This window comes from Diceros bicornis, chromosome 3, assembly GCF_020826845.1.
Source record: "Diceros bicornis minor isolate mBicDic1 chromosome 3, mDicBic1.mat.cur, whole genome shotgun sequence".
NCBI classification, from domain to species: Eukaryota; Metazoa; Chordata; class Mammalia; order Perissodactyla; family Rhinocerotidae; genus Diceros; species Diceros bicornis.
Window position 1 is genome coordinate 11,633,604 of NC_080742.1, and position 144,179 is coordinate 11,777,782.

Consider the following 144,179-nt stretch of genomic DNA (forward strand, 5'->3'; position numbering starts at 1 on the left):
GAAGCTGTACAAAGAACAACAAAATTAACCTACGAAACACAGACAATGAATTATTGTTTTAGATAAAAACTTAATTACTTTTAAAGCAGAATAATTAGTAAATAAATTTAAAAGCTTGTTCTCTAAAGGGACAAAAAAATAAAAATTTCTCCAGAATATTGATCTCAAAGACATGGAGAAAACATAAATAACATTCAGATTGATGAAAGGGATAACCCATAAATACAGAGGAAAATATTTTAGGTATTTCAAATCTTTTTTTTTTTTTTCTCTTGAGGAAGATTTGCCCTGAGTTAACATCTGTGCCAGTCTTCCTCTGTTTTGTGTGTGGGTCACCGCCACAACATGGCCGCCGACGAATGGTGTGGTTCCATGCCCGGGAACTGAACCTGGGCCGCTGAAGCGGAGTGCACTCAACTTAACCACTAGGCCGCAGGGCTGGCCCCAATATTTCAAATATTTTTAATAGTACAGTGAACTGCCATGTATTTATCAATGAGCTTCAACAATTACCAACATTTTGCCATTCTTATTATTCATTCCTGTTTTTCTTTCTTTCTCTCTCCACTCCTCACTTCGTTTTCCCTTGGAGTGTTTTAAGGAAGTCCATACAGCATAGCATTTTACTTGTAAATACTTCAGTATTTATCACTAACAAATTACGACTTTGAAAATGTTTACCTTAACCGTAATGTCACTACACTGAACAAAATAGTAATAATTTCTTAATAGTGTCTAATACCCAGTCTGTGTTCAACTTTCCTTGATGGTCTCAAACTCTTTTAACAATTGTTGTATTCAAATCAGTATCCAAACAAGATCCACATATTGCACGTAGTTAATATATCGCTTAAGTCTCTCTAGTCTATAATAGCTATTCCATCCCTTTTTTCCACATGTCATTTATTTGTTAAGGAAATGAAGTTATATGTCCCCTGAATTTTCCACCTTCTTAATCTGGCTGACTGCATCCTTATGGAAAACACCATTTTTAAAATGTGAAAATATTAGATACAATTCTATGATAAATTTGAATATCCTAAGAAAATTCAGGATTTTCCAAGAAAATGAAAAGTTCCAAAATTTACTAAAAACGATGTGGAAAACATGTATAAATTCAGAAAAGACATTGGAAAAACTTAAAGAGTTATCCAAAAAATGCCTCCACACCCAGAAGGTTTTATAGGTAAGTTGTTCCAAATATTCAAGAAGCAAATAATTTTTTTTATTTTTAAGCTCTTGAAGAGACTATGGAAATCTCCCCAATTTATTTTACAAAATTAACGTTAAAATGATTCCAAAATTTGAGAAAACAGTATAAAGACAAAAACTACACATCAATTTCTTATGGAAAAAAAAATATATAAAATGGGAAAAGAGAATAATAGCAAAATATTGAAAGAACCGTATACTCTAAGCAAATAAGTTTTAGTCTAACAATTTAGACAAATTAGCATAATGTCTTCAAGGTTCATCCATATGTGGCATTTAACAGGATTTCCTTCTTTTTTAAGGATGAATAATAGTCTATTGTATACCACATTCTATTGTATACCACATTTTCTTTATGCATTCATCTGTTGATGGACATTTGGGTTGTTTCTGCCTCTTGGCTATTGTGAATAATGCTGCAGTAAACATGAGTACACAAATATCTCTTTGAGATTCTGCTTTGAATTCTTTTGGAAAAAAGTTAAAAAAAAAAAAACCTCTGCAGGCCAAATAAAATATAGCTTCTAGCCAAAGTCAGAATGTAAGCTGCCAATTTACAATCCCTGTTACCTTTTATTTATTTACCTTTGTAGTGGGGACAATGGAAGGGCAGTCTTAGCCCTGGCAGAGAAGAGAAAGCTCTGAATAAAGTCTAGTAGGATGAGGAGTTATCCAGATGAAGATGTTAAAGACAGTTTATTCCAGGCAAAATGAGCAATATTAAGAAGAAAGTACGGGAGAAACAGATGGTTGGGGAGGTCTGAATTTGGCCTGGCAGTGAAGGATAACCATGATGAAAGGCAGGATGGTGGTATTAGTTGTTTGCAAGTAAATAGCATTGGAATTAAATGTCGCTGAACTTTGAGGGTGGCATCACTCATGCTCCCAGGTTGAAGGAGTCTTGAGGTGAAGCGAAGGTGCTAAGCCAGGCGTCAAGCTCCCAAAGAGCATAGCAGAGTGAACAGTAGATACAGATGACGGCAGCAAGTGAATGAAATTGTCCAGTAAGGGAGTTTCACATGGCATGAGGCATTAATCTGGGTTTGGCAATGGGGAGAATGGTGAATGTGGTCCCTGAGAGGAAATGCTCTGAGCAGAATATTCCTGGGCAAAACAGAGCCCTAGTTAATTGGGCCTCACTCAATCTTACCTTGCAGAGAAGTCAACTCCCCACTTAGGACAGAGAGACATCGTCCTGCCTTGATGATATCTGCAAGTAGGGAATAGGGGCCATCAGGAAGCAAAGATGGGGTCAGAAATGTATGGTGTGGGAGGGCTGTGGTGGGAGACGGTGGGGTAGAGTATCTTGTGGGCATCCCTCAGGGGCAAGATGGACCTCCCACACAAAATTTGGTTCAGATGTCAAGACTGATGATATGACACATGGACCAAGAGAGTATGGAAGTTTTATTATTCACCCAAGGAGGCTTTCTTGGGAGGGCAGGGCAAGCTCCCAAGCAGGTCTGAAAATAGCTTGATAGAGCAGGGAGGGCAGACTTGGCTTGGGGTTTTATAATGATTAGAAGGTGGGGCTGGGGTGAGGGTTCCCTCACACTGGCCAAAATTTGCATGGTTTGAACTTCCTACCACTGCCAAAGGAGGGAGCACCTGGGCTTTCTTGTCAGCTTGCCCAGTTGTGATGCATAAGCGGAAAGGGGAGTGGGGGGTGAGCCATCAAATATCAAAAATGGAGACAGACTCAATTTATTACAGGGTACCAGAGAGCATGGGTGAGCCTGGACCTCAAGAGAAAAGCACAGGGCCACCCATAGATCATCTACTTCATTCCTTAGAGGAAATCAGTAACCAGGGACTCTTTAGGCTCAGACTCCACAGCCCATGTGAAATGTTGGAGCTTGTTAAATTTTCACTGTTTCTCATTTATATTATTTCCATTCTGTTTCCTGTGAGGGTTATCAGAAAAATTCACATAACAAAAAGAGCCAGTAGGCTTGTCATCATGGGTAGTGTGTGTGTGCGTGTGTGTTTGTTGGGTATAGCTGATTGGTACTCAGCATCCATTTTCATGTTGGTTTGGTGTCTTCCAGCTTACTGCGGAAGCTGGAAAGCAGGAAACCACACTTGCTTGACTCTTCTGGATGAATTTTATTATATACATTTTGGTTTACACGTAGAAAGCAGAAGTGAAGCAGAAGTCGTCTCCCTTTTATTTTTTGGCTGTTTTTCTGCTGGTGAGCAAGACCTTGGAGGTTTTTCTGACGTGTTCTAGTGTCCGGCCTCTAGCTTCGTGGGTGTTGAGAGGCAGTTGTGGCGTGGCAGCAGTAGCCTCAGATCCTTCCTTGCCGATCTCGCATCACAGCTATGGTCGTGAAGCGTATGGTTCCTGAACTCAGTAGTCCAGTGTCAGCCTACTGATTGCTCACCGTCCTGGTTGTTGCAGAGCTGGTGGGCTGCCTGGCTGCTCAGTTTTGCACTGCTTTGGGAGCTATTCCTGGAGGTCCAGCCTAAAGCCTGCTCCTCCAGCCATTCTAGTTAACTTCTAAACACCTAGTCCCCCTGATTGAATTCCTTTGTGCTTAATATAACTAGACTGATTTCTATTTCTGGCCTTGAATGCTTATTGTCATGGTGTGTTTGTGTTGGTAAGGGGGGACTGGTTTGGGGACAAGGGAAGTCTGGAGATTTTGTCAGCTCCAGACTTTATTTTGAGATGGAGTGTGTAGGAACCCCACAGGGGAGTGAGAATGGTGGCCTCTATGGAAAGAAGCCTGGCTGATCCCCGGGATCTGAAGATGAGCTGGGACCTGAGAAGGTGCTCTGGATCAGGCGTAGGGTGAGGGAGGAAAGCCTTTGGGGTCCCCAGACATCGTCCCTCTGAGTCCACTGACCTTGGAGCTACCGAGGAGGAGGGTCTTAGGTGAGTTTCTTCAAGTAGTAGATAAAAGGGTTTAGTATTTTGTTTATTCTGAATATTTAGTTTTTCTTTTAAATTTCTGTAAGCTAATTCTCCTAAATGGTTTTTATATTCTTAGTGCAATCATAGTGTACTTGAAAAACCCCCTTTTCTTTTTCTTTTTCTCCTCCATATACGAGAGGCAACTTGAGTATGGTCTCCATTCAAACTCATCCAGTCATCCCTGAATTTAGTAGAATAAAAATGAGATTTGCCTAGGGCAAAGATAGTGGCAATTTCTAAGATTTTTAAGGTTATATTGGTACCTTAATGCTGTCTCATACAGTGCTAGCAGGGGAAATAATTCTTTGATTCAATTCAACAAATCCCTTTGAGGTGTGTTAAGCCTCAGGATTTCCTCCGCCTCTGCCACTTCTCTCTCCCCTCCACCTTGGCCACCCACTCTCATGACACATCTTGGAACTTAATTTCAAGGAGCGGGGCCACCTCTATAGTCTTTACCTTGGACATATTATAAACTCCTTCTCAGCAGGTGGCTTTGCCTTCTATTTCAGGAGAAAACTGAGGTTTTCAGCTGGGAATCTCCTCAATTTTTTGACCCCAACCAATGAATTTATATATACTCACAACCCTCTCACTTCTTTTACTCGGTTTCAGAAGAAGTTTGCCATTAAAAAAAAACTTTATTGAAATATAATTCACATATCATATGGTTTACCCATTTGAAGCATACAATTCAGTCTTTTTTAGTATATTCATAATGTTGTCCAACTATCACCACAATCAATTTTTGAAAATTTTCATCACCACCAAAAGAAACCACTTAGCCATCACCCCCAAGTTCTCCCATTGCCCATCTTTAGGAAACCATTAACCTACCTTCTTTCTCTGTAGATTTGCCTATTCTGGGCATTTCATATCAATAGGATCATACAATATGTGGCTCTTTGTGACCAGCTTCTTTCACTTGGCATAATGTTTTCAAGGTTCATCCACATGTTAGCATGTATCAGTACTTGATTCCTTTTTATGGTTGAATAATATTCCAATGTATAAAAATACCTCATTTTTTTTTACCCATTCATCACTTCATGGCCATTTGGATTGTATGCACCTTATTATGAATAATGCTACTATGAACATTCATGTACAAGGTTTTGTGTGGACATATGTTTTCATTTCTCTTGGGTACATACCTAGGAGTGGAATTGCTGGGTCATATGCTAACTCTGTTTAACCATTTGAAGAATTGCCAGACTGTTTTCCAAAGTGGCTGTACTATTTTACATTTCTACCAGCGGGGTATGAGGGTTCCAATTTCATCACATCCTTGTCAACACTTGTTATTATCTGACTTTTGATTATAGCCATCATAATGGATATGAAATGTATCTCATTGTGGTTTTTCTCGGATGGCTAATAATGTAGAGCATTTTTTTCAGATGTGTATCAGCCATTTGTATATCTTCTTTTGAGAAATGTCTGTTCAGATGCTTTGCCCTTTTAAAAATTGGATTGTCTTTTTATTTTTGCATTGTAAGAGTTCTTTGTATATTCTGAATACAAGTCCTTTATCAGATGTCTGCGAGTTACAGTTCTCCCTAGTGGAAACCCTGAACTGGGTTTAAAGCACTCATATCCACTCTTGCTCACAGCTTGAACCCAAACTCTTCTGTTCTGCACCTTCAGAGGCCAGTGGTGACTAACAGAGGAAAGCCTTGACAAGTATGTGGCTGAAGTTGTGAAGCTTTGCATGTGATAGCAAATATGGGATGAGACTAGGAGTGGCACAGCCTCCTAGGGAATGAGATGGATTTTTCTCAGGGAGGTGAGTTGAGTCACCAGACTGAGAGTTGTGAAGGCAAATGGGAAACTGAAGTGAGGCAGAAAGGTTGGGGTACAAGTTAGCAAGCAGGGGTGAGGTGACCTCCTTGTGAAAGCTGGTCCAGAAGGCTCTTCTCTGGGGAGGTGAAAGGGAATAGCCGTGTTTGCTATTAATTTCGCCTTTATTTGCCCTACACTGTTGATGCAGGTGGGATAGTCTAGAAGCTGATACAGAGATGGCGTTTGGGATGCACAATATTTATGAAAGATGAACATCTGTGAAAGGAAGGGGGAGGAACCAAGATGAGGCAAAAAAGTGAACTGCAGCGCGGGCCGAAGAAAACCTCAGGGGACCTGCGTGGAGGCTGTGGACCAAATATTGCATGTCAGAGCCGTCTCACATCTGATCAGAATGGCCAGGACTTTACAGCCCTGCTCCGGTTACTCTCTGCATGCAGGCTGCCTGGGAGTGGTGTGAGGCCAGGTGGGAATCTCTGGGACGCTGACGCAGACTGAAGAAAGTGTTAACTGGAGGCTGTCTGCTGTTTGCGCTCCTGGTCGTTGGGCAGTAAGTCCTTTCTAAAAGGGGAATTCGAGTGTCTCTGTCTTTCTTTATCGTAATTGTATCCTATTTGAAGAACTGAACCTACCTACTTATTAGTCTGGAGTGTTAGGTATGGTGAAGGTGTTGGGTCAGGCTTCCCCCTACTCATTTCCTTGTGAGCTTTTGCGGCACATGAAGAACAGACTAGAGGAGAGCCGCCCTCCACCCGGCCCTGCTCCTCTTGCACCATGCATGGATTATGATGTGGAAGCCATCTTGTGAGGGCCGTGAGAGACACCCTCAGCCCTCAGGTAGGCAGAACTGCTCACTTCCCCCTATGGTTTCTACAAACACTTTCGTGCTCTTGGGGAAGTACCGTGGAGGAAACAGCCATTGTTCTCTCCATCCCTTTTTTGTCTCCTCCTCATGTTTTCCTGCCAGACAGCGTCGCTGTTCATATGTGGCCTTATCTCCTGGTTCTTGCTGCTCTTCTGCTTGCCTCAAAAATGAGTAAGGGCTGTGGCTCTCTCATGTTTGTCTCCCATGTGGTAAGCAGACCAGGCAGGGTCTGGTCTACTCTAGCTCCTCTCCCTGGCTGGGAGGGCAAGTTCACTTCAGCCTCAAGCCCAAACGGTTTTCTTCATTCCAGCTTTCCCATTAAAGTTGACATTTTGATCTCCATCGGTCTCATGAGTCTGTTCTGAATTTGGAAGGAGCTGGAAGTGATGAGGGCATGAATGATTGAGCTCCCCAAAACCCCCATAGCCAAGAGGTGCTTGGGGAGACTCCAGGTACAAAAGTGAGTTTAGTTTTTTTGATCTCTGCTGTAGTGGTAAAGGCCTGGCCACACAAAGTCACACTTACAACAAACCTACAAGGTGTGTATAAATCAATTTTTCCAGATGAGGACACTCAGGCTCTTAGAGGTTATTTCATATTTAAGATGAGGCTAAACACCTTGAAATCACATTCTATACTTCCCATTCACTTTTTAACCCATTTCAAACGTTCTCCTTAGCCACTTCACTGAAATTGCTCTTGCCAAGGTCACCAAAGGACATTGTTTTTGCTATTTCTGTCAGACACTCTTTAGATCTTACCTTGCTGTTTAAACTTTTCACTTCTTAGCAGCTTCTGACGCTCTTCACCACTCGTTTCTTCTTCTAAAACTCTCTTTTCCACTGGCTTTCAGTGCAGTGTATTCACTGTGCTGCTCGCCATTCTGACCATGCCTTCTCTGCCTCCTTATGGATTTCTCACGCTTTCAAAGTTCGTTTTCCACATTGTTCTGTTTTTGATCTTCATGGTAGGTAATGTGGTTTGGCTCACTCATCATGCATTTCATCACAGCCTCCCTCTAACATGTGGGAGCCATGAAGCTAAACAAAGAAAACAAAACAAACATTTTTCAGATGCCCTAGAGTTCTGGATGTAATTTAAATTCTGCTGATCAGATACATATATTTGTGCATGACTTAGATTTGGATCTAATTTGAGAGGAGAGAGGGCCTGCGGGCATTTTTTTGCTGGTGCAGATTTTAATGGACATGATGTGGTTTTGGAGCGGGTCGCTGTAACAGTCGTTTCTGATGTGGCAGACAGTCTCTTGATTCTACAGATCTCTGATCATTTTAAAGGCAGCAGCTTCTTCAGCCGCCCAGTTCTGCAGTGTGGCTGTGCGAATTGTTTCTAAAAGCTTTGGATAGAGTCTTTTTCATTAGTTTTCCTAAGTAAGCCACTTAAAATTCTGTAATAAATCCCTTTACTCTTAAACTAGTCACAGTAGATTCTCTTCTTTGTATGTACTTTGTAAATACAGACCATTACAGTACTGATTTTTTTGGTTTGTTTGTTTTTTGAACTAATTTTTTTCCTAATACTTTCTTTGCTCCCTATCCAGATCTATAACCTAGAAACCTTAGAGTCATCCTCTACTCCTTTGTTGGCCTCATCCTCAACTTTCCATCAGTGCCAAGGCCTGTTGATTCTAATTTCTAAATATTCCTTGTATCCATCTTCTTCTCTCCACCCCCACTGCTGTTGCTTTAGCTCTAGTGTGATTATTAGAATAGTCTTCTCTTCTCCTTCCTCTTTTCTTCATCCCCCTCCTTCTCTTCTAGGTTAAGATCTGTATTGAAGATAATTGTGTTTGTTTGTTTGTTTTTATATTTTAACATGTCTGAAATTGGGATCATCTTATAATTGATGGTGTGTTCCACCTGCTGTTAGCCGGGAAGTCATTCTAACATAGTGATCATTATCTGCCTGCATGAACTTGGTTGTTATTAAGGGTGATAAGACTGGACAACCTCAACCCCCTGATGTTTTATTCAGCAATCATTAAAGGACCATTTGAGGAAGGAATATGAGTCCTGATTGTTATATAATAAACGTTTGTTGACGCCTTCTGGTAAAATTAAGTTATGACAGCATCAAAAGCTGCAGAATGGGTGTCAGCAGCTTGGAAGAAAACCTGAAGACAATATTAAAATATTAAGTGGCTTATTTAGGAAGGCTAAGTAAGCACTCTTTTAATAGATGCTGTATATTGCTAATACTCTAGATAGCACAGAGATCAATACTGTCTGGAAAAATATGGAGATCCACAACTTTGAGTCCAAGAGAACTCAGAGGAGTATGACTCTGTGAGGAAGTTTTAGAAAGGCTATGGTTAATTTATTTCATTTACATTTCCTTTTTCTATATGTACAAGAGTGAGATATGACAAAAATATCTACATAAGCCCAAAATAGCTATTTCAATCAATATAAAAAATTCTAAGCTATAGGATGGCATTTTGTCTTAATTTCTCAGAAGTTTTTTTCTTAGTGGTATGTAAAATAACAGTGCATCTTAGTGCATTGAGATTCGGTGAAATGTGGTAATTCTCCGAGTTTTGTGGATTTTTCAAAAATAAAAGTCAGATTTCTTCTAGGCACACACTCCTATTTCTGCTTCTTGGAGGGAGCTATTTTCAAATCTTTTAGATGTTTCTTCTGGTATTTGCTTCTTTTTCTCTAAGTAGCATCCTTATACTGCTTTCTTCTGATTTTTTTTCCCGTTAGACCTATTTATTGAATTTTCATTATAGAAAATAAGTATTTCATGCTGTCTTACCACCTCTCACCCCTCAAGACCTCATACACATCCTCCTCACGTTCCTTCTCCTCCCTGTAGAGTTACATTATAATTTTTAGTTAAATCAGTATTCACCATTTACAATCTTATGGCTGTGTCACCAATATTCCCACCTGAGCCATGTAGTGTACTATAATTCATTTTCTTTCTTGTACAATTATTTGTTTTTCCTGTAATTAATAATCTCTCTCACCTGTTAGTTTTCTGTTTTTCTCATTATATCATGTTCCAACTGTCTGGAAAATCTGTATCTTTTTTCAGTACACTCAAACACTCAAATATTCTGTTCATTTCATTTTGGGCAGATATTTCTCCAAGTGTGATTTGTTTTCTTCCCATTTGGACTGGGTGCTCTCTGGTCCTGTATCAACTGCCTTCCTGAGATTTCATTTGGATCATCCTGTGGTTTCCCTCTCATGTCTCTTCCATTAGATCTCACATTTCCTGTGTCACATGCCTTCCCCTTTCTTGGCTTACTCTTTTGTTTTGGTGGAGCACGTGTTCCAGTAGCACTCTCAGAAAGGATCCTGGAGGAGTAAATGTTTTGAGACCTTGTATGTCTTAAACTGTCTCTAATCTCCTCTACCACTTGATTGATATTTTGTCTGAATATAGAATTCTAGGTTGAAGTTAATTTTCCTCCAGACTTTGGGAATATTGTCCATTCGTTGTGTTTTTGCTACCAGTTTTGCAAAAAAAGTCTGATGCCACCTCGATTCTAGATCATTCCCTTACCTTCTACCCCAGCGACTTGAGAGATTCTCTTTGTTCCTGGGTTCTGAAATTTTGTGACGCTGTGCTGGGCGCTCAGTGAACTCACATGATCTGGACACTTTTATCTTTAAATTCTGGGAATTACTTCATTGATAGTTTCCTTTCTTTGTCTTTTCTGTTCTCTTTTTATGGAACTCTTGGGATTTGAATGTTGGATTATGTAGGGTCATCCTCTTCTGGTTTTACTTTCTAGGCTATTTCCTCAATTTTGTCACTCAACTCTTCTACTGAGTTTTATATTTCTAATATGACTTTTAAATTTCTTTTATTCTCTGAATGTCCCTCTTCATAGCCCTCTATTCCTGTTTATGAATGCATCATCTTTTCCAATTTTTCCTAAGGATATCAGTTATGATATTTAGAAATTATTGCTCTTGAAATTATGTTTCTTTCCAATTTGCTTTTGGGTTGTTGCTGTCATTTGTTTTGGATTCTGTCTTTCCCGTTGGAGGCTTTCCTCAAATATTTGGTGATCCTTGGCTGCCTGCCCATGTTTACCAGCAGGCACTAAAAGCTAATTGGAGGCTCTGTGTGTGTGGGCTGGACTTTTTGATGGAGGGCTTGGCTGTAGGGTCATCAGGCAGGGCCTGGACAGGTTTATTGTGGGACTCCCAATTATCTCACTAGCTAGATCTCTCTTCTCTTGGTTTGATCATGTTCCCCAGAAAGAAATCTTCCAACCAAATATAGCTTGTGACACCTCTCTTATAAAGTCTTTCCTGATATCATTGGATGTTTCTGCAGAGGTGGCACTCTCTGTATCCTTTATCAGTTTCTGATGCAACATCTGTAAAACCTAGGTGTTAGTGCATGGAACACATCATTATACTGTTTATTTTTTATGTTAGTCTTTATACTGTACTCTGCTAATAGAAAGTAGATACCTTCTTACTTATTCCTGTGTCCCCATCCTCTAGCAAATGCCTGGCACACAATAGGTGCTCCGTAAGTGTTTCTTGAATGAATATGCATCAGGCACTGTATTAGGCTGTGGAGTGGGTGAGATGGAGTGGAGGTGGGATTAAAAAAGTGGGCACAAAAGACCTTTTCTCCTAGAAAGATTGTCTATCCATATCCAAAGGATTCTTAAGACCTAAATTTTTATCTCAAGTTAGCTTTGGCTTTGCTTGTATGTGATAAAGTTTTTAAAGAATATTCTCAAGTATTTGGAGAGACAGGGTCTCCAAATTGACGAGCATTACCTTGTTTGAGATTTTTCAATAATGATGGTTTTGTTTTCTTCATCAACAATAAATTAGACATGGCAACTCCACTACTTGAATTGTTATTTAAAGAATGATAATGAAATGGTAGTATACCCTTGCACAATGAAGGCAGAGGGTGTTAAATATTTTTAAATAGTGCAAAGGCATTTATCACCAATTGCCTACAGTCATGCTTGGTAATTTCCTCCCTGCTCTTGCTCTGCTCAGATATCATTAAAAGAATGTAGCAAACTTCATAAGCCATTATGAAGCTGAACACCTTACAGCATAAGAACAACAAATGCTACTTTCTTAATCATAGTAAAAGCGTTTTTTTTAAAAAAATTCTTTTAAATTCTTTAATTCTTTTAAACATTTCCTTATCTTTTTTCATCTCCTACTCAGTCCCGCACCCTTTCCGCACAATGACTACTAACTAGTGAATCCTCCTGTTGCTTCCTGTTCAGCTGAATCAACACTTCTGGAGGCTGTGACTAATCAAAGCCACAGCCCAGGGTTATGCTTGACTTTTGAAAGTCCTGGTTAGCTTTAAGGACATAATTATAAGTACTCATGCTTACAGAATGAGTAAGTGCATACAAAAACAAGTTAGACTTCGTCAGTGATTGTTAATTATTCGGCTTTTTAAAAAATTATATTGACTGGTTACTTAGATATTCTGAGATCATGATCGTGTAAACAACAGCATTTGGTTTATAGGATCCTTAATGGTTCTTTGCTTTTTCCATTCATGGCTCAAAATAATGGGAAATATGGAGAAGGCAAGATGTGATCTCTGAAAGGCAGTCTAACAGATACTATGTCTCTGAACATTATTTTGACAGCTAATTACCATGGAAATCAATTAATCGCCAAGAAAAAGAGGAGTATTTCCTCCCTCCAAAAACATACGAGTCTCTTCCAATAGCGTCACTGTTCATCTGTCATTGAACTATGAGTAGACTTTTAATTCTTCCCCCGGAAAGAGGTTCCACCAACAGAAAGTGAACTATTACTTTAGGTGCCCCACCTTGATTGACATCTGTGGCCAAAAAGTTCACTTCCCTTGACTTACTGCCCACCCCAGCCCTCTAAGTGAGGCAAGGTTACCGGTACACTGGCCACTCAGAGGAGACCATGGATGTAGCAGAGATGATAGATAAGTTTAGTAAATTTTCCTATCTTCCAATCACAGCCTAGTGTCTTGAAAACATAATCTTAAACCTTCTGTTTTCACTGCCCCATAATCTCTTCCCTTCTTCACACCTTGCACCCTTGCTTCTGCCTCCAACACTCAATTGAATCTCTCCCCATAAAAGCCATTACTGATGTCCTAGTTGCAACTTTCTGCCCTTAAGTTTCATGAGTTTTTTAGAAGCAATTGGTATGGTTGACAACCTTCCCTTCCCTTAGACTTCTCTGTTGGTTTTCCTTCTGATGCTTCAGTTACTCCTTCTTAGTCTCTTCTCACTCCCATTTTTTCAATCTCTCTATCACTATTGGTTTCTTCTCCATAGCCTTTTACCATGATAAAGTTTCTACCATACTAAAGGAAAATTCTCTCCCCTAAACTTGTCATCCCTCTGCGAGATCACCCTGTATTTTTGCCACTTCATTATTAAACTCTGTAAACTAATATAAAACATTCTCTGCACTTCTTCATTGCTCATTCAGTTTATAGCTCTCCATAATCAGGCTTATACTCCATCAATCTAGTTGAATGGCTCTGGCAAAGTCATTAATGACTTTCTAACTCTTTAAAATCCTCACCTTATTTAACTTCTTTTTCCAGCACTTGACCATACTGATCACTTCCTCCTTGAAACTCTCTCTTCCTTGGTTTCCATGACATTGCCCTTTGCTGGCTCCTTTCTTGCCTCTCTGGACATTCTTTTTCAGATTCCTCGTCTTCCATTGTTGGCCCCGTAAACACTGATGTTTCCCGTCATCTTGACCTTTTCTCTTCTCACCCTATAAGCCCACCCTTTTCCATGGCTTTAACCACCCTACACATGCTGATGACCAGTGTGTAATCTACAGAGGTCAGCATCTTATACTTTTGTTTCCTGCTACAAGGTCTTGCTTTAGACTACTGCCAGGGGTTCTGAGAGACACATAGCAATGTCCCTCATAGAAACCCTCTTCATTTTGCAGAATTCACCTCAGCGGGCCCTTTTCCTACCCTCCAAGGCCATAGCACTTTATGTTTATCTCCTCTCCCAACCCTCAGGGCCCCTTTCTCCCTTTGGAAATATAGCTCTGTTACTCCTATGAATTAAACTTTAAAAACGAAATCGTCACCTCTTTCTTTTTTTCTTTTTTTTTTTTTGTGAGGAAGATCAGCCCTGAGCTAACATCTGTGCTAATCCTCCTCGTTTTTTGCTGAGGAAGACCGACTCTGAACTAACATCTATTGCCAATCCTCCTCCTTTTTCTTTTTTCCCCCCAAAGCCCCAGTAGATAGTTGTATGTCGTAGTTGCACATCCTTCTAGTTGCTGTATGTGGGACGCGGCCTCAGCATGGCCAGAGAAGTGGTGCGTCAGTGCGCGCCTGGGATCCGAACCCGGGCCGCCAGTAGTGGAGTGCACGCACTGAACCGCTAAGCCACGGGGCCGGCCCCTTGTCACCTTTTTCTAAGGCAAGGGAACACTGCTTGGTTTCTGGAGTAGGTATTTGAGACCAGGGAAGGAAATATATCTTTCTAATTGAATATTCTACCACCACTTCACATATAACATATCCAAAATGAATTTTGCTACCCTCCCACATTACATCCTACCCTGTATCTGCTTCTTTTCCTTTATTTCCCAAGTTGGTAAATATTATTACCATCTAACCAATAACCCAGGGCAGAATTCTGGGTACCATCTTGTTCTCTTTGCTCCTCCTAACTTCTCTTGTCCAGCCAGTCCTGTTGATTCTATTGTCTAAATGTCTCTTAAAACCACCTTCTTTGCATGGTCCGTGGTGTCATTGCCTCTATCCAGGCCTATTCGTCTCCTTCCCTGGCTGGTTCCTCCAGTACTGCTTCCTCCAATCTGTCCTCCACACTGTTGTCAGAGGGATCATTTAGCTATAGATCTGGTTGTATTTATCTCCTACTGCAAACTCTTTTGATGGTAGATTTCCAGTGATTTTATGAGAAGTTCAACCTTCTTAGTATGCTCTACAAAACCCTTTCATATCCCTTGTTGTCTTCTCTCTTGTCTCATTTCTTGCCATCCTCTGCACCTACCATACACATCATCATCTCCAGCCTCTGTGTCTTCCTGTATATGTTGGTTTCTCTGTCTGTAATGCCTCTTCCTCCCTCTACCCTTCCCCACCCCTTGCCTCCACCAACATCTACTCATCAGGGAAATGCAAATTAAAACCAGAATGAGATACTACAACATATCCACCAGAATGGCTAAATTAAGAAAACTTTCAATAGCAAGAGTTGGTGAGGATGTAGAATCACTAAAATACAAATATGTTGCAGGTGAGAGAATAAATTGACTCAGCCACTTTGGAAAGCTGGTGTCTACAAAAGCTTAAACATATTCGAAACCATTCAGGAATCAGTTCCTGTTAGAGATAGTTGGCTTCAACTCCATGTTCCCATAGCATTTTACTATGGCATTTATCACACTTTATTGTAGTTGTTTATTTATTTTTTATTAGTTTTTCCTACTAGACTGCCAGATATTTCAGAAACAAGATCTGTCCTTTTATGTCTGTATTCTGAGAGACTAAGACAGTTCTGGCACGTAATGGATACTCAATAAATGCTTGCTGAATGAATTAGATTATACTTAAAAGAAATAGAAATTCTTGATGGCAGTTTTAAGTCAAATTCATTAGTTTATGAACTTGTATGATTTCTTCTGATAGGAAGTGAAAACTATGTAGCTCCATGTGCTTCCCCTTTTGTATTAATTTTCAGAAAACTCTACAACTTTAAAAATCAGACTTTAAAAAATCTGCACCAACTCACTTTTCTATAAAAGGAGGAAATAAAATTAAATGAAATCAGCACTTCACATCACTCACCTAGCAAAAATCATCAGAGGGAGAGTAGAACAGCATCGAGAGCCACCTAGAGAAAGGTCAGCCTAGATTAGGGACAGTTTATAGAAATATCAATGGCGTAAAAACTGTTTTAGATTCATACCTGATGACTTCATCTGGCTTAAAATAGATTGAATATAAAATGAGATCCTGGCAGTCAAACACAATCAAGATCATCTAAGGAAACAAGGGGAAGAGAGTCTACCAGCGACCTGAAATGAGTCATCTGGTACAGTGGAGTGATTTAGCTCCACATTTTCTGGAAACTAATTTTCTGGAAGGAAAGGAAGCAATTAAGTTACATAGCATTCAGTTTCTGTTGAAAGGACACGTAAATTCACACTCAGACAAAATCAACCAGCTCATAAATGACAGAGCCAAAATTTGAACTTATCTGCTCCGAGCTGGTGTTCCTTTCGGCACTCCAGGGGGAGACGCGTCCAATCTGGGGAGCAGGGCTGCGTCCCAGAACAGCTAGGTTGGTTACACAAATTTCAGACTTTATCAGTGACAAGGAGCATATGTTGAAACACTTAAGGGAATCTCCTAAATGAATAGTAAAGTATATCAAGTTTACTTAAACTACCTCTATAACTTTTGATGAAAGAGGGGAATCATAAAATTCTTAATCCCTTGGTGCTCTGTAATGTTTCTAAGGGTGAAGGAAGGATATGGGTAAGACACCTTGTTTCATGAGTGCACTGAGGAAGAACTTTTCTCTTTGTAGTCTGTGCACCTGTAATCTAAAAAGAGAAAAGGAAAGAGAAAGAATGCTTTGACAAGAGATTGGTTTTCTCCTCCCCTTCTCCCTTATGGAAAACTATTTCCTAGACAGGTCACTGATGTTTTGCCCAAGTCTTTCCTTTGCTTCCAGAAGGTTGCAATTAATGAGGTAGTTCAGACACTGAGTCAGGATAATTCTCCTTTCCACCCTGCTTCCTCGTGCTCCTTGCATGGCACCCTGCACCTGATGGCAACTAGAGGGTTTTTTGATGCCACTTAAGTACACTGAGGAAAGGAAGTCAGTAAAGCAACCACAAGTTCTCTCCTGATACAAAAAGTACGTCCAGATTGACTGTAAGGCAGGTATTCCAGATAAATGCATTTGACAACTTGTTTTCTACTTTGCTGTCATCTGCATTCTCCTTGAGGTCCCAAGTTGTGCTTGGGAACAAAGTGTCTGTGTAGTATATCTGTGGCTCAGTGCCGTGGAGTGGGGAGGAAAGGAAGAATAATCCTGCTTTTCACCGCTGAGAATCAAACAGAATTGTCTAGTTTAACTGAATTAACTAATTCTCTAATGAATTAGATAAAAATGCTGTATTGATAATCCAATACCAAACTGCATTTAGAAATACCACCTGATGGGGCCGGCCCAGTGGCGTAGTGGTTAAGTTTGCACGCTCTACTTTGGCGGCCCGGGGTTTGTGAGTTTGGATCCCAGGCACGGACCTATGCACTGCTCATCAAGCCATGCTGTGGTGGCGTCCCACATACAAAAGAGAGAAAGATGGGCACAGATGTTAGCTCAGAGCCAATCTTCCTCACCAAAAATATATATAAATAAATAAAATAAAAATACCACCTGTATAAAACATCATGCCAATTTAAGCTCCTACCCGCCCAAAATTTATTGCATAGCACTGGAATTTATGATTTAAAATTCATTTGTGAAAATTATATATAAAAGAGGACATTATATGTAATCTTTTAAAAAGCTAAGAAAACATGGCATATATTAACCTCTGCTAACTCCACCAAAATAAAATTTTAAAGACATAAACACCATAAAGACAAGGAGAATAAAAGAGAAGATGATTGCAACAAAATTTTGAGAGTCCAAAAGCAAATGGTGAGACCACAGGAAGCTAAAGACTAATTTAACAGTGAAGAATGCCCAGGAGAAGGTAAAATTTTGCTGAAGAACCTCAGAAAAATCCAGAAATTGGACATGAAAGTAAATTGGATTGAAACTCCAAATGAGAATCAGTTAGGTCCCTATGTCCCCTTTCAATTCCTTGTCCCAGGCCACTACATCTCTCCCAGCCTGGCAGGAGATGAAGGTGACTCTGAATCAGAAGGACTCTGGCCTCAGGGATGGCAGGCGCACCTGTGGGCAGAGCACTGCCCTGAAAACAGGATTTCTATGTATTAAATAGATGGAATTCTTTCTCCCTGGAGTCTACACAGCTGCAAGAAAATGCTGACAGAGAGGCTTATACACCCAGGCAAGAGTTTGGAGGATTTGTCTTTGGGGGATCAACCCAGGAGAAAAGCCAACAGATACTGATGGTTTGGGATACCCAAGAAATGGCTACACCCTGTCCAATCATGAAATGTAAAAGCCCTGTCCACTCACTATCTATTTTTCAGTGCTTCATTTATAAATATGATCAAAGATCCAAGGATTACCAGAAAATTGAGGACACCCTCTAATATGAAGTAGAGTATACAGAACTGAAGGGAAAAAATTAAAAAAGCAACTGGGAGGGTACATGAACAAGTCAGGGAGCAAAAACACTAGAAAAGTAGAATTAAAATTTGAGAGGTAAGAAAAAATAATATATACATGAAAAGAAACATTCAGAGAACAACAACAACAAAAATCTTAAAAATTAAGTATAGAGATAGCAGAAGTGAAAAATTTAATAGAAGAGTTAGAAGATAAGGAAATCTTTCAGTATGCAGAAAAACAATAGAGATAGAAAGAAAGGATAAAACAGATAAGAAATTTAGCCAAAGGAAAAGAGTTCCAGAAGTAGAGAGGGAGGAAAACAAAAGGGAGAAAATTAGCTAAGACATAGTACAAAAAATTCCCAGAACTGAAATATTTGAGTTCCCATATTAAGTGTCCAGCGTGATGCATGGGGAAAAATAACCCACAGCAAAACAATAATCATTCATTTTCAGACCTCTGAGAACAAAGTGAAGATGCTAACACTTCTGGAAAGAAAAAACAGGTCAATACAAATGTTCTGGAATCAGAACGGCATTAGGTTTCTCAACAGTAAAATTGGAAACTAGAAGAAAATGAAACAATCTCCTTACAATGGTGAGGCTGGAGTGATTACCAATCCAGAATTCTGTTCCTAGTCAAACTTTTACTCAATTGTGAGAATTAGGTACAAAGATTTCAAAAACTGTAACTCACATGCACCTTTTTTTTTCAAGAAACTACTAGAGGAGGTGTCCCACTAAATGAAGGAGTAAACCAGGAGAGATGACATAGGATCCAGATATCCAAAGAGATACACAGGAGAGAGATGAAGGGAATTCCCAGCTGGTGGTAAAGAGAGAGTCCAGGATGACAGCAGAGAAGCAGGTCAAGAGAAACACTAATTCAATTGGGCACAAGAGGGTTGAGGAGACCAAGAGGGAAGTCTCTAAGAAGTAATGAAACTGACATTTTGCCAGATGCGCTTAACAGTTTTGAGAGAGTATTTATAGTGCTGCTGAAAGTCTGTAAATGAATAAGAGATAGATATACATAGAAACTAAAGAAATGAAAAAAGAAGCTATTTAAACAAGCAAAGATATATAATAATATTACCCTACATGTTCAGCTGGAAATAATAGTCATATAGTGTAAAAAGTGACAATTAATTTAAACATAATTATGGTACTAATGGGATTAGATATTGCAGTAGGGAGTGTGTGTGTGTGTGTGTGTGTGTGTGTGTGTGTGTGTGTGTGTGGTGTAAGAGAGATAAATACTCATCTTTCATTGGAAAAAATCAGCAGATAATATTTAAGATGAAAAATGTCAAGAAACAGTATAAGCATACTATTAGAAATATGGAGCTAACTACTAGAATAACAACTATAAATAGAAAAGTGATCTCTCACCTCTAAATTAATATAAGCATTTACTACTTTCCTTAGGGGACGGAAATCGGGAAGAAAAGAGGTAACATTTGGAATTTTGATTGTTTTTTAAAAATGTGTACAATTATTTGAGTTTTAAAACTATATACTAGAATGACTGATACAAAGTAACTTAAAAATCATGTAGAAATTAGAAAATTTGAGAACTGTAGGATCTCTGAGTTAGAAAAGATTTTAGTAGATATTTGTTCAGTGGCTTTCAAGCTTTTTGGACCACTACTCACCATTAGCATATATTCACATAACAACCTATGACTCACACCTAGGACTCACACATGTACACACACACACTCATCCTCTCTCTCCTCCCACACAGCTAATATATATTTCATGAAACAATGCTTAGGCTTACTATTTGTAATATGCTGATATTTTTTTTCCTCTTCTCTGTTCCATCCTATATTTTTTTAAAAAATGTGTTGGGTTGTGACTCACTAATTGATTCATAACCTGCAATTTGAAAAACACTGATCTAGCCCAACCGTTTGATGTTTTGGACCCTGCCTCTCACAGAAAATTTTCTCATTCCTACTCAGTACTGATCCTTTGGCCAGTTGTTCCAATAGGACTCTTGAAGTGGTTTGGGTTTGGGCGGGGTCCAATGGGACTATCTCATGATGGACCAGACAAGTCTCCTTCAAGTCCTCTGGAGACAAGCCTGGAGGTTGGGGTATGTCTCAGTGAATAGAATGGTAATATAAACATTTTCCTCCATACTCTTGCATGTGGAAGGTGCTCAGTAAATATTTTCTGATTTAGCTTGACTTGTTCTTAAAGGCCCACAAAACCTCATCATAAGCATGCGTTTATTCTCTTTTCTTCTCTGGCTGTTTAAAAAGAGCTGGATGGTTTACGTTTGTGTTCCCATTTAACTTGGCAGAGATTGCTCCGTTGCATCTTGAAGGGTTCATTCTTGCTTAGAATGGAGCTGAAGCTTCATCCCCAGTGCTGTTCTTTTTAAGGGTATTCACACATCATTGCTCATTCAAGTGCATTCAACTTCATTCAGAGGGGATGGACTCTGGCAGACCAGCCATGCTGGGCTTTTTGTTAAGCATACCCAAAGGATGCACATTTCAGACATCTTAATGGACCAGATCCTCACAAAAGAATGAAAAGCATTTGAAAACAGGAAACACAGAAGCATGGAAGAATTTAGTTTAATGAAAATATAGGCTCCTGAAAACTCTACTCTGCCTTTAATTCTCATGCTTCAAATCTTACAAATGAAGGCTGAACCCCTAATGCTATAAAGATTAGAGCCTGTCTCTGATTGGAGAGTGGGCATATCTACAAAGTAATTGAAGATTTATGGGAAGCCTGGCTGGTGAGCAGTGAACGTAGGGTATAATCTTAGCTGAGTTACTCTTTTGTCACCTGTGAATTTTTTGAAAGTTTTGTAGAGGAGAACGTTGATCACAAGTTTTTAAGTATTTTTTTAAGCTAAACAGACATTCATAAACATGTATTGTAAAATTGTCAACCATTCTAGTGGCGTTCTATTTTTCTTTTTCTTTTCAAGGTTATGGAAATTGTACATATTTTGTATGTCTTTAAATAAAGCATGCATCAAAGAGAAATGTCTCTTTTCCTGTGAACAATTTAAAATCCCTTAGAAAAGCTTCATACCAGGCTGAGTTTCCATGGAACTTATCACAAAAACTGCTGGTCTAGAGGAAAGCATATAGGAGATTTATTTAAAAACAGAAGGGTCATAGCTCTGTGTTTATGCCTATATTATATAGAAAACTGAGTTATAACCAAGGAAAGATTCCTAAAGAATGTACGGAGATCTGGGAAGTGGGAGGAAAGATCGCCTGTGGATTGCTGCCATTGAAAAGGTGCATAATGAAGCAGAATTTAGTCTCTAAAGAAAGGTTTCTCAAAGTGTTGTCTGTGGACCACTTTCATCAGAATCACTTGAGGTGCTTGTGAAAATTGGAGGTGAACCGGCTCTATCTTAGACTTACTGAATTAGAATATCTGGAAGTGGGGTCCAGAAATGTATGTTCAACAAGTTCTTCAGGTGATTCTGATGAACGCTAAGAGAAAGAACCACTACTCTAATGATGGAGGTGTGTCCACAGACTGGTCATTGTTACAAATGCAGCTAGCGTATTTCATGCCTGGTCACTATTATATAACAGGTGGGCAGTGTAGCAGGAAGGCCTTGGTGGCACAGCAAGAACTAGTGTCAGCCACGTAAATGGGGAGATTCAGGTGACCTGGCTTGTGAAAAGCAGCTTTTTATTTCCGCAAGCCATTTAAGGTAATTATGCTGGAGTTTCAGAATGACATGCCTGGAGGGTATAAAATGCTTGATTAGGTTCCACTGAGTGTTTCCTGTACCTACTAGGACCTTACCTGGGGCAAGCAGATTTTTATTGCTGTCAACTGAAGTCTCCCATTGTAAGACTGAAGAAACCACCCTGAAATCCTGGTATTTTTGGCTGTGAATCTGCCTTTCATGCTTATTGCAGTGAGCTGTAACTTCTGTAAGCTTCATGGGCCAGGCTGGGCATTTTGTCAAGCCTAAGACCAGTCTCTTGGGGGATGACGTCAGCCACGTAAACGTCTTTAGAAGATGCCAAGTAAAAGGAAGATGGCAGGGAAAACATGCACACACACGTGCACGCGCAAACACACACACACGCCCACACGGAGTTGAAACTAAGAAAAAGACCAATCATTCAAATTGTTAGGACCCAAGTTTTAAAAACTTGAACATTTGATAGTAATAGTAATTACCCCAAAAGTTACCTGTTGTATAATGAGTGAATTGATATATTCATTCATTCAACAAATGTTTACTAAACACATACATCGCAAATACTCTGTTAAGAGCTGGGGATTCAAAGGAAATTGGACTTGATTTGTGTCTTTGAGACTTTTCGGAAAGAGAAACATATAAGCAACTACAAAATAATGTGATAAGTAGGGCCGGCCGGCCCTGTGGCTTAGCGGTTAAGTGCGTGCGCTCTGCTGCTGGCGACCCGGGTTGGGATCCGGGGCACGCACCGACGCACCGCTTCTCCGGCCATGCTGAGGCCGCGTCCCACATATAGCAACTAGAAGGACGTGCAGCTATGACATACAACTATCTACTGGGGCTTTGGGGGAAAAAAAAAAATAATAATAATAATGTGATAAGTAATAAAATGCAGATATGGATAAAAAAGTTACATGAGGAGTAGTGCTAATAGTCTTAACAAAGCAAGATAAGAAAGTTCCCTTTTTACTAAAATTCTACCAATTTCAGGTGGGTAATAATGCTTAATTTTCTCTTTAGCATTTAAAATAGTAAGAAATAAGTAAATAATATTTAAAACTGAAGAATCAAGGAATAGCAGTTTATTAAGCATGTTATTTAGAAACATGAACAGAAGAAATGCCAGAAGAGTTGAAAATGGTTACTTCTGGGAAATGAAAATCAAGGAGTGAGGAGCGCTAGGGAAGGACTGTTATTTTTTTGGTCTTATGTAACAGTGAGTTTTGAAACTATGTAAGTATACCTTTCGACTAAAAATTCATTAAAAAATGAAATAAAGCAAATTGGGTGCACAGTGAGAAGCAGAGATGGGAAATGGAGATCAGGACTTCTAGGTTCCTTACAAGGCTCAGCCCTTGCTTCTGCTCCTTTTCTGAGGCCCAGCTGCACCTTCTCCCCTGGATTCTCAGAGATATCAAGCTACCCTCCAATAACCTCTTCCTGCTTAATCGAAACCAAGTGAGTTTCGCTTATTCACAAGCAGAAGCGTTCTAACACATACATACTCAAACAGTGACATATACTGAAGAGCAACCAAACAGTATAATAAAAGTTTCAAAGCATTTTTTTCCAAAATCTACTTCTTAAACATGAACACTCACCCTTTAAATCCCTAATTGCCGCCCCAAATCCTGGTATTTGTGAACAGAAGAAAATTAAAAAGCATTATAGAGCAGGAGTTGGTATTCTTTTTCTGTAAAGAGCCAGAGTTAATATTTTGGGCTTTTCCGGCCGCACAGCCCTGTTGCCACTACTCAACTCTGCCATTGTAGTGGGAAAGCAGATGTAGACAACACAGACAAATGTGGCTGTCTCCAACAAAATTTTATTTACAAAAACAGGCAATAGGCTGGATTTGGTCCATGGCCATAGTTTATTGACCCTGCTTTAGAGCTAGGGCCACTGCATAAAGTTGAACAATTTGTGCATAAAAGTGAGTGACCAAGGAGACAAGTGGGACTGAAATGCAGCTGCACTCCCTTTACCACACTCTGTGCCAAAGTGTGACACTGTGTTTGCCCAGAGAGGGGGCACTTTTCTCTCATTCGTCTGCCCAGTGGGGGTGCTTTTTTCTAATCATACAATGGTTCCATGGCTAGTTGCTTCCCTGTTTAGAACATCAGAGAACATGCAAATATTAAAATGTTTGCAAGTCATTAGTAACATCTTACATGAGACTTCTTTTCTCCAAGCAAAATCTCCCAAGCCATCTGTCCATTCTCTCCACCACCGAGTGTCGAGTCACTTCATCTTCCATATCATTCCCCTGGGGAAGAGGCTCCAGAGGACCAATGTCAGAAGTATACACAGTACTCCAGGAATGGTCTAAGGAGTTCAGAGCAGAGTGATTATTGTTAATACAGTTGTAGGATTACGTAAGTTCTTGGGCAACAAATGCCTACCATGGACTCATATTAAGCTTTGCTGCCAACTGAACCCCCTTGATCCTTTAAACATGTGTTGCTGTTAAGATATAGTTCTTTTATGTTATCCTTCCACAGTTGAGTTGTTGGACCCCAGGTTTAGACTTTATGCTTGTTTCTGTGAAATTAGATTTTTTTTTTTTTTGCGGAGAAAGATTCATCCTGAGCTAACATCTGTTGCCAATCTCCCTCTTTTTTTTCTTCCTCCCCAAAGCCCCAGTACATAGATGTATATTCTAGATGTAAGTCTTCCTAGTTCTTCTACGTGAGCTGCCACCACAGCATGGCTACTGACAGACAAGTTGTGTGGTTCCGCACCCGGGAACCCAACCCGGGTCGTGAAAGCTGTGTGTGCCAAACTTTAACCACTAGGCCATCCGGGCTGGCTCCTATGAAATTACATTTTTTTTAGAATCAGCTCATTGTTTTAGGTAGTTCAGAAGGAGACATGAGCTATCTCTTATCACTCCATAGGATCTCTGAGTTTAATAAGCCTGCCACCTACCATCTTATCTAAATCACAGATCAAAATGTTGAAAACAGTAAAAGCCAGAGTGTAGAAAATTGCTTGTTCACAGCCTAAACAGAAACTTATAACTTAAAGCAAGATATATGCCCATATATGTGCAATAATAAGAAACTAACCTTTAAAGAAAATATCGCCTCTGTAGATCTTAATTCATCTAAATAGATAAATAGATAAATAATAGATAAATAATAGATAGATAGTATTTATTTATCTATTTATAGATAAATTTATTATTTATAAATAAATTTATTATTTATCTATTAGATAAATAATAGATCTAAATTTCAATTTTGAAATTTAGAATTTCAAAATTCTAAATTTACTTTGGAATATATGCAATGATATGTAATAAAATAGTTAATATTTTAATAGCATACTAGACCAAAATATTTTTTTTTAAATATTTACTACCAAGAGACCAGAATAAATAAATAATTGTGAGAGATCATGAAGGGACAATTCAAATAACAGTAAATATAAGTTAAGAAATATAAAATGTTCACTCTCATTAGTAATAGAAAAATACAAATTAAAATAATAATTGATAGTTAATGATGGGCAAAAATGCTTAAAATATATAAAACACCCAGTGCTGGAAAGGTTGGGGTAAAACACATACTCATATATTGCTGGAAGAATTGCAACTTGGTATAATTTTCTTAGAAATCAATATGGCAATAAATATTAAAAAGTCTAAAATTGTTTCTTACTTCTTGACCCAGGAAATTTATCCTAGAGAAGTAATGAAAAGAAGAAAAAAGTGTTGAAGAAGTGCATTTGAACATTGTTTATAATCCTGCAAAACTGAAAACAATGTTCTTATGTCCTAAATATCCCACAAATATTATATTTGAACATCCTGATGAAAGAAATATTATGATTAGGAACTGGAAGTATTAGGTATTAAATTGTGTAAAAATATGGAGAAATATTTATATGATAAGTGAAAAAAACTATATGACAACATAAATTTGGACAGAACTAAGGAAACATGAAATAGATATTTGAATATTGATATTATGGATTGAATTTTTTATTTAAAATTTTGAAATCAGTGTTACTGTAATATTGTTTTCACAGTAAATGCATTTTATATTAAAGTTTACTACCATTTAAAATATATCCTATTGTCTGATTTGTTTGAAAAATCATTGGTGGGAGCAATGTGAGAAAAGCTGGAAAAACAGGAGAGAATCCTTGATCCTTTCTATCTGTACAGAAAGGAAGAGTCAGCCATTGAGCTACAGTCTAGTTACTAGACAGAGAGTGCCAGAGGGCTGATAAGATAGTAGGAATGTCTTCTAGGCCACAATTTGGGGAAAACAGTTCCAGTAAATCTAGCTACAAATCTTCAAAAGTAAGAGTTAAGTAATTTAAATTGAAATATTTTACAAATGACATAACGCTGTGTCCTTTTTAGTCTTTTCTTCTCCAACATATTTTCTAAATTAATCATGTATTACTTGAGACAGTGATTATTTCTGAGTTTCTACGTGAATATGGGGGAATTTCTCAAGAGGGTAAGTTCCGCATATTTTGAAATCTAAAACAGTTTTGGCAAAATCTCTAACATTGGTAGTCGGTGGGGGCAGCTAGGATAGGGGACATCCTTGGGGGATGGAATGCATGTCACAGTCACCTGGAGGTCTGTGTCAATTACGATGTGTTCCTCTTCAAGTAACAGTAGTTTAAGTCATAAGGACATTTGCTGATTCCTTATCTAGAGGTCTGGAGGTGGGCACTCTTGGGGTTGATTTGATGGTTCAACAATGTCTTTGAGGATCTAGACTCTTTCTAGCCCTCCCCACTACCCTCAGCTTGAATTTTAGCCCTAGGATTTTGCCTCACAGTTGCAAGAGGGCCACAGGAAGTTCAAGCCTCATGGTTTCCCACTCTAGAGTACAAAGAGTACAAAGCAGAAAGGACAAGCAGTAATGTGTCATATCCCTCAGATGTTGGGGTGAGTTGGGTAAAATGTTGATTATAATGGTGAAGTGGTAAAAATAAGCCTCTTAACAAAGTCTACCATGGACCTCCCTCCTTGCACATGGCAGATAAAAAGCTGATCCACCAGAGGAAGTGAGTTTGGCTGAGCAGGGGCAAGTTCTTGTGTGGGGTAGGGTTTGGAGGGAAGAGGCTGTGAGAGGGGTCAATGGTTTTTCTGTTTTGGTAGGATGAATTTACCTTTGAGTAGCAGGCAAATACTCAGTGCCTAGGGCAGCATAGACTTGACTTATACCCTAAGGTTCTTTGGTAGCTCTTACAGAAGGACCACAACTGGGATCTAAGCTAGCTTCTCCTTTTCTTTCCTTTTTTCTAATCATACCAAATTTTATTCCCTGAGAATTCTTCATCAGTTGTTTGCCCAGGCTGGGATGTGGTGGCCACTGCCTGAAGGAAGCCATTGCTATGGGAGCCCTGTCTTGTTTTTGTTTGTTTCCCTCATCTGGCTCTTTGAGGATCAGATCAGATGAAGTATTTTTTAAACTATGAAGTACTATATGCAGAGAAAAATATTAAGACATTATTGCTATATAAGTGACAAATGATAAATAGAAAGATGAGTAAGACATCTTTTAATGTGTCTCCCTTTTAATGTGTCTTGCTGTGAAGGAGGTGATAATCTAGGTGGTTCACAATCTTTCTTCTGTCCCAATACAGCTGAGAGATACAACACATTCCCCTCAGTAACAGTGGTTTTCCTGGGGGTAAGGGTAAGGTGGAGTATGGATGGGGGTGGGGAACATGCTATAAAGGAGATGAAAGCAAAATGATACAGCCTTCATAGAAGGAAGAGAGCACACGAGTGGCTTTGGTGAGGAGCCTCAAAGGATGGATAAAATTTGCAGAGGAAAATGAGCAAAGAAACATAGATGGGAAAGAATAGTCCCAGTCTGCTCATCTGTAAAATGGGGCATATAGAATAATACTTACCTCATGGGACTGTTGTGAAGATTAAATGAAGATGTTCACATTCTTATCTCTGGAACATGCACATATGTACATGGAAAAGGGGAATTAAGGTTGCTAATCAGTTGACTTTAAATAGGGAGAGTATCCTGGATTATCCTGGTGGGCCCAGTGTAATCTCAGGGTTCTTAAAAGTTCAAGAAGGAAGCAGAAAAGTCAGAAGGAGATGTGACTATTGAAGAATGGTCAGAGGGACTTAATGTTGCTGCCTTGGAAGATGGAGAAAGAGGCCATAAGGTAAGGAACGTGGGTGGCTTCTAGAAGTTGGAAAAGGCAAGATAATGGATTCACCCCTAGAACCTCCAGGAAGGAATGCAGCTCTGCTGACAACTTGATTTTAGCCCAGTGAGTCCAGTGTCAAACTGCAGACCTCCAGAACTGTAAGATAATACATTTGTGTGGTTTTAAGCCACCAAGTTTGCAGCAGCAATAGCAAACTAATAATACTAGCCTGTAAGCATCATGAGGCAGGTTCCTGATACAATTCTGCTCACTGTTGATTCCTAGCACTCAGCTTGGCATGTAGTAGGCTCTCAATAAATTATTTGAATGGTTGAATGAATAGGCATTCTAGGAATATACTATGGTAAAGTTTGGCAGGAAGTTTTGCTTGGTCTAGGCATAAATAAGGCTTGAAGGCTGGTTAGGGTCATAGTGTGAAGTTTTTGAATATCAGTCAATAGAGTTTATTCTTCATTTGGTAGGCAATGGAGATCGACTGAAGATTTCTGAGTATTAAAGGGGCAGGATTGGAACTGTGTGTTAGGAGATTAATCTAAGCAGTATTAAGTAAAATTAGAAAAAAATTGCTTCATGATTCTGGAATTTTATATGCTGACTTATGCATCCTACTTACATGTCTAAAAAGCAATATTGTTTTTAAAGTTATGGTACTAATTTGTTGACTCTTGTGTATCCATTATTCATTTTAATACTTAGTTCTTTCTCCACATTTATGATTCAATATGTTAATATTCTTCCAATCTGATGCTAATAGTCTCAAACTGGCTAATTATTTTTACCTGTAGCTACAGCTGAGCTCCAAAATTATTAAGGAAAGGAATAGGACAAGTGGGGTCTACTATTGAGATCAAACAGTTTGAGAACTTAAAAAAATGTGATGACTTCATTTCATTTTTGATAGGTTTATCAGGTTTGGTAGATTAGGGAAAGGTCCATAGACATAATATATTTTGATTTCAACAAAGTGAAATGTGAAAAAGTTTTCTATAATATCTTCCTGGGTAGGAGAGTGTGAGCTGGGTGATAATAATATAATGCAGGCTTGAGGCTAATGGACCAATCATGCCCCAAAATGGACATGAATCAGCATGGGCAAGTCTCCAGTAGAGTGACATAGGTCTTTGTCATTGAGTCTGTGCTAATTGGTTGTGCCATTGATGGCCTGGTTTAAGGTGGAAGGATGCTTGTTTAATTTATTGAAAGGATTAATCAAAATCAGACATGAGAGAATCCAGATACAAAAGTATCATAATAGGTAGGAATGTTGGACTGAAACTAACAAAATGAAATTTAATAGGGAAAAATGTAAAGTCTTCCAAGTATAGTACAATACAAGGCATACATAATTTTGGAGAAGCTCGTGTGGCAAAAAAAAACTTAATGTTTTTATTTGACTTTAAATTTAATATGAGTTAACCGTATGAAGAAGTTGCCTACTTTGAAGTTTTGGCAATCTAAAATTTAGTTTTCAAGATTGCTTTTATGAAGCTCTAGAAGACAGACAATGGGTAAAAGATAAAATAGAAGTAGATTTTAATTAAACATAAAAAAAGTCTTTTTAACTAGACCTGAGGAACAAAAATTTTGGTTAATTTCAGGCCTGGCTAATTTCAAGTCTGGCCAATTTCTTGGTCCATTTCCCATGTGGGCAGTTTCTGATTTGATCAATCATTCATCAATAAGCATTAATATACAATGTTTTGTTGTAGATGTATCCTTCCCTTTTGTTTTCTGTCTGTTCGCTATTTTTCATTTATTTTCTTTTCCTGCCTTCCTGTGGGTTACTTAAACATTTTTTTTAGAATTCTATTTCAGTTTATCTATAATGTTTCTGAGTATGTCTCTTTCTATAGGTTTTTTAGTGGTTGCTCTAGGTATTATACTATATATACATAACTTATCCTAGTCTATTGGTGTCATTTTACCAGTTTCAGTGAAGTATAGAAACCTTACTCCCCTTTATATCTCTTTATCCTCCATGTTTCTAATATATTTGTTTAAATATTTCCTTTATATACATTTAGAACCACATCAAACAGTATTATAATTTTTACTTCAACCATTGCATTAGTCTGCTTGGGCTGTCATAACAAAATACCACTGACAGTGTGGCTTCAACAACAGAAATTTATTTTCTCACTGTTCTAGAGGCTGAGAAGTCTAAGATCAGAGTGCCAGCTGATTCAGTTCCTAGTGAGAGCTCTCTTCCTGGCTTGCAGATGATCACCTTCTCTCTGTGTTCTCACATGATGGAGAGAGAGAGCTCTGATGTCTTGTCCTCTTTTTTTTGTGTGTGAGGAAGATCAGCCCTGTGCTAACATCTGCCAATCCTCCTCTTTTTTTGCTGAAGAAGACTGGCCCTGGGCTAACATCTGTGCCCATCTTCCTCCACTTTATATGGGATGCCACCACAGCGTAGCCTGACAAGCGGTGCGTCGGTGTGCGCCTGGGATCCGAACCAGGGAACCCCGGGCCGCCGCAGTGGAGCGCGCGCACTTAACCGCTTGGGCCACCGGCCGGCCCCTCTTCCTCTTCTTATAAAGATACTAGCCCTATCCAACTAGAACCCCACCCTTATGACCTTTATTTAACCTTTATCACCTCCTCAGAGGCCCTATCTCCAAATATAGTCACATTGGGGGTTAGGGATTCAACATATGAATTTTTGAGGACACAAACATTCAGTCCATAACATCCATCAAACATAATTCAGAAAACTCAATTGGAAAAGAAAATTCTATCATATTTACCCATATTTTTGCTTACTGTCTTCTTTCTTCCTGATGTTCCAAGCTTCCTTCTTTTATTGTTACCTTTCTGTTTAGAGAACTTCCTTTAGCCATTCTTTTAGGGTAAGTCTGCTGGCAACAAATTCTCTTAGTTTTCCTTCATGTGAGAATGTCTTGATTTCCTCTCCATTATTGAAGGAGAGTTTCACTGGATGTAGGAATCTGGGTTGACAGTTCTTTTCTTTTAGCACTTGAAAAATGTTGAGCTACTTCCTTCTGGTCTTCATGGTTTCTGATGAGAAATATGCTGTCATTCAAATGGTTTTTCCCTTATAGGTAAGGTGTCATTTTTTGTGTGTGTGTGAGGAAGATTAGCCCTGAGCTAACGTCCGTTGCCACGTTCCTTTACTTTATATGGGATGCCACCACAGCACAGCTTGATAAGCAGTGCGTCAGTCTGTGCCTGGGGTCCGAACCCCCGAACCCTGCTCTGCTGAAGTGGAGCATGTGAACTTAACCACTATGCCACTGGGCCGGCCCCTAAGGTGTCATTTTTATCTCACTACTTTCAAAACTTTTTTCTTTGTCTTTAGTTTTCAGAAGTTTAACAATGATATATCTTGATGTAGATTTCTTTGAGTTTATCTTGTTTAGGTTTGTGCAGCTTTTTGATTCTGTAGGTTTATGACTTTTGCCAAATTTGGAACATTTTCAGCCATTATTTCAAGTACTTTTTCAGCTTTGCCTTCTTTCTCCTCTCCTTCCGGACCTAATGACACCTAATGATACAAATATTAGATCTTATAGTCCCACAGGTCCCTGAGGCTCTGTTCTGTTTTGAGTATTTTAGTCTATTTTGTGTTATTCAGATTGAATAATATCTATTGTTCTATCTTCGTGTTCACTCATTCTTTCCTCTGTCTCCTCCATTCTGCTGTTGAGACCATCCACTAAGCTTGTGATTTCAATTATTATATTTTTCAGTTCTAAAATTTCCATTTGGTTCTTATTTATATCTCCTGTTTCTTTGGTGAGATGTTCATTTCTTTACTGCAGCTTTTTCTTTTTTCTTTTGTTTCAAGAGGTTCATAATTGCTTGTTAAGGTGTCTTTATGATAGCAGTTTAAAAATCTTTGCTGCATAATTCTAACATCTTTCTCATCTCAGTGTTGGCATTTATTGATTGTCTTTTTTCATTCAGTTTGAGATCTTCCTAGTTCTTGGTATGATAAGTAAAGCTCAGGATATTATTTAAAACCATCTGTTTTAGCTGGCTTTCTCTGACACTGTTCCAACAGGGAAAGGGAGGGATGCTGCCTCAGTACTGCCAGGTAGAAATCCAGGTTGCCCCCTGCTTCCACAGTCAGGCAGAGGGGCTCCTCATTACTGCTGGCTGGGTGTGGGAATGCTAGCTCCCAACTAGACCACACTGACAGCTCCCTTGCTGGGAGGGGTAGGAGTGTTTTGTTACTGCTCCCAGCATGGTCTCCACTGACACTGTGGGAGAGGACTGCCTCTTTACTGACAGCAGGGATGAGAGTTGTGATTCCCTGTGTAGGCTTCTCTGACACCACACCAGTGGGGGTGGGGGGGTGCCTTGTTACAGACTGGTGAGGGTAGAAGCCATGGTTTTTTTTTTTTTGGTGGTGGTTTGCTGTATTAGATAATTATTTTCTAAAAGTTTTGTCTTGCTAGGCTGCTCCTTTCCTGGTCCTATAGCTAGGGACAACAAGATTTTGTTGGGGCTTTTTATGTCTACATCTGTTGGCGTATCTGGGTTGCTGGCTTCTTCAGCACTCAGTCTGAGATGTGTGCTGAAAAGAGAAAAAAAGAAAACCCAGGGAACTCACTGCTGTGTTTTTCTTCGGGTTCTAAGGTCCCTAGCCTGTCTGCTTTCTCCTCTCCATTTTTCAGAGTCTTCTTATGTTCATTTTATATATAATGTCCAGGGTTATAAGTTTCAAGTCACAGGAGGAATAGGGAAAGTACATGTATTCCATCTTCCTAGAAGTGGAAGTCCTAGCCTCTCAGTTTGTAAGGTCTTTGTGTATTTCACATTAAGCAGTTTTAGAGCGTATCAGAGCTTCGAGATAACTTTTGTAGAAAAATCTAAATTACTTTAGAATGGTTCTAATGAGAAGTCTGAAATTTTTCTTGATGACTCATGCTCTATTTAGTTTCATTCAAACTAAAAATTGATGCTGTCTCCTTGGATTAAACACAAGAATGTTGGAAACAACTCTGGACTGACAGAAACCCAGGTTCTAGTTCAAGGTCTTCCGCCATTCAGCTGTGTGAACTTGGGCCGATCTCTTGGCATCTCAATATTCTCATTTGAATTAAGAGTGTTGGACTCATTAGATGATCTCTAAGTTTCCTTCTAGCTCTAACATTTTGATTGTCCCCTCATCAATCTATCACTTACAAAAACATCTCTAGACTCCCACTGTAAAATGGGGTTAAACTAAGTAAAATCCTCATAATTAGATAAGACAAACAAGGATAACTATTATTTATTGGATGCTTAGTGTGATCCAGGCACCATAGTGAATGTTTTACAAATGTCATCTCATCCAATCCTCAAAACAGTCCACTGAAATAGAGATTATGCCGATTTTATAGGTGAGAAAACTGAGGCTCAGAAAGGTAAACAGCATGCCCAAGGATATTTTGATTTCAGAGCTGATGCTCACAACCACTTATATATACTTTTTATTTTTCGGCCCCTTTTCAAGAAGCAAATTATTTTATAGAAGTGGATCTTAAAGCAGAGGTTCTGGGTAGCTAAGAGATATATTTTATTTTTAATATCTCCAGTCACTTTATTCTGCTTGGATTCATTTTTTAACTACATAAGTTATAAATTCAGAAAATATATACATATAGCTAGTTTTTTTCTGTTTATTCTTATTATCCACCACTTATCAGTTATAGAAAGCATCATTCCCCTTGAGAGGTAAAGGAATAAACTCAGGATTTTAAATCATCATTCCTCAAGAACAAAAATTTAATTTGCCAACTTTCCATAAACTTTATAGTGTCTCTGTATAGTGTATAGTGTCTCAGGAGAGTCCTGGGAAATAGAAGAAATACGTTATATTTATGTGTAAATTTTACTTACTTATGGGGAATGGATAAGGAACCATTTGTAAGAATATCTGAGCTAATACAAAGGTAGAGGTCAAGAAGAAATGTAAAAATAAGAAATTGAGGAAACAGAAGAATAGAGAGAGCAAACAATGAAAAATTTAAAACTATACAATAATTTAAACACTTTAACATGATACTAATTCCTAAAAATATTTCATAAAAAATATTGTTTGGTTTTAAATAAACAAGCATGTATTATAAAATGAACTATTGAATACTCTGCAATTTGTTGAGATGTCTTCTTAGAATCAAAATTGTGTTGAAAAAAGATTTATCCTCTTCATTGAAATCAATTCTATAAGTTTGTGTAGATGCCTGGTATGTATTTATGTGGCAAAAGACCCTGAAGTGCTTATAATATGATTAACCTGGAAGGGAAGGAATAACAATATGAGAAGCCAGGAATACATAAATTATTTTACTCTTTTCTTTCATTATGAAGTCCCCTTACTATTCTGCTGGCTTACTCTGAGTTTTTCTATGTCAATATGCAGGGGCATTCCAATGGAACTTATTCAAATCTCACATTATTATGTGTTCCCAGAATTATCAAGAGAACTGTGTTGTAAAGAGTTGTTGTAATATCATTTCTTTATAAGGACTTAGGATGCTGGTAATTGGCTCTATCATCTTGTTCTGAGATGAGGGTGTGCTTTTCTAGGAAAATGATTTTCTCTTCTGAATGTGACTATGATTTTGGAAGGTAGAGAATTGGTCTCCCGGTAAGAAGTTTTGTTTTTGCCATAAACCCACTGTATGAAGAGGGTGCTCTGGTATAGAGAAGCAACTAGCAGAATATTTTTGTTTTAGTTTTTATTGAAACTAAACAAAAAAAAAATTATCTGGTTCAAACAAAATATTATCTGTAAGTCCAAGATAGGACAGATAAAAACTGCTCAATTCTGGGTGGTACAGCTCTGTCCCTTGGTCACTCCATTCATGCATAAAGCATTTTCTATTGAACCTCTTAGAGTCTGGGCAGCACAATTTGAAAAACCTCCAGTGAAATATAAAGACCTAAACCATAGTCCTAGTCCTGCTATCAACAAGCCGTATTACTGAACCCCTGTGGGTCCAAATTTCCTCATCTGTGAAGTAAGGAGATTGAACTAGGTATCTTTCAGCTCAAATATCGGAGGGAACCATTAGCAACTATATGCAAATTATAAAACTTCTGTGCTTTATCAGTTCTCTACTGCAAAATATGATGCTCACTGAAGGGTAAAATTTGCATGCCTACCTCAAAGTTCTAAGTATTAGGAGATTTTTTTGACCTTAAAAGTTAAGAGAGTGAAGAGAAAATTACAAGATAAATGTAATATAAAATTGTCCTGTTCCAGGTGATTTCAGTATCTTTCTTTCTCACCTCATTTCAAATAATCAGTGGTATTTCATTGATTTACTCAGCAACCATAGAGTGCCCACTATCTGACAGGCACTGAGCTAAGGACTGAGGATAGAAAAGACGACTCAAGAACGTCCACTACTCTATAAGCATTCATAATCCCCTCCCCTCAAATACAAAAGGTAATGTATTAACAACTGTTCTTTTCAACAGAACGTTTTTGATTGTCTGTGATGCTGCGTCCTTTCTAAATGATAGAGATGGTGCTGCACATGGACATACTAAAACTAAAAGTGAAGTGCACTTATGTAGGAAGAACTATGTATTTAAAAACAAGGATATTTTCTTTCAGGAGAATGGCTTTGTTGCAACTGATCTTTGATCAACTTGAGCAAAGAGTATTTAGTTTTATAGGTATAATAGGCTTTGCTTTCCTGATAAGCAGAGTATCTATCTCTAAGTATGAAGATGGTTCCATTGTGTAGAAAAGTAGACAGTCTCACCGGTGCCGCCCATAGTACCTGAATGATTTTGGATTACTAGTGGTTGCTTGAAATGGACTGGGGCCAAAAGAGGGAAGAGCTGGATGATCGCTAAGAGGTCTTTGAAGGTTTAGAAGGGAACTGTGCAAGGCCCATTCCCTCTAGACTTAAGCCCAAATTCCCTTGCTGTGGTACAAGCAACAGCCCTTGGGCACGTCTCCCTTTGTTCCTCAGACTGGTATATCTCCCAGCTCAATCACAAATGCACACCCACTCACTCTGAGAGTGGCTGTCCCCAAGGTGGAGCTGAAGGCCACCCCTTACTCTAGACATGGCACCCACCCCATGTACCCACCCAACTGTTGACTCGCGTTCAAAGACCACCACCATCACCCATCCCAGCACCATCTTCCAGGAACTGGCCTCTCCCCCATTAGTCCCCGCCCTCTTCCGAGAGCACCCAATGGGTGGAGTCGGGGCTGCGGTGGGCGGGGCCTGAGGCGGGCACATTTAAAGAAAGGCAGAGGGCGAAAGGAGGCAAGAGAGGAGAAGAAAGAGAAACCAGGGGGGCGAGGCGCCGTCCAATGACAAAGCCCAGGGGTGGGCGCCGGCCGCCATCTTGTACAGGGCGGCCGTAGATCCGCCCGCGTCTTCCGCCCTCAGAGGGGGAGGGGCGGCGGCGGAGGCGAGAAAAGTAGGAGACGCGCCGGGCGGGAGGCGCCAGCAGCGGCCGCCGGCGGCAGCGGGACCCGGTGAGCGGGGCGGCCCCGAGTGGCCTGCGATGCGGCGCGGCGTGAAGAGGCGGCGGCGCCGGCCCCCGGCGGCCCCGGCCGCGGCCGCCCGGGGCGACGGCTGGAGGGCCGGAGGAGGGGCCGGGCTTGAGGCGCGGGAGGAGAAGGTGGTGTACTCGCGGTCGCAACTGTCGCTGGCCGACAGCACCCAGGCGCTGGGCGACGCCTTCAAGCTCTTCATGCCCCGCAGCACGGAGTTCATGAGCTCGGACGCCGAGCTCTGGAGCTTCCTTTGCAGCCTCAAGCACCAGTTCTCCCCGCACATCCTGCGCAGCAAGGACGTCTACGGCTACTCCTCCTGCCGCGCCCTGGTGCCCGAGCCCCCCGCGCCGCCCGCCGCCCGCCGCCCGCCGCGCAGGCCGGCCCCGAGCGCCGCGGCCAGGAGGAGGCGCCGCGGAGCCAGGGCGGCCGTCGCCGCCCGCACGAGGAAGCCCCCGCCGCCGCCGCCGCCGCCGCCCGACCCCGAGGAGAGCTGCCCCGCCAAGCCCGCGGCCCCCGCGACCCCCGCGCCCTGCTTCGGGGGCCGCAGCCTGGAGGAGATCTGGAGGGCGGCCACCCCGACGCTGACCACCTTCCCCACCATCCGCGTCGGCGGCGACGTGTGGGCCGAGCGCAGCCTGGCGGCGGCGCGGCGCCGGGCGCGCCAGGTGCTGCGGGTGGACCTGGACCCCGTGGTGAGGCTCCGTCGCTTCCCGGTGCCCCGGGCGTGAGGCGCGGCCCCCGGACCCTGGACCGGAGCTTCCGCCTGGAGGAGTGAACGAGTGTCAGTCGAGTGTTTACAGATCCGACCAGGACCCCGTCCCCTAGTGCACTTTACGGGCGAAGAAGTCACCGGATGGCTCTCCGGCCCCGCGTCCCCGAGATGCGGCGCCGCCGTCTGGGACTCCGGGCCAAGTGTGTCCTCTGCTGCCCCGCCGGCACCGGGTCTGTGGAGGAGGAGACAGGTGGACCCGCGGGGAGGTCCCTTTTCTTCCTGACCCCGGATTGAGACGTCTCCAGGACTATAGGGGCAGATCCGTTTTCTCTCTTTTGGACTCTACCTCACTGGTCTGGAAGTCCTCCGAAGAAGTTAATATTTTTCCAAAGGAATTTGGTTTCGTACTTGTGTAATAAAGCCGGAATTGACTTGTGTTTTTATCCCTCTCCCCCGCCTTTTTTCTTTTTGACTGCCACCCCTCTTTCTGGACGAAAGATCGAACATATTTTGTGGTGTTGCACTAGTTTGTGCTCAGGGTATTCTGAATCCCCTTCGTTTCCTAATTTTAACTGGATTCCAAAGCTTTGACCAAGGATATTTTCTAAGAGATTCAAGCTTGTGACTGTTAATAGTGCAAGGACGCGTATGGCTTTGAATTTCATGGGCTCAGTGATTACAAACAAAGAGATGCAAAGTACAACTGTTTAAACATTTTTAAGGTGTTTCTAAAGATTTTATATTGAAATTTAATGTGTATATTTACTGAGCTCCTAAAAAAATGGTAGAAACTCATAAAAAGTTTCGTTTAGGAAAAGTTGACTTGTTAAATTCTTTTTAATTGAATAAAAGTTAAAGTGCATTGAAACCACATGGCTTGTGATTAAAAAAACAGCAACTAAATGAATGACTATATTATAAAGATCTGGTGTCAAAGAGATGGATGGAACCCGATTGGAAATGATTTGGCCTCCTTGTACTGGTCTAACATACAAATACAGGAATATTTCAAGGATAAGTTATTTTAAAATGAGAATAGCCTCGGAGAAATGAATGTGTGTAAACTTTGTGATTAAAATGATAAACAGAATACCCGTTAGAATTCTCAGAACTATTAATGATCTAGAGGGGTGGGGGCATTTCTTGGTATCAAATTACTGATTGAAGTTACTTTGGGCAAAATAGATTTCTCTTTCTTTCCTTCTTTTTGTTTTTGTTGTTGGATGACAAGAAATGTCCGGACTGATATCTGTCACTTTTATAAACATAATGATGATTAGTTGACTTTTTGCTCCACGAGTTTCCTTTCTTTTCTTATTTCCATTCATAATTATGTTTGCAGTTACCGGTCTTTGACAGCTGAAGACCACAGGAATGGAACAGGCGAGCCACACAAGAGTGCTGACCCTTCTTTTACATGTTTATAATAGTGTTTATACCATATGGCCCAGTGTGGAATTCTTGATTATCCAAGTGCCTTTGGTCATTGGTGGCAGCAAGACTTAACGGTTTTTAGCCAGCGGTGCCACAGCCAGCTTTTACTGCAATACCTAAAGGGTCAAGTAGTGTTTTTGTACCACTGTTATTCTAAATGTAGGTATTCTGCCATGGAGCAATCCATACCGGGCTGGAACTTGACATGAAATCCTCAATATTAAGGTTTATCTCTGCTTGGCAGCTTCTTAGTGGAATAATGAGAATTGCAATTTTGACTCTTGTGTTCTTAGGATTCAAATGGCATAGCTTTCTGAAATTAGTTTTTCAAATTTAATAGTCCATAGTAGGAGTTTTGTGACTTTAATTTCAGTGTCCTTGTTTTGTAAAAAAAAAATATATATATATATATATATATATATATGACTTTATGCCAGTTTCCCAGTAAGCCTCTTATTCTTTTATTCACTGCTCAATGATAATGCATTGTTAAAAACACTGTCACATGAGTAAATAAAAGTGAATAATGACTTAGAAGATGGAGTGTTAAATTATATATGTGTGATAGGAAGCTTATATATATTCTTTTGGTTATTAGCTTCCATTGCCAATTGTAATTCAGATACAGAGAGTTTTCTTCCCCCCCAAAACTGTTAACTTTTTTAGCTAACTTAGCACCTGAGGAAAAAAATATGTATTTGTACCACTTCACTATTGTATATAGTTTTATAATAATTAAAAAATAAATCCAATGGCCGTATTAGAATGTAATTTCAACATCTAGCTTATCTCGATGGTTTCCCAGAGGATTTTGAAATTAGACTTAGCCGGGAGGAAACCTTTGCTCAGCACAAGACTGAAACATAACCATTGAAGGACACCAGGCGTTTATTTTCACGGAGATTCTTAACATTTTTTCCTCTTATGCCTTGTTACTTTGGTGCACTTGAACTCGCATAAATGTTTCTTTGGGCTGTCTGATTTCAGTTTGGATCTGATTGCCCATCCTGAATTCAATATATTATTCATCTGGTCTCTGAAAAATCAAACCATTTCTAGTTTGTGAAATAAGATGTGAAAATGTCTTTATTTTTGCCAAGTTTTCTTTAGCAAAACCTTGCTAAAGTTAGTTGTTTTACAACTTCTAAAATGTGAAGAAACAACCAATCCAGTTGATTAGTATAGTCATGGGAAAGTGAAAGTATTTTATGGGGACTTTTGGGCAGAATGTGAAAAGGAACTTGGCGCGGTGGCCTATGGTGAGGCATCCGTTCACTGTCCTCTAAAGTGAGGACGTAGCTTCTCTTGTATATAGTTTTTTAGAAGAAATCCCATGATCTGTATTCATTCTTTTCCTTTCTCTTATATCTCATATGGCACAGTGGAGGAGGAAGCCAGGAGGAAGTTTATTGCCTTGCTTTGCTTTTATTTTATTTTTCACTCCTGAGTGCCTAAATGTGGTGACCGGCATCTCACATAACCTTTTGAAATTCCTGATGTCATTTTTATCTTCCTTCCTGTCAACCAGCAACTTATTTTTCCTTATTGAAACCAGTAATGTCATGATTGTTGAGGGCAAGGTACATTGTCGATAGTGCAAAGTGTCGCTGTTGTGTTGTGTATTTATTTTGTCTGAGATTGAGTACCCTATTGGACAAGTGTAGCTTAAGCTGGTGGCTGACACCTATTGATTTGCTATGTGCAAACGATAGTACTATTTTTCTGAAAACTCTTCAATAAAAAAAATGAAAAATATTTGAATACAAAAAAATCTGAGCAATTTTGAACTCAAAAGTTTTTTTGTTTTAAGGAGTTGCCACAGCACTCTTTAAATTGGTGGTTTTTAATGGACATTTATACATAATATTTACTTTATTGGTGTTTAAAATATTTTTCGGTAGACTGTTGAGTGTCTTGAGTGCATTAGAAAGCAATTGTTTGTAATGGAACTGAATTGTTTCCTTGGACAGTTTGATGTGCATATGATTAAGATTTACAATCTGATTGTACTTTGCTTTTTAACTTATTAACTGTAAATAAATTTTAGAGAATATACAGTGTCTGATTTTTCTAGTGATGCTGCAAGTTTTTGAAATGGGATTTTATGTTTGCATGTGAATTGGAAAGCATTTTAATTTATAATGTGATAAATTTTGACTTTTTGTGAACTTCAGCTCTTGGAAGTCTCGAGATACGTATTTTGTGCTATTTTGGGAGTCTATGTTACATCAACTCTTTAATGATCTAGTGAATCTCCAGGACAATGTTTCATGCTCTAGCCCAAGCCATTACCCAGTTTGCCAGCAATAAAGACTTTAAAAATGCATCAAAATTCAGTTTTGAGCCCTCACCCCAAAGTCCCCCTGTGGTGGTGATCAAAGGTCTAAAGCTCACATTCTTTCGTATTGTGAAAGAAAGGGTGCTCCATGTAAGCAGCAGCACAGAATAAGAGGAGAGCCAGAATTTTCGTTACAGTGTAGAAGGTAGAAGTGGAGTATGAGCAACGGCGAGATTCATAGCACTTTGTGGCCTGAATTTGTCTTTGTACCTGAAGTTCCTTCCTGTCGATAACTGGAGACAGCATAGTGTAATAGCTGTGAATCATGGTGCCTGGGATGGAATTAAGGCTTGTCACCACTTGCAAGCGTTGTAACTCTAGGTAAATTACATAAACTTTGTGCCTTAGCTTCCTCCAGTATCAAATGTGCTTAGTAAAAGAAACTATTGGGCTATTGAAAGGATTAAAAGGGATGTTAATGGTAGACATATAGGAAGTACTTAATAAAAGCTATTAATTGGAGGCATGTGTGCTGACAATAAGTGTATATGTTGAGAGTGGTCCTTTGGGAGTTCAGCATCCCTGGAATAGAGTGTGCTCTGGGAAAGCTAAAAGACAAATTAAGAGAAGGTAATTTGTGCGTGAATTAAATTGAAGACAGAGAAATCTTTATTTTCTTTTAGCCTGCTGACAAACAATACAGCAAGAGGTTGGATTAAGTTGATTTATTAGACAGTTTTCACTGTTGGAAGTTTTCTAGGCTTTTTAAAAAAATTGGGGTCTTTTATATCTCTGAACGATTTTTAAAATGTGCTGTTATGTATTTTAAACTGAGAATTTATAAAAAGTAATAGCTGAAGTTGTTGATCCAAGAACTTGCCAAATTTCCACACTAAATTTTCACCTGGAGTAAGTTCAGTAAGGTTTGCTTAAGAACCATGTTAATTTACATACACAGAACTAGACTGTAATTAATTTGTGTGAGGTTTGTACTTCCTGTGTTAAAGGAAAAGAGTGAGCACAATAGTTATGTTTGGAACAGCAGAAAATTATTACTGAAAGTAAAAAATATTCTCATATTTGAAGCGTTGACACACTCATCTTTAGGTTTTGGGTCTAAAGCCTGTAGTTTAGCTCTAATTCCTCTTAGCACAAAGAATAATGGAACATATTCTAGCTTGATGAGCAAGCCAAAGTTGCTGTATCTGAAGTTGACACAAAGGAATTTCCTTAGATGGAAGTCGTCCAGCAGTAAGATGCTCAAGACTGAGCTTGAGCGCAGACTTCACACGAGCAGTGATTTTTATTTTATTTTTATTGCAGTCACATTGGTTTATGACTGTATAAATTTCAGGTGTACCTCATTATACTTCTGTTTCTGCATGGATTACATCATGTTCTCGTGTTCACCACCCAAATACTAATTACAGTCCATCACCACACACATGAGCCTAATCATCCCTTTCGCCCTCCTCCCTCCCCCCTTCCCCTCTGGTAACCACCAATCCAATCTCTGTCTCTATGTGTTTGTTTGTTGTTGTTTTTATCTACTACTTATGAGTGAGATCATACGGTATTTGACCTTCTCCCTCTGACTTATTTCACTTAGCATAATACCCTCAATGTCCATCCATGTCTTATGTCAGCACTCACTCATCTTGGTGAATGTCATCCTAAACTATGATCTATAACCTGATAAACTTATCCAGAGCCCAACTGGAAGGTAACGATCATAACACCAAACACTATGGCTAGCCCAGTAAGTTTAAATAAATATTCTACTGAAGTCAAAACTGGACTTCTTTTGCTTCTGAACGTATTCGTAGGACTGTTAATGTTGAGATTCTTCCAAGTACTGAAATTAACTGTAAAATGTATATATACTTGTCTCTTCTAGGGTTTTTTCAGGTACATATCTTTATTTAAATGGTTAGCAGAAAGAGTATAGAAAAAAGAGTGTGACTTAGGGTTCTAAACTCTTAGGCTAAAAAAATTACTGAAGCATAGTATACATATAAAAAGTACATACATTAAACATATTATAAGCACAGCTTGATGAAATTTCATAAATTCAATATACTTGGGGAACCAGCACTCAGATTTAAAAAAACAGGACATTATCAGTATCCCAGAGGACCCCTTCATGCTCCTTCCATTCTCTACCCATCTTCCTTCCAAGATAACCATTATTCTGACTTCTTACAGCCTCGTTAACTTTTGCCTGTTTTTGGACTTTATGTAAATGGAATTGTTGTCATATGCCTAGCCTCTTTGACTCAAAATGATGTTTGTGAGATTCATTCATATTATTACATGTAGTTGTAAATCATTTATTCTCATTGGTATATAGAATTCTAGTGTGTGAATATTCTACAATGTTTCTGCAACTCTTGATGGGCATTTAGGTAGATTCCAGTTTAGGGCAATTATGAGTAAGGCTTCAATGAGCATTATAGAACACGTCCTTTGGTGAACATATATTTTTTTTGGAGTATTTATCTAGGAGTGAATTTGCTGGGTCACATATTGCACAAATGATCAGTCTTGGTAGATACTGCCAAACAGTTTTCCAAAGTGGTTATACCAATTTACATGAACTTTTATAGTAGTATATGAGAGATCTGGATACTTAATATCCTTGCCAACACCAGGTATCTTTGGTCTTTTTCATTTTAGCCTTCCTGGAAGATTTAAAAAAAAATTAAAAACATTTTAATCCAAGTAATGTATACACATAGTCTAAAATAATAAAACACCTTAAATAACATATAAGGGCTTACAATAAAAAACAAAATGCCCTGCCTCACCCACAAACACCCCTTCCCTAGTGGTAACATTTTTTTAAAGTTGGGGTTTTTTAGTAGGCTATTTTTTTAGGGCAGTTTTAGTTTTAGAGACTAATCGCAGAGCAAGTACAGAGTCTCACCCCTCCTCCCCCAACACACACAGTTTCTACAGTTATTAATATCTTGCATTAATGTGGTACATTTATTATAACTGATGGGTGAGCCATTATTGATACTTGTTATTATTGACTAACATTAGGGTTCACTCTTTGGTTTGTACAGGGTCATAAGTTTTGACAAATGCATCATGTCATGTATCTACCATTACAGTATCATACAGAATAGTTTCACTGCCCTAAAAATGCTCTTTGCCGCACCTATTCATCACTTCTCTTCTGAGCCCCTGGCAACCACTGGTCTTTTTACTGTTTCTATAGTTTTGCCTTTTTCAGAATGTCATATAGTTGGAATCATACAGTGTATATACGTATAGCTTTTTCAGATTGGCTTCTTTCACTTAGTAATATGCATTTAAGTTTCCTCCATGTCTTTTAGATAGCTCTCTTCCTCCCTTCCTCCCTCCCTTTCTTCCTTCCTTCCTTCCTTTCATTAATGGAGTTTATTTTTTAAAACAGTTTTAGGTTTACAGTAAAATTGACTGGAAAGTACAGAGAGTTCCCGTGTAAACCACCCCCTTCACACACACGATTTCCCCTGTTATTAACATCTTACATTAGTGTAGAGCATTTGTTACAATTGATTAGCCAATATGGATTCTATTATTAACTGAAGTCCGTAGTTTATCTTAGGGTTCACTCTTTGTGTTGTACAGTTTTATGGGTTTTGACAAATGCCTAATGTCATGTATCTACCATTACAGTATCATACAGAATAGTTTTGCTGCCATAAAAATGCCCTATGCTCCATGTATTCATCTCTCCCTTCCTTCCCCGGGTCCTGGCAACCACAGATCTTTTTGCTGTCTCCGTAGTTTGAGGCAACACTTTTAACTGTTTCAGGTTTTTATTCTTTTTTTTTTTTTGCTCCCCAAAGCCCCAGTGCATGGTTGTATATCCTAGTTTTAAGTCCTTCTAGTTCTTCTCCGTGAGCCGTCACCTCAGTATGGCAACTGACAGATGGTTGGTGTGGTTCTGCGACCGGGAAGCGAACCTGGGCTGCCAAAGTGGTGAGCATTGAACTTTAACCATTAGACCATCCGGGCTGGCTCAGGTTTTTATTGGTTATCTTCATAATTCTAAATAAAAGACTGTACTGCTCTTTATTGATTTATCAATTTTAGGTACCATCTACTGACTTCCTATGAAGATGAGACGTAGTTCACTTACACCGCCTTTCTTCTCTCTCCTCTCTTCCCAATATGCTTATGTTACTGAATTCCTATCTTTATTATTGTTGCAGTCAGGGTGCAGCCAGAAAGTGAGTCACTATAGGTATTCTAAACATTTACAGAAGTGATGGGAGATCCGAGAAGCAAACAAAGGATGGTGAAGCAACCAAGAATTAGTATCATCAGAGAGCTGTTTCCACCCCCAGGGCTGGAGAAACAGAGAGCCGTGCCTGCTAGGAGCTGGGATCACAGGAGAAGGGGCTGCCCGGAAAGGAGCCAGAATCTCTGAGGACATAAAATCACTGCTAGAAATTGGAGTGGGAGAGAGAAAAGTATCTGGGCTTCTACCTTCCTCCCTTTCTCCAGTCGAGCCTCCATTGGTCAAACCACTCTAGAAGCCAGTTGGCAAGGAACTTAGGAAACAGTAGTTTGTAGGCGAAGTGCAGGAGCTGGATCTGAGGGCAGACAGGCATAATGGATGAAGTTAAAGTATCTGTGTTAGTCAGGGTTCTCCAGAGAGACACTATCGATGGGAGCTGGCTCACATGACTATGGAAGCTGAGAGGTGTAGACCCAGGGGAGCCAGTGGTGTAGTTCCAGTCCAAGTTCGAAGGCCTGAGAAGCAGGAGAGCTGATGGTGCAAGTGCCATTCCAAGTCTGAGTCTGAAGGCAGGAGAAGACCAATATCCCAGCTCGAAGACAGTCAGGCAAGGAGAGTGAATTCTTTCTTATTCAGCCATATTCGGGCCTTCAACGGATTAGGTGAGGCCCACCAACATTTGGGAGGGCAATCTGCTTTACTCAGTCCACTGATTCAAATTTTAACCACATCCAGAAATATCCTCACAGACACACCAGAAATAATGTTTAACCAATTATCTGAGCACCGTGTGGTCCAGTCAAGTTGAAACATAAAATTAACCATCACAATGTGTAATTTTAAACTAGATACTTAAGTGTCTATTATTTATTTTATCAAGTGTCACTCCCTAGGTTGTAAGATAAATGTCTCCATTATCCTTTCTGCACTTTTTCTTTCTCCTCCACCCCCTGTCAGCTTTGGATTTTTACTTTGTCATTTTTGTTAATATTTTTATTCTGCCCTGCAATCAAGTTTTTTTTAGGTTGTTCATATGTTGATTGTAAAAATTGAAAACCAACAAATGGTTTACATTGTTATGACTATGTAAATAGTATTCAAATCTTAAAACACTGATCCTTCGTTGCAACCCTTGGACCTCTTGAATGAAGACGTCCCTAGCATCAAGCTGAAATGGACTCTTTTTCTTTATACTCCATCAATGCCTTAAACCATGCCATATTTTGGTTGGTTCATTCAGACTAAGGCAATCTTATGGATATGTTTTGGTTTTCCTTAATTTTCTAATTGCTCTTCTTTGTTTTCTTGTGCTCTTTCTGTATTCCCAAATCATGCCATCTATGAAGTCATCTTATTTCCCCCCAAGTGTGATCTTATTGGAGCCTTCTCTTTTCCTGCCCCAGGTTAGACTGGGGCCTCAATAGCCCTGCTTCATTGCTTTCATCCTGAGGTTTTTCTCTGCTGCTTTCCCAATTTGGTTCCACAATTTTATGGTAACATGACTCTCTGGGAAGGTAGGGAGTATTTAAGAGCATGGGCTCTGGAGCCAGACAGCCCAGGGTTAGATCTTAGTTCTATCACTTACAAACTGTGTGATCCTAGATAAGTTATTTGGCCCCTTTATAACTCAATTTCCTCATCTATAAGATAATAATAGCAAGAATATATACTTCATAGGATCGTTGTGTGGCTAAATGTAATAATACGTGAAAAGCACTCACAACAATGCCTGGCACAATGTAAGCATTCAGTAAATGTTGGCTCTTCTTATCTTCTTTCTTTATTTCCCCTCTCCTTGTTTTGCTGGAGTACATGCTCTGATAACTTCCTAATAAAGGGTGAATAGAGTCTGAAGCTTTACATGTCTGAAAATATCTTTATTCTGCTAAAATACCTTTACTCTGCTCTCACATTTAATTAACAGTTGTGATATATTTAGAATCCTAGGTTGTAATGACTAGTTGCCCCTTCCCTAAGTTCCCCCAGACTAAAACACTGTTGGAATGATCATATGTACTTTTTATAGTGTTTCAGACTTGTACTGTCACTTTTACCTTATCCTATTCTTTTGAGACGATCCGCTAAGTCCAGCCCACACTCAAGTCAAGGGGAAAGAGGGTCCACCTTTTGAAGGGCCTAAAAGAGAATTTATGAACATATTTTAAGCTACCACAGTCTGCCCTCTGGCCTCAAATTATTTACATTCGCCTCACATGCAAAATGTCCTCACCCTGTCCTAAGAATCTCCCCTTTCAATGTCCCAGCCCTTTATAACATCGGCTCAAAGTCCAGGATGTTGTCATCTAAATTAGGTCTGTATGTGGATGAGGCTCCTCAGGTGCAGTTTCTTAAACACAGGTCTTTGAGTATACTTCTTCTCAATCTGAAGGACTGTGAATTAAAGACGCAACCAACACTCCATGGTGGGACAGTCATAGGATAACCGGAATAGACACTGCTGACAAACAAGAAGGAAAACAGGAGGTTTACATGAGTCACTGGCCCATAGCAGTTCTGAAATTCTGCTGGGCACAGGTTGGCTGTTCCTTCATTGGGACTCAAGGCCTGGGAATGAGTTTCCATGGTTCTAGCTCCCTCTGGGCTCTTGATTTCATTCTTTGAGTCATTCTTCCTTTTTCGTGAAAGGTAGCCTGTGTCTGCAGCTGTATAGCTGTCCCAGTCTATTACTGATTGTAGAAGTTTGTGGCTCCAAAGCCCTCTTCCACTGTACTGTCTCTGTTCTTTTAAAAACTCTTCTCTATCTTGGGCTTCTGCTGAGATTGATGAAGAACAACACTCTTAAACTTCCAGTTATGTAGTAACAAAGAGCTCCGCAGGTCCTACAGTTTACTTTGCTCTATGAGGGTATGCTTCTATTATAGAATACTGGGATTCTCCAAGACTCTACTTCATTTAGGAAAGTTTTCTGGCATCTTTTCTCAAATGTCATCTATTCAGCTTTGTTCTTAATTTCACCTTTGATGAGGGCTGCATCATTAATGTTATCTGTGCCAATAAAATGTGAAACTATATTTTAATGGTATTGACTAAATGCAAACAGTATCAGTTATGAATGCATTCAGCTGCAACTAACAGAAAGCTGCCACCAGTGACTTAAACAGAGCGAGAAATTTACTCACAAAACAGGCTGCAGCCTGCACTACTTTAAGGCAGTAATATCATCTGAAGCAAGCTGCATGGAATGGCAGAGCTGCCAATTTCTTTATAACCTACTTTAAAATATTGGCAGAAATGTTGGCAATCATTAATACTAATAATACCAATATTTACTGATCACTTACTACTTGCCCTCTTCAAGGTGCATTATGTGACTGAGCATTTCAGGCTCACAATAAATAGAGGTGGAGTGGTTGATGTCATTTGAAAGTCATTTCTTTCTTTTTTTTTTTTGAGGAAGATTAGCCCTGAGCTAATATCTGTGCCCATCTTCCTCTACTTTATATGGAACGCCACCACAGCATGGCTTGATAAGCGGTGTATCGGTGCGCACCCGGGATCCAAACCTGTGAACCCTGGGACACTGAAGCAGAGTGTGCAAACTTAACTGCTACGCCACTGGGCCGGCCCCTGAAAGTCATTTCTTTTCTTCTTCTTCTCCAAGTCACAAACTAGCTGTAATATTTCCAGGGCACATGGCTTCACCAAAATTCCTTCAAAGTTTCCTTTGTTTATCAAGACATCAAGCAAACTTACAAGAATTCTAGAATCTAATACTTTTGGGTTGTGGAGAAACCAGTTCAGTCTTTTCAAATCATGTTGGAGATCCATGCTGTTCAATATGCTTTCAGGATGAACCCTCAGAAGATACTCCTGTGAGTATATTGGCTTTGTGCATTTTTTGGCAAAAACCTTGCTTCCCAGGAAGCACTGCAACTTTTATATAATTATCAATTAAATCATAATTATCAATTATAATTATCAATTAAAGTAAAAAAGGATTTTAGTTTGTCTTCTTGTTGACATTTTCTAACGTATGCTAAATTAACAAGTTTCATTTTATTTAATTCTTATCATCATATAACTATTCTAGTATCATCACAGAACAATGGTGGCCCCAGTGTAGCATCAGCTCTGGAAACTTCAGATGTGGTTTTCGAAGCTCTGTAAGGTCTTTGTCAGTATAAATTTAGAGCTTTTTTGAGATCTGGATCCTACTCTCCAATTTTTTTTTTTTTTTTTGGTGAGGAAAATTGGCCCTGGGCTAACATCTGTTGCCAATCTTCCTCTTTTTGCTTGAGGAAGGTTGTCCCTGAACTAACATCTGTGCCAGTCCTCCTCTATTTTGTATGTGGGACGCTGCCACAGCATGGCTTAACGAGTGGTGTATAGGTCTGCGCCGGGGATCTGAACCCACGAACCCCAAGCTGCCGAAGCAGAGCATGTGAATTTAACCACTGTGCCACTGGGCTGGCCCATCTCCAATTTTTTATTACCTTTCAATGCTGTTTCCTCCAGAGCTTTCTTTACTTCCTTTACGTTATTCCATTAGGCATTCGACCAAACGTGTCAAATAAAATTTTTCTCAAATTGAATATGAACATTTGGAAGAGCACTGACATATTCAATACCCAAATATTTTATTATCTCTAGTAGGAGTTAGTTCTCTCTATGGAAGATGAATAAGTAAACCAATGTCTTTTTTTGGTCTCAAATGAAAATATCTTCTCTATTGATCAGCGAATATATGTGCAAGGAAACATGTTAGGTATTGCAAGGGGGAATAAGAAGGTTAGGAGTAAAAATTAGATTTCCTTTCTGTTATGGAAGAAAAGATTAACTTTTTATTTGATTAATTAGGATAAACTGTGCTTTAAAAAAATAAAAGGAAAGATAGCCATGAAATTAGATAAAAGTTAAGCAATGAAATATTTTTTCCCTAGGGCAGCAAGGACTTATGAGACATACCATAACCTGTAAATTTTATACTAAAAAAGTTGCTGCTAGTAAGATTATGAAATTTATCTTTAAAAAGTTTGCTTTGTGTAGTACTATTATTCCTTTGTTCTTCAAAGCTGAAAAAGTTTTTTTCTTTCTGCTTTTAATGTGAAATGAAAAGACATTTTTTCCCTGCATTTTCTTCTTGCCGTTTTAAAGCTGAACTTTTAAAAAAGTCTTTTATGTATTAATTCTTTTTCTCTCCATCCTTTGTACAAAACCAGTTATGAGATTGGGAATAATGTTGACTATTGTTAACCCAAGTCCAGTGAACTTAAATTGTCATAAAACGAAGCATTTGAGCAGACTTGGAGTTCATCTCCGGGAGTTCCTTGTCCAGCCCTTGGGCACGATTCCATTCAAATAATCCATAATATAGTGGCGACCCTGTCTCTGGAAAGAACTGTCTGATTTGACCTTATATGTTGATTTTTCTAGAAATCTAGGCATTGAGAGGGCCAGGGGTTGAGTGGTGGGAGAGGGAGACTTTGTAGAAGTGCAGACTATCCAGGTTTACTTGAAGCCAACTGAGCAGAGGAAAGTTCTATCTTGGAAAGGCTTGGCTCAGCCGGGCTTAGCTCTCAATTGTTGTGGAATTAGTGAAAATTATTCTTAGAACTCACATGAAGGATGCCTCCAGAACTCTAAAAGGGACTTGTTCCTTCTTTATTCAATAAAGGGTCTCGGGGGATATTGACTTCACCCTCATGTATCCTCAATAGTTCTTCACACCAATTATGTTGTAATTACCTCCTTATGTAGTTCCCTTTCTCCCCTCCTAGACCATGAATCCCTCATTGGCAGGACTCATCTTTCTATCATTACAGTGGTGCTGGCTATGTGCAAACTACTCAGTAAATATTGAATGAGTGCATTGTGTTTATAGAGTTCAGACAAACCCGGGACATAGGCTCCCAAATTTACAGAAGAACTAGCCATGTCATTTCAGTTTTATGTGTAACAAAAGCAATCGGTAATAGAAAATATATATATATATATATATTTTACAGAAACCTATGGAATGAAGTTTTGATGAATTCCTAGCATTTTGTGATCAAATGAATTGGCTGAAAACTATGAGACCTCTTAGGATCCTACTTGCGGCCCAAGACCACTTCATCATCATGACCTTAGAGTCCCTCAGCAAGAGGCAGCGTAGTGCAGTGGTTAACAGGGTGGCCTCTGGAGCCAGGCTGCCTGGGTTCAAAATCCTCCCTCGCTTTCTTACTAGCAGCAGACCTTTGGACAAGCTACTTAATCCCTCTGTTCCTCAGTTTTTTAGCTGTAAAAACAGGTGTAATATAGCACCTACCTCATAGAGCTCTTATAAGAGTTAAGTGAATTAACATAGGTGAAACTCTTAGAATAGTGGCTGCAGCTTGGTTAGCTTTAAGTCAGTGAATGTTAGCTTTTATTAGTAATAATGTAAAAGCTTTAGAAAGTCTCAGTTTGCTTATTTGAAATTTTCACGTTGACATGTGTTGAAAGCAAAGAACAGCTCTAGTACATAAAATGTCATATTAGAATAAAACATTTGGGAGAATGAGGTCAACTTCACTAACATTGGAACGTGCAAAAGGATGCTCTAGGTGTTGTTAGGAGCACCGAGATGGACAAGACTTGCCCTCAGTACAGACTGATAACAAAATGGTCAGAAATAGGGGGGATAACAGAGGGAACAAAGTAACTTTGATTTAATCCCTACCATTCACCAGGTATTATTCTGTGCACTTTATGCTTGTTTTTCTTTTGAGCAAAACTAACAATCTTATGAGGTAGGTATTATTGTTCCTATTTAATAGATGAATAAACTAAAGCTTAGAGAGCTTAAGAAATTTGCCAGATATCACAAGTCAATGCAGCAGAGATTTGAACCCACAGCTGTCACATCCCACTCCCCCAGTAATCTTTATAAACATTTTTTGAGGAAGTGAAATAAATGAATCACTTCTGGGAAGAACCTACTATGGGAGTGTGAAATCCCTAGGTGGAAGAAAAATCAATTTAAGAAGCCTGTTTTGTTCACCTTTGTATTTCTACTGGTGTACAGCATAGGTGTTCAGTGTTTATGAAATGAATAAGCTTATGAATGAGTGAGCAAAAGAATGAATTCCTTTGCTCCTACGATTAGGTTGTTTAGTTTGGCCGAGGATCTCGGGGCAATCTGGCTCATGTCTAAAGCCCTTGTGCGTGCCTCCTGTTCTAACTGCCACAGGCAGGTGAAAGAGAAGGTTAGTTAGTGTAACATTTGTCTCAAGTTACTTGTAAGCCAGTGAAAAACAGACTTCCCCCAGATGGAACCACGGGGAGTCATATGCAGTTTTAAACCCTGACTCCTCTACCCCCCAGTTGCCATCCCGGAGCCTCTCTGTCCTGGCATCCTGCAGGCCCCACTGCAGACGCCTCTTCCAATTTATAAAGGTATCAGCTCTGGGGACTGCGACATGATGACAACGTGGACTAGGTTCTGAATAGATGCTAATTCCCTTTTACCTCCTAAACACCTTCATAAAGTTTTAATTCCCAGGTTTTACTTAGATAAACTACAGAGCTGACAAAAAAAGAAAACAAAATGGAATAATGGACCCAGAACCAGAGATATCCTGAAATCAGGGCAGGGTATGTGGGGGAGAATGGCAGGTGGGAAAGGGACGGGGGCACCCAGAGAGTCTTTACATGGAAGTTCGCATTCCAGCAAAGGAGGAGAGTTGGTGCTTGTATTGCTTTGTGGGAACTTCTTGTCCCCAGCACGTGGTATGCACTTACTGTACATTTCAAAGGTGCAGGAGGGCTCAGCTGCCCCTTGCAGTCACGGGAGAAAACACCATCAAGTCCGCTCATTCTCTTGCCCTCTGATGTTTCCCTCCGGCTGGCATTGCTAAAACACCTGTTTTCCTAGTGACACCATAGAACAGGTAGATTTACCTCTACCGGCCTTTGCTTGCTTTCTTCTTCTCAGTTTGTCTATCCACCCATGGCTTCATTCAGCAAAAATTTATTGGGCCTGGGCCTCTGTGGGCCAGGATCTGTTCTAGAGGTGAACCCCTGCCCCAGTGGCTCTTACAGGCGGGTAGTGATTCTTATGTCCGGTGCTTGCAGCCTCTACATCAGGCCGGCCACTCTGTCACCTTCCGTTGCCTTTTCATTGTCATTTGGCAGATGGCTGCCTGCTTCTTTTCTCTATTTATGTACCGAGTGGAATCCAGTGCTTTGGGGATATGGACAATTACAGTGAACGGACTCCTGGATGTGTCTATTATCTTGATGGATTGTACATATTTCTTTCAAAATCTAGTTTACTCTTGAGCTAGATATTTTAAACAAAGCAAAACAACCAGAAGAGGCTTGTCAAAATTGTATGTCCTAAGGGTTTGACAAACATTCAGTGGCTTTTCCCAGAAGCATTTGGTTAAGGGACTAGTCATTGAGTGAGTCCCCAAACCTGGAGGCAAATGCAGATTGGGCTATCAGGCCTCTGAGTGTGGAGCTTGACCCTTGGCTGACAACCCCCCTGGCTGTCCCCAGGACTTGCCTCAGAAGCGATGGAAGGAGGAACTGCTGCCAGGGTGTACCTGATGTGACTCCATCATTCATGGACTCTGATGCTTGAGGGCTCTTTATTTCAATTAAAGTGCAGCCAACCTGGACTTTGAAAAGTGTACCTTAGAACAACCTCTGGAAACAACCCAGCCCAGCCCCTCATTTTACTGTTTCAGTCCAGAGAACCATAGGGCCTTGCCCAGGGTTGCTCAGCTAGTGAGTGGTACAGCTGGGACGAGAATCCTCATAGTCTGAGTCTCTATCTGGTGTTTTTTCTCCTGATCGATTTGCCTGGGAGGGCTTAGCCCTTCTTGGACTTGTATTGTGTTTTGCTGTAGGAATCAAAACATGAGGTAGATTTCTCAGGTAGTTATAGCTGGGGGAAGGGGCTGTGACAGCAGAGTGGGGTGAGAGGCAGGGAGACCTGGAAGGAGAGACGATACAAAAGCCAGGAGAGTGGGCGTGAGGGCCTCCTTCCATTTCGCTCTGGGCTGGCCTTAGTAAAGATGTCTGGGCAGCCTGGTCCTGAGTGCTGGTGGAGTTTTGTGCATCAGCGATGGCCTGGAGGAGGGGACACCTTCGGTAGGTTCTGGCAGTCTGTGGGAAATAGGTGTGTATGTGTGTGTGTGTGTGTGTGTGTGTGTGTGTGTGTGTGTCTGAGAGAGGAAGAGAGGATCACAGTGGAGGGATGTGATATTTACTCTGATTGCCTATTCAAATCATTTTCACATGACTCAAATCATGGGGCATTTTCCTTAAAAAAGAAAGTAAATCCTAAAGAAGAAGAATAATAAATAATAAAATTAGATCTAGAAATTGATGTTCATTGTTTTAAAAAAATTCCTTCTAAATGTGTATTTTTGATTTTAGAAGTTGGCTCTGCTCTCCTCTGAATCCCGGAAGATGTAATGGTATATTAATGATGGTTTGGAATGGCACCTTCATTGGTGTGATTTTTAATTCATTTCACAGGTCAAGCATTCTGGCAGGAGAAACCCGAAATGCACAGTCAAACCAGTTACCCCAACCAACGTGGAGTAGAGAGCAGGGCAGGATGGGGTGAGTTTGGAGAGCGCAAGGTTTGGAAGCTGAGTTCACAGTCAGCACAACTACCGACCTGCTGTGGCTGTGAGGATTCAGGCAAATCAGGGTTCTTTCTACTCCGAAGTTTCATGATGCAGGTTAAAATTCTACATGAATTCTGTACAGTCAAAATGCATGCCTGGGGGCCGGCCCTGTGGCGTAGCGGTTAGGTGCGTGCGCTCCACTGCTGGCGGCCCCAGTTCGGATCCTGGGCGCGCACTGATGCACCGCTTGTCAGGCCATGCTGTGGTGGCGTCCCATATAAAGTGGAGGAAGATGGGCACAGATGTTAGCCCAGGGCCAGTCTTCCTCAGCAAAAAGAGGAGGATTGGCATGAATGTTAGCTCAGGGCTGATCTTCCTCACAATAAAAAAAAAAAAAAAGCATGCCTGCATGAGTAATACAGCTTCTGATGGAGCTCTTCAGACAGAAATTGTTCATCTTTCAAGTCAGTGATAGAAAATGATGATCAGAGCTCCAGGATCATATGGCTGGGGTTCAGAAATTTTATTCCTTCACCATGAGGATATTTTGAAACTGAATTTAACATTCAGGTTTAGTTCTTCGATTTTGATCACTTTTTAGTTAAAATGTTAAGTAAGCAGTGTGTTTATCTTAGTTATGGCAGAGCTAGTGTCTGTATAGGGAGATCACTTGAAAATTAATGAATAAGGTTTTTCTGTTTCTATTATAAAGGAGAGTCATCCATTAGCATAAACTATGCCTTGAGAGAGTGACCACTACATGAAAGAATATTGTGAGCCTAGGATTCTGTTGTGGCATACAGGATTTGTTACGTTGAAAGATGATTATGAAAATTCCGACATTCTTACTCATTGGCACTGATGGTTAAAAGAAGAGGGGTATCTTAGTTGAAATAGGTGATTGCTCTTGAAAATAGAAATGTAAATAGGATTCTGGTGAATTATTTTGCTAATTGTTCTTCATTAAACCAAATAATGTATTATAAATGGAAAAACTAATCTCTCTTCTTGAGGAAAAATATTATTCAAGAAAACTTTGATTATAAAGGGCCCCTGGAAATGTCACAGAAGATACTCTTGTCTGTAGATTTGTTCATTTTCTCACTACCCCCTAGACGTTGTTCTGATGTTTTAGGTTGGTGTTCTAGATTAGGATGCTGCCTCCCTCAAACACTTTAAGTCTTTTCTTGTATGATTGCTTCATGTTAAAAAAAAAAAGGTATATTTAAGAGTTCTATGATAGACCCACTCTTGTGATGATAGGCACGTAAGCTGTTGCCACCTTTTCTGGAGAGCAAATTGGCAATAAATATCCAGAGTCTTAAACTACTGCTCATACCCTTTGGCTCAGTAATTTCACATCTAGAGTTTTGTTCTAATGCAATAATCAGAGATGAAAGGCTAAATTGGTGTCCAGGGATGTTCATGTAAGAATATATGTAAGAAAATTGGAAATAAACAACATCCAATAATGGGACAATAATTGTGTAAAATATACCCAGGCAATTTTATGTCATCATTAAAGTCATGTTTTCATAGCACTTTTAGTGCTCTGTTGTTAAATGAAAAAGAGAAGCAGTATATGAAGTAATATAGAAGATATATTCCCAGTTTTATTTTATTTTTCAATCAAATACCTTAAAACATTTTGAGGTATAATTTACATTCAATAAGATTTTCCCTTTTCAGGTATATACTTTGATTAGTTTTGACAAATATGTCTATCAAGATATAGACTCTACGACCCCAAAATTTCCTCTTGCCCCTTTGTCAGCACCCTCCCTCTACTCCCAGTCCCTGGCAAACTATAGTTTTGCATTTTCCAGAATGTCAGATAAATGGAATCATACAGTATGTTGCCTTTTGCATCTGGTTTCTTTCACTTCTGAGATTCATGTGTGCTGTGTGCATCAGTACTTCATTCTTTTTATTGTGGAGCAACATCACGTTGTATGAACATACCACAATGTGCTTATTCACCAGTCCATAGACATCTGGGTTGTTTCCGGTTTCTGATGCTCATGAACCATTTGTGTACAGGATGTAATGTGTTTATTTCTCTGGGGTAAAAATCTTAGGAGAAGGATTACTGGGTTATATGGTAAGTATATGTTTAAGAAATTGCCCATCTCTTTTTTGAAGTGCCTGCACCATTTTGCATTCCTACCAGCAATGAGAGTTCTAATTGTTTTGCATCCTCTAAGCTCGTGGTATTGTCCATTTTTAAAGTTTTAGCCATTCTAATAGGTGTGTAATGGTATCTCATTTTCCTAGTGACTGATGTCAAGCATCTTTTCATGTGCTTATAGGTCATCCATATAACTTCTCTAGTGAAATGTCTATTTAAATCTTTTAAAATTTGAGTTGTTTGTTTTCTTATTATTGAGTTTTAAGAGTTCTTTGTATATGCTGTATACAATTCCTTTGTCAGATATGTGATTTGTAAATGTTTTTCCAAGTTTATAGCTTATCTTTTCATTTTCATATAGTATCTTTTAAAGAGCAAAAGTTTTTAATCTATCAACTTAACTATTTTTAATTTTATGATTCATGCTTTCCTTTAATAAACTTTTTAGTTTAGAATAGTTTTAGATTTATAAAAACTAATGCAAAAATAGCACAGAGAGTTTCCCTACACCCCACACCCAACTTTCTCTCTTATTAATCATAGTATGGCTCATTTGTCACAACCAATGATTATGGTTTATGTTTTTTGTGATCTACCTAAGAAACCTTTGCCTGCCTCGAAGTCACCGTGATTTTCTATGTTTTTATATAGAAATTTTACAGTTTTAGCTTTTAGGTTTAGGTCTATGATACATTTTGAATTAATTTTTGTGTAATGTTGAGGTTCATTTTTTTCTTGTTTTAGCACTATTTGTTGAATAGACCTTTTTATTTTAATATATATAAATATATAAAATATTGAAGGATATGCTTGAATGGTGGTTATTTTATTTTTTCCTCTGATATTTTCTATATGTCTCTACAATTAGCATGAGTAAGCAGAAGTTTTGAGTGAACAGACAATATGGTGAAGAAAGACAGTGAAAATAAGTGCAGTAGAAGCAGAGACTGAGAGAAGCTGGCCTCTGAAAGAGGGATCATCAGATTATGTTGCTGAGAGGGTGATGGATACCTCAGTTACCCATTTGTCGATTTCTGAACCACACTGCAGAGCCTCAGAGGCCTGGCTCTGTTGTGGTTCCTCTTATATGTGGTCTAGTCCAGTGGTTGAGAATCCTGTATTTTTTACTTCCACATCTGTGCTTACAATAAACCTCCATTACTTTAGACATCTTGAGTGGGTCGCTGTTTCTTGCAACCTAAAGGAAACTTACCAGCAAACCTACACACAGATGCAGCAGGCACCTCTTTATGGGGTAAGGATGAATGACTAAGGAAGAACATGTGCTGGCCCCAAAACTCCTCCAGGGTTTGGCCTCCATGTGTGAAATTAGAGCTATGTCTTTTATTGTAACATTATATTTCTGATACTTGTAAATATATTGCTAAGATCAAGGGATAACATATTAATATATTAACCATTTATTATTTTAAAATTTATTTTTCATATTATTCCAGCTCAGAGACCAGAATTCTGAAAACAGGTAAATTCTGATTTGGGGTGGAGAGAGAGGGTTGCAAGTAGAACATTTCTGAACATGGGCCAAGACTTGTACTTGTGAATCTGGTATCGGAGATGGCAAAAGGGTCGCCAAAGCTGGATTTTGTGTAATTGAGATATAGTACCTCATGGTTAAGGTCATGGGCTGAGGGGTCAGAATGCCTGGGTTTCAAGGCCAGCTCCATGACTTTCTTAGCTGGGTGAACTTGAGCAGTTTACAAAGCCTCCTTAAGCCTCAGTTTCTTCTGCAAGCAGGAGTGCTTGGGAGGCTTCTGTCAGGTAATGTGCTGGCACAGAGGAAGTGCTGCATAACTGTCAGCTCATCTCATTGCTCCCTAATATTCCCCAGCTCTCATGCCGGGGGGCCTGGAGGCGGTGTGTTCGTGCATGCCTGAATCTTCAGGCTAATGGTTCACTTTGCGATGAAGGCCTCCCATTTCACTGAGCCCTTGAACCACCCGATCTGTTCAGCCGTCTCTGTCTCCCTGTGTGGGTTCCCTTCTCCTTTTTAAGACCCTTAATTAGTTTTGGGTGATAGAATGATCCGCACCACCTGAGCATCAGTTATTAGCAATAAATGCAGCTCCTCTGAGTAGCCACGGCATACTAATTATTTCCACATGAAGGTAGTTTTCTGCAACTCTTATTACCTGCTAAATTATACTGGTGCATATTTTAAAATTTTTGTTTGTTTCTTTTTAAATCATTCACCTTAGGTTCATCTAGTCAATCCAGAAATACCTGCAATAACATCGGGATAAAATTCTTTTGTTTAATTTTTTTTCAATTTTTAACTCCAGCGCATTTTTGTTTTTTAGCATCCTGTTGGGAAGTTCTATTTCTTCTCTTTTCTGGCTCATGTTTCCTAAATAGCCAATTAATTGTCTAATAGATGTTATCTCTGGGAGGTTGCCGCTCTTTGCCAGGCATTAGTATTGTCAAGCCAGGCCTAGCATGTTAATTCTTTCCCTGACTTTTGCTCCAGGTCCACATGACAAAGGCAATATGCCAAAGAAGCTACTGAGTTGAAACAGCTAGAATTTCAATTTAACTAGGATTAGGTTAGCGCTTGCTAGAGATAGTGGGCATGGTGGTTAGGGTAGCAGACACGGAAACAAACCACACATGATCAAAATTGGCTGGATGTAAGAAAAAACCCTCTATTTCTAGCACTATCGTCAAGCTTTCTTTTTTTTTTGTTAAGCGATGGGGTAAGTGTGTAACATACTACAAACACATATTCTTTTGGATGCTTATTTTAATTTTCACATTGGGTCTCCGTGTTGGGGTTACATAGGGAGCGGTGTTCATGCCCTAGCTGAAGGAGGTATTGAGATCTGACCGATTTTTTTCTTTATAATATTTTGTAGAATAGAAATATTTTATAATTAATTAATTAAACAACCAGACTTCAAGATTGTAACTGGGAGGAAATCTAGTCGTGAGTCATTGAGGTAGTCCAGACAGGCAAAAGTGACAGGGGTTAGAGTGGGGGCAGGAAATGGAGAGATGAGGACAGATTTGGGAATTTTTTTAAAACGCTTTTTGTTGTTTAATTAACGTACTGTAAGAATAACTTCTTTTGGTGTATAGTGCTATGAGTTTTAACAAATGTATAGAGTCATGTAAACACCACCCCTATCATAATCTAGAACAGTTCCATCACCTCCCAGTATTTCCTCGTGTTGTAGTCAACCCCTCCACCACCCCTAGCCACTGACAACCACCCATCGCCTTCCCTACAGCTTTGCCTTTTCTATAATATCATATGAATGGAACCTTATTGTATTTAACTTTTTGAGACTGGTTTCTTTCATTCAGCATAATGTGTTTGAGAGACATCCATGTTAGTCATATATCAATAGTTCATTCTTTTTTTTCCAAGTAGCATTCCGTTATATGGATATACCAGAGTTTGTTTAACCATTTATCTCCTGAAGGATATTTGTGTTATGCCCAGTTTTTGTCGATTATGAATAGAACTGCTATAAACATCTGTGTACAAGTTTTTGTATAAACATAAGGTTTCACTTCTCTAGAGTAAATACCTAGGAGTGGGATTAATGGGTCAAATGATAAGTGTATGTTTGACTTTATAAGAAGCTGCCAAACTATTTTTCAAGGTGGATGTACCATGTTGCATTCCCACAAGCAATGCATGAGAGTTGCACCTGCTCTGCATCCTTGCAAGTATTTGGTATTGTCTTTTGTTAGAAAAGTCATTTTAGTGGATGTGTAGCCGTACCTCACTGTGGCTTTAATTTGCATTTCCCTAAAGCCTGACGATGTTGAGCATCTTTTCGTGTACTTAAATATTGGATATTCTGGATAAGAGACCTTTGCTGGATATATGATTTGCAAATATTTTTTCCCAGTCTGTAGCTTGTCTTTCTGTTCTCTTAACAATGTCTTTGAAACAGCAAAAGTTGTAATTTTGATGAAGTTCAATTTATTGATTTTTTTCTTTTAAATAAATCTAGTTTATAAAGCTTAAAACTTTAGACATAAAATTTGTGTTCTTTGTGGGCATGCATTTGCTGTTATATACCAGCATTGGAATGTTTTCAGATTTGCTGCTTATGGTTGCACTAGTTGTGCACTGCACAACTCTGGGAGGCATAATTTACTTGGACTATAATGAGAATGGCACCACCAAGAGCTGTAAAGTGTACAACTTGTGCAAGCATACATTATCTCTCTGGTGTCTTCCTTACTGCACAGATTGCCGTCATTGCTGTGGTCTTGTTTTATTTCTCCTGCCATTTATTGTTATTATTCGGAGTCTATGTTAAAGCTCTGTTTAAGAAGCTCCTGTATATGAACCGTCTGCAGCTAACTTGTTCCCAGTGACTCTTCAGCTAGCTGACAGCCTATCCTTGGGGTTCCAGCAACCTCATGCTTTCGGGCTGGTTTCCTCAGCTGACTCTTCCCATCAATTCACGTTGATGGAAATTGGAAACTCCCTGCACTCAGCCAGTTGTAGCTGTCTAGACAGCCAGGGTTTTGAAACTCGAGTCTAAACAAATGACTAAGAACTTAAGATTTGTAGCATCATCCATTATGCAACTCTCATTTGCATTAAAAAGGGACCGAATATAAAGACAGAAATGCCACTTGCAGGTAATATTTTGGCTGTGAGTAATGCATCATTAACTCTGAGTAGCTCTGAGTAAACTCAGAGGGGGCACATGACCTCCCTCTGACAATGTGAGGTACTGTTTGGCATCTGAGATTTTATATTCTGAATGCGTGACTGGTTGTACTTTCTTGCTCCCAGTTAAAGATGGGACCACAAGCTGTTAATCAGTCAACTGTTAGTGTCAGAGCAGAACCAGAAAAGCTTCAACAGAAGAGAATTGTTCTCCGTGTGCTGCTACATCATCATCTTCCTCAGTTAATACAGGCTCTGAAGTGCTACACTGTGAGGCGGGGATAGGGAAGAAGGAGCAAGCGTCCTGTTTATGAATTGTTTTATTCAAAATCAGGCTGATTATGTTTTTATGTAGGGAAGGCACACACAGAATCTGATTGTGTCTTGCGAGTGAGGATAGCTTAAATGAGGAAGTTGTTAAGGAGGGCATCTTGGAAGGTGTGGACTTGGAAGGCTGAAGGTTTGGGAAGAGGGGGTGTGTAATATCATAGGTAGGTAAAAAGGTCGATTAAGAAGGGATCACTGCTTGGAGGGTCCAAAGAAATGGTTTGAGGGATGAGGGAAGGGAATGATTTAATTCTGGTCCATTGATCCTGCTCTAAGAAGTGATGATAAACAAAGGGGTAGAACCAACAGGTGTTTTTGTTTTGTAAATAAGCCCATGATGGTACTACAGGGAAGGTGATCTTTTGGGTGTCTTCCACCTACCTGGCTTCTTCATAATCAGCTATAGTATGATTTCAGAAAGCATCCGGTTTTTCACCATTAAATATGATGCTAGCTATAGGTTTTTTTTGTTTTATAGATGTTCTTTACCAAGTTGATTAATTCTCCCTTTATTCCTAGTTTGCTGAGATTTTTTTTTTTTTATTTTTTATGAATGGGTATTGGATTTTGCCAAATGCTTTTTCACATCTATTGTTAAGATCATATGACTTTTCTAATTTGGCCTGCTGATGTGATGGATTACATTAATTGATTTTCAAGTGTTGAAGCCGTCTTGCATATCTGCAATAAATCCCACCTGGTCATGTAATTCTTTTTATACATTGTACATTATACATTGTTGGATTTGATTTGCTAACATTTTATTGAGGATTTTTGCATCTATGTAAATAAAAGATATTGGTCTGTAGTTTTCGTGTCTTATAATGTCTTTATCTCATTTTGTTATTAGCTGGTTTTGTTAATGCTGACCTCCTAGGATGAGTTAGGAAGTGTTTTCTCTGCTTCTATTTTCAGAAAGAGATTGTACGGAATTAGCATCATTTTTCCTTTAAATGTTTGGTAGAATTCACCAATGAAACCATGTGAGCCTGATGCTTTCTTTTTTGGAAGGTTATTAAGTCTTGATTAAATTTACAAAATAAATATAAGCCTATCTAGATAATCTGTTTCTGCTTGTGTGAGTTTTAGTAGTGTGTGCCTTGTAAAAAAATGGTCCATTTCATCTAATGTATCAAATTTTGGGGCATAGAGTCATTCATAGCATTCTTTTATTATTCTTTTAATGTTCACGGAATCAGTAGTGGTTTCCTACTTTCATTTCTGATATTAGCAATTTGCGCCTTCTTTTTTTTTTTGGTTGGCCTGGCTAGAGGTTTATCAATTTTATTGATCTTTTCAAAAAACTAGCTTTTGGTTTCTCTATTGATTTCCTGTTTTTTATTTCATTGATTTCTGCTCTAATTTTTATTATTTCTTTTCTTCTGCTTGCTTTAGTATTCATTTGTACTTCCTCTAGTTTCATAAGGTGGAAGTTTAGGCTACTAATTTTAGATCTTTCTTCTTTTCTAATATATACCTTCAATGCTATAAGTTTCACTCTAAGCAATGCTTTCAGTGCATCTCATACATTTTGATAGGTTGTATTTTCATTTTCATTTAGTTAAAAATACTTTTAAATTTCTCTCAAGACTTCTTTGACTCATGTGTTATTTAGAAGTATGTTATTTAATCTCGAAATGTTTTGGGACTTTTTTCAGCTATCTTTCTGTTATTGATTTCTAGTTTAATTCCATTGCGTCCTGAGAGCATACTCTGTATGATTTCTATTTTTTTAAATTTGTTAAGATGTGTTTTATGGCCCATAATGTGGTCTATCTTGGTGAATGTTCTATGTGAACTTGAGAAGCATGTTTATCCAACTATTGTTGGATGAACTATTGATATAAATATCAATTAGATCCAGTTGATTGATGCTGCTGTTAGGTCAACTGTATCCTCACTAATTTCCTACCTTCTGGATCTGTCAGTTATTGACAGAGGGGTGTTAAGTCTCCATCTATACTAGTGAATTTTTCTCTTTCTCCTTGCAATTATATGAGTTTTTTCCTCAAGTATTTTGATGCTCTCTTGTTGAGTATATATAAGTTAGGGATTGTTATGTCTTCTTGGAGAACTGATACCATTATTATTATATAATGCCCCTCCTTATCCTCAGAATTTTCCTTGTTCTGAAGTCTGCTTTGTCTGAAATTAATGTAATTATTCCAGCTTTCTTTGGATTAGTGTTAGCATGGTATATCTTTCTTCATCCCTTTACTTTTAATGTGTCTTTACATATATATAAAATGAGTTTCTTGTAGACAACATATAGTTGGGTCTTGTTTTTTTATCCACTCTGACAGTCTCTGACTTTTAATTGGTGTATTTAGACCATTCACATTTGATGTGATTATTGATATAGTTGGATTCATATCTACCATATTTTTAACTGTTTTTCTATTCATTGCACTTGTACTTTTTCTTCTTTTTTATCTTTCCCTATTTGTCTGCCTTCTTTGATTTTACTTGAGCAGTTCATATTATTCTACTTTCTTTCCTTTCTTAGTAGATCAATACTTCTTTTTTGAAAAGTTTTAATGGTTTCCCTAGTGTTTGCGATATGCATTTACAACTAATCTAAGTCCGTTTTCAAACAACACTATACCACTTCACAGGTAGTACAGGTATCTTATAATGGAGTATTCCCAATTCCTCTCTTCCATCCCTTATAACATTCCTGTCATCTATTTCACTTATCCACATGCTATACTCACCCAATATGTTGCTGCTATCATTACTTTGAACAAATGGTTATCTATTAGATCAATTAAGAATAAGAAAAATAAAAGACTTTATTTTACCTTTATTTATTCCTTCTTTAATGCTCTTCCTTTCTTTGTGTAGATCTGAATTTCTGACCTGTATCATTTTCCTTCTCTGTGATGAACTTCTTCTAACATTTCTTGCAAGGCAGGTCTACTAGTGATAAATTTCCTACGTTTTTGTTTATCTGAGAAACTTTCTATTTCTCCTTCAGTTTTGAAAGATAATTTCGCTGGATATAGAATTCTAAGTTGATGCTTTTTATCCTTTCAACACGTTAAAATATTTTACTCCACTCTCTTCTTGCTTGCCTGGTTTCTGAAGCGATATCCTATGTTATTCTTATCTTTTTTTCTCTATAGGTAAGGTATTTTTTCTTTCTTACAATTTCCATCTCTCTGCTTACATTACCCATCTGTTCTTGGATATTATTTGCTTTTCTTTTCCCATTAGAGCCCTTAACATATTAATCATAGTTAAACTCCCTGTCTTTAAATCCAAAATCTGTGTTGTCTCTAAGTCTGCTTCTGATGCTTGCTTTGTCTTTTTAGACTGTTTTTTTTCTTCTGGCCTTTTAGTAAATGTGCTTTTTAATTTTTTTGTTGAAAGCCAGACATAATGTATCTAATAATAGGAACTGAGATAATCAGGCTTTTATTTGAGGCTCTATGTTAATCTGGGTAGGAGCTGGGCTGTGTTTAATGTTTGCTGTAGCTGTAGGTTCTGGAGGCTTCAGTTTCTTTTTTTCATCCCTTGTTGTCTTTGGGTTTCCCTAAGAATACCTTCTTAAATAGGGTCTATGTCTTGTGTCTCTCTCAGTTGTAATCTACTATTATTATACTGGAGTCCTGTTGATGTGGTGGTAAGATGTTGACGAGGAAAGCACTCTATAATCTTGTGTTTAATTTAGAATTTTTTAGTGGTTTGAGTCTCTGATCTATGACCTTCAGAAGCATTTCTTAGCTTTTTTTCCTCCCCTTATGTGACACAGGAAGGCTAGAGGGGCTGGCGTTGTCTAATTGCCCTCCCCCCAGGTGGGCTAAGTCTCTGGTAAAAGAGTTTCCCTTCAGGGCAGGTTTTTATTATGGAAGAGCTTTGGGTGTAGTTCAAAATGTTTACTTTTTCCCTCCCCCTGCCAGAAGCTTAAGGGAATTTTTTTCTTTAGTCTTTACCTTGAGAACCAGATGGGGCTTCTGGAGGTAAAACCCATGAAAGTCTGGGGGCTCCTCTAACACTGGGCCCCCAGGGGTTTTAACTCCCAAATTAGTCCAAACTCAGCCTCTAGCAATTCATTGATTATGGTTTAAATGTTCTTGCCAGTCACTGGCTCCAGTGGCTCCTCTCCCGGTAAGCTGATCTCAACCTCACTCTGTATTCTCCTGTCTGTCTAGTTTTGGGGTGGCAGTTTGCCGTGTGACCTGAATTTTTTGATGGGTCGAAGAAAAGTCACTGATTTTTCCATTTGTTCAGTTTTTATCTTGTCGTGAGGATGAGAGTGATGACTTCTGAGTTCTTTGCCTGTTAGAGCTGAAACCAAAAGTCCTCACTGTAGCTTTTTTTATGATTCACTTTTAAACTTTACACACAGTCAAATTCACTCATTTGGTATACAGTTCTATGTTTGACAGAATGATATAGCCATCACCACAATCAAGATACAGACAGTTGCCTTAGCCCCAAGACTCCTGTGCTGCCTCATGTGGTCAGTCTCTCTCCTACTCCCAACCCCTGACAACTACTGATCTGTCTTAGAACTTTTTGTTCTTAGGTCATCTGTGGGATTGGGAACCCTCTGGGACTGCCATGGGGTGTATATTTGTGGGCATGAATAGGTCAAAGAAGAAACCTCCTTTGGGCAGATCCCAGGTAATGTAATGTACTATAGCTCCCAACTGTGTGCCTTCTGCCACTTAAAAAAAGTAAGCAATAAGAAAACAGAAATAAAATTAAGTAAGAATAAATTCAGCAAAAGTAAAAAAAAAAAAATAGACAAAGTGGTAATAAAAAAAGTTCAATTTAAAACAAATTTCATAGCCCCTTCTTTGAAATATTCACGTAAACAGTAGTATGCAGGTGCTCTGTGCAAGGGAAGTGACCAAGATGACTACTCTCTCAAGGGCATCTTATGATATTGAGCTGGACAAACTTTGGAGATGACTTAGTGACCTAAGGAGGAGTCAACAAACTATAACCCACCAGCCACATCTGGCATACTACCTGTTTTTGTATGGCCCCAGGCTGGAATGATATATATATTTTTTTTTGCTGAGGAAGATTCACCCTGAGCTAACATTCGTGCCAATCTTCCTCTATTTTGTATGTGGGTTGCCATCACACATGGCCGCCAATGAGTGGTGTAGGTCCACGCCTGGGAACCAAACCTAGTGCCTTAACCACTAGGCCACGGGGCCAGCCCCAAGAATGATTTATATATTTATAAATAATTGGGAAAAAAATAAAAGAATATTTATAAATAATTGGAAAAAAAATATAAAAGAAAAAAAATAAAAGAACAGATGAAAGTTATATGAAATTCAAATTTCACTGTCCGCAAATAAAGTTTTATTGAAACCCAGCTACACTCATCTATTTACATATTGTCTATGTGCTTTCAAGAAAAGCACATAGAAATTCTGTCTGTGGCAGAATTGAGTAGTTGTGATAGACTGTATATGGCACTCTCATCACTGTGGACTGATGCTTGGCACACTGCAAATTGCAGTGATGCAGTTATAATTCAACAGTGTTTCAAATGTCGTATGATGACATCCCTCCCTCCTTCACGTTCTCCTTCCTTCCTTCTTTCCCTTCTCTTTCTCTCCCTCCTCCCATTTATTTACTTCAATTTATAGTAAATACCCATCAAGTCAAAACAAGGAAGGAAAAGTGGACTTTGAATATCATGCTTTTAAGACACAGTGCAGTGTAAATTATTTTGTAATAGAATTAGAGGGCAAAGCATTTTGCTTACTATACAATGACATTATAGTTGTGCCAAAAGAATGCAATATATATCAACATAAGCAGACCAAACAATCATCACAATATTCCCAGCTCACAGGAAAGCAATGGTTAGAAAAATAGAAAAACTTAAACAGCATTTCTCATTACAGCAGAATTTCTTCACAAAAATAAAAAATGAAAATGAGCCTGCAGCCAAAGAAAGTTTCAGAGTGGCCCATTTGTTAGCCAAGCAAGGAAAGCTGTTTGCCAATGGTGAATTAACTAAATTGTGATTGATTGCAGCAAAGAAATGCATCCAGAGAAAATAAACTTGTTTGAGACTTTTACCTTTTCAGTGAGAAAAGTTGCTCAGAGAGTTGAAGACATTGGGAGCAACGTCATTAGTCAATTAAGAAATTAGACAAATATTTTGGTGGTGTTTTCCTTGGCTCTTGATGAGCCGACAGATATTACTGATTCTGCTCGGTGGATGCTGTTTATTCCAGGAGTCAACGCCGAGTTTGAAATGACTGCATGGAACAACTACAGGTGAGAATATTTTCAAAGAATTTGAGAAAGCTAATTCAGTACAACTTGAGGTGGAATCTGCTAACAAGTGTTACAGTTGATAGCAGTAAAAATACGTGTGGAGCAGTAAAGGCTTAGTTGGACAAATTTACAAAGTTTGAGAAAATGGAAGGTATTTAAAGCCTGTGGTTATTTATCGTGTTATTCATCAGCATGTACTTTGCAGAAAAGACTTGGATCTGTCATGTGTCACTGATCCAGTAGTTCTGTTGGTGAATTCATTTGCTCTCATGGACCTGACCATAGTCAGTTCCATGAATTTTTGCCAGAAAAAGAAGCTGAACATCCTGACTTGTTGTGCCACCCAGCAGTTCAACGGCAGTGGTAAAGTTTTAGGGTGATTTTTTGAGCATGGGGCTAAGATTGAAATTTTTTTAAATGAGAAGAACTGCCTTCAGCCACTACTAGTGAACACTGAATGGCTTGGGAAATTAGTTTTTGCTACACACTTGATGTTTCTTAATGAACTCAACCTAAAATAATAAGGCCAAACAGCGCTCATATGAGAAACTTACACTGCTGTAAAGTCATTTCGACAACTAACATGGTTTGAATGTCAAGCTGCCTTATTCACTTCCAGTGGTGTCAGAAGATAAAACAAGAGGTGAGATCTCCATTTCCATATAAGTTTGCAGTGGATATATTTTCTGAGTTCAAACTGCAGTTCCAGCAGCATTTTTTGGACTTCAATGCAAGTGGAAAGAAAATCTCCATATTTCAAAACCCATTTAACTGAGCAGTTGAGGAGCTTCCACCTAACTTCCATTGGAAGTGATGAATCTGCAATTTAAGGGTATGCTAAAAGACAACTATCAACATAGAAATTTAATGGAACGCCATAAATGCCTTTCAAGTGATCAATATGCTCAATTAAAATCATGTGCTCATGAATTGATATCAGTATTTGGCAATACTTTTCTGTGTGAGAAGCCATTTTCAAAGATGCAATATTTGTCTTTGAATGGAAATACTCAATGAGGCAAAATCTCATTGTAGGTCAGCATTAACAGATGAGCATTAGCAACCCATGTTGATAATAGGCCAATTACACTTGAACCCCAATGAAGTGAAATGTTATCACCCCACAAAGAATTTCATTCTTCTCATTATAGACCTATGCTATAAAAAAGTTGTACTGAATTATTATTATATTTTGAATTTTGTCAGTAAAAAATGTGTGGAAATTTGGTTTCTTTCTTGTTACATAAGTGATTATATAGTATCCTTGATTTTGCCTCTTGGTCTAAAATATTTACTATCTGCCCCTTTACAGAAACTGTGTGCCGACCCCTGACCTAGACTGTTCTTGACTTTCCATGTGCTAGAAGACAGTCTGAGGTCCTCAAATGAGAAGCCCCAGGCACAGAGCCAATAATCTGCAAAGATCCCTGTACATTATAAATGGAACAAAAAAAGCCTTCAGGGGTTGGTCAACTGACCTGTCAGTCAAACTGTCTCTTAATAAAACCTGGTGCTTAAACAAAAGAGGGTGCCTCTTTTCTAACACATCTGTATTAGTTTCTTAGGGTTGCTGTAAAAGAAATTGCCACAAGTGGGGGGCTTAAAACAACAGAAATTTATTCTCCCACAAGTCTGGAGGCCAGGAGTCTGAAATCAAAGTATTAGCAAGGCCATGCTTCCTCTGAAGCCTCTAGAAAAAAATCTTATTTTGCCTCTTTCTAGCTTCTGGTGGTTGCCAGCAGTCCTCAGCATTCTTTGGCTCGTGGCTTCATCATTTCAGTCTCTACCTCCATCATCACATGGCCTTCTTCCCGGTGTGTCTCTGTGTCTGAACCTCCTCTTCTTATAAGGATACCGGTCGTATTGGATTTAGGGCCCACCCTACTCCAGTATGACCTCATCTTAACTAATTACATCTGCAAAGATCCTATTACCAAACAAGGTCACATTCTGAGGGTCTAGATGGACATGAATTTGGCCAGAGTGGGGGGGCACAATTCAACTCACTATATTTTAGCAGTGAAAGGAGGAAGTGATCAGAAGCGTGCTTGGCTAGAAAGCTTCAGGACCTGTGGTCGACAGAAAAATGACTCTCCTCCCCAAAAGCATTCACATCCTAATCCCTGAGATATGTGACTATATTGCTTTCTACGTCAAAAAGGGACTTTGCTGATGTAATTACACTAAAGATTTTGAGATGGGGAGATTATCCTGGATTATCTGGATGTGCCCAGTGTAATCACAAGGGTCTTCATAAGAGGGAGGCAGGAGAGTCAAAGGCAGAAGGAGATGGAATGACAGAGCAGGAGTTGGAATGATGACCTTTGAAGATGGGAGAAGGGGCACTGAGCCAAGGAATGCCTGCAGCCTCCAGAAGCTGGAAGAGAAAAGAAAATAGATTCTCCCTGGAGCTTCCAGAAGGAACACAGCCTTACTAACATCTTTATTTTAGCCTCATCAGAGTCATTTGGGACTTCTGACCCCCAGAACTGTAAAAGAATAAATTTGTATTATTTTAAACCACTAAGTTTGTGGTAATTTGTTATAGCAGCAACAGAAAGAGAGCTAGTTCAGCTGGTTCCTACAGCTGGACTGAGTGCGTCCTGGCTGTGGATGAAGGAAGGAAACGGTGGGGAAACGGATGCAGGAAAGATCGTGCAGCATTGGGTGCGTGTGCAGCTGGGGCGAAGGAGAAATCAGAGGTACCTTCTGTGCTTCTGCCCTGTTACAGGCACAAATCTTTAGGAGAAGATTTCAAAAGACAGGCAAATTCCATTTTTGGCCTGAAATTTTAAATAAAAATGATTTAAGTTTGTAGAAAAGAGGTGTTTTTTTTTTAAATGAACCCCAGCACTTCGGAGGTACATGCAGTTTTTCAGATTCAAAACACTCCCAAGTGATCTTCAGAACCTTCGTTCCTTCCAGATGGCCTCCCACAGATGCCCTTGTTCACTTCACAAAACACACGCGTGCTGGAAGGACCTCTCAGAGTTTTGTATCCAGGGGTGTTAAAGTCTCCACTTTGGCTTAGGGAGCTAAGAAATACTTGTAGCTAAGCAAACATTTCATAGATGGGATGTTCCCTGAAAAGGACGGTTTGCCCACAAGCATAGAAAAGTGTTAGGGCAGGAAAGAGAAGTGGCGTTACTGTTTGCTGTGGAGCTTGGATCCGAACCTCTAGGCTATAAATAAACTCTGCTAGCCAGCTCATTCTGTCATGACCCCAGACTTCTTAGGAAACAGTAATGCTGGAACTGTTTTTCAAAGACATAGCAAATTAAGAGAACATCATGCCAAACAGGGGATAAAAGATCAGATGCCCAGAAAAGGACTTCAAAACCATTTAAAAATTATAAAAGCAATCTTTTATTTGAAAAATAAATTATGATTACTGCAAATTTCTTTTAATACTTGATTTTATTTCTTTTAAAGAGGAACACTATTTTATAAGGCAAGGGAGATTCTAAAATTGTGTCCCCAGAGATTCTTAAATAAATAAATAAAAATAACAAGGCATCTATTTTCCTGGGAAATAGAATATATTCCTGGATATATTCCTGGATATAGAAAATAACTGCCCATTCATAGGTGAAAAGATGAGATCAGAACTTTTTAAATTTGGCTGCCAATGGTTTTGAAGTCCTTTTCTCCAGTTAGAGAGCTTTAAAAAATACTGATGCCCAGGCCCAAAATCTGGATATTCTGATATAACTGGCTGAGAAATAGGACTAGATGGGGCCTGGAGTTCCTTGAAAATGTAAAAATTCCTTGATTCACAGATATTTTATAATTATGATCACAATTTTAATAAAGTGATCGTATTTATGGTTACTTTAATTTTAACAAAGTTATTTAATTTTATACTTATGGTCAAAATCTTAAAATTATGACCACTTTTAGTGGGATGAATTCTTTAACAGATTTTCATTTAGCAACCATTTATCACATACTAGATATGAAGACTTACTTTTAAGAAACCCCGGTTCAGTAGGGAAGTGACGCATGTAAAAAAGTCAGAATTCCCAAGCTGTGTGACATGTGCCAGCGCGGAATTGTGTTTAAACTAAGAGGTAGCAGAGTGGGAGGAGAGGTTAGATCTGTTCAGGGTGGGCTGGGGGTGATGTAGAGATAAGAGAAAGCTCTGGTCTTAGCTGGGTTTGAAAAGCTACTAGAGTTTGTCGGGTTGGCAAGCAAAGAGGGTATTTCCAGAGCCAGAGAAAGCATGTGAAAAATCACAGATATGAGTGAGCATGTTCAGGAGGTGATCGTTAATGTTGCTAGAGGGTGACAGAGGGTAATGTTGCTAGAGATAAAGCAGGAGTTGGGAATTGGCAGAAGGTAGGAGGTGAGGCTAGAGAGTCAGGCTGGCCCCACGAAGGGTGGGGGACCTTTCACCTGTTCAGGCCTCGGGAGCCACATCCTGGAGCTGGTGGACAACAGCTGGAGGGTTCTAAGACATGGGACACGATCAGACTTGCTCTCTTGCAGGATCCCTCTGGCAGCCCCAGGAAAGATGAGTCTAGGAGGAGTAAGACTGGGAGCAGGGAGATGAGTAAGGAGGCTGCTGCCAAACCCAAGAAGAAGATTTGAACTAACATGAATAGAGAGGAAAGGATAGATCTAAAATGTATCAGGGAAGCAGAATGAACCAGACCTGGCCAATGGTGATAGATACAAAGGAAACAGGGAGTCAAGTTGACCTCCAGGTTTTTTTATTTGACCAGCCAGACAGCTTATGACAGCCAGCAGGCACTAAACGTTGAAGCACAATTTGTTCTATAGACTCAGTCATACAGGAACAGATATCTTCAGGCTTAGCTCAGCAGCATGGAAAGTGAACCGAGTTTCTGCAGGTCACCCCAGCCTCAAATGTCTAGATGTGGGGATAGGGGTGTGGAGTGTGTGTGTAGGTGTTCAGGGTAGAATATAGAAATGAAGTAATGGCTTTTGTTTTGTTTTGTTTTTTTAAATTATAGTAAAATACAAAAACATAAAATTTACCATCTTAACCATTGTTAAATGTACAGTTCAGTGGTATTAAGTATATTTACATTGTGCTGCAAGTATTACCACCATCCATCTCCAGAACTCTTTTCATCTTGCAAAACTGAAACTGTACTCATTAAATAAAAATTCCTTATTCCCCTCCTCCTCAGGCCCTGGCAAGCCTGACTCTACTTTCTGTTTCTATGAATTTGACTGCTCTAGGGACCTCAGATAAGTGTAATCATATAGTATTTGTCTTTTTGTGACAAGCTGACTTCACTTAGTATAATGTCCTCAAGGGTCATCCATCTTACAGTATATATCAGAATTTCCTTCATTTTTATGGCTGAATAATATTCCATTGTATTGTATACCACATTTCGTTTATCCATTCACCCATTGATGGACACTTGGATTACTTCCACCTTTTGGCCCTGGTGAACAATGCTCTATGAACACGGGTATACAAATATCTCTTCAGCACCTTGCTTTCAATTCTTTTGGATACATACCCGGAAGTAATATTGCTGGAGCATATGGCAGTTCTAGTTTCAACTTTTTTGAGGAGCCACCATACTGTTTTCCACAGTGGCTGCACCATCTTGCATCTCACCAACAGTGCACAGGTGTTCCAATTTCTCTCCATCTTCACCAGCACTTGTTAATTTCTGTTTTTTAAATTTTTTTTATTTTTAGTAGCAGCCATCATAGTGGGTATGAGGTGGGATGTCATTGTGATTTGGCAATGGCCTTTTGCTCCAGCCTCCATTAGCTAGAGCAGCTGCCACCTCAACCTTCAAATCGTCCCTTACAGGTGAGGGTCCATGCGGTTTTCTCAGGGGGCTCATACCACTGCTCGTGCCCTTGCTTTTTCCTGGCCACTGTCATGATAGCCCTTCTAGACATGGATGTTGTTCTGTTGCTGAGCCAGTGTCCAAAATGGCCACTCCTGCCATCCCTCATGATGTGCCCACACTGGCAGGTGGCTACTTCTTGCTCTGCCCCAGTAGCCATTAAGCTGAGCAGGACAACCAGCCTCCTCCCACTGCCCATCAGTCCCCACAGCCTTGCCCTCGCAGCCTGTTTTCCTCCAGTGCTCTGAACCAATCATGTGACTTGCATTTCAGTCCATTGCTGCGCTTTCTCTAACCACCTGACACAAGCAGAAGGGCCGGATAATAAGACGGAAGACACGAAACTGGGCTGTACTCCAGTGTTGCCCCCCTTTGCAGGCTAAGCCTGTCCCCCGTCACTCCCTCCTCCTCCCCTGGTGCAAGTCCCTCCCCTAGCCTGGATATTGTCTTGGAGATGAAGGAACAACCCCTGGTCTCCACCCACTTGGAGCCTTAGCCCTGCAGGATGGCTTCCAGCCCCACAGGATCCAACCACTGTCCACATGAGGCTTATGGGGTTTTCCTGCACAGAAAACCCTGGTCGGCCTACTCAGGCGTCCTGAATTCAGCCAAGGGTATGAGCTTAGGTCTTCCCACTGGCCTCTTGCTTTAATGTCCTAGAGATTTCAGGCAAGATTGTTAGAATTTTAGCACATTCTTCTCTCTAATATAGAAATTATTCAATTGCAAGTGTTGTATAAATCCTGGCTAACCAGGTTCCTGCAGTAGGTCAAAGTAATACTTCCTGAAAGTAATTTTCTATTCACTTCTGTGCTCAGACCTGAGGCGTGGGGCCTGTGTTAGCTTTCCAGGGCTGCTGCCACAAATTACCACAGACTGGGTGGCTTAAAACAACCCAGACCTTTCTTCTCCTACAATTCTAGAGGCCAGAAGTCCAAAATCCAAGTGTCAGCAGGGCTAGTTGTTTCTGGAGCGTCTGAGGAAGTATCTGTTCCATGCCTGTCTTCTAGGTTGTGGTGGCTGCCAGCAACTCTCGGCATTTCTTGGCTTGTGGCAGCAGAACTCCAATGTCTGCCTCTGTCTTCACATGTTCTCCTTCTCAGTGTCTCTGTGTTAAGTCTCCCTTTCCTTTCTCTTATAAGGATACCCATCATTGGATTTGGGGCCACCCGAAATCCGGAGTGATCTCATCTCAAGATCCTTAACTTAATTACATCTGTAAGACCCCATTTCCAAATAAGGTGACATTCATAGGTATAGGGGGTCAGGACTTGGATATATCTTTTTGGAGCCACTATTCAACCCACGACAGGACCCAATGTCATTTCTGCATCAATTGTTCCACCAACGTGGTGACCTAGAAAAAAGGTTTATCTGATAATTGGGTTTTTGGAATAAACTGGGAGATGGCCCCCTTCTGCCTTTAAGGTTAGGAAGATTATATTTGGTGCTCTGAAGAGTACTAATTATTAACGGGGTTTAGGGTCACACACACATTCCAAAAACAAATTTATTGTAATTTTCTACTTTAAATAATCCTCCCATTTGCTGGGGTGAATTCCCCTCTCAGTTTTCCACAAGACATTCCATCCTCTATCTTTGCCCAGAGTTGGACAAGTGATTTACCTTTTTAAAGAGTGTCTTTCACTTGTATTCCTTAAGGCAGCCCTGGCATAGGGAATGCCTCTTATCCCCACGTCCCCCCGCCTGAATTTGATGGTGAAAGGATTCCTGACTACCCCACCCTCCAGTGGACTCCAGCTGGCAATGACCACGTGCTCCTCCTGCTCAGAAGCCGGCAGGAAACAGCACCTGGGATGATGGCACTACTTAGAGTCGTGTGATTAGTTCTCATGTTGCTTGACACAAAGGCTTTGCCATTTGATGAACTTATAACATCGGCTGCTGATATCAGTTTCCACTTAGTAACTAAGAAGAATTACTACTTACATCATCCCAGATTGATGACTTGGAACCTTTTAGGAAAAAAAGACTCAGACACGAGATTTATTGCCATTCTCAAGTACTTCCTGAGCAGAATCAAAAACTTTCTTGGAAAAGACTGTGAAATAAGAGTCTCCTTGGCCAAGAGAGAATAATATAAAGTCTACAGAGACCAGACACAAATATCAAGCAAGGAAACAAAGTCCCCTGGGAGAAAGAGGGATGACGAGGACATGTGGCAGCCAGAGAGAGAGAGAGAGAGAGCTAATGTCAGCCTGTTCCCAAGAACAGCCGCCCTGCTTACCGCAGGGGAGCAGAGGCCAGTACGGAGAGGGGGCTCTTCTAATGAAGGCCTCGGTCCCTGTTCCTTTGCCCCATCACTCGTACCCACTCTGTGTTAGACGATGCCAAGGCCAGGAAAAAAAATAGTGGCTGAATCTCATTGAAGGGTCCCTTAGTCTCAGTGGTGACACTTAAATGAAGTCCCCTTTAGATACCTTCAGAATTGGTTGGACACCTTGGGGTTGGCTCTGGAAGAATTAAATCTGTGGGGCGGAGTTAAATAGAGACGAGAAGAAGCTTCCCAAGATTAATGCCAGATATAGGACTATGCAAAAAAGGACTGAGACCAGAAGGTGAGGTAAAACACCTTAAATAAAGGGTTGCAGTATTCTTTACATTCACTGGACTGAAGCAGCTACAAATGAGGTGTATTTCACCTCCTTAAATTAATGTGGTAAGATGCTCCTTATCTTCATGGGACCGAAACAGCTACAATAACCTACACATGTATTTAATTTAATTTAATTTAGTGACAAATTGTTAAATAACCTTTTTTCCATTTTACCTGCCTAAGTTTGCCCAGAGGAAGGAGACTCGATATCACACTATTGGCTACTGCCTGCTGTCCTCTGGGAAAAAAGTCTCTCAATATGGAAAAGACAATCAACCTGAATAGCCCAGGAATAAGGGAATTCATCCATCCATCCATCCATTCATCATCCTACAAACACATTGACTACCTAGGATGTATTGGGCTCTGTAAGGGATGTAAAGAACATATCATGGTGCTGAAATCACATGGCTTTCAACCTCAGGATCCTGTGATTCTGTAGTTTTCCCCTTCAGATGATAAATCCACCAGTCTTCCTTTAGCCACACTAAACAGTTGAGTACCAAAGAAAGAGGTGTCTGAAGTTAAAAAGTTTAGATTCAAGTCCCAGCCCTATCACAAGTTGTTTGATTATGGGTTAATTAGCTAAACTCTCTGGACCACTGTTTCCTCATTTATAAGTGAGAAATAATTCCAACTTCAGGGAGTTATGTGGAATAAAGAAAATATTTAAAACTCCTGCATATAGTAGTTCTCGTCCTCTTAACTCTTATAGGAAGATCTATCCCTCTAACAGGAATGTGGCATTTCTCTCTAAAATAGTCTGTAATTTTTAATTTTTAAATTTTTTTTTTTAAGTGAGGAAGATTAGCCCTGAGCTAACATCCATTGCCAATCCCCCTCTTTTTGCTGAGGAAGATTGGCCCTGGGCTAACATCCATGCCCATCTTCCTCTACTTTATATGTGGGATGCCGCCACAGCATGGCTTGATAAGCAGTGCATAGGTCTGTGCGTGGGATCTGAATCTGCGAACCCCGGGCCACCGAAGCGGAACGTGCCAGCTTAACCACTACACCACTGGGCCGGGCCCCTAGTCTGTAATTTTTAAGACTTTGGTTTAAGGCCCATAAAGAAAGGAATTTAACTGTATACCCCAATTCAGGATTACCTGGCAGGTCTCCTGGTTTTTTCCACAATATCTCCCTTCCAGGATTCTTAGAATGGCCAACTCTGAGGAGGTTTCAAAGCTCTCAAGCAGTCTCCTGCTTCATGCTCCTTAACGGTGCTGCATCTCCTGGAGTACTGATGGTTTTAGTGCTTTCTAGTGCATTGGAGATTTCTAAAAGAGCCATTATTGCTCCTACACGGGCTTAAATATTTGCTCATCCAGCCTAAGGATTCACGGACACACACCAGGGAGCCACATACATTTCCCAAGTATGTAGGTCAAAGGCTATTTTTTATCATTTGGGTCAGAAACATACTATTTATAAGCTTATATTAATTGGATTTTAGTTTTTTTAATCCTGAGTTCTCTTCAATGCAAACTTTGGAATCAGAAAACATTTATTTCTAAATGATATTCTTTATTATTCAAAATGCATTCGTGGTTCTTTTGAAAAATAAGATGAGCATTGGTAAATGTCATTTCAACCAATATGGGAAATGTCAAAGGAGGTAGAAATTCCAAAATGTTTTGCTCATTTCACAGAGATTACATTGTGCAAACTGTGGATTTTTTAAAGACCTTGCGCCATCAATCCCTCCTGCCAACTAGCTCTGAGACTGTGGGCAAATCATCTCTCAGAGTTTATTTTTCTCATTTGTAAGTGGGGCTATAATACCTATGTTCAGGATAATTGTAAGAGTACAGATAATGCCTGTAAAAGGCATAGCAGAAAGCCTAGCACGTCACACTCAATAAACACTGTGTTATTATTATGATTTCCTTTCCATACTTCCCACTACTCCCAGAGGCATTGTATCTTAACGGTGAGGCCTTTTGTAGGTCAAAATGGCATCCCTATGTGGCTTAAGCTATCAAAAATGCAGTATTTTTCTTTTATGCTTGGGGGATATGACCCTTCACTTTTTTATATATGAATAAAGACTCCTTACAAGTAATTAGTCAAATGAGTTGGTGGTAGAGATTATTGAGGACTTGAGTCTACGTTGTAGTGTAGCACACAGAGAGGTAGCTGGAATTCCCTCTATTGCAAACCTTAGGTGTCAGGCTGCTAGGCTCAGGTACACAGTGATGAATCAAATGTATATGGTGCATACTTTCATGATGCTTCAAGCCTTAAACAAACACAAAAGTTACATGTATAATTACAAATTGTGCTAAGTGCCATGAAACAAAAGACTAAAGGCCATGAGAGAGAATGATACGGGGGATAAAATTTAGATTGGGGGATTGGTCAAAGCAGGCCTCTGTGGAGAAATGACCTTTAAGCTTTGACTTATGATAGGAGATAGCCAGGAAAAGAGTGGACACAAAGTGCATTCTAAGTGGAAGCTGGAAAAAGCAGATCTAGTTTGAGGAACCAGGAGAGAATAGGTCCCAATCACCTAATGAAGGGGAGCATGAAGAAAAATGGCATTAGAGAGGGGACAGGGAAGGACCCTCCAGGGTCTTGTAGTCATGTTATAGATTCTATATCTTACCCTGGGTACAATGAGGACCATAGGAGTGTTTTAAGCAGGGGAATGACCCGCTGAGATTCAGGATTTTTAGATGACATTCTAGCTGCTGTGTACAGAATGGATTGGGATTGGGGTGGGAAGAATAAGGAGGGCACAGACGTTAGGAAAGAAAACAGGGGGACCACTTGGAAGGTGGTGAGAGATCAGCTGGCTTGGCCTAGGGTAGAGGCAGAGCTGGGAGCACCTGCTGCTGGATGGATCAGGGGAAAGAGATTGATGAGCGAGGGACAGAAGATGAGTTACAGGTTTCTTGCTTGAGCAGCAGGGAAGAATGTCCTGTTGACAGAGCATCATAAGAGTGGTCTTAAGTTAGTTGGTCATGGATTTCAGTTGCTGCAATTTTTGGTATTAATTCGTATGTTTAGAGAATTTTGTTTAGGATTTTCTTTTTTGAATGTTTTGTTTCTATTGAATTGTTTAGTTATTACCATCTTGATTGTCTGGTTGATCGTCTCCAATTCTTTGCTGTCAACAAGGTCTTCTTACACAGGACTACGGAACTGGCGGGATACATATGTACATCATCTTCTGCTCTGCCTTAGTCACAGTCATAAACTTTTAATAACCACTGCTTTAGAAGAATCTCAGACTCCAACAGGATTGTTCTCATTGTTCTCTGATCATCTGCCCCGTTCTTTTCCTGTACCTTTGCCCTTGTCTGCAATGCCCTCCTCCTTCCTGCCTGCCAGTTAGAGTCTGACCATCTTAAGATTCCATTCATGCCTGCTGCCTCTGAGAAGCCTGTACTGATCACTCAGCTTACTGGGCTTCTCTGACACATCCTATTGGCCTTGAAATCTTAGTTTTCTTTGTATGAGTGTAGGCCTTCTCCACCCCAAAAGATTGTAAGTTCCTTGAAGACAAGCATGGTGTCTTTATAGGCCTACAGAACCTTTCATGACTCCTGACACATGGTCAAAGTTCAAATAATGTTTCTTGGTCAAATGGTTGAGTTCATGTCAAGCTAGGTAGGAGAGGAGACTGGTGAAGGAGTTATTTTGGGTTGGATGGGAACTTAAAACAAGTCTCACGCTACAAACTGAAGGCATTCAACAACCTGACTACACACAAATAATATTCAATTTCTAATGTATCACAAAAGAATTATATTTATGTTCTTTGTTCTCTCCTATCTACCGATGCATTTGGAGATTGAACTCGAGTAGGAACATATTTTTAGAGCTTTGTGATATTTCACTGCTCTCTGTTGCTGTACTTTCTGGAGCCACATTGTTCATTTTTCTTTTTCATTCTCTGAAATACATTAATCAAGACAGCTCCTGGGCGTGGGTCAGAAAACAGTTTTAAGAAACCAGGGAATTAAACACTACCAACCAAATTTTCAGTTGCAGCAATAATTATTAAATGGATCTCATTTAATTCCAGGCTGTGATCTGGACCCTGGAAAATTGTTGCCTTTTTGAAGTCTCACTACTTATGGAGTTGGGACACCAAACTAATGTCTCTCTAAATATTTGATAGCCAATCTCCCACCCAAAGTGTGCCAAGTCATGACACATGTATCTTTAAAACATGTCTAAAGTAACTTTGTGTTAAGAATTTGGGGAATTTTCGGGGCCGGCCCAGTGGCGCAAGCGGTTAAGTGCGCGCGCTCCGCTGCGGCGGCCCGGGGTTCGCTGGTTCGGATCCCGGGCGTGCACCGACGCACTGCTTGGTAAGCCATGCTGTGGCGGCGTCCCATATAAAGTGGAGGAAGATGGGCACCGATGTTAGCCCAGGGCCGTCTTCCTCAGCAAAAAAAAAAAAAAAAAAAGAGGAGGATTGGCGGATGTTAGCTCAGGGCTGATCTCCTCACAAAAAAAAAAAAAAAAGAATTTGGGGAATTTTCAAAATAATCTGGAGGCCACTTACAGTATCGTAAAGCCAGTACATGTAGTCTTTTGGTTTAGGAGTTCGAAGTAAAAAAATGGAAAGACAAAGTCAATATGGACACCTAATTTTTACGTTGCATTTTATTGTCCCCTTTCAGAAAACAATTCATTCAGAATTCCCTGAACTGGATTCCTCTCCTTCTTGTGTCTGGAGTTTTCAACATCTAGCTCAGTGGTTCTTAACCCCAGCTCAGATTAGAATTACCTGTGGATCTGGCGCCCAGGCACCAGGGTGATTCTCATGTGGAGCCAGGGTTTAAGACCAAGGTGGCTAACTCAACATGAACACACTGTAACAGATATGCTTCTATCTAAGCACAATGGAATGAGAGTGTTCATGGCAGTCTTCATTGTCACAGCTTGAATCTGGAAACAACTCAAATGTCTATCCACAGTAGAATGGATGACTAAATTGTGGAATACTCATACAAGAGAATACAATACAGCAATGAAAATAACTGAGCTACAGCTACTCAAAACAGCATACATCATGAGCTTCATAATGTTAAGTGAAAGAAGCCAGACACACAAAAAATACATGTTGTTTCATTCTATTTTTATAAACTTCAAACACAGACAAATCTAATTTACAGTGTTAGAAGTCAGGGTATTGGTTAAGTTTAGGGAGAGGGAGGGGGCAGCAATCGGGAGTGACCACATGGTGCTGATAATGGTCTATTTTTTGAGCTTTGTGGAAGTTAGAAGCCTGGGGTTATACAACAGGAGATATGTTTTTGCTTTATCATTTCAGTATGTTCTAAAATTTATACACTGAAATAATTAGAGAGGTTCACCTGAAATATCAATCAATATAATCTTTTGGAAGATGTTTGGTCAAAAAAATAATAATAAGATATTTATCATTGTGAGTCATCTACTAGTTCTTGGTCTTTTAAATACAATATAGTCTTTGAGACAGCCCTACTTAAGACAATATTTTGGAAGTTAATATATTAATCACAGTAAATGGGAGTCCAAGATGAATCTGTTCTTTTAATTCTGTTCTAAAGTAAATAGCATATGGTATAATGCCAATTATATGATTTTCAAATATAATATCTTATAGACTCACATTGTAATAGAGACTTTAGCAGTGTTAACACTGGACTATTTTAAACCACCCTTAATATCTTCAGGATGCCTAATAAATTTATGAGGTGAAATATTTTATTGATTCAAGTGATACTGGACTGAATTATTTAATTCACTTCTAAATGTTATTATTTTTAATTATGACAGTAATATAGATTTACTATAGAAAAGTTAGAAAATAATAACACTCATAATTCAACCACGTGGAGGTAAGCACTTTTAGCACTGTGGTATGCTTCTCTGGGGAGGAGGAAGGATGTATATATGCTCGCATTTAAACAAAATTATCTACATAGCTTTGAGTCCCACTTTTTTCATCTAGTGGTATAGTATAAGCATTTCCCTAAGTCATAAATGTTCTGCAGAGCTATGAATTTTATTTTATTTTATTTATTTATTTTTTTTTGTGAGGAAGATCAGCCCTGTGCTAACATCTGCCAATCCTCCTCTTTTTTTGCTGAGGAAGACTGGCCCTGGGCTAACATCCGTGCCCATCTTCCTCCACTTTATATGGGACGCCGGCACAGCATGGTTTGCCAAGCAGTGCATCAGTGCGTGCCCGGGATCCGAACCAGTGAACCCTGGGCTGCCGCAGCGGAGCGCACGCACTTAACTGCTTGTGCCACCGGGCCGGCCCCCAGAGCTATGAATTTTAAAGGTCACATAGCGTGCCATAATTTACTTACAGTCTATTGTTGGACATTTAGGTTATTTCCATTTTCTTGCTTCCATTAGATGCTAAGAATAAAATGCGCCTTGCATGGTGGAGAAAACAGGATAAGAATGTCAACTAAATCTCAATTAAAAAAAAAAAAGAATTACAGCAGGTAATGTGAGGGGGAGGAGCTGGCATGGCCGAATTTTGCTATGCCTTGTCTATTGCTGGCAGCATTTGCATCCTTCTCTCCCTCCTCTTCCTCTTCTTTTTTCTCCCCTCCTCCCCCTCCTCCCCCTCCTCGCCTTCCTCCTCCCTCCTTTTCTTCCTCCTCCCTGTCCTCTTCTCCAGCCACACCGGCCTCCTTACTGTCCATCAATACACCAGGCACTCTCCTGCCTGCGGAAATTTGTGACTCCTGCCTGGATTACTCCTCTGTTCTGTCACCATGTGGCTCCTTCACTTCCTTGAGGTCTTTATTCAAATGTCACCTTTTTTAGTGAGACCTTCTCTGGTCACCCTTTCTTGCATTTCACACACATAACCCCAATTCTTCTATCATCTCCCAAGATTTACTTTTTGTCCTCTAGCATTCATTATTATCTACCATAGATTTTATTTCAGTTATTTTTCATTCTTGGTCTCCCCCACTGGACTGTAGGCACCAAAATTTCAGGGATCTTTGCCTCTTTTGTTGACTGCTGAATCTTCAGCATCTAGACCATGCCTGTCTCATTCTAAGTGCTCAAAAAACATTTGTTGGGTGAATCAATGAATCAACGTGACCGTCTTCATAAACATCATCAACAGCCCATTTCCATCAGGAATGCTTTATTGAACATCCAAGCTAAATGTAAATTTTTAATCTGGTCGGAGCGATTGGATACATAACTTAGCAGACTTCATTTTGTAAAGTGACCCAGGCGTGAGTATGTCATCACAGACAGAGCAAACCACGAAGTTGAGTAGATGGTCTTTATTTATGTCGCTAAACGTAACCGCTAGACAAGAAGCTGGAAACACTACCCTAAGTACATAATTAACCAGCTTAAAATAATCCAGACGGGATTTATGAAGGACAAGGAAGTTCAGGATTAAGAAGCCTCTTAATCTCCCCAATTTTTTCTCCCAAATATGGAGACTAATTTATTGAGATGACGGGTTTATCCTTCTTATCTAGAAGAACAAGACAGCCTGACCTAGTCTAGCCATGGCAACTGTGCCAAACCCCACTACTGGATCAACTCAACAATACGTTTTCTTTGTTCCTCCTCCTGCTCCAAGACCGATAGATGCTGTTGAAGGAAACCGAGTAGCCAGCCTCGTTGCAAATATGCGATACCCTGCCTCAGGCAGGCCCACAGCTCTGCTTAGCAAACCTGGAATGGAGTGGTTCTCAAAGTTTTTGGTCTCAGGACCCCTTTTTACTAAATTATTGAGGACACCAAAGAGCTTTTGTTTGTATGTGTCATACCCATTGATGTTTATTGTATTAGAAATTAAAACCGAGAAATTTCAAAAATATTATTTAAATCATTTAAAAATTGCAGTAATAAAACCAATACATGTTAACACAAGTAACATATTTTGATGAAAAATAACAGTATTTTCCCAAAAAATCAGTGAGAAGAGGAGCATTTGTTTGCATTTTTGCCAATCTCTTTAATGATTGGTTTAATAAAAGACAGCTGGATTCCCATACCTGCTTCTGCATTAATCTGTTGAGATATAACATTCCATGTAGCCTCTAGGAAACTCTACTGTCCACTCGTGAGAGAGTGAGAGTGAAAAGGTAAATAATGTCTTATTATTATTATGTAATTTACCCTTCACTCTGCTTCAATTTGTCATGTGCACTGAATCTCCCTCCCCAAAAGTCCCCAATAGTTTTTATGTTATCAATAACCTCCTAATTATTGTCAAGTCCAATGATAAGTTTCATTGGCTGGAGGGATTGGAGAAGGCATTATGGGCATTGAGGTAGTGATTGAAGACTGACTCTAAATTTGCCAAATGAAGGTGAAAGACAGGATGAAGATGGCTGAGAATACAGAGCAAACAGTCCCTGTGATGGGGGTGCTGGAAGGTGAGGCTGGAAATGTCCTGATGAGTCTGTACTCCTCCTGGGGGCATTAAGAAACCATGGAAGGTGACAGGGAGACTAGCTTGGGAAGAAGGAAAATTGAGCAACACTTCTTCTTTAGAACAGGAGGAAAGAGAGCAAAGGATGCAGATATTGGTATTGGAAGAGGTGCAGTTTAGAAGAGTGGAGAGCACTCATTCATCTCTTCAAGATGTGTTTATTGAGCTCCTGCTAAGTACCAGATAATTGATAGTTTCTATTTACTCTGTATTATAAGATGAATGCCATATGTTAAGAGTGAAGGGAAGAGGAGTGTGGTTATAGCTTAGACGAGCAGTAAAGATTTGGAACAACTTCTGGAACTGGGCATTGTTGAGGGCCTCACGAAGATTGACAATCATAGAACCACCTGGGGTAGTCAGTGGCTAGACCAATCCACAGTTGGGAATTGTCAGAGCCAGTGAAGCAGAAGACCAAAAGGGTAAGTGAACTATGGGGTGCTCATGAGAGTGTGCTTAAAATGATTGGTCCTGGACTGCAGGCTTTTTTTTTCAGATTTATTGAGATAAAATTCACATAACATTAAATTAACTATTAACCATTTTAAGTGTCTGATTCAGTGGCATTTAGTACATTTACAGTGTTGTGCAACCATCACCTCTATCTGGTTCCAAGATATTTCATCACCTAAAAGAAAATCCTGCACCCATTAAGCAGTCCTTCCCATTTGCCCCTCCTCCTAGCCCTAGGCATCCATTTGTCTACTGTCTGTCCCTATGGATTTTCCTGTTCTGGATATTTCATATAAATAGAATCATGCAGTATGTGACTGGCTTCTTTCATTTAGCATAATGATTTCAGGGTTCTTCCATGTTGTAGCGTGTATCAGTACTTTATTTTTTTTTTTGCTAGCAAGTAATATTCCATTTCATGAATATGCTATATTTTGTTTGTTCCTCAGTGATGAACATTTGGGTTGTTTCCACCTTTTGGCTATTATGAGTAATGCTGCTGTGAAAATTCATGTACAAGTTTTTGTGTGGATATGTGTTTTCGTTTCTATGGGGTATATTCCAAGGAGTGGAGTTGCTGGGTCACGGGAAGAACATTTTGAGGAAGTGCTAAATGAGTTTCCAAAGTGACTGTAACATTTTACAATTCTACCAGCAGTGTATAAGAGTTCCATTCTCTCCACATCTTTGCCAACACTTGTCATCATCTCTCTTTTTTATTGTATCCATCCCGTGGGTCTGAATCTGTGGTTTTGATTTGTGTTTCCCTAATGACTGACGCTGGTGAGCAGCCTTTCATGTGCTGTTCAGCATCGAGACGTTTTCTTTGGTGAAGGGTCTGTTCAACTTTTGTGCATTTTCTATTTGGATTGTTCATTCTTTTACTGTTGAGTTTAGAGAGTTCCTAATATGTTCTGGATGCAAACCTTTCGTCAGATATATGATCTGCAAATGTTTTCTCCCAGTGTGTGACTTGTCTTTTCATTTTCTTAACAGTGTCTTTTGCAGATCAGGAGCTTTTAATTTTGTTGAAATCCAATTTACTATTTTTTAAAAATGTATAGATCATGCCTTTTTGTGTCATGTCTAAGAATTCTTTGCCTAACTCTAGTTTCTGAAGATTTCCTCCTGTGTTTTCTTCTAAAAGCTTTAAAGTTTTATACTTTACCTTTACATCTATAATTCATTTGAGTTAATTTTTGTATAAGGTGTGAATTTAGGTCAAGGTTTGTTTTATTTGCCTACAACCATAGTCATGCATTGCTTAATGATGGGGTTACGTTCTGAGCAATGCGTCATTAGGTGATTCCGTCATCGTGCAAACCTCATAGGGTGTGCTTACAAGAACCTAGATGGCATAGCCTACTGCACACCGAGGCTATATGGTACTAATCTTATGGGACCACCATCGTATATGTGGTCCATCCTTGACCAAAATGTTATGTGGCGCATGACTGTATTCAGTTGTTCCAGTAACATTTGTTGAAATACTATCCTTTTTCCATTAAATTGGCTCTGCACCTTTGTCAAAAATCAGTTGGCTATGCTTGTGTATAGGGCCAATTTCTGGACTCTCTATTATGTCTGCTTTATCTATGTGTCTATCTTTTCCTCAATGCCATACAATACCATACAATACTGCCTTGATTACTACAGCTTTAAGTCTTTGTAAGTCTTAAAATAGAGTAGTGTGAGTTCTCCTACTTTGTTCTTTTTCAAAACTATTTTGGCTATTCTAGTTTCTTTGCCTTTCCATACATATTTGAGAATCAGCTTGTTGACATCTATAAAAAATTCTGAAATTTTGATTGGAATTATGTTTCATCTATAGATCAATTTGAGGAAAATTGATATCTTAACAATATTGTGGCTTCCATCTATGAACATGACATATCTCTCCATTTATTTAGGTCTTCCTTGATTTCTTTCATCAGTCTCTGTCAGTCTTTTATTAGCTTTCAGCATACAGATCCTGTAGATATTTTGTTAGATTTAAATCTAGGTATTTCATTTTTTGATGTGATTTTAAATGGTACTTTTTTTTAAGTTTCATATTCTAATTGCTAGTGTATAAAAATAAAACTGATTTTCATATATTGACCTTGTATTCTGGGGCCTTATTAAACTATTTATTAGTTCTAGGAACTTTTTATGTAATTCCTTATGATTTTTTCATGTAGGTAATCATGTAATTTGAGAGTTTATATACTTTTTTCTTTCTAATCTGTAAGCCTTTTCTGTGCTATGCTGTGTCAATACCATGCATGTGCTCAGGAGAGGTACTGGGGTTTGTGTTAGTTCATGCATAGAATTGGAATATTCCCTCCTTCAATTCTCTCCTTTCTTGGATTTTTCTCACACTCTCCACATTCAAAGGGCCCGTCTTCTTTGTCCTTTGCCTGGAAAGCTAGGATTTCTTTTGGAGTTTTAGTTGGCCTGCTATCTCACATTTCCTCTAGATTCATCTGCCTTTGGGGCAAAGTGGCAAGAAATTATAGAGTGAAGAAATAGTGGGGATTCCCCTTCATACTCTTTGCACCACAGGACTTCTTTTCTTGGTTCTGCTGGCCAGAAAGATGTGTTTTCTCTTGGGTTTTAGGTGCCCCTTCCACTAGAGTACAGCTCTGCAGCTGAGACTGTTCTTGGGCCAGGGAAAAGAAAGGAATAAAGAGAAAAAAATAAGAAAAAAACCCAGGGGATTCGTTCCACATTCTCCGGTTAATAGGAGCCCGTTTTCCCAGTCCTCTGGCCAGGAGGACAGGGTTTCTCTCTATTTTGTTGCCCATGTCCACTTCAGAGTTTTACACTAGGGCCACCCTCAGGTCAACCACAGGAGAAAAAAGAGGGAAAAACACAACTTTTCATATAAGCGTCTATATTACTCAGGGTTCTCCAGAGAAACAGAACCAATAGGAGATATATATATATATACATGTGATTAATTTTGAGGAATTGGCTCATGCACTCATGGAGGCTGAGAAGTCCCATGACCTGCCATTTGTAAGCTGGAGACCCAGGAAAGCCAGTGGTGTAATTCAGTCTGAGTCCGAAGGCCTGAGAACCAGGAGAGCTGATGGTGTAAATCCAAGAGGGCAGAAGAGTGATGTTCCAGTTCAAGCAGTGAGGCAGGAAAAAAGGGGCAAATTCCTCCAGCCTCTGCCTTTTGTTATAGTCAGACCCTTAACAGATTGGATGATGCCCACCCACATTGGGGAGGGCGATCTACTTTACTGAGTCCACCAAATCAAATGCTAATCTCATCCAGAAACACTCTCACAGACGCACCCAGAAATAAGGTTTAATCTGGGCACTCCGTGGCCCACTCAAGTTGACACATGATAGTGACCATCACAGGGTGGTTCTTCAAGTTTTGTTTCCCCTCTCCCATTTGTCTGCTATCGTCAATTTTTAAGTTTCTCACGTAGCTGCTGTTTATATTTTGACTAGTGCACAGTTGCAATTAGTGGGAGAAATAGGCTGCAGTGGGATCACTCCATTTTGGCCCACCAGAAGTCTGAGGTAGGTTTTTGAAGTGGGCCAAAGTCAAAGGAAGTCTAGGAAACATGAGGCTTGAGCGTTAGATGGATCATGAGTGAAGATGTTGAAATTATCTAGATGATGACACGAATCTGGGTGGAGAATGCCTGGAAGTCAGGTGCCAAAGTTTTTAATGAACAGAGGTGAGTGTTGTGGGTAGAAGGCGATGACAGGGACAAGGATGGGCAGAGGGAAGCATGAAGACTGTCACCTGGTATATGAGGTTCACAGGAGGAGTTGTTCAAAGTAATTCAAAGTGGCAGAGCCGTAGTCTAGATGTGGCAGCAGAATCCTGTGTGAAGGTCCACCTCATCTTCTAAGGGATGGGAGATAGGTAGGTTATGTAAGACAAGCAGCCTTTGCTTTGAGAGCAATTTGAGGGAAGTTGTGTTGTACAGGGAGTGAGGTTTCAGTTAATGTGAGAATGTTCTGGATAAAGGAAGGGAAGAAGAACTTAGTGAGGGCATCAATATGCCACCCACTACCTTAACACTAAGAGCCCTTAGCTCACTGAATCTCGACCATGCAGATGAGAAGGCGGTAGAACACTGTGGTTGAGAACATGCGTGTTGACGTAGAAGCAGAGTTGGTGCCCATGCCAGTCATATCACTTGTGTTGTGTGTGATCTTGGACAAGTTACTTAACATCTCTGAGTCTCAATTGCCTCATCTATAAAATGGAGACAATAACAAAGGGGTGTGAGGATTAAATGACAATATGAGCAAAGTGCTTAGTGCAGCACCTGACAACACAGAACAAGTGCTCAGTAAATGATAGCTATTATTATCCTCACTGTAATAGCTAAGAGGAGCTGAATAATCTGAGATCACATACTTAGGAAGTGAATCTCAGGTCTTCTGACTTCGATTCTTTGATTAGGAGGGAGCCCAAGGCTGGGATGGCCCGATGAATAGGAGTGGGCCAGTAAGCCAGTCCTCTACCCAGCTCTTTTTTGACAGTCCACTGTTGAAGATTCATCTCTTTGTATTTAAGACATCCTTCCAGTAAAAAATGCAAATCCCTCTAAAGGAGATAATACATGGAATCTTACATGTGATATTAAGTGTCAGGCACTGTGTAAAACTTTACCCGCATCATCTCATTTAACTCTCACAGTGATCCCCTCATGTAGGAGTTCTTATTCCAGTTTCCAGTTGAGGAAACTGAGACCTAGAGAAGTGAAGTGACTTCCTCAAGGTCACATAGCCGGTTAGTGACAGTGTTGGGCTACAACCCTAGACTCTTACTCTAAGTCCAGTGTTTTCCTCTTTACCACAACTAGCTCTCTCCCAAAGTGAATGATGCCAGATAATCATTTCAACAAAGTAGTAAAAAGATATACTTAAGGCTTCTAGTTCTCACTCAGGCACTGTTCTCTGGGTGACTTTGAGTTTGTCACTTACTCAACAATTTTGATGTTATTCTCTCTGGGAAATGGAGACGATGTATTCCTAAGCGTTGCCTTTGTTGGTCTGCTATGAAGACCAGGAAAAAAATTAGTAAAGCTCACTGGCAGATTAAAGTTTCCAAGTTGAAAAGAGTAGTTTAAATCCTTCTGCAGCCACATATTAGGTATGTTAAAGGTAAGAGTTGGGATTTCAAATGGCTTTGATAATTTCATCAGTTCTTTTCTGCAGGATTTGACTGCTTGTTCTCATTCCATTCCTAATTCTTTCCCTTTTTTCCTTTTTAACTATACTTCCCCTCTGTCAGCTCATTCCTTCTAATTTCTCCCCATGTCTAGCAATTGTCATTCCCCATACGTCCGCATTAAATCTACCATCTAAGAAGAAAAAAATCAGAATACAAAATGAGAGAAGACTCAATTTTAAAATGTAATATGGAGTTAACTCTTCTCCTTCCTGTCAAAATATAATAACAGGGACTGGATTTATACTCCTCCTGGAAACAACTAAAAAAGTGGACAAAATATATGAAACAACTGTTCTCAGCATCAGATATCAGTTGATGAAGGACAGTGATGCCTGAGATTGGGAAAGAAATGAAGTGATCCCTACAGTGCCCTAACTTACTATCTGGACAGAGTTTCGAGGCTGTGGTGTAGAGAAAAGGAAACCAGAGCCCAGCAGTTCCCCTAAATTGTGGAGATGGTGTCACTAGTTCAGAGAGGCTGCTAGATTTCATAGGGAGGAGTATCATATCAGAGAGGAGAAAGTTGCACAGAAAGAGAACTCCAGAATCAATAGTGTGTCTGCCTTGAATATTTAATTGAGTACTGATCAGCTTACGTGTATAAGGAAACTATCTGAAACCAGGTGAAGAAACACTCAGAAGGATTAGAGGGAACAATACCTGGGGTCACACAGTACCAGGAATAATGCCTGTTCCCAATAGCCAGTGTGGAATACCTCATAATTGACATGCCATTTGGCCATTTGGAAGAATACTTAAGAGAGCCTTGCATCAGTACTGGGGAAAAATTATCCCTCAACTATATGCTGTTCTTGTCCTGTCTAAAAAAGCTTAAAAGTAAGACCCAAAAGGATCAAACTATTTCCAAATAATTTAACTGTGTCCCAGAACAAAGACCAAGCATATTTTTAGGAATATAAAAGTATCCAGCACCCAACAAGGTAAAATTCACTGTTTGGCATCCAGTCAATAATTACTGGGCATGCAAAGAAACAGGAAAATACAACCCATAATAAGGGGGACAATCCAATTGAAACTGACCCAGAAGTTACACAGATGGTAGAATTAGTAGATAAAAACATTAAAATAGTTAATATAACTGTATTCCATATGTTCAAGAATTTAGAGGACAGATTGAGCATGTTAAATAGAGACATGCAAGTAATAAATACGACCCAAATAAAACTTCTAAGATGAAAACTATAATGACTAAAATGAAAAATCTGGTCTACTGAGTGGCATTAAAGGCATATAGATGTTGCAAAAGAAAAGATTAGTGAACTTGAAGACATAGCAATGGAAACCATCTAAAATGAAACACACAGAGCAAAAAGACTTCAAGTGGCATAATATACAAGTAATTGGATTCCCAAGGGTGAAGGCAGGCGTGAAAACTAATTGAATAAATAATGGATATGAATTTCCAAAGTTGATGAAAACTATAAATGCATAGATCCAATAGGCTCAATGAACCCCAAACACAGGAAACATGAGGAAAACTACACCAAGGCACTCCATAATCCAATTGCTTCAATCCAGAGATAAAGAGAAAATTTTAAAAGAAGCTAAAGGAAAAAGATAAAAATGAAAGCAGATTTCTCATCAGAACCAATGTAATCTAGAGTACAGTGGAACAACTTTTTTTTTTGGTGAGGAAGATTGGCCCTGAGCTAACATCTGTTGCCAATCTTCCTCTTTTTGTTTGAGGAAGGATGTCGCTGACCTACCATCTGTGCCAATATTCTTCTATTTTTTATGTGGGATGCTACCACAGCATGGCTCAATGAGCAGTGCATAGGTCCGTGCCCAGGATCTGAACCCACGAGCCCCAGGCCACCAAAGCAGAGCATGTGAACTTAGCACTATGCTACTGGGCTGGCCCCTGGAACAACATTTTTAAAATACCTAAAGAAAAAGTTGTTATGATCTTGGATTAGGCAAAGATTTCTTAGCTACAACACCAAAAGCGTGATTCAATAAAAGAAAAAAAATAATTGGACTTCATCAAGCTAAGAACTTTTGCTTTTAAAAAACTATTAAGAGTATGAGATGACAAGACAGTGACTGGGAGAAAATATTTGCAAATCATGTACATGACACGGGACTTGCATCTAGAACATATAAAGAACTCTCAAGACTCAGTATTGTAAAGATAAACAATCCAATAAAAAATGAGCAAAAAGATTTGAAAAGACACATTACTAAAGAAGATATACGCATGGCAAATAAGCACATGAAAAGCTGTTCAACATCATAAGGGGAAATGCAAATAAAAACTACAATGAGATAGAGCGACATCAGCGTCATGGCAGAGTGAGCTTTCCAGTAAACTCTTCCCCTGATAAGATACAACAAAAGGAATAGTCACAGACAAACAACAGACTCCTAGACAGCGAAAAGCAAGATCTGAAAGATCCACGCTGCCGCACATCTGAGAGTGGAACATGCTGAGGGCCCTGGAGGAAGTGGGGAGATGTAGGGAGAACTCCTCTCACTCCCCATCAGATCAGCGATCCGGTCTGCGTGGCTCCCAGAGAGGGGGGAGCGGCGGCCCTCTGCGGGGAAACTGCAGCTCTTCGGGCTCTTTAAGCCTGTGGGAAACTCCCACACAGAGGACTCAGAACTGCTACAGGGGTACCATCAACATCTGAGTACCCCAGGAGAGTGGATAAGGAGGGGCAAGCGAGAGGCCCCCCATGCCAGGGACCCAGCAGGCAAAAGAGAGAGCCCTCCCCACCCCCCACATGCCAGACACTGCAGCTCAGCCAACCAAACCAGACCAAGGGGCCCGTGGATCGCAGCGAGCAGCCGGGGAAGAGCACAGGAGGCTCAGATTACACAGCCCTTAACCCCCACACGGTGGCGGTGGGTGGAAATTGCAACCAGATATCTCCAGGATGAGGAAAAACAAAGCCAATACAGGAACTACAATGTAAAGGTACATGAAATCACTAGACCAGAAGGAAAATGACAAGCACCCAGAAACCAACCCTGAAGACACAGAAATCCATAACCTAAATGACAGAGATTTCAAAATAGCTACCATAAAAAAACTCAAAGAAATATGAGATAACACAGACAAACAATTCAGTGAGATTAGGAGTTTCTTCACAAAAGAGATTGAAATCATAAAGAAAAACCAATCAGTATTGATGGAGGTGAAGAAAAACAATGGAGGAGATAAAGGAGAATCTGGAATCTTTAAAGAACAGAGCTGACAATATGGAGGAAAGAATTAGCATTATAGAAGATAGGAATACAGATATGCTCCAGATGGAAGAGGAGAGAGAACTAAGACTAAAAAGAAATGAAGAAAGTCTCCAAGAAATATCTGACTCTATTAGGAAATGTAACATAAGAATTATAGGTATTCCTGAGGGAGAAGAGAGGGAAAGAGGAACAGAGAGCCTATTCAAGGAAATAATAGCTGAGAACTTCCCAAATCTGGACAAGGAGCAGGAAATACCAGTAAGTGAAGCCAATAGGTCGCCTAAATATGTCAACAGGCAAAGGCCCACCACGAAATGTAGTGGTGAGGCTGGCTAAAGTCAGTGACAAAGAAACAATATTAAGGGCAGCTAGACAAAAACAAAAAATAACATACAAAGGAACTCCCATCAGGCATTCAGCGTATTTCTCAACAGAAACTTTACAAGATAGGAGAGACTGGAATGATATATTCAAAATACTGAAAGACAAAAACTTTCAGCCAAGAATACTCTATCCAGCAAAAATATCCTTCAAATATGATGGAGAAATAGTAACTTTCCCAGATAAACAAAAGCTAAGGGAGTTCATGGCCACGAGACCCCCACTACGCGAAATACTCAAAAAGGCCCTCACGCCTGAAAAAAAGAAAAGAAAAGGAATACAAAGCTTGGAACAAGGAGAAAAATAGGTAGACAAAATCAGAAAAATAGTAGATCTTTACCGGAATAGGTTAGCAACCACTTAAATACCAAAATCAAAGATCAAAGGAAGGAATTCACCAAAAATAAATATAACCTCATCACTGTAAACACACACCCACAACACAAGATAGAATAAGGTATAACAAGAACAACTTAGAAGGGGAAGAGGAAAGTGATTGAATGGACTTAGTATAGGGAAATAAGAGGCCATGAGATAATGGACTATCTCATACACAAGATTTTTTTATACAAACCTCAAGGTAACCACTAAACAAATAATCAAAACAAAATTACATATGGTAAACAAAGAGAAAACTAGAAGAGTCATAAGACAGAACAACCAAACTGAATTGGCAGTCTGAAACAAATGGGACAAGAAACAAAGGAAATGCAAAAGAACCAGAAAATAAGTGACAAAACAGCAACATTAAGCCCTCATATATCAATAATTACCCTAAATGTAAATGGATTGAACTCTCCAATCAAAAGATACAGAGTGGCAGGATGGATTAAAAAGCAAGACCCAACAATATGCTGCCTCCAGGAAACACATCTCAGCTCTAAAGACAAGCACAGTCTCAGAGTGAAAGGATGGTTACAATACTCCAAGCTAATGGCAAACAAAAGAAAGCAGGTGTTGCCATACTCATATCAGACAAAGTAGACTTCAAGATAAAACAGGTTAAGAGAGACAAAGAAGGGAAATATTATATAATGATAAAAGGGACACTCCACCAAGAAGACATATCAATTATAAATATATATGCACCCAACATAGGAGCACCAAAGTACATAAAGCAACTATTAACAAACCTAAAAGAAGACATTAACAACAACACAGTAATAGTAGGGGATCTTAATACCCCACTTACAACAATGGATAGGTCATCCAGACAAAAAGTCAATAAAGAAATAGTGGACTTAAATGAAAAACTGGACAAGATGGACCTGGACAAGATGGACCTAGTAGACATATACAGAGCACTCCATCCAAAAACAGCTGACTACACATTCTTCTCAAGCACGCATGAAACATTCTCAAGTGTAGACCATATGTTGGGAAACAAAACAAGCCTCAATAAATTTAAGAAGATTGAAATCATAACAAGCGTCTGTTCAGACCATAATGCTATGAAACTGGAAATCAACCACGAAAAAAAAACTGGGAAAGTGACAAAAATGTGGAGATTAAACAACATGCTACTGAACAACCAATGGATCATTGATGAAATTAAAAGAAAAATCAAAAATTATCTGGAAACAAATGAAAATGAAAATATGCCATACCAAATCATATGGGATGCAGCAAAAGCGGTCCTGAGAGGGAAACTCATAGCGATACAAGCCCACTTAACAAACAAGAAAAAGCCCAAATAAGCAACCTTAAATTACACCTAACAGAATTAGATAAAGAAGAACAAAGCCCAAAGTTAGCAGAAGGAGAGAAATAATAAAAATCAGAGCAGAAATAAATGAAATTGAGACCAAAAAAAACAGTAGAAAGGATTAATGAAACAAAGAGTTGGTTCTTCCAGAAGATAAACAAAATTGACAAACCCTTAGCCATACTTACTAAGAAAAAAAGAGAAAAGGCTCAAGTAAATAAAATTAGAAATGAAAGAGGAGAAATTACAATGGATACCATGGAAATACAAAGGATTATAAGAGAATACTATGAGAAATTATATACCAACAAATTGGACAATCTAGAAGAAATGGATAAATTCTTAGATTCATACAACCTCCCAAAACTGAACCAAGAAGAAATGGAGAATCTGAAAAGACCAATCACAAGCAAAGAGATTGAAATAGTAATCAAAAGCCTCCCAAAAAATAAAAGTCCAGGACCAGATGGCTTCTCCGGTGAATTTTACCAAACATTCAAAGAAAAGTTAATACCCATCCTTCTCAAACTATTCCAAAAAATAGAGGAAGATGGAACACTTCCTAACTCATTCTACGAGGCCAACATCACCCTGATACCAAAGCCAGACAAAGACAATACAAAGAAGGAAAATTACAGGCCAATATTGCTGATGAACACAGATGCAAAAATCCTCAACAAAATATTGGCAAACTGAATACAGCAATACATTAAAAAGATCATACACCATGATCAAGTGGGATTTATACCAGGGACGCAAGGATTGGTTCAACATCTGTAAATCAATCAACGTGATACACCACATCAACAAAACAGAATAAAAACCACATGGTCATCTCAATAGATGCAGAGAAGGCATTTGACAAGATACAACATCCATTTATGATAAAAACTCTCAACAAAATGGGTATAGAAGGAAATACCTCAACATAATAAAGCCTGTTTATGACAAACCCACAGCCAACATCATACTCAATGGGGAAAGACTGAAAGCCATTCCTCTGAGAACTCTCACCACTGCTATTCAACATAGTACTGGAGGTTTTGGCCAGAGCAATTAGGCAAGTAAAGGAATACAAGGAATCCAAATAGGCAATGAGGAAGTGAAACTCTCACTATTTGCAGATGACGTGATTTTATATATAGAAAACCCTAAAGAATCCGTTGGGAAAACTATTAGAAATAATCAACAACTACAGCAAAGTCGCAGGGTACAAAATCAATCAACAATAATCAGTTGCATTTCTGTATGCTAATAATGAACTAACAGAAAGAGAGATCCAAAAGATAATACCATTTACAATTGCATCAAAAAGAATAAAATATCTAGGAATAAATCTTACCAAGGAGGTGAAAGACCTATACAATGAAAACTACAAGACATTATTGAAAGAAATCCATGATGACATAAAGAAATGGAAAGACATCCCATGCACATGGATTGGAAGAATAAACATAGTTAAAATGTCTATATTACCTAAAGCAATCTACAGATTCAATGCAATCCCAATCAGAATCCCAATGACATTCTTCACGGAAATAGAAAAAAGAATACTCAAATTCATATGGGGCAACAAAAGACCCCGAATAGCTAAAGCAATCCTAAGAGAAAAGAACAAAGCTGGAGGCATCACAATCCCTGATTTCAAAACACACTGCAAAGCAATAGTAATCAAAACAGCATGGTACTGGTACAAAAACAGACACACAGATCAATGGAACAGAATTGAAAGCCCAGAAATAAAACCACACATATACAGACAGCTAATTTTTGACAAAGGAGCTAAGAACATACAATGGAGGAAGGAACCTTTCTTCAATAAATGGTGTTGGGAAAACTGGACAGCCTCATGCAGAAGAATGAAAGTGTACCATCTGCTATCGCCATTCACAAAAATTAACTCAAAATGGATCAAAGACCTGAAGGTGAGACCTGAAACTATAAAACGCATAGAAGAAAATATAGGCAACACACCATTTGACATTGGTCATAAAGGAATCTTTTCGGATGACATGCCTGCCCAGACTAGAGAAACTAAAGAAAAAATAAGCAAGTGGGACTTTATCACATTAAAGAGCTTCTACAAGACAAATGAAACCAGAATCAAGATGAACAGACAACCCACCAGCTGGGAGAGAATATTTGCAACGGGTTGATCTCCATAATATATAAAGAACTCACACAACTGAACAACAAAAAACAAACAACCCAATCAAAAAATGGGCAGAGGAAATGAACAGACACTTCTCCAAAGAAGATATACAGATGGCCCATAGGCACATGAAAAGATGTTCAACATCACTAATCATCAGGGAAATGCAAATCAAAACAACACTAAGATATCACCTCATGCCTGTTAGAATGGCTATAATCACCAAGACAAAAAACAACAAATGTTGGAGAGGATGTGGAGAAAGAGCAACCCTCATACGCAGCTGGTGGGAATGCAAACTGGTGCAGCCTTTGTGGAAAACGGTATGGAGATTCCTCAAAGAATTAAAAATAGAAATACCCTATGCTCCAGCTATCCCACTACTTGGAATCTATCCAACAAACCTGAAATCAACAATCCAAAGAGGCTTATGCACCCCTATGTTCATTGCAGCATTGTTCACTATAGCCAAGAAGTTGAAGCAACCTAACTGTCCCTCAACTGATGATTGGGTGAAGAAGATGTGGTATATATATACAATGGAATACTACTCAGCCATAAAAAAAGACAAAATTGTCCCATTTGCAACAACGTGGATGGGCCTGGAGGGTATTATGTTAAGTGAAATAAGCCAGAAAGAGAAAGACAAACACTGTATGATCTCACTCATATGTAGAATATAAACCAACACATGGACAGAGAAAACCTGTATTGTGGTTACCAGGGGCAAGGGGGTGGGGGGTGTGCACAAGGGGCGAAGGGAGACATATATATGGTAATGGACAAACAAAAATGTACAACCGCAAATTTCACAATGTTATAAACTATTAAAATATCAATAAAAAAAGTCAGGTATAAAAAAAAACTGCAATGAGATAACACTACATACCTATTAGAATGTCTAAAATTAAAAGGTTGGATTGCCAAGTGTTAGCTAGGATATGGAACAACTGGAACTCTCATACGCTGCTGATGGGAATGTAAAAATGGTACAACCACTTCAGAAAACAGTTTGACAGTGTCTTAAAAAGTTAAATATACACCTAGCATATGACTCAGCCAATCTACTCTCAGGTATTTTCCCAAAAGAGACCAAAGTATATATCCATACAAAGAATTTTACATGAATGTTCATAGAAGCTTTGTTTATAATAGGCCAAATGTCGAAACAACCCAAATGTCCACTGGTATGTTATTGGGTAAACGAAAAAGTAATGAACTATTGATACACAAAACAACGTGGATAAAATTCATACCAGTTATGCTGAGTGAAGGAGCCAGACTCCCCCCCTCAAAAGGAAAGAATTATGTCTTTTATGATTTCATTTATATAATATTCTAGAAAATGCAAGGTAATCTATAGTGACAGAAAACAGACAAGTGATTGCCTAGGGATAGGATTTGGGGAGGTGTGGGATGGAGAGATAACTAAGGACACAAGAGAAGTTTTAGAGGTGACGGATATATTCTTTGCCTCGATGTGGTGATGTGTACGTGGGTGTGTACATACGTCAAAATTATCAAATTATATACTTTAAATGTGTGCAGTTTATTGTATTATCATTTACACCCCAATAAAGCTATAAAGAAAGCACAATTAGATATCCTGCCTCTCATCCTTCAGTGCTGGTCCTCCAGCATCCACTGATTCTCAGAATCCCCAGTATCCTTCAATAAATCCACTGTTTCTTAAAAATAAATGTATTTGGGAGAAAGGAGAAACACCTTGGCAGTTGTAATGTGTAGCAATTAGAGACGTGTCACAGCTCTTGGAACTATAGTCCATAGATGGGAAGGGTGACATAGTACATATCTTTTTGCTTTTGGCAACTCAGAGCTGGTGGTAAGTCCCAGATGCTAAGTCCCAGTACGCCTTTTACCTTGTCACAGTATGCCCTTTACCTCGTCTCATTAATTACTTGTTTACCAGTAAGTTGTCCTCTGCCTCCTCCTACTATATAATAAGCAGGGACTTGGTCTGTTTTGATCACTTCTATGTTTATAGTAGAGCTATAAATATCACATAGTACATGCTAATTAAATCTTTATTGAATGATTGTTTTATTGCATCTGTATAGAGCATATATCCAGATATTTGACAATCCTAATGGTAAAAGTCCCCAAACCATCACAATTTCACTGGTTTCAAGGTTTTCTAGCCTTTAAGCAAAGTTTAGGTTTTATTACAGCCACCACAAACTTGCCCTAAAGCTTAACTTCCTGGATCATACAACGCCCCTACACCCCGCTCATTCACAATCTTGTGCAAGTAAATGAAGAAGACGCTATAATTTGATCCTCGTTTAAGGAGTCCATGTTCCTAATTTTTTCTGTTGGACAGAATTAAATTTGACCCTGTGAAACTCTGCCTGTGATGTGGCAACAAAGATAAATAGGATCCATTCAAGTTGAACTCTCTGGGCTGATCCTTGTAAGCTGCCTAGGGCAGTTAAATGGAAAAGCTGCACTCAGGAATTTGTATACTGCTTATCCAAATAACAAAAATCAAGCATTTAAACAAGTCAGTCGTTTCACTGGAGAACGGTTTTGTAAGAGAGATTGAGCGGTGGAAGATAGATGACTTCTTCTTTAGGGCCTTTCCTTATTGCGGAGGCAGAGTTCACCATCTGGGGGTGTGTTAACAGAAACATGAAACCTGAGTACAGTCATGCGTTGCCTAACGACAGGGATACAATCTGAGAAATGCGCAGTTAGGTGATTTCGTCGTTGTGTGAACATCATGGAGTGTACTGAAGGGGAACAAAATCTGCCACCCCAAAATGTGTTTCTTTAACATGAGGCTTATTTTAGGCTGATTATTTTTAAGAACTAGGTGGTAGGCAGGGAGGAACCTAGCAAAGCCTGTTTGTTGGCTCCCCTCTGTGTTCTTCTGTTTCTGTGTAGCCAAACACTTGTTTTCCAGACATTTGCTCCTTTTCATCTACCTGTAAATCGCCTTCCTTTTCTTTGAAGTCCCTGATTCTCCCCATCCCCAACATCTTTTTTTGTCTTTAGCTGAGGATGGTATTGAAGGTGAGGACTTCAACCGTTCCGGTGAGTTACTTGGTTTTCCTGGGTTTCTCCTAAGTGTACGTGTTATTAAACTTTTGTTTTTCTCTTGTTAATCTGTCTCATGTCAATTTAATTCTTAGACCAGCCAGAAGAACCTAGAAGGGGAGAGTAAAATTTCCTCCACCCCTACAGTACTTATGTAAACCTAGATGGCATAGCCTACTACACACCTAGGCTATTTGGTACTAATCTTATGGGACCACCGTCGAATATGTGGTCCATCATTGACTGAAACATCATTATGTGGCACATGACTGTAGTTGTTGAAAGGGCAGGGTTGTCTGACTGACAACATTCTCTAAATTGTGCCTTACACATTGACATGAGAATCCAAGGGAGTCATTATGCATTTGTTATAAGTGGCATAGAAGTTGACAGTTTCTACATGCTTCAACACCTATTTATAATACTTAGTCATGTCTGCACTTTGCACATGAACATCCACTTGATAGTCATTTTTTCCCCCTGAAAAAGGGGTCTTATATATTCCAGTGGATTTGCAAATTTATTCTTCCTGAGTGGGATAGCAAAAGGGGATCCCTTGATATCTGTTGTTTGATTTAATTGGATAGTTATGGACCTAACCCTGTAAAAGGATTCAGACTTTTTTCAGTCTGTCTTCAGATTGAATTGAAAGCCCATTGCCTATATTCAGATCAACTTAACAAACATATTACATGTCAGACATTGTGAGACATATAACTGAAGGAAAATTGCTTCCCAAAGATCACCTGTAATGGATACAGTAGATTGACCCTCAAAAGCAATCTACTTTCCTAATGATGCCTTATGTTTTGAAGGGTCATGAAACCATTTAGTGGATCAAGATCAGCATGGTTTAAAATGAAATAGAACCCCATAAAGAAAATATCAGAGTACATTACTCTTAGTAAGGAAAAGTAATGTTTCATGAAATTTTGTTTCATTTAAATGTATATATATGTGTGTGTGCCTACACTGGGTTGTGATGAAATATGTGTTTCTTATAGTAGATTGGGGTCAAAATGCTTGAAAGACACTGATGTGATGTACCTTCCTGAACTGCCTGACTCCTTTGCAGCTGGAGCTCTGGGTAGGACTTAGGTTCAGCCAATCAGAAGTACTTGCGTGAGATTTGGAAAATGTGATGGTTAATTTTACGTGTCAACTTGACTGGGCCGTGGGGTGCCCAGATATTTGGTTAAACGTTATTCTGAGTGTTTCTGTGAGGATGTTTTGGATGAGATTAACATTTGATTGGTAGAATCAAGTGGTAGAATACAGCCAATTACCTTCTCTGATCTGTAGGTAGGCCTCATCCAATCAGTTGAGGCTTGAATAGAATAAAAATACTGACCTTCCCACCAGTAAGAGGGAGTTTCTCTTGTCTGATTGCCTTCAAACTAGGACACTGGTTCCTTCCTGCATTCAGACTCAAATTGAAACATTGGCTCTTCCTGGGGTTCAAGCCCACCAGCCTTGAACTAGGACTACGCCATCAGCTCTCTGGGTCTCCAGCTTGCCAGCTCACCCTGCAGCTCTTGGGACTTGTTGGCCTCTACAATCATGTGAGCCAATTCCTTATAATAAATCTCCTTCTATGTAGATATACATACTATTGGTTCTGTTTCTCTGGAGAATCTTGACTAATTCAGAAGGTGAAAGGTGTATCTATTGGTTCTACTGCTTTTTCTAGCAAACACAATGTGGTAGGCAGAATTCTAAAAATAGCCCCCAAGGTTCCCTACCCTAATCCTGAGAACCTGTGAATATGATGATATACCGCTTCTGTGATTATGTTGTGTTATGTGGTTCAGGTGATCTTAAAATAGAGCTATTATCTGGGTGGGCCTCAAGTCATCACACAAACCCATCTAAAAGCAGAGAGTTTTCTCTGGCTGGAGGCAGTAAGGGAAGTCAGAGGGATTAGCGTGAGGGGATTCCACATGAAGGATCCTGCCAGATCCCTGTCAGGGACCCCTGGCCAATAGTCAGGAAACAAAGACCTCAGTCCTACAACTGCAAGGAACTGAATTCTGCCAAACGTGAATGAGCTTGGAAGTAGATTCTTCCCCAGAGCCTCCAGATGAGAACCCAGCCTGCTGACATCTTAACTTCTGCCTGGTGAGACCCTGTGCAGAGAACCCAGGAGGGCCTGCCTGGAATTTGGATCTACAGAATTGGGATAATAAATGGGTCTTGTTTTAAGAGTTTGTGGTAGTTTGTTACACAGCAGTAGAAAACTAATGCACATAAGCATGGAGATATGTTTTCCTGTGGCAGCATTAGCAGAGATTTAGGGGCCAGTCATTGGTATCAAGAGGCAGGTTGTAGGACATCTGTTTTGGCTGGTGTGGACCTAGGAGGTGTAGTGGCTCTGGAGCCAACAGTTCCAGTGGTGCCCTTCTTATTTCCAGCTTTCCCACTGTGGCAGAGGTTGGGGTTACTCTGGTAGGACAATTCTGCAGTGTGATCCTGGGATTCCAAGAGTGCGGTCTAGACCCCACTTATCCAGCCCTTCTAATGATGTTTTGAGTGCCCAATTTCTCATATTAAATCACTCCTTAAATATAAGATAATTTGTTATATGCTACTGAACCTTGACTGTTATCTCCAAATCTCTCCTACCCATTAAACACAATCTATTTTGCTGGCTCATTTTCATTCAGCAAACGTGTTGAGCATCTACTAGGTTGAAGACACCGTATGTGCCAAGTGCAGGGGCCCCATCAAGAACGGATCATGGACATTGTCCTCCAGGGACTTGTCAATACGTGAACAAGAAAATATAGTGAGGTAATAACATCTATAACAGAGAGGGATAAAATGTACCCTGGAAGTCCAAAGAGGAAAACACATAACTCTCTGGGGTGGTCAGGGAGCACTTCACAAAGATGCTGCCACTTGAGATGAGTCTTCTAGAGCAGACATGTTTCAGATAGACAAGGTAAGGAAGGCCATTCCAGTCAGAACGAACGAGAGGGCAAAGGCAGGGAAGTTTGAAAATATGACATATTAAAGGAGCAGCAAGGAGTTTGCTATGGCTGGATTTCTAGTTGCAAATGGGAGATTGGTCGAGATAAAGTCAGGATTTGTATAGAAGGTGACATGTTGATTGGATCCTAGAAGCAAACAGAGTTTACTGGAGATAGTTATTGTGCTAAAATTCCTAACCTTTGATGACTGCCCATTATATTCAAATAAAGTCTGAACTCCTTGGCTTGGTTAGAAGGGTTGTTCATCACCTGACTAAATCTCTAGTATCACTCTCATCCCATTTTCCTCTTCCCTACCATCCATTCACTCATTTACTCATTCATTTATTTAGTCCGAGAGGTGTGGCAGGTGCATATCATGTAGCATATGCCGGTCACCGAAAGGACTTTGGCTTTTATTCTAGGTGAGGTGGAAAATCTGAATGACCTGATGTAATTTACATTTTAAAAGAATCACCCTGGCTACTGTCTGGAATGAGGTGGGAGGCAAGGGTGTGAGCAAAAGGACAAATAAGGAGGTTATTGTAATAACCCAGAAATGACTATAGCTTGGATTGGGATGGAAGTGGTGGAGACAGGAGAAGGGTCCTGATTCTGTATATATTCTAAAGGTGGAGATAATAGGATTTGCTGGTGGATTGAATGTGGGATATGAGAAAAAAGAGGAATCAAGGATGATACCCAGGTTTTTGGCCTGAGCCACAGGATGGAGATGGTTTCCATTTGTGTGTTAGAGATCATGAGAAGAGTGGGTTTTAGGGGAAATATCAGGAATTGTTTTTTTAACATGGTGATTTTTGAGATGCCTATCATACATCCAAACTCCATTTTGAGTATGCAGTTAGATAGAGGCATCTGGAGTTAGGGGAGAGGTTCAGGGGGTCTCATGGGTGGTTTACTTGGTATTTAAAGCTATGAGGAAAAAAATATATAAAAAATAATAAAGCTATGAGATTGGATGAGATCATCTGGGGAGTGAGAGTAGATGAGGAAGAGAAGAAGTGCAAAGACTGAGCCCTGGGGGCTCCAGGTTTTAAAGTTCTGGCAGATGTGGAGGAACCAACAAAGGAGATTGGAGAGAGTGGCCAGTGAAGGAGGAGGAGAGATATCAGGAGGGCGTCAAGTCCTGGAAGGTAAGTGAAGAACATGTTTCAAGAAGGGAAGGAACAAATGGGTCAAGTGCTGATGGCAGGTCAAATAGGATGAGGTCAAAGAAATGATCATTGGGTTTTGCAGCGTGGAGATCATCGACACGTGACAAGAGCAGTTTCAGCAGTGTTGGGGAAAAGCCTGATTGGAGTGGGTTCAACAGAGAATTGGAAGACAGGGACTGTAGGCAGTGGGTAAGGCAATTCTTTCAAGGAGTTTTCTTACAAAGTGAAGGAGAAAAATGAAGCAGTGGTGGGGAGGGAAGTAAGTGGGGGTGGGGTCAAGAGTGGGCTTTTTTTTTCTTTTTAAGATTTGAGAAATAACAGCATTTTTGTATTTTCCATTTTGCTGATGGAAATGATGATATGGGAGAGTGGAGAAGAACTACTTGCAGCAATGTCCTTGAGAAGGCCAGAGTGCCTCAAGTCTAGTGTCCAAGGAAGAGTTGGCCAAGAGAGGGATGAACAGGTCATCCATACTAATGTTGGTGAGAGCAGGGGACGTGGGAATAGATGTAGGTGGGATGGTAGATGCGGTAGCAGGTGACTTTGCAAGTTCTCTTCTCACTGATTCAACTTTCTCAGTGCAGTAGTAAGCAAAGGTATAAGATGAGAGAGAAGAAAGGCTTGTGAACAGATGGAGGTTTGCAGGGAAATCAGCTGTGAAGCAGTAGTCTAGGGATGTGAGTAAGTAGCCTTGTGACCTCACTTGAGGTCAGTGGTCCTGAAGTAGTTGTTGTGTGTTTTTCTCCAATCACATTGGGTGTTGACACAGATAAGAGGTGAGTTAAATTGAACTTCTTGCAGTTCCCCTCTCCTTTACCTTTGCACAGGCTGTTCCATCTGCCTGGAATGCCCTCTGTACCCTGTTGACTCGTCTTTCAACTTCTGACTCAACTGCCACTTACTCAAGCCTACCAGGCAGAGTTAATTACTCCCTTCTTGGAACTATTGTGGTGCCATGTACATCCTTCTATTGTAGTAGTTGCCATATTATAATAATTTGCTTCCTGTCTCCCCAGTTAGTTTGGCCACTCCTTGAGAGTGTCAGTTTGGTTATCTCAATTCCTGGTATGGTGTTTGGCCCACGGTTGGCATTCATTAATTGCCTATTGAATTGAATTGAATTCCATAGAGAGAATAAGCAGAAAGAGTTGGGGTAGGAGAGTTAGGGTCTGGAGAAAGAAAGAGTAGTGACATTTAGAACCAGGCCCGGCTGCTCTACAAGGAGGGAAGCTCCTACTCCTTAGGATAGGTAAGAAAACTGCTTACTCAACTCTAATGGTGGAGTGAAATGGAGCCTGAACCTGAAATGAAGCCCGTGTAAATTAGGTCAATAACACACACTTCTATGAAGTTTGCTTTGAGGATCCAAAGACTTCATATATGTGGAAGAATTTTATCAATAAAAATATATTACACAATGTGAGATATTATTTCTTATGACACTATATGGCAAGATAATAGAAATGTGTTGAATTTGTATATTTTACTAGAGTATATAGGCTGTATGACAAAGGAAGAGGAGGATGGGTTAAAGACGAAATGAGTGATTGTAGCTGTAATCTTCTTGTTGGCCTTTCTTCTCTTAAAAGTCTCTACAGAAGATGTCATCACGGTCTCTTTCACTTACAGCATGTTCCAGCGCCTCTCATTGTCTCTGAGCCAAGAGCCCTGATGTGACCTACTTTGTGAAGCCAGGTGGTGTCGTGGACGGACAAAAGTGCCAGCGCACTCTGCAAGAAGCAGAGGATGGGGAGCCTGCTGATCTGACTGGCTGTTGTCACAATGCACAAGTTTGGGAGATGTCTGGCTCAGAAAAGGCCAACCTTCCACAACATTCCAACCCTCAAGGGAACTTTCTAACACATTGGCAATATTAACAATTCCAAAGCAATCAGGTGTTTGATCCTTGATGCTGACAGGAAGTAGTATTACTTTAACACACTCTCTGTTTTTTATTGTTAGTTAATTGTTCATGTCTACTTGTCTTAGTTTTCCCTTAAGTTTCAAGTCTCTTAAGGGCAGGGACCATGTCTTATACTTCATATCCTCTGTCCACACATGCCTACCACAGTATTTCATGGGTACTCAATTACCATCTGTTACTGATTGGGTTTTTTTTTTTAATAGGTGTCAGACAGCTGTCATGGTGACCAGGTACAGACAGCGTCACGAGAAGCAAGTATGGTGCTTTTCCTACTATATAAACCACATGTTGATTAACCTGAAATCCTGGGAACACAGGATGTCCTGCATGAATGACTGTGGGTTTAGGACACTGTTATTCTACCCCTTCTTCCCAACAATTAAAAATATCTTTGTGGCAGATTATCTTCCTTTCACCCCCTAACTTAAAATAAATTTACAGCATTGCCTGGGCTACATGCTAACATGAGATTTAAATTCAAGCTTCCAGAGGAAGCTCTAGAAAACACACAGCTGTTGTGTTTTGAGGTACACCAGAAGGCTGCCTTGTTTACTGACTTTGTAGGGTGGGTTGGGTTACAGCATTAGATTTCTCTTGGAAGGATTTTCCAAGATGCAAACATATCTCTTGAGCAGAGTAGCAAGTTAGGCCATTATCCTCTAGTGGGAAACTCAGCTTACTTCTAGTCAAGTTGATCGTATTAGTCACATTAAGGAATGAAAAACAGGACAGATTAGTTTTGATGAGAAAAGGCATCAGACGGTCTGGGACAATGGGATGCCTATGGAAAAACAAAATAGGAGCACGAGGCTGGGGACTCAAGTTGAGAGTCGTCCTGGAGGGCAGAATCAAGACGCCAGAACAAAGAGCAAAGATAAAGGCTGTCTGATCTGTAGAGGTTGGCGCGTTTGCTCTGGGGGGGAGAAAACTCCTTCAGAGTTAGGGGGAGGCTCGCCAGTATTCTCCAGGCTCCTCATTACCTTCCGGATCTCATGTAGAAATCCTTTCTACCCTCCCTTGAAATTCCTGCCTCCATCCTCCTCACTGCAACTGTTCAACCCCTGGGCGCCACCTATTTTCACTGAACTCTTGGGAACCCTGTTCTTACTCTTCTCACCTTGCTCCTGCCTCTGTTATGGGTAATTTTGGAGTCCTGGTACAATCGGTCCAACAACATAGCTTCAAAGTTCTCTAACATCTCCGCCACCCACAACCTTAACCACCAGGTCCCGTTTTCAACCAGCTTCCGTGGCTGCACTCTGGGCTCTGTCATCACCCAGATGTCCAACTCTGGGATCTCAAACTCAACATCCTAGTTTCTCAGAAGAGCCCCCCCTGACCAGGTGTCCCACTATCTTACCCCACAACTTCTCGTCTTTAGCCTGATGGAGACTTATAGTCCCTTACTCCCTCACTCTTGTTTCTCTGTCTGTTGTCCCTCGCGGCTCCATTTTCCTTCCTAATCCAGTCTGTGCTCACAGTGTGTCACTTTGTGTCAGAGCCCCTTTGTCCTCTGCCGAATCTGCCTTGCTGGCCTTGAACCTTGGATGAGTCCCATTATCAGCCCCTCCTCTCTCACACTCAACATACTGAGCTCCCAGAAGGAATCATACAGTCATTGGGTGGGGTCACTGCCACTATAACTTTATTGTTGCCGGTGTCAGCTGGACCCTTAGGGCCCGTTGACAGTCTCAAATGAGTCTGGTCAACTCCCACTTCCACTCTCCACAGCAGCTATTCCAAACTTTCATCATTTTCCTCAACCTATCTTTCTCAACTTTTTCTTGCTAAATGACTCTTACTTCCTAGATAGAACTTAGGTTACAGGCGCTTTCAAACCCTCACCCATCTCCCTACAACCACACTTTAACATGCTCCAGTACCTCCTTCCTAGTCTAAGAGAAAGAAATGTTTCTTCTCCCGCTCCATACTTATTCATTCATTCAACAATCATTGAAAGCCTACTCTATCCCAGTAAACTCTGTGCTATATACTGGGAATATTAGAGATGAAGAAGATACAGACCCTACCCACAAGGAGCTTAAAATCATGTAGAGGGGACAGACTTATAAATGAATTAGAATTCAATGTGCATTATGGTATAATGATAGAAATATTTGTAGAGCATTATGAGAGCATGAGGGGAAAAGCCACCTAACTAAGCCTTCATGGGAAGGAGATGAAGTGTCATGAGGGACTTTTTGGCTGGGGTGTTACTTGAGCTAACCTTTTAAAGAGTGAGTAGGTGTTAACTAGGCAAAGTTGGGGTGGAAAGCAGACAGGAGGGTCAAGGATTAGAGGGCAGGGAAAAGCAAGATTGAGTATAGGACGAGGGTATAAGTAAAAGCATGAAATTGAGTTACTCATATTCTTGACTGTGTCCCAGACCTCGTTGTGTGGCCATCCCACAAATAACGTCAAACTCAACACATTTTCCCCAAATTTCCTTCTCCTTCTTTATTCTTTACCTTAGTATATGACACCCCTACCTGTTGGGTCACCAAAAATCTAGAATATTTCTTCAATTCCTCCCGTTCCCTCACCCCCATCCTTCAACTCGCAACTAACTTATGTTGATTCTAAGGCATCAACATTCTTGTATGCCTCTCCCTTCTCCATCTTTGCTCTGCATCAGTGCTATAGTCTGGCAATTGACCTCACATCCATACTCTCCCAGAGTGATCTTTCTAAAGTGCATAGTCGATTACGTCACTGCCTGGCCAAGCTGTGGTTCCCCACACTTCTACCGTGATAGGAAAGGCCTTTCCCATACAGCCCCTGCCCCCATTTCTGCATCCTTATCATTCCCTGGCCGATTTTCCATGCCCCTAGGTTCTAGCATGATCAGCTATCAGCAATTTCCTTAATATACCCTCTGATTTCATGCCTAGATGTCTTTTTGCCCCACAGGTACAAGAACATCAATGCAGCATCTTAATATGAACACATTTTGATGCAGTCTAAAAGAACAACCAAACATTTAGCTATTTTGTTTTTCTTTCCTGAGTGATGACTGTAACAGGCACTCTTAACCCATTCCTTCACCTTTCCCTTTGGATTCTCTCCAGGATGAGGACGACATCAATGACCTTCAACAGATTGACTCCCATTTTAGTCTTCCATCAACAGTCTAAAGTTAACTTAATTATCCTGCTCCAAGTTACATTGTTTCTGCTGCTTTAAATGCCCTTCCCTTTCACTTGTCTTCCTAGGGCACCCCTACTCACCTTTTATTGCCAACCACCCCCTGAACGCTCATACTCTTAGGAGGTCCTTCTAGTCACCTGTCCTAGTCCCTGATTACAGTCAACCACGCTGTCTCTGTGCCCTGACTCTAATCTCTATATTCACTTCTATTGACACCTCTTACACTTTCGCATCCCTTCCGCAAGACTTAATCTCTCTGAAGGCAGGGCTCATTCATTTTCTTAATTTCTAGCACCCCTTACAGTTTTGGAACAGAGTAGATGCTCAATAAATTGATGCTGAATCAATGAATAAAGGAGAAATGGGATCCAAAGACAAAAGCCTCCCCAAGGACTGTGGTGCTTTTCAGTTCAACCCAGAGTAAAACCAGAGCTTTTGTATTCAAGCAGAGGGTCCTTTTGGTCAATTCTAGCAGAATTCACTGTGTTCTAAGAGCTGTCAGCTGAGAGAGTAAGATCTTTTTGCAGAAACCTGAAGGGTAGTTTAATTTCCTAACAGGCCAGACCTTGAAAGGTTAGCTGTAAGAACTACAAGTAGGTAAGAAGATTCTGGATCATGGAAAATCAAGTGCAGTGAGGGCAGTGGCCACATGGGGAGAACCACAATCTGGACAACAGTGGCCGCAGGGGGAGGAGGTGCTGCCCTTTCTTAGAAAGGAGGGTCCGGGGCTGGCCTGGTGGTGTAGTGGTTAAGTTCATGCTCTCTGCTTCGGTGACCTGGGGTTCGTGGGTTCAGATCCTGGGCGCGGACCTACACACTGCTTATCAAGCCATGCTGTGGCAGGCGTCCCACATATAGAGGAGGATTGGCAACAGATGTTAGCTCAGGGCTAATCTTCCTCAGCAAAAACAAAACAAAGCAAAACAAAACAAAACAAAACAAAACAAAGGAGGGTCCTGAGTGGCTGTGTATGGAGGAGGGGATAAAGGCAGGACAGAGAGTGGAGAGGAGAGAATGTTGGAATCCCAATTAAGTAATGGAATATCAAAGGAATGCTATTATCCCATTCATATGCTTCCCAATATGTCTCCTGAGGAAAACAGTATCTTTTCCCTGAACTAGTTTTTTTTTTTTTTTTTAAAGGTAATATATACATGGTAAAAATTCATATAGTGTAAAAGGGTGTTCAATGAAAGTGTATCTCCACCCTACCCTAGGCCTCCATTATTCTTCCCCAGAGGTAACCACTATTATCACTTTCTAGTTTTTTCATGAAACCTTTAAATATACATAAAACACACATGCAAATCTATCTAAATCCAAATCTAAATATATATTTATATCTTTATTTTAAATATAGTCGGTAGCATCCTATCATGAAGAGCTCTTCATTTTAGCTCATAGAGACTTTTTGTTGTTGTTGTGGCAAGAACACATAACATGAGATCGACCCTCTTAAAATTTTAAATATATGGTATAGTGAGACACTTTTTTGTGTGTGTGTGTGAGGAAGATCAGCCCTGAGCTAACATCCATGCCAATCCTCCTCTTTTTGCTGAGGAAAACTGGCCCTGAGCTAACATCCGTGCCCATCTTCCTCTACTTTATGTGGGATGCCACCACAGCATGGCCTGACAAGGGGTGTGTCGGTGTGCGCCCGCAATCTGAACCCGGGCTGCCAGCAGCAGAGCACACGCACTTAACCACTACACCACGGGGCTGCCCCGAGACACTATTTTTTTTGTGTGTGTGAGGAGATCAGCCCTGTGCTAACATCTGCTAATCCTCCTCTTTTTTTGCTGAGGAAGACTGGCCCTGGGCTAACACCCGTGCCCATCTTCCTCCACTTTATATGGGACGCCGCCACAGCATGGCTTCCTAAGCAGTGCGTCGGTGCGCGCCGGGGATCAGAACCGGTGAACCCCGGGCCGCGCAGCAGAGTGGCGCACTTAACCGCTTGTGCCACCAGGCCGGCCCCTTGAGACACTATTTTTTAAACTGCTACATAATATTTTTACTCTGAGTGCACTATATGTATTTAATCAGTCCCCTATTGATGAATATTTAATTTGTTTCTAGTCTATTGCTGTTTCAAGCATTGCTGCAATGAAAATCCTTGTACATATATGCATCAGCCAGGGTCCAGGAGGAAGCAGATGGTACATCCAAAGCTTAACTGAAGAGAGTTTAATGGAGGGACTGTTGACACAGGTGCTGGCAGAATTAATGGACTCAGCAATAAGTGGTTAAGTACTCAGGAACTAGTGAGAGTGAAAGTCTTCACCTCCCCTAGGCACAAAGGGACAAGGGGAGGGAGCAGTGTCAGTGGAAGCCAGTGAGCCCATAGCCGTGAGAGAGGCCGCCCAACAGGAGATGTGGCCATAGGTTGAGGAATGCAGCCACTGCCAAAACTGCAGCCTTCAGAGTAAATATTCTGACTGCTCCCTCCTCTTGCTCTCTCCTTTCCTGCTGGTACATCCGCCAAATACAAGTGGAAGCCAGAGGACAAGAAAGCCCGAGAGATGCAGTCCATGGAGGTCAGGTCCCAGGGCACAGGCAGGCAGAGCAGTATCAAAAGCATATCTGGAAGGATAAATGGAAAATAATCTGTATAATATGTTTTTTGTATGAATGTGCCATTCATCTGTTGCAAAATTTCCTAGAACTGAAATTATGTTGTCAGTAGGAAGGAAAGAGCCCTCTCAATATCCATTCGCCTCCCCTTCCTGGTTGTTACCAATGCCAAATTGTGCCTATGGCTGCTCAGAATTAAGACTACATTTCCCAGCCTTCCTTGCAGCCAAAGCAGTGCAAGAGGAAGTGTCATGTGGCAGCGTCTGAGAAACTTGTTTGAGAGACAGCTGATGCGTGCCTTTTGTCTTTTATTATTTATTCTTTGCTGTAATTCACATGCTGCCTTGGACCATGAGCTCTAGGGCCACACCCTTTGGATGGTGAGTGTTGAGCTGAAAGGAACCAGAATCCTGAGCACTTCATAGAATAGAGCTGCCCTACCAGTCTTGAACTGCATCCCTCTACTCTTTCTTTACTTGGGAGAGAAATATACTTTTACCTTGTTTAAGTTATAGTTGTGTTCTTTTCTGTGTTATGTAGCCAACACTAATCCTAATGAATAGGTATAGATAATGGATATTAACATTTTGAATTTTTATGAATGTTGTCACATTTGGCATTTTAAACTGGATTTTTCAGACTGAGTTTGAATCCAGCTGCTCCATTGATTACATATGTGATCTTGAGCAAGTTTCTTAATCTTTTTGTGCCTCAGTTTTCTCCTAGGGATAATAATAGAAACTACTTCATTTTGTTGTTATGAGGAATAAATGAATTAAAATATCTGAAACACATAGACCAATGCCTGTTCAACATAGCAAATACTCAATAAATGTAAGCTATTACTATTATTATTATTACTATTATCATGTTTAATTGTTCTCCAAAGAAGATGCACCAATTAGTCTATTCAAGTCTGAAAGTGTCTCTTTCCTCTTCCCTTATCAATACTATATATTAGTGAAAATTTTTGTCCAAGAGATGAATGGTGGTGTTTCATTTTTATTTTAAATTGCTTTCTAAAATTATGAGGTTGTACGTCTTTTCATATTTTTTAAGCCATTTATATTTATTTTCTGGCAGACTTTTTTTTTGTGTCCTCTGTTCATTCTATTGGATTTTTGTTTCGTTTGTATTGGATTTTGTTTTTTTTTAAAGTAATTAAAGTATTATGGAAATTAGCCTTTTGTCTGCTATGGGTGGTACAAATATTTTCCATAATTTTCATTTGCCCTTTGATTTTCCTTTTCCATACAAAAATTTTAAATTTTAACATAAAAATAATCCTTCTTTTCCATCAAAACATCTGAGCTTGATGTTCCCATCTTGGAAAGATCTGTCTCACCTGGATTATAAAAATAATTCCCCCATGTTTTCTCCTAGGACTTTATAGATTGGGCTCCATCTTTGTTTTTTTCCAGGTGGTTTGTCAGTTGTTATCATAACGATTGAAAATACAAGCTCTAGAGTAAAACTATCTGCCCATGTACTTCCACTCTGCCACTTTTGAGCTATGGGGTCAGGTGCCAAGTTTACTTCACCTTTTTGTGCTTTGGTTTCTTCTCTGTCAAATGGGGATTATAACATAGTGTGGGGATTAAATAAATACATGAAAAGTGCTTAAAAAATTCTTGGCAATAGGTGCTTAGTAAATATTAAAAAGGCCTTTCCCAATCTAGAATATAAACATAACTGTCCTGAGCCAGCCCTGACGGCCTAGCAAAGTTCTGCATGTTCGCTTTGGTGGCCCAGGTTCGGTTCCCAGGCACGGAATCACACCACTCATCTGTCAGTAGCCGTGCTGTGGTGGCAGCTCACATAACAGAACTAGAATGACTTACAACTATACGCAACTATGTACTGGGGCTTTGGGGGGGAAAAGGGAAGAAAAAAGGAGGAAGATTGGCAACAGATGTTAGCTTAGGGCGAATCTTCCTCTGCAAAAAATAAAAAAATAAAATAGGACTTTTCTCCTGGAACTTTACAGATTCATTTATATAAAAAATGTATAACATTCATAACAAATGTTATAACATATAATAAGTGTATAACATTATAACAAAAATTAAAAGATTTATATGAAAAAAGTATTATAACTTTTTGAATAGTATCGTTATTGTTAGTATTTGAACAATGCACTTGCTTTGAAATGTCATTTGGGCATACACTAAATTTGCATATGCATTTGAGTCTAGTTCTGGATTCTCCATCATGATTCATTCACCTAGCTTAATCACATTTGCTTTATAATATACTTCATTATCTGGTAGAACTTGCTTAGCTCATATGCTTCCTTTTCAGAAATTTTTTTCTGGCTAAACTTGAATTTTGATATGTACACAAAAATCTTAGAACCAGCTGCTCTGATTTAAAAAATCAATTAATATTTTATTGAGGTTGCAACAAATTTACATATTAATTTAGAGAGAATTGTCATCTTACAATATTAATTTTTCCTATTCCAATACAAAGACTAGCTCTCCATTTATATTTGAGCAGTTTTTCTTTTTAAATGTCTCTCAGAAGAGTTAAAAAATTTTCTGAATTCTTTTTATAGTTCCTGCATGTTTCTTGTTAAGTTTATTCCTATTTTCCTTCCTTCCTTCCTCCCTTCTTTCCTTCCTCACCCTCCTCCCCCTCTTTTTTCTGTTATGGTAATTGGCACCAGTTCTTTTATTATATTTTCTAATTACTTTTTGTTTGTATGGGAGAATTATTGATTGTCCCTTTGTGAGCCTGGACCATGTAACTGGATCAGAAAAACTAATGAAAATCTTCTAATCTCCCTTCCCTCATTGCATTTATGTGTAATCACCATATGTTGGAAGGAGATAAACTGAGTCAAGAGAATACCTCTTTCAGAAGAGAGGCCCCAAAGGAGATAATAGCCTGAGGGAGCAAATGGGGAGGGAATGAATGTGCCTGAGAGAAGGGCCGGTTGTGAACAGAGTGGGTTGGGGGAACACCCCAAAAGCAGCTTGATTTGGAATAGCACAAATAAAAATTGTTGGATATGATCAAAGCTGTACACAGGCAAACTTAGGCAAACTTATGGTGTTGAGTGCTTTCTATTATTTTAAGTGACTGAATTATAACTAGATAAATGAAGGCTTTTACTCAAGAAGATTGACACAAAAAATCAGAAGTATTTCAAAAATAGAAAATTAATAGCATTAAGAGATAAATACAAGGTCTGGGTTTTTTTGGAAAAAATAACCGAAATAAAATCATAGTTTCTTTTGTAAACAGAAAATTATAGTAAACAAAATTAGAAAAGTAAAAGGTGATAACGGTATAGAGCTTTTTATTGTTATAAAAAATCTATATACCTATGCCAATAAAATAGAAAATAAATGATTTGGGAGAAAATGTAAATGACTAAAATTGATTTAAGAAAAAGTAGCAAGAGAATAAAAGCTATTCAAGTCATTTTTAAAAACTAGCATAAGCCTGATAGCAAAGAGGTGATGGCCAAGACCCGGGAACCAGATAGCCTGGCTCGGATCTGTTTCACACACACTTATGTAGTGCTTACTCAGTGCCGGGCTGTTATGAGAGGTTCGGGGATTCGATCGGAGACGTAAAAGACACTTTCCACTCCAAACAAATGGACCGAAGGTATATTTTATTATATAGAGGATAGTAAAGGCGATAGTCTGCAAACAGATCCAAATAGGTCAAATATTAAGAGGGAAAAAACATCAGCCCGACTGGAAAGGGAAAACACCCACATTGGCTGAAGAGAAATGACACAAATCAACCAGAAAGAGAAACACCAGGTTGACCGAAAAGAGAACACATCAAATCAATTACTTTATATCAAATCAATTACTTCATATCAAATCAATTACTTACAACATCCACGCCCCACTGCCGGGAGAGCCCTGTCAATCGACGCGGCTGGGCAAGGATCACACGTCCTGGGCAAGGTGTCCCTTCCACAGGTGGAACTCTCACCGGGGCTCAGTTTCCAGCAGTTTTTATACCATCAGTAATTTTCAGAGTAAGCAATTACAGAGTTTGCAGAGCAAGCATTTAGTGTTTCCATGCACAAATGGTTATCAGTGGCGTACGTGCACTGAGCCCCCGGCTAACGTCCCAGCCCAGTAGTTGTGTACGTGCATTGTTCTCTTTGGTTATCGTCTCAGCCCGGCACAGATGGCCAGTCCATTCCGGGCTACGACGCTCCAAGAGCCTTGAAATGTTACAACTTGCAACTCTCTCCGTGGGAGAAAGGCCAGTTCCTGGGAAAAGGCCAGTTCCCACCACACAGAAAGCAGCTTTGTATTTCTTTTTGTGCTGGTGGCTGTAGGTCAATGGAGCGGCCAAACATGGCTATACTCATGTCAAGACACGGGCGTGGTTCTGAGCACTTCACAAACATCAATTCTTATAATTCTCCTAACAACCCTGTGAGGAAGGGATAACTATTAGCCTAATTTTACAGATGAACAAACTGAAGAAGTCAGAGGTTAAGGAACTTGTCTGCTACCCAAGGTCACAAAGGTGGCATGTGATGGCCCTGAGAGGTGGCATGAAATAGTGCCCTAAAGCATGTCCTTTAGCATCAACCTACCCAAGTTCAAATCCCGGCTCTCCCATGTTCTGGCTGTATGACTGTGGGGACAATTTTTAATCCTTTTGTGCTTCAGTTTCCATATCTGTAAGACTGAGAAATAAATAAACTAATCATACAAAGAATTTAGAACAGTATAAGGACAGATCATCAAGTGTAAGGAAGCATCATTAGAGACCAAGGCCAAGATCATCCAAACCCTCGTGTTCCCAATTGCTATGTATGGGTGTGAAAGCTGGACGATGAAGAAGGCTGACAGGAGAAGAATGGATTCATTTGAAATATGGTATTGAAGAGAGCTCTGCAGGTACCCTGCACTGCCAGAAAGACGAACAAGGGGTCCTAGAGCAAATTAAGCCTGAACTATCGCTGGAGGCAAAAATGGTAAAACTGAGGCTGTACTACTTGGGGCACATCATAAGAAAGCAGGATCCTTTGACAAAGACAACAATGCTGGGAAAAGTAGAAGGCAGGGGGAAAAGAGGAAGACCAGATATAAAATGGATTGACCCCAAAAAGGAAGCCACAGGCAGACGTCTACAGGAGCTGAGTAGGGCTGTTGACGACAGGACGTTGCAGACATCGCTCGTTTGTTTATAGGGTCGCCAGGAGTTGGAGCTGACTTAATGGCAGGTAACAACAACAATCTGGAACATAGCAAACACTCCTTAAACATAATGCTATTAGTATTGTTATCGTTACTAAATCAGGACAGAGAATACATAAAAAGACTTCATTCACATATATGCACAAAATTTATTTTCCTGATACCTAAATATAAGAAAATCCTAAGGTACTCTAAAGCCTGTGGTTTTTCTTTTAACATTCTCAGCAGTATTTGAAGTTTGGAAGGGTTGCTAATAGACAAATCATTTGTAAAGAAAAGCTGCTGAAAATTTCAGAAATGTTGGCAATATTTTCAGATGCAATATTTATACAAATTTGAGAACATTTTAGAGATTGACTTCAAAACTTGTCATCCCACTTTTATACAAACAAATCTTTAAGAGGTTTTACTTTACATCATCTAATATCAAATGACATTTTTGAGGTAATCAGTTTTTTTTTAAAAATAATGGATTAAGGCATTATAACAATTTTGCCAATAAAGTTTCAAAATTAAATCATGGAAAAAACAAGAGACCTAATTTTTTGATCAAACAATTTCTGAGATTTTTTTATTTTGGAAGAAAATAAATATAAGCCAAGAACACACGTATGATATACAAATTTGCTTTTCCTCTTAAAACAAGTTTGTTTGGAAAACAATATGAAAATTTCTTTAAAAATGAAATACAGACTTATCATATGACCCAGCAATCCCACTCCTAAAACTCTACCCAGAACAAGGAATGTACATGTACACATAAAGAAAAGAAAAGACATCATTCTAAATTATAAATAGAAATGCAAACTGAACTCAAAACAATAAAGGAATTATCCACCATGGCCAAGTTGAGTTTAACCTAGGAATATAGGATGCTTTATTCATCACTTGAATATGTCAAATAAGAATATATGTATAATGCAATCATCTTTTTCTAAACTAAAAAACAAAAAAAGAACAATCTTAGACATCTAAGAAGAGCAAATCCTTCTTAAACGTGATAAGGAATATCTCTATTAAATAAGCATCCAATATCATACCCCATGGTAAATTACCTGGAACTGAGGGTCTCAATTCTCTGAACATAAGAGTCACCTGGGGAGCTTTTAAGGCCTGCTGTTGCCTGAGACCTACCCATGACCAATTAAATCAGAATCTCAGGCGCTTGGGACTCTGGCAATAAAGTAGAGAATAACTGGTCTAGAAAAAAGCTAATTAAGATCAAGAACTAAAGGAGGATGCATGCCGTGACCATTTTTATATAACATTATTTTGGAGGTTCTGGTGCATACACTAAAACATGAAACAAATAACAGATAAAAATATTGGCCAGGAGGAGATAAAATCATTTGTAACCGATGTGATTATGTACTTGGAAAACCGTGGAGAATAAACTGAAACACTTGAAGTATTTTTAAGAGAATTTACTTATCTACAAAGGCAGCTTTCCTATGTATCAACAACAATGCAAGTTAGAAGATGTAATGATAAAGATTTCTTTTAGATTATTAACAAAGAGAAAATAGAACTAACAAAAAATATGTGGAAGCTAGAGAAAGGCTATAACAAAATTTAGTTGTGAAAATATAGCCTAGATCTGTGGTTTTCAAACTGCACTTTTTGGAGTCTCAGGGCAGCGATGACCTGGTATGCAAGGGACAGGACAAATGGGTCTGAGTAAGAGAACCACAGGACCCCCACCCCTGCTTTTGAAGCAGCTGCTTTTTTCTTATTTTTCAATGTTGACTTTCTGCATAAGATTTTACTTGAAGCAAGGTTTTTGCCACTAACAACAACTAAATGTTTGAAAACCTCTAGCCTAGGTCAAATGTTCCTTAAGAACATCCAGTTCCTTTTGTTCATTCATTTATTTGTTTAGTCACTTGTTCTGTGTATCAAGTACACACAGTATACAAAAGTTCCCTACATTGGGGCATCCACTACGAGCCACTACTGTTTTAGATGCTTTATGTACTTTACCTCAATTAATCTTTGCAAACACCACGTGAGGAAGGTATTATCCCCATTGTTGACAGACAAGGAAAAACATTCGAGTAAGGAACTTGGCCAAGCTCTCACAAGTGGTGAGAGCTGCAGCTGTAACTGGACGGTATTTCAGCCTGCCTTCAGAGCGCCTTTTCTTTTGCCAACACACCACACCGCTTCTTAGCATGTAGGAAATAGTGATGGTATTTGAGATAGTGATAATGATTGTGTTGATGTTCATGACCTATTGAAATATTGATGAGGATGTTGATATTAGGGGGTGTGGAAGAGGAAATAAAGGTGATGTTGATATTGGAGAGGGGGATGTGCGTGGGATGTGTGTGATTCTGGTAGTGGAGGTGGAGCTGTTCTCTATTGGGTCTGGAGAGTAGAGAACCGAGGGAATGGTGTTCAAGGACAGGAGATGTGGAGTGAGGGGGCTCAGGTTAAAACCGAGTCATCAGCACAGACTGCTTGTGCAGAGCAGGTAGCACGCCGAGAAATACTTGCTCCACCTATGGCAGTTCTCAGAATCACTTTGCTGTTACAGCAATTGCACACGTGCCGATAGACCCTGCCTCTGTGCATAAGTGAAAGGAATGGAAGCAGATGGTATAAAAGGTCATTATGATCACTGATTGTATTAGTCTGAAATCTGGAAATTAGGCAAGACGTGCTTTGCATGGTAGACACAAAGGTTCTTATCGCTTGAATGGTGTCTTTTGTTGCAAATAATTACTGGCATACAGCTTGTGCCGGGGCCTGATCATTTTAAAATAAACTATCTACTTAAATTCTAGATTCATAGCACTGAGCATATAAACTCCAGTTTGTAGTAGCTCTACCAATGCAGGGGACCCCTGAGTATTCTAAATCCTGCCTTCAAACGACAACTCCTCTCTGTCTTTATGACAACATGACACACGGAAATTTATAGAACACATTTTCTGATGAAGCAACAATATGAAATAGAAACAAGATGTCATAGACTCTATGAAATAAAAGTTCGTGTTTTTAATGAGATCTGTCACCATTTCAAACCTGCATGAGGTTGAAATAAACACTGAACAACTGTTAAGAACTAGCATTTCAGAGCGTGAGGAATTAGAGGTGCCCAGACGATTTAGTTGTGTCCCAAGCAAGATGTCCTAATTTCAAAATTATTCATGTATTCAAAGCCACAGAATAAATGCTCATTCTATTTAAGAGGCAGTGATTCTTTCTACCCAACTAAAAATGCAGCACATACACCCAAATTCTGGACTGAAAATAGAAGATTATTAGCATTGTAATTTATGTAAATGGATGCTCTATTCATGTGAAAGTAGTTGGTATCTCTCAGTCATATGCTAATTATTACATAAACAGATTATAAATAATCATGTGAGAGGATTTCATTTTTTAAGCTGAAACCCTACTTGTTTAAAGGATCTACTATTTTATTATATAAAACATGAAAAGTGACTCAGATGTGTTGTAATGCTCCAAAAATAAAAATTCTGTTTGGTGTTCTAAAAATTAGATTTGTTAGATTTGGTAGGAATCAGATATATCTACGATCTAGAGCAATGATTCCCAATCTTATTGGAACTTAACGAATATGTTTGTCTTGGTGGCAGTCCTTGGGAGGAAGAATGGGCACAAATTTCCCAAACTGAGTGCATCAAAATCACCGGGAAAGCTTGTTAAACACAGATTTCAGGGCTTCACCCCTAGAGTTCCGATTCAGTGGGCCCAAGCTGGGGCCCGATGATTTGCATTTCGAACAAGTTCTAGGTGGTGCTGACGCAATTGGTTCCAGCACCACACTTTGAGAATCAGTGCTTTAAAGCATGGATATGGACTTGGACCCCGAGGACTGGAGGAATGACTGAACACAACGGCTTGTCGACGTCCCCTTCCCCTGAAGGTGAATGGAGACATCTTGTGGAGGGTGTGTCCTGTGTCAGAGACCTGCCTTTGCTTCTGCTGGGGGCTTCAGGGGCCTTGCCCACCGGGACTCTTTTTATGCTTATTCATTCACTTGTTATTTGGCTACTCCACCCTGAGCCAGGGGAGGCCTCGGTTTATGAATTACAAGAGCTTTTTGGTCCTCAATCCAGAGCCAGGCCAAGGCATGCAGTTTCTTTGCAGTCTCCCTTTGCCAGTAGACAGAATTTTCTCTAATGCCCTCTTTCCACTGAAGTTGTACTCCTTCAAGGGCTCTAGCTTTAGGTGGCACCCATGTGTTGTCTTTTATGTTTGTTTCAGTTCTTTCTTACTACTATTATTAGATTTCATTTGCGGTTCTTTAATTTCTCAATGTAGATGCATAGATCATTGATTTTTCGGCCCTGCTTTTTTTCTAATACAGGCATTTAAGTTTCAACTTTCTACCTGGGATGGGATCGAGGCTTAGTCTTCCTTCTCCAAGTGGCTATTGAAATGCAGATCCCTTGGTTGGGAAGACCAGCCAACACCCCAGGGCAGCCAAAGCCCTTAGGGCTTGCCGACCAGCCTGGCCTTCCGCTTCTTCTTTATTGCTGTTTTCATGCCTAGGGAATTCCTTCTCTTTCTCACCAGCTCAGATTTGTATTTACAAGTCTGCTTGTTAAATTTTATGAATCACTTCTAGGTATTTTGCAGTAGAGGCTTTTCAGGATATCTATTCTGTCCTAGAAGTCTAGAGATAACAATATCTAGAGATGGTGAGAATAAAATGAGAGAATACATGTAAAGCCCTCAGCTCAGTGCCTGCTAGATAAGAAGTTCCTGGTAAATATTAGCTGCTATTATTATTATTATTATTATTATTATTATTATTATTATTAGCAGCATACCTAGATCTCAGGGAATAACCAGTGGCAGAGCTAAGAAATGGAGTGCTACAGGAAGCAAATCCAGCCAGAAATGATGAAAGAAAAAGGAGGAATCATGGTAAACTCAAATTTTAACAAGATTGTGATAACTTAGTGAGGATATACATTGTCTGCTTTCTGAATAGACCCAGAAAACTGACCCAATCCTAAGAAAATTCTTATACAGAGAGAGAAATCTTGGAACCAAGTTCAGGGGTACCGTAGACAGCTGCCGGGGCTCAGCGGGCACAACTCTAGGGACACAATTCACGGACCAAGATGTCGCAGTGGCTGTGACCAGACTGAAGATACACTCCTCCAAGGTTCACATTTTGGCAAAGTTAAAAAGGAAGCAAGGATGTGTAGACAAGCTAGATGTTTTTTAAGGCAGTGATTAGGAGTATCCTCGCTGCCTCACAGGTTCACACCCTGTGTTAAAAATAAATTAATAGCTGAGAAGGAAGCTTAGTGTAGCTTTCTGTGTGTTTCCTATTGATGTTGCTTCTCTCAAAGCCCTGGAATCCCCCTGATGAATCAGGTGGGTAAAATCAAGTTGCATTCAGTCCCTCAAAACTATTTGAGGCGGAAGAGCTAAGCACTGGATTCCCCACAGCTGTGCCATTTAGCTCCTCTCCAGATATCCCCTTTTTTTCTTTTTTCCTGGATGTCCTTTTCTGCTCGTTCCTCATCTGTGCCTTTTCTGCCTTCTATTGTCCCTTTATGGATCACTTTTTCTCTCATCTCTAGCAGTGAACATCAGCCGCTCCCCCCACTGCACCAGGTCATACAGCAGACAGTTCTCTTCAGTTCTGGTTGGGTTTTAAGATGGAGGCCATGGTCCTTGGGAGGGCTGGTGGCAGCTAGCCAGACTGTTCCCTTTAGAACTCAGGTGCCAGGCAAATGATCAAGAGTGCCAGTGGAACTGGGAACAGGTAGGGCCTGTTCACGGTAACCTTGTGGAAGTCGGTTATCAGAACGAGGGTCCAAACAAGGTCAGAGCAGCAAGAACAAGGAAGCTGTCACTCCAGCTGCTGCACAGGCTCCTTGCATTTACCTGCCCAGGTTCAGGATTGGCCCATAGCAGAGAGTTGTGATGGCTAGGAGGGAGAGGTCAGGCTACAGGGAGGGGGCGTGGAGGGGGTACGGAGCTGGGAACCAGCAGGCCATTCCCAGGGGCCTCTGGCTGGGGCCTGGGCTAAGCAAGGAACAGAGTCCTTGTTCCCTTGAGCACCTCCTCCAAACCAGAGTCAGAGGAAGCCCAGGAGGGGCGGGCGAGCTCAGCATAGCTGGCACTGTGGTTCCCTTCGCCTGGGTTGGGTCACCTCAGGGAATGTGTGTCTTTCTTTCTGGAGAATTTCAATGTAAAATCTTTCAGAAAGATAACAGCTTCTCCTCAAAGTCAGAGAAGACCGAGATATCACCATGCCATTTCCAAAGTAGATAAGAGGAGAGTCCATGTTCCACATCCAGTGGACATTTGCTAGAGGCCCGGGAGAGGGGAAAGAGTAAAAGGTAGGTGAGATGAGTGGGCCCTAAGATGCTGGACCCGGCCTGAGCTGCCCAGATTACTCTGTGGGCATCTTTCTCTGTGGAGTACTGAGCAGAGACAGTTAACTCTGTGTGGCCTTGTAAACATGGAGGCCAAGCCAACAGACACCCCAGAGGAGTGTGGTCATCTTATGACTTACTCTTGAGCCCAGGGATGGTTTCACTGCATTCTTCCAAGTAAAATAGCCTCATAACACACCTGTCCAAGCACTGCTTCTTGACTGCTTCTTTGACTTTTTCAAGAGTTAGTGGGAGTCCGAGAAAGGGGATGGGGCAGGCGCTGGGGTCTCCAGTAATTCTATTCTAACCTTTTGAAGTCATGGACTATGCAGGAGGGAAGGAGAGAGAAGGAAACAACATGTAGACACATCCACCCAGGATCCTGATCAATACTGAATGGGAATGGGGGCTTCTAAATGGTGAGGAAGATATTCAGGATCTAAAGATAATGTTCACAACAAAGCAATCAGATTGCAAATTAGTTATATTGTTAAGCTATACACAGAGCAATTAAAATTAGAGCATTACAAAGTGAGCCACATGTATCATTGTATTTGCTCATAATAAGTTCCACTTAGAGAGTGTTCACTGTGAACTCGGCCCTCTATGCAAATTATCTCATGTAAGTCTCACAAATTCTCTATGAAGAAAGCATTGCTGTTATCCCCGATTTTATAATGAGGCAACTGAGGCCCAAAAAGGTCAAATAACTTGTCCAAGGTCACACACAGCTGGTAAGTCAGAGCCGGAACTGTAACCGAGTTCTGAGTTCACCACTCAAGCTTTTAACCAAGATGCTAAACCACCTCACAGCAGACCTGACAGGAGGGGACTACTAGCTGTGTTTCACAGGGCAGGAGATTTTGCTTTATAGTAGGCTAAACTATATGAAATTGCTGATTTTATCATTTTTGACTTACAAAAAGGACAATGTCATATACCACAACCTAATAGAGACTAAGTGAATTAACCAAGGTTATCCCAGGTAGTAAGTGTCCTCCTAAGGCCCTAAACCCACATTCTTTCTACTACTATACTCAGTCTGGGAGTAAATGTCTAATTTACTCCCAAATTACTAAAGGTTCCCACCCTTTGGGGGTCTCATTACTTTGTGGGGGTGAGGTGATGGGACAAAGACTCAGGGTGCCCTTTGTAAATCGTATCTTGATGGAAGTTTCTAGGTGAGGTTCTATGAGATTGTGGACAAAGTCCTGGAGAGATGCGGAAGGCTTCCAGCCCACATTCCAGATTGAGGGAGTGGCTCTTGCAGTCTAGGACATGAGAAAGAACTGTGCCTTCAGGGGACTTTAAATAGTTGGGCTTGGCTAGAGCGTCCCTTGACTGGGAGTGGAGAATATTGTGGGGGTCCATCATGAAGTGCCTGGAAACATTACAGAGGCTTTTATTCTCCCACAGAACAGCATTTACTTACTGTAAGCACTGAAGTGACATAATCAGATTTATGCTTAGAAGACCCTCCCTGTCCATCTGTGCAGGCTAGATTAGAAGGGCATGCCTGGGGGACTAGTGACAAGAAATCCAGAGAAGACATGATACGTGCCTGACCTAAGTCACAGAAGGGCTGAAAAGCGGGAATGACTTGGGACTATTTAGGAGGTTGAGTTGACAGGCCTTGGTGACTGATTTGGAAGCAAGGGGTATTCTACAAATAATAAACATGTTTGGAATGTACAAATAGATTCTCAGGCTTAACCAGGTCTTAAAAAGACTATCGCTCAGACTTCCAGAAGAGGGAAAGATGAATCCTCTAAAAGAAAGAGCCTCAGGCTACAAAGAGCTTTGCCCTCTTTTTAGGAAAGAGGGGAACAAGCGAGGAATCTTCCAACCTGGAGGCTGGTCACTGGGTGAAGTCTCCTCACTCATGACGGGGCTGACATTCTGCGATACATGCTGATCTGACATATTGGCCAACGTCCATATGGATGGATGAATGCCATGCTTTATGTGCTGTCAAGGGTTTTGGTCATCATTCCTGCTTTTTCACCAAGGGGACAAACCCACTAACCGACTTTACTGGTGTGAGAAGTGCTATACAACGAAACGTACATTCTGAATCCTTAGTTGCTTGATGGAAAACTTATTTTTGAATATCCCTAAATCCTTGGGAGGAAAGGAAGATTAGGCACCAGAATCTAAGGACAGGGATTGCTAGATGGTATGACATGTCCAGGGAAAAAAGAAGGAAGTTCAGAAATATCTTGGGCAGAGTTTTAGTGCTTATTTGGTTACTTGGAGGAGAAGGCAGGTCTAGCTTTGCTGTTTGCTGGAAGCAGCTTGGATCTCACACTGTGAATCTCAGTTACTCTGAGCCCTCTGTGTGGGTTAGTCATCCTGGATCTATGCAGATTGTTCCCATTCTTGGAACCTTGTGGTAGTGTATGCGGTATTCCAGCCTCCCCACAGGAAGTGGCGGGAGGAGTTTATAGATGGGTTTCTCCCGCTGACCACCAATTTAGTGAAATTCGGTAGAAAAAGTAATTTCGTACATACCCATAGGAAAGTTCTAGCACCTTCCTTGTGACTGAAGTGGATCAAAACTCAACCTCTTGAGAAAAACTTAGTCTTATGGAATTAAAAAAAAAAAAAGTCACCCAGCCCTTCCCTGTTGGAAAGTGAGTTAAAGGAGGCTGTGTTATCATTAGGCATGCCCTTTGGCCAGTTAGCAAAGTGAGATTCTGAAGAGTAGACCACAAAAGAAGTTAAGCCCATTTAAAACTTGTCCCTGGAAACCTTGATTTCTCTTCCCCGTATGTTCTATATAGCCTAATAAGGCTTTTCAGAGGGCTTTAAAATATGAAGAAGACTTTTTAATCAACTCTCCCAAGCAGCCTAGTGAAAAAGTTTCCAAGGCTGGGAAGATGGATGCATAATCAATAACTTTCAAAGTAGCAAGACTCCCAGCGATACTCAGGAAAGACATCTGTCAGCAATGGTGAGCTGCTTGATGGGAGCAGAAAACAACATAAACTGCTGAATCAAATCATTCCAGAGATCTGTGTGTTGGAAATGCCTCATGGTCCCACAATTTAGGTATCTATAAAATGACAGCATTCGACTGCTACGAATTTTCAAACTTTACTGTCTCTCTTTGTCTTGCTCTGTTCTCTATTTCTTGGTCTCCGTGTTTCTGGAGGTGTGGATATGATTATCACACACACACACACAATCAGGGACTCCTCAGATGAGGCCAGTCATGGATTTGGTCCAAGACTGGCCTTCATGGGAGGCTGAATGTTCCTGGAGTTGCATTTGGTGGAACCTGGAATTGGGGCAGAGTGAAGGCAAAGGACTGCCTTGGGCACCAGGATAGCGCAACACTGCACCCATCTTCATGTATCCTGTAAGTATATCTAGGGCAACGTGGTCTCTAGGAGCACAGTTCCCCCAACAAATACAGGATGAATAGGTTAAAATGGGATGGAGTGTAGTCTTGATCCATCATCCCCCACTGGGGCCCTGTATTCCCCAAGTCAAAGCTTAGACAATGACTAATGCCCAAGAGAGGAAGATTTATTTTCTTTATGCAAATATAGGGCCCTCATGGCCCGAGAGGGGCCCCCTTTCCCTGATTCAGCCTTTGCTGTTTCAGGAGGCCCCTCTTTTCCTTAGATAGGAACAGACAATCTGCAGTCATTAGGAATGTAGTTTTTTTCCTTGAAATGATGGAATTAGGGCTTGTTGAGTATAGATGAAAAAATGTATTTCAAAGACATTCTAGGCTAAAATAGGTTTTGTTTATTGGTCTGGGAAAATAACCATCAGAAATAGCAATCTTTCTATGAGGAATTGCTTTCCAGGTTACAAACAACTGATGTACAGACATAATGGGAACCCAACTCATTTGAAAGTTAAAGAATGCCCTTACGACATACAGTAGAAATTTACACCAGGAAGATATTAAGTATTCTGTGGCAGAGACTGTTAGTAATCCAGTTTTTAGCTGAGCACATGGCCTCTCAGAAATTCCCTTTCTAAGCCTCCCTTGCAACTTGGTGTGGCTGGTGACTAATAGGCTAATAAGATGACAGCATTAGTGGTGCTTGATGGTGTGTGTATGTGATATGTGTTATGGAGGACTTGGACCTGGGGGCCTTTGCCTTTTCTTCCTCTTCCCTTCCTTCATCTTGCTGCTTGGAATGTACATGCTGCCATCTTGGTTGGAGTCAAGGCCACCATGGCAGTGCAAGCAGATGAAAGAAGGCTGGGCCCCTGGCACTATGAAGCATCCTTCCTGGATGTTTACGTAAGAGAAATAAACTGACATCCTGTTTAAGCTAGTGTCATTTGGGGGCTTTCCGTCGCTCACAGCTCTGCCTAATTCTAACAAACATTTATTATCATAACTCTTAATACTGACAGTCTTGATTCTGCCATTTTGGTATTAGCTCAGCACCTAGATTAAGTTGCTTTTGTAAATGAGCTTTGCAAGCATACATCCTCTCACTTTAGTATAAATCAGCTCAGGCTTATAGGTAAGGTTTCATAACTGAGGTTTTCAGTACGGTCTTTGATTAGCGTGCAACTATAACACCAATATTTCTGTTATCAGTTGCTTCCAATTGCCAGTAGGCCTGGAAAGAATCAATCAATTTTGCAAGTGGATTGATTCTTTTGAACTCATCCTCAAGGTCTATGTTAAGAAAAATAGGAGGACTTGATTATTTTCCCTTTGGCACTGCTAAAATATGAAAATAATTGAGGGTCTGGTCTGACTGAAGGTAGAATTAACTAGCAGACTTATTGACCAGAGTGAAAAACAGCTTTTAAACATTCTACGTGTATCAGTTAGCCACCTCTGGAGCTGGCTGGTCTAGGATGGCCTCACATCTGGCGATTGGCTAGCTGTCAGCTGAGTCAACAGGAGATCAGGCCACGTGTCTTTCATTATGTAGTAGGCTGGCCTGGGTTTGTTTACATAGTGATGGCAGGGTTGAGAGAGAGAGAAAGAGAGAGAAGAAATGTGCAAGATCTCTAGAGGCCTAAGCTCAGAACTGGCACGCCATCACTTTCATCATATTTTATGCCAAAGCAAGGCACAAGGCCAGTCCAGATTCAAGGGGTGAGGGATATAGACTCCACTTCTTGATGGGAGGAGTCACAGAGTCACATTGCAACAGGTATAAATGTAGAGAGGGGTGAAGAATTGCAGCCATTTTTGTAACCAATCTAACACACTATGATTCTTGCATAACAACTCTCCGACCAAGCTGATCAAAGGGGACAAGACACTCCCAAGAAAGTAGATCAATTCCTCCATGGACTGATGAAGAGAGTAGTTGTCTTAGTCTGTTTGGGCTGCTATAACACAATGCCATACACTGGATGGTTTATAAACAGCAGAAATTTATTTCTCCCAGTTCTGGAGCTTGGAAGTCCAAGGTCAATGTGCCAGCAGATCCTGTGTATGGTGAGAGCCCACTTCCTGGTTCTTAGATGGTGTCTTTTCACTGTGTGCTCACAAGATGGAAGAGGTCAAGGGACCTCTCTGAGGTCTCTTATGTGGGCACTAATCTCAGTCTTGAGGGCTCTGCCTTCATGACTTAATCACCTCCTAAAAGCTCCATCTCCTAATACCATCATCTTGGGGGTTAGGATTTCAACATATGAATTTTGGAGGAATGCAAACATTTAGTCGATAGCAGTAGTGTGGTTGTGATTTCTCAGTTGAGAATCAGGGGATTATAGCTTTAGTTCTCAGATTCTCAAGCTAAATCACTGTAATCATTTGGTAACTGAGTTTCTAATTTAATCTCTTTTTACCCCAAACCACACCAGCCAGGAGATGACAGTCAAGGGATCTGTGTACCAGTGGCAGTGGTAATTAAAGTAGCCTTTGCATCTGAATCTCACTATTCATTCGACTAGAATTTATAAAGTTCTAGGCTCTTTGCTAGGAGGAGGGATGCAAATTGAGTGAGACTCAGACTCAGTCCAACCCCTCATGGAGCCATAGTCTAGTCAGAGAGAAAAATGGAAACAACCTAGAGTAATCTAGTGTGGTAGGTACAGATAATAGAGGCACACTTTAGGGACAAAGATGACACAGGAGGTTTCTCTCTGGGGGCAGATCAGGGACGACATTCCCAGTGCCCCAGTCCCATGCTGGCCTTTCTAACAGTCCTCATGGCCCCAGTAATTTTCTCAGTCTAGACTACATCCTGTTCCTGTGTTCCTATTGAGACCAAACCATCAAGCACCTCTGTCTGGGCCACTCTTGGAGTTCCTATGGCTGTTCATCCTCAGACAGTGGACAGTCCTCTCTGATCAGAGTTGTTTACAAGGCTTCTACCAGGACAGGCTTGTCTTTGGAGTGTCTTAGAGCAGCCCTGATGTCTCCATGTCTCAAGTCTTTTTTTTAGACTCTCAGTACTTTCATATTCCTCTTCTCTCTCCAGAAATGAGGGGTGGGCGGGGGTGGTGGTGAAAGAAGCTCCTCTGAGGGTGGCGGACTTTTGAGAGGCACTAAACAATGCCACTCCCCAAAGTAACTGTTCTTAACAAGCACTTGGTGACCCAGGATGAAGACAGACATCAGCTTCAGGCTGGGAGTGTCCTTTGTTATTCGGTTTTCAAGAGTTCTTGTTGACGCAACAGTCCTCTCAAATTCTTTGTCGCCATCTCTTCCTGTCCAAATTCTTTGTCCCCATCTCTTCCAGAGAGCCCCCAGACTCTTGTGCAAATGCAACCTGTGACTATGCCATACCCCCTGGATGGGAATGCACCTCCTTAGGTGGTCCCTTGGATTTGTTACACGGTTAGATTTCTACGTAATTGCAATTTTTAAAATGCAGTCTCTTTGAGCCATAAACTGTCCTCTTCCTAGTAAATGGCCGCAGCTAAATATCCTTTGCCCATAGTGGCATCTGCCTGGAGCTGGTGTCCTCAGATTCTACGAACTGAGGTTAAAGCCAGTAGCGTGGAGATTCCAAGAACTGGAAAGGCAATTTTCTCTTATGTACAAAGATTTTCTGGAGGGTGTTAAAAAACAGAATTAGATATTTTTCTTGATAGGTTTGAAAGCATTTATCATATGGACTCTGGTTTTCCACCCACAGTGTCTGTTTGATACTTGATTATGCAACATCCTTGTAGTTTTGCTTTTCTGCTACCTAAATACGGACAACTACACCTGGTGACCTACTGAAAAACAGGCAAGGAAGCCCTAAACGAAGTGAAAATCAGATATGTGACACTCATTCCCCTCCTACTGACAGGTTACAAAGCACAGGAGTTAGATATCAGCACTGAGGCTTGTCTGCTTGAGCTAGTGTTTCCTCATCTTGTCTGCTAGAGAAAATGACTGGGAAGGAGCACAGAGACCTGAGAAGCAGGGTGAAGGGGGATGGCTGATTATCTAGGTAGAGTTTCTTTGGTGCTTTGGAGATGTTGTCCGGGCTGGTAAGGTAGGAACTAGAGAGGGCAATTTTCTGGAACAATGCTCTCAAACTTGCATGTGTACACAAATCACCTGATTTTGATTCAGTAGGTCTGGGTTGAGTTTTGAAATTCCGCATTTCTGAAAAGCTCCCAGGTGATGCTGCTGCTACTCGTCTTGGCACCGCACTTTACACAGCAAGATTCTAGACTGTGACCTATCTGCCTTTCTACCACCATTTCCCTGGAGAATAGTCTGGCTGAATGGCAGACCAGTGAGTTGGTATTAGAGCACTATAAGTGTGAAATACCTACTCTGTGTTAGGAACTGTTCCAAGGGCTTTCGGTGCACTACCTTCTTCAATTCTGGTTACAACTTTATATGATAGGCAATATTATCCCTATTTGAGAGATAAGGAAATTGCAGCACAGGTGTTTTTGGTGGGCCATCTGCTATGTTCCAGAGTGAATAAAGAATGACAGTATTTACAATACTGGGCATGGTGCCATGAATGTAATAAGCACTTAATAAATATGTTGAATTGATCCAATGGCTGATCAGGCTCATATTTTTCCAAGGTTAAATAAATTGCCCCAAACCTGTTCAAGTCTACCTCTGTTTAGATACCTGAGCTTATGAATTGGTTCAGCCAATACACTACTCCTACTAGAGCAAGAAATCAAAGAAGACAGGCTTCTGGACTGTCCAAACTTCCCAGGGATTTTCCTTGGGAATCTCCCCCCCCCCCCCAAAAAAAGAGAAAGTCTTTGAAGTCTGGAATGATTAGTAGGGTTGCATCATGTATTTGTACAATGAACAATCTATGCAAATGTCCATGTTATGTTGGTCCTGGTGATAAGGAATGATGATAACTTCAAAAATCCATAAATGGCAAACACAAATTACAGAGAAGGAACTCAACTCATTTCTGGTGCTCTTCATTCCTTTGTGTAGATCCATGGATCATGCCTTTGGTGTTGTATCTAAAAAATCATTTTTCATACCCAAGATCATCTAAGTTTTCTCCTATGTTATCTTCTGGAAGTTTTATAGTTTTGCATTTTATATTTAGGTTTGCAATCCATTTTGAGTTATTTTTTGTGAAGGGTGTAAGGTCTGTGTCTAGGTTCATTATTTTGCTTGTGCATGTCCAGTTGTTCCAGCACCATTTGTTGAATGCACCATCTTTGCTCCTTTGTATTGCCTCTCCTCCTTTGTCAAAGATCAGTTGACTATATTTATATGGCTCTATTTCTGTGCTCTCTATTCTGTTCCATTGATCTATTTGTCTATTCTTTCATCAGTGCCATAGTGTCCCGATTACTGTAGCTTTATAGTAAGTCTTGAAGTCAGAGAGTATCAGTATTCCAACTTTGTTCTTCTCCTTCAATATTATGTTGGCTATTCTGGGTCTTTTGTCTCTCCATATAAACTTTAGAATCAGTTTGTTGATACCCATAAAATAACTTGCTGGGATTTTGATTGAGATTGCATTGAATTTATAGATCAAGTTGGGAAGAACTAACATCTTGACAATATCATCTTCCTATCCATGAACATGGAATATCTTGCTATTTGTTTAATTCTCATTTGATTTTTGTTCATCAGAGTTTTGTAGTTTTTCTCATACATCTTGTACACATTCTGTTAGATTTATGCCTGAGTGTTTCATTTTTGGGGGTGCTAATTTCATATTCCACTTGTTCATTGCTGATATATGGGAAAGTGATTGACTTTTGTATATTAATCTTGTATCTTCCAATCTTGGATAATTACTTATTAGTTCCAGCAATTTTTTAAATCAATTCTTTCAGATTTCCTACATAGATGATTATATCATCTGAAACAGAGACAGTTTTATTTCTTACTTCCCAATCTGTATACCTTTCATTTCCTTTTTTTATTGCATTGCTAGAACTTCAGTACAATGTTGAAAAGGAGTGGTGAGAGGGAACATCCTTGCCTTGTACCTGATCTTAGTGGGACAGCTTCAAGTTTCTCACCATTAAGTATGATGCTAGCTGTAGGTTTTTTGTAGATATTCTTTATTAAGTTGAGGAAGTTCCCCTCTATTCCTAGTTTTCTGAGAATTTTTATCATTAATGGGTGTTGAATTTTGTCAAATGCTTTTTCTGCCTCTATTGATATGGTCATGTGATTTATCTTCTCTAGCCTATTGATGTGATGGATTAGGTTAATTGATCTTCAAATGTTGAACCAGGCTTGCATACCTGGGATAAATCTTACTGATATTATTTTTTTGGTATTTTTTCCTCTCAGTGTTTCATTTTGGATAATTTCTATTGCTATGTCTTCAAATTTATTATTCTTTTTTCTGCAATGTCTAAATTGTCATTAATCCCATCAAATGTATTTTTTAATCTCACACATTTTAGTTTTCTTCTCCAGAAGTTCAATTTGAGTCTTTTTAAAAGTATCGTCTATGTCTCTACTTAACATAGTCAGTCTTTCCTCTAGCTTTTTTAACAAATGGAACACAGTGGTAATGATTTTATGTTCTTGTCTGCTAATTCTAACATCTATGACAATTCTGCATTGGTTTGATTGATTGGTTTTTCTTCTCATTATGGGTCATATTTTCTTGCTCATTTGCATGCCTGGCAGTTTTTTGTTGGTTAACACAAATTGTTAATTTTACCTTGTTGGGTGCTGCATATTTTTGTGTTTCTAAAATACTCTTGATGTTTGTTCTGGGATGCAAAGTTATTGGAAAGAGAAAGAGTTTTATCCTTTCAGATCTTGCTTTTAATCTTTTTCTTTCTTCTTTTTTTTTTTTTTTAGCTTTATTGAGATATAAATTGTAAGATATTTATTGAGGTATAATTGAGGTATAAATTATAAGGTATTTCAAGTGTGCATTGTAGTGATTTGGTATAGATAAACATTTTGAAAGAACTCCTACCATCTAGTTAATTAACACGTCCATCACCTCACATAATCAACCAAATAGTCACCATGCTTTACATTAGCTCTTCAGACCTTACTCATCTTACAGATGACAGTGTGTACCCTTTTACCAACCCTCCCTCTTTTACCCACCCCCTCAACCCCTGGCAACCAGTTTTCTACTCTCCATTTCCATGAGTTTGACTTATATGTGAAATCTAAAAAAATAAAATAAAAAAACAAAAGTGATACCGTGCAGTATATGTCTTTCTCTGTCTGTCTTATTTCATTTAGCATAATGCCCTCAAAGTCTATCCATGGCTCTTAAGCTTTTTTAGGCAAGACCAAAGCAGCATTTTGTCTAGAGCTGATCATTTCCCATTACTGAGGCAAGATGTTTAGAGTACTCTAAATGCTCTATCCACCGCCCCATGAATTTTGAGATTTTCCAGTCTGGCTTGTAGAAATAGGCACTATTTCAGGCCTTATGTGAGTTCCTCTAATCCTTTCAGGTGGTTCTTTCCCCAGCCTCCAGCAGTTTCCTCTCATGCATGTGAGTAGTCAGCTAAATACTCAAGGAGGACTCTCTACAGACATCCAGCGTTCTCTCTTTTACAGCATTCTCCTCGCCAGTACTCTGTCCTGCAAAATCAACCTGCCTTGGTCTCCCCAGACTCAGCTCTGTCTCCTCAACTCAGAGAGTCTGCTGGGCTCTGTCTGGGTTTCCTGTCCCTGTGCCAGGGCCTGTACAATGAGAGCAGTCAATGAGGGCAACATAGGGCTCATCTTATTTTCCCCCATCCCTTGAGATCACTGTCCTTATTTGCCTGATGTCCAAGTCTGGAATGGAAACAAATCATTGTTTCACATACTTTGTCCACTTTTTTAGTTGTTTCAGGTAGGAGGGTAAAATCTGGTCCATGTTGCTCCATGCTGTTCAGAGGCCGAAGTTCCTGTAATAGCATTTTTTTTCCTGAGTAACTGACAATACAATGCAATATAATGGAAAACAATTGCCAAGTGAAATCACTAATGATAAAAAAAAAATGCCCTGACAAAAGTGATCTTAGGGGAACTGCTCAAAGAATACACAAATCTTTTGATAACATTTGTTAGGCCAGAATACAATATGCTATATGTATTTCCTGATGGAAGGACCATGTGAGTCAGATCACAGGAATATATGTCAATGGCACTCTGAAAAAAATTGCTATTATACTGCACCAGTACCTAATATTACTTCCAGTAGACCCCAAGTCTAGTAGACTTCTGGTAGACTACCATGAGTTTTTAGCTCCATAAATCAATTTTCCCAGGACCTGATAGTCTCTGGATTAATCATACTCCAAGTTTTTTTTTACCTTTTGACCTCCTTTACCCATTGTTTTCCACCCCCCACCCCTGGCAACCATCAATTTGTTCCTCTGTATCTATGAGCTTGTTTTTTGTTGTTTGTTTTTTTATTTTTTTAGATTCCACATATAAGAGAGATTATATGGTATTTGTCTTTCTCTGTATGATTTATTTCACTTAGCATGATGCCCTTGAGGTCCATTCATGTTGTCACAAATGGCAAGATTTCATATGGCCAAATAATATTCCATTGTGTGTGTGTGTGTATAATATATATACATACACACCAAAATTTCTTTATTCATACATCCATCAATGGATACTTAGGTTGTTTCCATATCTTGGCTGTTGTAAATAATGCTGCAATGAACGTGGGGGTGCATATATCTTTTCAAGTTAATGTTTTTGTTTTCTTCAGGTAAATACCGAGAAGTAGAATTTCTGGGTCATATGATAGTTCTATTTTTAATTTTTTGAGGAACCTCTATACTGTTTTCCATAGTGGCTGCACCAATTTACATTCCCACCAACAGTGCACAAAGGTTCACTTTTCTCCACATCCTTGGCCACACTTATTTCTTGTCTTTTTGATAGTAGCCATTCTAAGTGGTGTGGGGTGATATCTCATTGTGGTTTTGATTTGCATTTCCCTCATGCAAAACAGCATTTTGAAGCAGTTTCTCATTTATGGCTACCTAGTTTGCACACCTAGCTTAGTCTTTTTGGATCTTGGTTTCCTTATTTGTAAAATGAAAGGGTAGGACTGTATATTAGTCAGAATTCTCCAGAGAAACCAGTGGGATATGTGTGTGTGTGTGTGTGTGTGTGTGTGTGTGTATGTATCAAGTAAATAAAAATTTAGAAATATGTATTACAAGGTATTGGCTCACATGATTATGGAGGCTGAGAAGCCCACCATCTGCCATGTGCAAACCGGAGACCCAGGAAAGCTGGTAGTGTAGTTCAAAGGCTTGAGAGCCAGACAGCTCATGCTATAAATTCCAGTCTGAGTCTAAGGGCCTGAGAACCAGGAGCACTGAGGGCAGGAGAAGATTGATGTTCCAGTTCATGCAGTCAAGCAGAGAACGAATTCAACCTTCCTCCACCTTTTTTGTTTTATTCAGGCCCTCAACAGATTGGATGATGCCCACCCACCTTGGAGAGGGCAATCTACTTTAGTCAGTCTACCGATTCAAGTGCTAGTCTACCCAGAAACATCCTCCATAGACACACCCAGAAATAATGTTTAATCAGATATCTAGGCATCCCATGGCTTGGTCAAGTTGACACATAAAATTAACCATCACAGACCAGAAGAAAGACTCACTGCATTGTAGTTCTCAAAGTTTTTGAGTTCATGAAATCATTATATGCTATACTCCCTAAAACATAGCTTAGCAATCTCTCTACCCTGAGCTGTCTCATAGTTGGTGTGGAGAACTTTATGACTCTGAATCTCTTCCCTATAATTCCTTCTCTTCCCTTCATCCATCTATTCAGTCATCTACCAAATATTTAGTGAGTACCTACTATGTGCCAGACACTATGGTAGGCTCTGGGGACACAGCAAGAGACTGACCAGGGGATTACGTTCTAGTGGATGCTTACTGAGCACTTGTTAGAGGCATGCTGGGCCCTATGCAAAGCACCTCACCCGTGTTATCTTAATCTTCACAACAATCCTATGAAGTCGGAAAAATCACTATACAGACGAGGAAAGTGAAGTCACAGAACCACTAAGTGATGAAACTGGGATATAAACCCAGGCAGTCTGACTCCTGATCTCCTGTTGTTAATCTCTTTTCCCAAGATTCTGAAAGGTGACCAATGGACAAAACTCAGCTTGCATATGTATTTGCTTTGCTTCACACTGATGTTTTACAAAAAATTAAATTAGAATTTCCTGAAACTCTCCAGATTGCCATGGTCCCCACTATTTCCTATTCTTTCATACCCAGACCGCTTCTTCCATTTACCAGCCTGGCCCCTGAAGACATGTGGATTTTGATTTCTGCACACTTCTGTCCTGCCTCCTTCTCAGAGTAATTTTGCACGTCTTCTTCATTTCTCAACTCCAATAACTGCACCTCAGGTAACCTCTTTATCACAAGCACACTCCTCACTTTTAATCCTTTTCTCTTTCCCATTTCTCTTTAATTTCCTGCTAAGTTATCTCAGTTTCTCTCAAAATTTTCTCATTCTTTTTCCTCTGTTTTTAAGCCCTATCTCCATTGGCTATGATTGTAGCTGATACCCCTAAGATTATTGGCAATAATACTATAGCATTAAGAATAAAGAAGAAAGTAAAAATGAACATAATAAAAGAAGTTAATTCCCTAAATGTCTAAAACCTTTGAAAAATCCGATATATTTCTTCAGATTTCAAATAAAATAAAACAAATATGACTGAAGCTACCACTTTCTTAGCTTTTCTTCTCTATTAAAATGGCATTAAGAGAAACAAAAAGCTTTGTTTTCCTGTTTTGTTTTAACCATAGTATCTCTGGACTTGCCTGGAAAGCAAACCATTGTTTATAATGTTTTTTGGGAAAAAAAAAACTGTTTCAAATTCCAAACAATTGATTGACCAATGCAATTTTGAAACAATCCATTTGTAAATCTTTCTGTGCAGAGTACTTCAGAATTTGCACCTTCTCTCTGACTGAACTGTGAATTCCCTGACACCTTCCACTTGGTGTTCTGAAAGCTCTATGTAAAATACAAATGAAGATATTGCAGTTAGAAATTCCTATTTTTACTTATTGTGGCCTTCCTCCATCCCAGCATTCCTGTAACAGGAGGCTCACTGATGTGGCTGTGCCAAATAGTTGATACTTATTCTATTTCTGAGCCATTTTGGCCAAACTCAAAGCACTGTACTTTTTACATTAGCTTAAGCAAGATAACACAAGATCAATTTCTCAGGCTGCCAGCGTTTAAAAAAACACTTGAAGTAGCCACCAACTACATGTGGCTAGTCTGCATTGAGATGTGCCGTAAGTTGAATACACACAAGATTACAAAGACTTAATACCAAAAAAGAAAAAAGAATGTAAAACATCTCATAATTTTTCATTGATTACTTGTTGAAATGATAATTTTTATATCAGGTTAAATAAAAACATTATTAAAATGGAAAAAAATCAAACACAATGAGCAGACATTTGTAGCTCAAGAGCAATGAAGGTGAAATCTTGACACAGTGTGTAGAATTTTGAACCTTGACAAAGGAGATGAGAGGTTCTTTTAGTTTGTTATAGAATAAAACAGTAAAATACAGGAGAAGAGGAATTTAGCTCTTTGACCAGAAAGCTTTTAAATTCAATCAAAGGAAGACACATTTATTGAGTCCCTCTTTTGTGTTCTTGGTGCTGGGAAAGTGATGAGAAGCACTAAGAAGGTGTGTTCACAGCACACTTCTCTTTGAAGAGGTGAGAGTAAGCACCCTTTTCTGGGGTACTGTTTATAAAGAGTACCTAGTGTGGCTAGATAATATTTTGAGGTATTGTTTTTTTCCTCTGTGTATTTTCTGCCTTCATTCAAGCTGACAGTCTATTCCATGCTTCTTGCCTCAAGAGGTGGAAGCAGGCTGGAAAGCAGAAGTGATCCACAAGTCTTTCTAGCTTTTGTTCCCCAAAAGCCTGATTCCTGGGGGTCTGGGAAGAATTAAGAGGGAGAACAGGATTTGCTGATATAAATAGAATATCTAGAAGGAACCAAGTTTAGTTTGGAGCTTCACTGTCACACTGAGAAAAGACCACTCCCTCCAGAGTTAGGAGGGAGAGGGGAGAGGACTGTGTGTCCAGGCACAGCAGAGATGAGGCCATGGGGAATACCTTGGGGGGCAACAGGACCCCAGAGGAGTGGTGCATGGTGCATCCAGGCAGAAGGGCCATGGGCAGCCTGGTCAAAGAATTCTGTGCCCCAAGTGTGGGATACAAGCAGCAGAGATTCACCAGACCATGGCCGCATGTGGACCTGGACAGTAGATGTCTCAGCGGCCGCCTGGACATTCCAATCTGGACAGGTCGAGACTTTGTAGGATCCTGGAACTATGGCACTTCACGTAGGCAATGGAAGGAACCTTAAGGTAACATTTTCTACCAGTACAGTGGAATGTAGGCATCAGTCAGATATTCATTCAAATCAAAAACAATAAAGACAGTCATGTGTATTTTATAATCTGGGTTTACAGATGGCAGATTGACCCCCTACTGCGATAATGATGAAAAATGTTTGGGGCTATGAACTCCTCTTTTCTCCTCCAAGTTTTCTCCCTGGAGAAACTTGTAGGGGCACAAGGTAAGAAGATTAGATTGTCCTTTCTTCTGATGCTGTGAGTTGCATCTCTAGGAACTTGCAATTCACATTTCTTCACAATTGCCCCTCGGCAGGAAATCTGGTGATCCCCTTATGGACTGGAGAGTTGCATCCTAAATGATTCCCATTGAACTAGAATCTAACTAATTTTTACTTCCTGGGAAATTTTTCATGACAGTAAAGGGATATTTTTTTCTTTCTATGAGATATAATTTTACAAATTGGAAAATCAAGATCACTTAAAAAACTTCTTTATCAGGCAAAGCTCTTATCTAGGAATTCAATCAAGCCCCACCCCATCACACTTCTCTCTCCCTAAGATAAAAACTTGCTCTGAGTGGGAAACGTCAAGTTGATGCCTTGACCTGAGTTGGGGGACATGCTTACCCACTGTCCCATCACCTATTGTATCCCATGTTCTGTTTTTTTCTCTCAACTTTCCTTCCCTGTTCTAACTCCAGTGGAGAAAAAAGTTAAACCATTGCTCATTTTTAAATACGTACTACTATTTTTTCTACTATGAAGGAGGAAAAGCAATAATCAATACTTACAGGGTCAATATCCATACCTTGGAATGTGTCAGAGTATAGGCGAGATTGAAAAGCAGAGGGGCAGACAATGGAAGAATTCTCATTCCTTGGCTGTTTTAGAACAACAAACAGAATTTGTTAAAATAATATATCGACAAGTTATTAGTTGCCTTTAACAAAAATAATGTCTCTGCTGCTGCAGAGAATCTAGATCTGGTCGCTGGCCTTTTCTATCACTGCATCCATAGGCCAAGTTCAGGGACTGAGGTCCGAGTCCTCATTCTTCCCAGAGGAAGAACGGGGCAGATACTCGTGAATGTTTGCTGACTGCTGCCACCAGTGTGGCCAGAGAAGATGCTGGGGACTACTCTGGTCCCAACCACCAGGGTAGCAATAGCCACTGCAGCATGGAAACCCAAATTATATGATGGTGTTAGGGTAGTGACCATCACTAGTCAGTAATAGAACCATGACACTCTAGACTAGAAAAAGTCTTTAGTGACAGTATGGTGTAACCCCTTGATTTTACAGACAAGGAAAGGGAGAGCGAATGAGGTCAACTAACAGATCCACAGTCCCGTCACTGGTTACTGGAAGAGTTAAGGGCCACAATCTTCTTCTGATACCCAGCCCTGTGTTCTTGTTATCCACTTGGTAACTTGAGTGATGACTATGGCTCGACCAGGGGTCACAAATGTAGCACAAATGAGCAAAGCAAGCCTATTGGTGAACAATCAGAAGTAGTGAGCCTGACTTGGAGAGTGCCTGCTCCGCCTAAGGCATTCAGATTTACCTCTTGTATTAGTTTCCTATTGTTGCTATAACAAATGATAAGTAAATGAAAAACAATAGGATATATGGAGTATATGAGGAAGCCATTTAGTTTAAAACTAATTCGGCCTGAACTTGTTTTTCCAAAAGGGCCTGACGTGGCCTGCTGAGCATGCATTGCACATCTGCTTTAAACGTTTACGATGGCCCAAAGGCAAGAATGATGCCCTTAAAGATAAGGATGTATCTTCCCCCATATTGGCATTCCCTTAAGGATAAGCATCTCTTCCTAAAAACTAAAGGATTAATTACTGACCTGCTGTGCCAGCAAAGCAATCTTATGACTATTGTAAAAGAGACATTCCTGTCATATGTGATGTATGTTCTTTGTTCCAAGACGGTATATAACCACTCTGTACATCCCACTTCTTTGATGCCCTTCCTTCCTTGAAGAAGGAAGGCCCCAGGCTATAGTCCTCAGACCTGTCTCGTAACAAACTCACCCCAATTTTTATTCATAGATTGATTATGGATTATTCACATCAACACAAATTACTACAAATTTAGTGACTTAAAACAATACAAATTTATCTTACACTTCTGAAGGTTAGAAGTCTGAAATGGATCTCACTGGGCTACAGTCAAGGTGTTGGCAGGGCTGTGTTTCTTCTGGAGGCTCTAAGGGAAAATTTGTTTTCCGCTTCTAGAGGCCACCTGCATCCTTTGGCTCATGGTCCCCTTCCTCCATCTTCAAAGACAGCAACAGCCAGTAGAGTCTTTCTCATGATGCCATCTCTCTGGTTCTGACTCTCTGCCTTCATCTTCCATTTTCTAAGTATCCTTGTGATTACACTGGGCCCACCCGAATAATCCAGGATAATCTTGCTATTTAAAAAATTTTAACTTAATCACTTCTACAAAATCGTCTTTGCCTTATGTGGTGTAGTATTACAGATTCTGGGGATTAGCATGTGAATGTCTTTGGGAAGCCATTATTCTGCCTGCTACACCCTTTATAAAACTGGCTAAACTGAATACCTTTGCAGGCTGGATGGAGCTCATGGGCTGCCAGTTTGTGATCCTCCGTTTATTGCTATGCTAAGCATCATGAATGCACATAAGAAATATGATAAAGTCTTTAACTTTGAAAATGGTCAGGCTGGAGGGCAAAGACTAAGCAGAGGGGCACCATGTGCCAGAAAGTATACAGGGAAGCGTCATATGGCACGGGGCTGCGATGCGCCAATGGTTCTCCATGTTCTCCTAGATGCCCGCAAGTCTTAGATCTCAATTTTAGATGGGAAAGAAACCCACATTATGATTCACTTGTCTTGCCTGAGAGGAGACTGAAGCCTTTCCAGGGGAAGTGACAGAGTGAGTTAGTGGTTGAACTGGGATTAGGGTACCGGTATCCTGATGCCTCAGTTCTGTTGTCCTGCCACCCTACAGGCTGTTCTGTACCAGCGCTCTTGCCTGATGTTAGGGCCCTTTATTCTCTGACTCCTCTCTATCATCTACTGCCACCTTCTCCTGTGACCCAAGGTGACCTTGCTCTCATCACGTTGTTCTCCTGGTTACCCTAAGTATGCACACACTTGTTCATTCATCTGTGTGTTCATCATTCATTTATTATTCATCTATTGAGCACCTATGATTGCCAGGCCCTGACCGGGCTCTGCAAACATAAGGGCAAATAGAACCCAATCCCCTCCTTGAGGGGCTTCTAGCCCAGTACAGTGGTCCCTACCTTGTTGTGCCATGGCACAAATGATGGAGGATTGTTCGGTCCTTTGTTGGCCTGCCGGCTATAACCCTGGGCACACCCTCTCCTTCCTTCCCCTCTTAAGAGGGGAGAGCAGAAGGCCAGCAGGTGAGAGCACTATTATTCAAGAGAAAACTTTAATCTTTTCTAAGTTACAGAAAATTATTTTTAAAGTACTTTATTGGCAAACTTATATATAAGTAGTAGATGACTTGGGTCCTGCGGATGTGACCTGCAGGTAGGAACCTGTAATTTAGTGCCTCGTGTGGCCCTGCTTGCTTAGTATGCCCTTTTTTAAGTCAACAGTGGAGCTTTGACTAGACCTCATTTTCCCAAAGAGAAGAAAAGCAACTCAGCAATAAGGAACCCCACACCCTTTTGAGGAGAGAACTTGCCATCTGATCTTTCACCTTCATGTTCTTTGAGTCAATACCATAAACGTATAAAGGAACTGGGAGTGTTAGACTGAAGAAGAGAGTGCTGGAAAGAGAAACTGACAGGAGTCACCTGTCTGAGGGGAGAAATTTATTCTGTTGGTTCCAAGGGGTTAGTGTCACTGAGAGAAAGCTGCAAGAAGTGTATTTACACTCATGTGACTCAGTCCCCTAAGCCTTGTGGTCAATAGCACTGAATGAGGACAGAACCCCAGCACAAATGAGCTGATCAAGACAAGAAAGGAGGAACTTCATAATGACTGAAGAAGCCAGGAATAGAGTGACTTCAGTCAACTCTTGCAGTGGAGAAGGGAGCCACTGGCATC

At 40.0% G+C, this 144,179-nt stretch overlaps 1 protein-coding gene and 1 long non-coding RNA gene across 2 annotated transcripts; both read left to right on the plus strand.

Annotated features, from left to right (window-relative positions):
- Positions 1-36,209: 36,209 nt before the first annotated feature.
- On the plus strand, positions 36,210-40,620 carry CCDC71L (coiled-coil domain containing 71 like). Its single transcript, XM_058523416.1, has one exon. The coding sequence runs from the start codon at positions 36,430-36,432 to the stop codon at positions 37,147-37,149; it is 720 nt and encodes a 239-aa protein (XP_058379399.1). The 5' UTR covers positions 36,210-36,429; the 3' UTR covers positions 37,150-40,620.
- A 13,857-nt stretch (positions 40,621-54,477) lies between these two features.
- On the plus strand, positions 54,478-107,509 carry LOC131393059 (uncharacterized). The gene is made up of 2 exons (XR_009215845.1): positions 54,478-54,634; positions 106,811-107,509. It is a non-coding gene; the product is annotated as an uncharacterized LOC131393059 (long non-coding RNA).
- Positions 107,510-144,179: the final 36,670 nt, after the last annotated feature.

What these genes read in the sequence shown, in the direction of transcription:
- CCDC71L (XM_058523416.1), top strand. Translation starts at nt 36,430, where the DNA reads ATGCGGCGCGGCGTGAAGAGGCGGCGGCGCCGGCCCCCGGCGGCCCCG.